This window comes from Achroia grisella, unplaced genomic scaffold (assembly GCF_030625045.1).
Source record: "Achroia grisella isolate CSIRO2021 unplaced genomic scaffold, CSIRO_AGI_Agris_v1 utg1062, whole genome shotgun sequence".
NCBI classification, from domain to species: domain Eukaryota; kingdom Metazoa; phylum Arthropoda; class Insecta; order Lepidoptera; family Pyralidae; genus Achroia; species Achroia grisella.
Window position 1 is genome coordinate 2,783,005 of NW_026712566.1, and position 144,179 is coordinate 2,927,183.

Below are 144,179 nucleotides of genomic sequence, written 5' to 3' on the forward strand. Positions count from 1 at the left end.
GACGATTGTAGAAACATTTCGTTTCGCCCGCTGAAATGTTTACGAGGCACACCTCCCATTTTAAAGTCTTGCAAGTAAACAGTTTTTTTTACTGTGAATATTGTAAAAAAAATATACAATTCAGTACTTTGATAGTATTATTGCTATCTGTCTTAAATGTTTTGTTGATCTTGCATTCGATACCTACATAGATTTCTTATACCACGACTGTGGTAAACAAGCATACGGCTCATCCGATGGTAAACGGCGCCGTAGCCTTTCGATGCCTGAAACACACAGGGGTGTCACATGCGCATTGACGACACTTAAGAAACCTTAATATACCCTTCTTGAAAACCCCATATTGTCTCTAGAGAAAATCTCGTCAGACAGTTTATTCCACAATCTAAATGTACGCGGGATGAAGCTCCTCTGAAACTGTACTGTCCGAGGCCGCTTAGGTTCTAGCGTGTGGGAATGAATTCCCTGTCGATAGCGAGCGGTGCGATGATAATAATAGTCGTAGGTATCATGTCGAATAACTCTTTAGAACACAGTCTGTTGTATATTCGGTCGAATACATGAGTGATGCATAGTCCTCCTCAAACTAAGTGGTTCGATACCGCCTGAGATGCTCCTCAAAGATGAGAGCAGTACTCCATATGCGGCCGAACCTGTGACTTATATAAAATATTATATTTTTAAATTTATCATCATCATCATCATCTGCTTTTCCTTATCCCATTTCTTTGTGGTCGGCGTAATATGTTTTTCTCTTCCATTCATCCCCGTTCGCAGTCATCTCATTATTTACTCCCTTTTTTAACATATCATCTTTCACACAATCCATCCATCTCCTAAGGTATATATAATATGGGTCAATATTATTATATAAATAATATTAAGTTGCTTAAAGCAAATAAATAAATATAAAGATACAAATAAAAACAACAAAATATTTTTTTTTACATACAGTAAAGAAAAGACATAAGCAATAAATTAAATCTTTACATAGTATAAAATAATGTAACTTCCACTGTCTGTCTGTCGCTTAGATCTTTTAAACTACACAAGGGATTTTAGTGCAGATTTTTATTTGTTTATAATTGCACATGCATATATAATAAATTTACATGTAATGCTACACTTTTTAAACATTAAAGAGTGTGTTTATTTATTTATTTATATTTGCACATGCATATATAATAAATTTACATGTAATGCTACACTTTTTAAACATTAAAGAGTGTGTTTTTTTATTTATTTATATTTGCACATGCATATATAATAAATTTACATGTAATGCTACACTTTTTAAACATTAAAGAGTGTGTTTTTTTATTTATTTATATTTGCACATGCATATATAATAAATTTACATGTAATGCTACACTTTTTAAACATTAAAGAGTGTGTTTATTTATTTATTTATATTTGCACATGCATATATAATAAATTTACATGTAATGCTACACTTTTTAAACATTAAAGAGTGTGTTTTTTTATTTATTTATATTTGCACATGCATATATAATAAATTTACATGTAATGCTACACTTTTTAAACATTAAAGAGTGTGTTTATTTATTTATTTATATTTGCACATGCATATATAATATATTTACAAATAATGTCACTCTTTAAATAGCAAAGGATGTAGTAATTTCGTAGATGACTCATTCCATATTTATAATTGCCAAAAGCGTCGAAATCTCTGTCACTTTGTTATGGCTAAATGAAATTTAAATTTCTGAAACCAAAAGTCTGCTTAGCTCCTACAGTATGTCTGCTAAAAATTATTTTGCAGTAATAAGCTTTTGCGGTCAGTAATTTTTTAAGACATAATTAACTCTATAAATTGCAAATATTTTTTAAATTAAAATTTAAAAAATATTTGCAATTTATAGAGTTTTCCAAGAGGAAGGTTTATATGTATAATACATGTACATCCGTGCAAAATCAGGGCGGGTAGGTAGTAAAATATAAAAGGAGTCTCTGGTGTATTGGTATCGGTTAATAGAACTCATTAACCCATTTCCTTTATCGTATATTGGCTGTATAGGGAAATTAATTGCATTTATGTTGCTTATAAGCCTTATAATACTAATATTTGCTAATATGCTATCGGTGAAGCAGCCCTAATATCATTATTAAGTCTGATAAGTGATAAGCTGTAGGATATTAACTGTTTGTTATACTGACTCCCATTGTTGGAAAGATAATTTATTAAAACTTTAGACAATAATAACATATCCTGACTATCATTGTTAGAAAGTATATTTATTACGACTTTAGACATAGGATCTTATTTAGTAAGTATATGTCATCATCATCGCAGCCCGGAAGACGTCCACTGCTAGACATAGGCCTCCCCCAAAGATCTCCACGACGATCGGTCCTGCGCTGCTCGCATCCAATGCCTTCCAGCGATCTTGACCAGATCGTCGGTCCACCTTGCTGGAGGCCTTCCCACGATATATAAGTATATAGTATAAGTATATAGTATAAGTATATGTATAGTATGTTATTTATTAGTATGTATAGTTTGTATGGATAGATAGATGGATGGATGGATGTTACTCTTTCATACAAAAACTGCCGAACGGAATTTTTATTAAACTTTACAGTAATAGTATAGCTAATACACCAGAATAACATATAGGCGATATATTTTACGCGGGTAAAACCGCGGGTACAGGTATAGGGAAGAATGATGGCTTTGAGTGCATTGCCCTGATATTATATTATCAGGGCAATTCACACAGCGCCATCTAGCCCCAATCTAAGTAGAACTTGTGTTAGAGGAACTAGACAACTGATATAAATACATAAGGCCGTCTGCTTTTTCCCCTTACAATTACATATAAAAAAAATCGCGACCGTATAAAAAACTGGCGATATAAACATAACATATTGATTTTCGAACCATCATTACCTCAGGGGAATTTTAGTTTGTTATCGGTGTTTCCATCACCGGAGTTTTAATCGGAATTATAAATTAACAGAAAATATTTATCCCGACCGATTCAAAAGCACGACCTCTAAATATAAGTCGAGATAGTTAACCACTTCGCCACCACGCTGTCAAATATTGTTATGGGTGTTTCCATCACCGGAGTGTCAATCGGAATTATTAATTGACAGATAATATTTTCACCAAGCAGATTCGAACTCACAACCTCTCAATCTAAGTCATGGTAGTTAAGCACTACGCCACCACGCCGTGATATATTGATATTTTGTAGAATTATTTAAATTGGCGTCAAGATGGCGCTGATAACGTTATCAGATATGGCATTGTAAATAAATATTTCGGTTATCATCCGTCCATTACACCGGCCACAAGGCCAGATTATGACGATATAAGTACCCTAATCCACGCAAAACCCTAATGGTACCTATTGTTTAACTACAAGGTAAATAAAAAAACTCTATTTGATTAGGGTTTCTACCCTGGTCAGTACATCGCCATCTGGGTGACAGGGGATTGTTATTAATGTTGACCCTTTGGTCAGCAACGTTCCATGTTAGGAAGACCTCCACGATGCTCCTGGAAACCATCGTGATAAATTTCTAGTGAATTTGCCATGATGGTGTTATTAACCTAACTCAGTGATCTCATCCTCCATTGGTGCCCCGCCAGCGTAAACTATTAGTAAAACACCATTGTATTATCCTCTATTAAAAAAAATACATCGCGATGAGAGGGGACAGGGGATTGTCAGTAATGTGGACCCCATTACCTCATGTTCCATGTCAGGTTGACCTTCACGATCCCCCTGGAAATCTTCGTGATAAATTCCTGGTGAATTTGTCAAGATGAGCTATAACATGACCTCATGTTCATCTTATCATCTTCCACTTGTGCCCAGCCAGCGCAAACCTATATACCAAAATATATACATCGACCTCCACGCGGTTCCCTCTGGAAACTTAGATAGATATTAATAATAATCTCAGGACAATTCACACGTCATCTAGACCCAAATTAAGCTAGCTAAAGCTTGTGTTATGGGTACTAGATAACTGATACAAATACATAGATAATTTTTTTTCGTAAATACATACATATTATACATAGAAAATACCCAGAACGATACAAACAATCATACTCATAAATGCAAATGTTTGTGCCGTACGAGGAATCGAACCCGCGACCCTCGGACGTAAAGCGGTGTGCTAGACCGCTAGACTACCGAGGTCGTCAAATATATATGTACTAATTAAAAAAGGAATGTGACACGTATTTTGTTGTTGTTTTTGAGTAATAAATAATCAAGAGTTGTAGGTTATTATGCTACATTTATGTCAGATTATAATTTTAAGCTAGAAATAAGTACCTACATAATAAGCTACAAGAAAATGTTGTTTTTAAAGATAAGAATTAAGTAATAACAACAGTAAATAATTGTATAATCGCCCGCTTAACAATACAATGCCGTAATTTAAACAATAAATTTGGATAATGGACTTTCAGGTAATTAAAACAGTTTTTTTTAATTTAAGTATTTCTATCGATTGTTTAGTGTACATAGCACAAGTTGTGCTTAGTTTGGGATTAAATGGTGGTATATCTATTGTATCAACTTATATATTTACTTAATTATAATTATATTGATACACGAAGCAAACATTTGCAACCCTTTTACGAAAATTTCGCGGACTGAGGATTATGAAATATCGCACACTTAAGTTACTAGCTTTTGCCCGCGGCTTCGCTCGTGTTTTATACAAACTTTCATCCCCTATTGTATCCCCTTAGGGGTGGAATTAATTAAAATCCTTTCTTAGCGGATGCCTACGTCATAACATCTACCTGCATGCCAAATTACAGCCCGATCCGTCTAGTGGTTTGGGCTGTGCGTTGATAGATCACTATGTCAGTCACTTTTGAGTTATATATATTTAGATATAGAGAAGGAATGATAATTTTGTAAGTGTATGCATAAAAATACAAAATTAATAAAAAAAAATTATATAAATTGCCATGTATTGATTGACAGACACACGCATGCTCTTTTTTTTAGTGTTAAAGCCTGTGATCAAATTGAGAGAATTGTTTGTCTTTAATACTATTTGTATATATTCTTACTGAATATCAAACATAACTATAATACAACAAATTTTGCAATTCCAATCACATAAAAAGAACTCTCAATTCGTTCCCCACCTTTTTTTAAAGATGGTTATAAAGGAATGTGTTTATGGATAGCTGTTATCACGCACATGCTGCGAAGGTCACACCAGTATTGTAATGTATCAGGTATTTGATATAACCGATTTGGCACATGCTGTACTAGAAGTTGCCAAATTACCATGCTGACAACCCCTACATATAATATGTATATGATATCACAAAAAATAGAACTCAAAAATATGCAAATATATTTTTTTATAAATTACGATGGTGGCAAATAGGCAGATGGTAAACGGTTACTGTAGTCTATGGACGCCTGAAACATAAGACCTGTATCATGCACGACGCCCTTTCTCGAAAAACCCCATGCTGTCTCTAGAGAAAACCTCGGCAGGTAGTTCATACCACAGTCTAAGTGTACGCGAGAGGAAGCTCTTCTGAAACTACACTGTCCGTAACCACTTATGTGCTTGCGTGTGGGGATGAATTCCCTGTTGATGGCGAGCGATGCGATGGTAAAAGGTAGCCGTTGACTATAACCTAAAGACAACCTCGACGAGTATTTATACCATAGTGTACGCGGGAAGAAGATTTTCTGAAATCGCACTGTCCGTAACCACTTATGTGCTTGCGTGTGGGGATGAATTCCCTGTTGATGGCGAGCGATGCGATGGTAAAAGGTAGCCGTTGACTATAACCTAAAGACAACCTCGACGAGTATTTATACCACAGTGTACGCGGGAAGAAGATTTTCTGAAACCGCACTGTCCGTAACCACTTAGATTCCAGCGCGTGAGGATGAATTCCCTGTTGATGGCGAGCGGTGTGATGGTAAAAGGTAGCCGTTGGCCGTTATAACAATTGTAACCTAAGACAATTGACAGCACCAATTAGTCTAGTCTAAGCACAGCTTGTGTTATGGATACTAGACAACTGATACAAATACTTAAATACATTTTTTGTAAATACAAAAAAATCTTAAATTAATAAACTCGAAACTTTGTGAACATGAATGGATGTTTGTTACTCTTTCTCGCAAAAACTACTGAACGGACTTTGATGAAATTTTACAGTATTATACCTTATACATCAGAATAACATATATACATAAAAATACCCAGACCAATATAAATAATCGTATTCATTAATACAAATATTTATATCAAGCAAGGAATCAAACCCACAACCAACAGAATTAAAGCGGTGTGCTAAACCGCTAGACCACCGAGGCCGTCAAATAATATTGAATGAAAGCGGAGCCTCATTGTGGCGCCAGCGACCGCAATCACCGTTGAAGGACGCATCATCAGATTACAGGCTATTCTTAGCATATAAGATATGATACCTCACGGTGGGTGGTAGGTGGTAGCGGTCAGGTGGGCATCGTCACACGTCGGGATCTTTACTTTTTTCACAAAATTCAAAATATCTTTATTCATGTGGGTCTATTACATACTTATGATAGGTCAAAACTACCGTCAGTTCGGAATTTCGAGACGGGAAGAACTGACAAGAAACTCAGTTTGTATCGTTTTCAAATAAATGTTATACATGTTTACAATAATACAGATTCATTTTTAAATTCAAATTTGGGAGAATGGATTGACACAGTTTTGTTGTTGTTACCAACAACAACAAAAAACACTATCATCATCTGCTTCTTCCTTATCCCATTCATTTGAGGTCAGCGTAATATGTTTTCCTCTTCCATTCATCCCTGTTCACAGTCACTCAACAGCTCGTGTTGTTTTTAAATAAGGTTGTATATGTTTACAATAATACAGATTCATTTTTAAATTCAAATTTGGGAGAATAGAATGGTATATACTATTGCAATTCTGTCGAAAGCAAATAGTGTAATCTGTGTTCGTAATCCTAACAGACCAGTCCCCACAAGCAGCACCCGTTCACTAGTATGACGGATGAGCCAGCCATTATTGCAATCAACTAACTATACTACAGGCAGCACAGTGACCCGGCCCACTACGCCGCAACAAGTTTGAACTTTATAGCGAGCATGACTGTTTCAAGCTACTCCACTACATCATTTAAAGTATTACAGCACATATACAGCATAGGCTGTACATATATACTACTAGCTTTCCGCCCGCGGCTTCGCCCGCGTGGACTATAGGTTATAGCGCGATTAAAAATACGTGCTCAGTAGCGGAATGAAACTTTGAATGCAATATATATTTATATGTCACTCCTATAAATATAAGGTATCACATCCTATAAATATAGGGATTAAGCTTCTAGCTTAAAAAATGACGATACTTCCATAAAACCTTGCATCTCCCCTTTCATCCCCTTACAACCCTTTTTTCACATAAAAAGGTAGCCTATGTTCTTCCTGAGGGTATAGACTGTCTGTATACCAAATCGGTTGACAGAGTTACTTTCGCATTTATAATATTAGTAAGATAACTTACATGTATTATACACATAAACCTTTCCCTAGAATCACTCTATCTATTGCTGTAAACTACATTAAATTCCGTTGTGTAATTAAAAAAATATAAGCGAACTCCGGCGAGCGTCGGCAACTTTGTTTTATACTATCCAAGGTAATATGAATAATTTTATAATTGGCTGCAATAAAAGGAAATCTATATATATATGTATATATAAATGAATTGCTGTTAATTAGTTCGCCAAAAATCGAGAACGGCTGAACCCATTTGGCAAATTTTTGTCTTGAATTCATGGCAGTCCAGGGAAGGTTTAAACGGTGATAGAATATGAAGAAATTACATGTAAAATGGTAAAAACAACATTTTTATTTTTCCATACAAACTGCTGATACCTGTCAAACAGGGTGAGTTCAGAAATTTATTGCCTAACTACACTTTAAAAATCCTTTGACATATTTAATTTTGAAGCGGAACGGTGTTGGCGGGGTAAGCTAGTTATATCTTATCTATATATATATAAAAATGAATTGCTGTTCGTTAGTCTCGCTAAAACACGAGAACGGCTGATCCGATTTAGCTAATTTTAGTCTTGAAATATTCGTCCAGGGAAGATTTAAACGATGTGATAATGAGATGATAGTGAGAAATATAAAATAAATTGTATGGAGAATAGCAAAATTGATTTCTATTTTCCCATACAAATTATCAAACGCACCCTGCGTTCAGAAATTTATTGCCTAACTAAATTTCAAAACTCCTTTAATTTGACGACCTCGGTGGTCTAGCGGTCAAGCACACCGTTTTACGACCGATGGTCGCGGGTTCGATTCCTCACACGGCACAAACATTTATATCCATGAGTATGATTGTTTGTATCGGTCTGGGTGTTTTCTATGTATAATATGTATGTATTTACAAAAAAAAAGAAATATCTATGTATATGTATCAGTTATCTACAATAGTGCCCAAAATACAAGCTTTAGCTAGCTTAACTTGGGTCTAGATGGCGCTGTGTGAATTGTCCTGAGGTTATTATTATTATTATTTAATTCTGAGGCGCAACGGAGTTCGCGGGGTCAGTTAGTTATATATAAAAGTGATCAATAAAGTCTAAATATTTAAATAAATACCCTTAATAATAATATAACATGTTCTATAACGTGTTTTATAGTCTTTTCTCGAAATACCACTTAACCTAATTTTCACCAACCTTGATATACGCAAGTAGAATGATAACATTGACGCACGCTATGATGGATCGATGCGGAAATAAAAAAATATACAACATTACAATGAATCGCAAAATATCGAGATATATCAGGTCTGAAGGACGATTCTAATGATTAAGTAAGTAACGCGCCGTAGGTAGATAACGAAAACTACGCTATACACAACGTGGACTTATTTTCTACGCAATTGTCAGAGAAAATGCAGGAACACTTACAGTGTATCATCATTTAAAAAAAAAACATCATTCAATACATTTCTTTCTTTTTCACCTTTCACACACACACACAGTTCACTCATATGTACAAACATACTTAACTTCTACATATTATATTAATTAGTATACTTTACCTATACTACCCTATTATGTGGGTTTTGGACTACAGTCAGGTGCTTAGACCTGTAGCACTGCGACTTACATCTATTTTTTTTATGAACGATAATGGAATGGTGCACCCGACTGCGCTAACGGTTTACGCTGGCGGGGCACCAGTGGTGGATGATAAGATGAGCATGAGGTCAGGTCAGTTAGCCCATAGTTACAAATTCAGCAGCAATACATCAAGATGGTTTCCAGAGAGGACCACGTGTAGGTCAACCTGATATGGAACATTGCTAGTAATAATCATCTATTTCTACCGCATATATCACGGGGAGTGTTCTGAGGAATTGTTCGGATTAATACCAGCTGCTGAGTTTCACCACTGTACCACCCACCGCCAGAAACTGAAATACCATCCTGATCATCTGGATGAATGGCGGTCTTCCTCAGTGCGGTTTTCTAGAAACTTTTTGCCGCACAACCGCATTGTGGAATCACCTTCCAGCAATGGTATTTCCGAACCGATACGATATTGAAACCTTCAAGAAAAGAGCTTATTCCTTTTTAAAAGGCCGACAACGTACTTGCAATTCCCCTGGTGTTGCGGGTGCTCAAGGATGGCGATAATCACTTACCATCAGGTGATCTGCATGCTCGTTTATCCCCTGTGTTATAAAAAAAAAACAGTCCACATTACTAACAATCTCCTTTCCCCCTACATATATCTATAGTGCTCGCCCTGGTAATTATATAGCGCTATACTACGTGTATCTTAAGCTGCACTAGCAGGCTCCTACCAGATTTGGCTGGGCAAGGACAGAACACCAGCAGTGAAGGTAAGTATTGACAAAGGCCCAGCAAGAATGTTGACAAAACTTGGTGTCGGCAAAGGGCCCTTAAATCTACATCCGGTTCACAAGTTCCGGGAACTACTCGGAGTTTCCCTCTGCCACACGATTGAACCAGCACCCGCACGTTGATTCTATGGAATGCTATGAAGTTCATGTCATGCTTAGTTTCAACTGCAATTCTAGTTTAACTACTTATGTAATACAAGATACTTTATAAATATATATCGCATAACCTGTGCTGTGTAATCTGCTGTATAATCTATATTACTGTAAAGTTTCATCAAAATCCTTTCAGTAGTTTTTGCGTGAAAGAGTAACAAACAATAAGCCATCCATACTCACAAACTTTAGCGTTTTTAATATTAGTAAGATATGCTCTAATGTTGCTCCGAACTCAAAAAATATCACCTTGTTATATATATTTTGATTGTTGGACCAAATAACAATCAAAATATACAATACATGTTGATATTGAATATTTAAGTAAATTATTAAATAAATAATCCTGGACAATTGCCACAGCGCCATCAAGACCCACGGTAAGCAGAGCTTGTATTATGGGTACACTGTCTAGTGACACTAATATAAATACATAGATATTTTTTTTAAATACATACATAATATAGGGAACACCCAGACCGATACATACAATCATACTTATGCCTACAAATATTGGTACCGTGAGAGGAATCAAAGCCGCGACCGTCGGAAGTAAAGCGGTGTGCTAAACCACTAGACCACCGTGGCCGTCAAGTGATTCCAATATGTTTTCCACAGATGTGTACATATTGGTTATTTCAGACAATAGCTTGTTTATGGTATATTATATAGTCCACAATTATCATCTGCTTCTTCCTTATCCCATTTATTTGTGGTCGGCGTAATATGGTTTTCTCTTCCATTCATCTCTGTTCGCAGTCATCCCGTTATTTACTCCCTATCTTACCATATCATCTTTCACACAGTCCATCTATCTCTTTTTCGGTCATCCTCTACTCTTATAACCATCCACATTCATATGTACACCTTACTTAGGATATGATCTTCATTCTTACGCATTACATGCCCATACCACGATAGACGATTACTCTTTAACATCTCCGACATCTAGTCCACAATTTCATTCATTCATAATTTAAGAGCTACGCTCTTGTCGGTGGAGCTCTTGCCACTTTCCGCGATTTTCCATCATGCTCTTTAATTCTTGATGTTCTTCTAGTTCACAATATATTACCGTAAATCAGTAAGTCTATACATAATCTATTTTTAGAAAGACAAAGAGAATCTGACGCTAAGCACACAATGCAATGCACAATAACGATGGGACTAGTGTTACCATAGTTTTAAATTTTTATAATATCTACATCTATACATATAAATAAAATTTAGGTGTCTGTTTATATTATTGAAATAACCGATTTTTACTACATGCATGTGAATATAAATACGGCACATACACCAAAAAAACATTTTTTACCATTTTTGTCTGCTTTTCTGTTTGTTCCGGCTAAACTCTGAAATGGCTGGACCGATATTGACGGGACTTTTTTTGGCAGGTAGGTAGCTGATGTAATAAGGAGTAACTTAGGCTACTTTTATTTTAGAAAAACATTTTTATTTTACTACCGTCATGACTACAGCTAGTTAGTAATATAAGAAACCTAAAAGTAATATAAGCTTACCACGTAGACTAATTTTGAAATTATTTTTTCGGATCCTTTTTCATAACACCTGTTTAGATTTTAAAATAACAGAAAAACCCACAGATTACTTGCAACTTTCGATTCTTTGTTTATCATGATGATGTCATTATTTTTAAATGGTACCTACGACTTGATTAATTGCTTTCTGATACACGCACTGATTAATTTACAGGAAAAAGTCGATGTATCTGAAATTCAATTGAGATACCGATAATATCATTATAGTTTGTTCATTTTCTTGAATAGTGTTTATATATATATTTATTTACTAGCTGTGTGTAAATTTAATTTCAAATTCTAGCTTTAAAAATAACGATACATACGATAAGCCATTCATGAATTATCTTTTTAAATAAATTACAGTATATATATTACAAATTCATTTAGAATTTTCTTATATATTCTTATATACCTATATATTTTCTTATATATTCTTATATAAACAGCCTTTGTGTTAGAAAGATGGAAAGCAAAGAAGTAAGTAAAATTTTAAATCAATGTCAAAATATAAAATAAAATGTCTATAACGTTTCCAGCCAATATTATCAACATACCCCCCTTAATCTACAATGTATGTAACAGCAATATAAACAATAAACATGACATTGGAGATTAACAATAATAAAAGTTATACAATGCCTACATTAGTTATACAATTTTTAAATTTAACATTGCATAAAGGTTTGGTAAGCATGTCTGCCCACATTTTTTTCTGTTGGAACAAACTGTACATCAATTATCTCTTCCACTATCTTTTCTCGGATAAAATGAAATCGCGTATCAATATGCTTGGTTCGATTATGATGGACTGGATTTTGCGCTAATTTTATAGCCGACTGACTGTCACAAAATATCGTAACGCGCTGTAACTTACCGGTCACTTCTGATATGAAGCTGCGAAGATAACAAGCTTCTTTAGCGGCTGCTGTTAAAGCCATATATTCTGCTTCAGCCGAGGACAAAGCCACTGTAGGTTGCTTTTTACTTTCCCATGCAACTGGTCCATCTGCCAGCTTCATATAAAAACCTGTATATGAACGGCGCGTTTCAACGCAATTCGCCCAATCAGCATCTGTGAACCCGTACAATGTTTTCTTTGTACATCGATATGTCAGTGAATAATCAATGGTACCTTTTAAATATTGTAGTACATGCTTTGCGGCTAACCAATGGGTTTTATTAAAATTAGAATTAAATTGACCCAAATAACTGGTTGCAAAAGCGATGTCCGGGCGTGTATGAGTGGCCAAAAAAATTAGGGATCCAATCAGTTCCTGATAAGGATAAGAACAACATTCGTTCTGATCATTAGGCTCTAGTTTCTTATTTATTGGTGTGCGTACCGTTTTACAATCTTGCATACCAAATTTCGCTAAGAGCTTTTCCACAAAAGTCCTTTGATTCATTTTCAATATCCCTTCTTCATTTGATATATTAATACTTAAATAATACTTTAAATCGCCTAACTCCTTTAAACTGAAATACTTTTCCAAATCATTTTTCACATTGTCATATGTCATGTCATTTTTATAGAAAAGAATTATGTCATCAACGTAAATAGCTAATATTACTAATTCGTCACCAAAAAGTTTCGTATATACACATGGTTCCGAAGGAGTTTTTGTAAAATTCATTTTTGATAAAGTATTATCTAATTTTATATTCCATGCACGTGGGGCTTGTTTAAGTCCATATAGCGACTTATGTAATCTACATACCTTTTTCTCACTGTTTTCTGAAAAACCTTGGGGTTGTTCCATATATACCTCCTCCACAAGGTCTCCATTTAGAAATGCGGTATCTACGTCGATATGGCGCATCTTTAGGCCAAATTCAACAGATAATGCAAACAAAGTTCGCAAAGATGACATTCTAACTACAGGAGAAAAAGTTTCATAGTAGTCTAGTCCAGCTATTTGACTGTAGCCTTTCGCAACTAATCGTGCTTTGTATTTAACAATGTTCCCGTGCGCATCTCGTTTTTGTTTGAATACCCATTTACAAGGTATGACTTTCTTTCCTGATCTATCTACTAAACTCCACGTATTTAGTTTTTGGAGAGATCTGTACTCATCTGCCATAGCTTGTTTCCACTTATCAGCATCTACAGCATTTATTGCCTCCGTATAAGTAGAAGGTTCATCTGGTTCCATTATAGAATTACATACCTGATAAGTTAAGAACTCAGGTGATTTTCTCGTTCTCAAAGGATATCGACGCTCTGTTTCTACGTTTTCTGGTGTTTCTCCATGCTGATTTGGATCTATAGGTGAGGGTATCACGGTCTCTTCGTGAGTTTGGGCATCCTCAAATATATCCTCTTCAACTGCCTGTTCTACTTCTGTATTAGTAGAAAATATAATAGGCATGTGTAAATTATTAGAAAAATCAGCATTGGTATTACAGTTCTTAATACTATGAAAAACATTCTCAAAAAATGAAACATCTCGAGATTTTACTAACTTTCTCGGACATTGAGCGTTACGAAAAAGATAAGTATTATGTTCAGTAGTATACCCAATAAAAATATGTTCTTCAGCTTTATTATCTAATTTCCTCCTATTACATGAAGGAATATGTACAAATGCCCTACAGCCAAACACACGAAGATGGTTTAAGTTCGGTTTATGATCATACCATTTTTCATAAGGCGTCATGCAACTTAAGGCACGATGAGGACATCTATTCTTTAAGTATACAGCTGTCTCAAAAGCATCTTGCCAATATGCCTTTGATAAATAACTGTCAGCTAATAAAGAATGAGCCTTTTCTGCAATCGACCTATTTGTACGTTCAGCCACACCATTTGACTGTGGGCTATAAGGCGCTGTGGTTTGGTGAGTAATGCCCTGAGAGTTAAGGTACTGAATGAAGTCACTATTAACATATTCAGTGCCATTATCCGTCCTTAACTGTTTTATATGACCGTTTAATTGTTTTTCCACTAGAGCTTGAAAAACAATAAATTTATTTTTCACTTCTGTTTTATTTGAAATAAAATATACAAAAGTCATTCGTGTAAAGTCGTCAATGAAAAATAAAGCATATTTGTTACCTTGAAAAGAGACTTCAGGTAATGGGCCACATAAATCAGAATGAATAAGTTGTAGTGGCTCAGTCGCTCTTTTACATAGAATGCTTTTAAATGGTTTTCTGACCTGCTTGGCTTCAATACATGCTACACAAGGCTCCTTATCTGCTATACCAAAATGTATTATAGCTTGACCTTTTAATGATTGTAACCCAAAACGACAAAGATGACCTAACCTCCTATGCCATAAACGATATTGTGACAAGTCAGTTACTATATCGGCATGTGAAACATTGTAGCTCAACTTTGTAGTATTATTAATAGTACAGTCCAACGTATACAGTCCACCAGAATTCGTACCATGCAATATTGATTTACCTGCAATACAAACATCATTAGAATTATAAAAATTACAACCATTTTTATCAAAAATTACAGTATAACCTTTATCAACTATAGTTTGGACAGAAATTAAATTCGCCTTTAGTTCGGGAACATAAGCAACATCACTAATCCTATCAAAAAATTTACTTTTAGTATTAATGGGAACAGTACCTACGCCAGAGCAGTTAATATCTGTACCGTTTACTATTGTAACTTTACCAGAACAAGGTTTAAGAGACGTCATCCAATCTAGTCTCGAAGACATATGTTTCGTTGCTCCTGAGTCAATTACCCACCTGTTCATTTGTAAACCATCATTTGCTCCAAGAGCGTGAGCGCTCAATACGGAAGATTCTTGTGATGTCTTGCTTTTAAAGATTTTCTTATTTGGACAATCTGGGCGTTTATGTCCTGGCTCCTTGCAATCGTAACATATAATTTGCTTCTTCTGCTTCTTATATTTATCTGGACGGGTCCTTGTCTTTAATGCTGATACAGGCTCCATATCGCGAGATAACTCATTTAAAAGTTTAGTTTTGACCAAATCAGAGGTAATTTCAATGTTGCTATTCTCTAGTCCCATGATAAGGGGTTCATATTTTAATGTAAGACCGCCTAACAGAATCGCCGCAACGGAAGCATCTTCTATGACTTTCCCTATATCTGCGAGATCTTGGACGGTGCTCATTATTGCATTTATGTACTCTTCCATGCCAGAAAATTGTTCGAGATTGAATTTGTATAGTTTTCTCTCTAAAGTTATTCTACGACCCATGCTGCGGTTTTCATATGCCTTTTTCAACTCATTCCAAGCATCTTTGGCGGTTTTACAGTTCCGTACATGAGTTATGGCTGGGCCGTCTAACGTCAAATTAATTTTTGACAAGGCTTTCCGATCTTGACGGATTCTTGTCGCTTCTGGTACAACCACACCTTCGGGATACCCTACTATTGTCTCCCAAAGATCTTCATGCAGTAAGTAATTACTCATCTTAAGTTTCCAATTATCCTTCTTTATTACAAAGATATATGGTATTACTTACGCAGGAACTTGAACTCGAAATTCCTCGAGTTGTATTATCACCAGCGTGCATTTTTACTATTATTTTTGTAAAAATATGTAACAAAAATCCTTATAATTTTAAATTATTTGTTAGAGCATTCGTGCTGATAACGTGTTAGAAAGATGGAAAGCAAAGAAGTAAGTAAAATTTTAAATCAATGTCAAAATATAAAATAAAATGTCTATAACGTTTCCAGCCAATATTATCAACACTTTGTCGTATTTATCTGAGTTTGGAATGCCAAGTGTATTTTTTTGTATCTGCTCTTTAGGGCACTAGACCAAAAAATGTGGTGGAGAAGGATGGAAAGAATTAGCTGGAAACATAAAATAAGAAATGAAGAAGTACCGCAAAGGGTTAAAGAAAAAAGACAGATCATAAATAATATTGAAAATAGACGAGGAAAAATGTTAAGGCACTTGTACGGCACGATGTACTTATGATATTATTATAGAAGGAATAATAGAAGGAAAAACCAAGACTAATATCAAACAGATCAAGGAAAAGGTAGGAGTGATATCATATCAACAATTAAAGAGATTGATGGAAGATCGTAGAAAATGGAATAAGAGCACCTCAAATAAAAAAAAAATTAATTATTTCGCCTTTAAAAAATACATTCACTCCTAAATATTAGTCCTTCTACTGTAGTATCAACTCCTAATTTTTTATAGCAATATTGCAATACGATTTCCGAGACAGTTAGTTATATAATATAGTAAAATATCGTATCAGTATTTTAAAATCAGTATTATGAAATGTCCATACTAGATCAATGAAGTGTAGACATCACACAAATAGGTGGCTAATCAGTGTAACGTATTGGTTTACTAGTACAAACCGGATCGATGTACAGACACATGATATCGACTTGGTATCGATGACTTCTTGTTTGTATATCCGTATGTATCCCATCACAGGAAGCTGGATACAGATATTTATTTAATTCGACTATAAAAACTAACGAAGAAAATAACATATTATTCCCATACTATGAATTAATATCAAACTCAACCTCAAGATAATTTATTCACAGAGCACCTTTGGGCCTATTATACAAATAATTTTTTGTATCACTCATCGTGAATACAAATGTTTGTGCCGTGCGAGGAATCGAACCCGCGACCATCAGGCGGTGTGCTAAACCGCTAGACCACCGTGGCTGTCAACTTTTATAATATCATAACTACTGTTATATATTTATATGTTTATATATATATATATATATCTATAACTGACGCCTTATATACAGCTCACGGTAGTTTGGCAGTCAGGACTGCATCAAACTACACTGATGGAGGTTTAAATAAATAAATATATATTTATGTTAAAATTTATTGGAGAAATAAAGAAATGTTCATAAGTATCTAAGAATTCAAGCTGCTTCGCGGCTGAATTAGTTTAGACTGAGTTACACATGATGATGACTCTAAAAGTTTATAAATAGACTAGCTACCCACCCCGGCTTCGCACGACTATGTATTATGTATATAAACCTTCCTCTTGAATCACTCTATCTATTAAAAAAAACCGCTTCAAAATCCGTTGCGTACTTTTAAAGATTTAAGCATACATAGGGACGGACAGACAGCGACAGCGACTTTGTTTTATACTATGTAATGATGTATATAGTAATAACCCCATAGTAAGCATGTCGTAATTGATCATACCTCATGTTGATAGTGTTGACACCGTGTCATGTGTGAACAAAATATAACACCATGACATGACGCACTGCGGTTCAAAAATAGATCTGTTTGACCGAAACAAATACGGGCTAGTCGCAACTCTGTACGTAGATTTTAGATCCGTGAATAGCTTTCGTGTTACGTAACTATTATTTATTTATTTCAGGCAACTAGGCCCACATTATAACGAACAGATGACTTTTATGCCGTGATTAGAAAAAAAACTGCATCTCTATTCATCAGAATGTGTTGTAGCTATATATATATACTAGCTGTCCCGGCAAACGTTGTTTTGCCTTAAAATAAAAAAAAAATTAGGATTGGATTACCCCTAATTATTAGGGGGATGACAAATAGATGTTGGCCGATTCTCAGACCTACTCAATACGCTCACAAAATTTCATGAGAATCGGTCAAGCCGTTTCAGAGGAGTATGGGAACGAAAACTGTGACACGAGAACTTTATATACAAGATGTATATTCTATAACATTCTGAACATATTGATGAAAAAAAATGATTTGCCTATAATAAAACTTGTGTGAGTGTACTTGTTAGGCACAGGTCTCACAATTTCTAATGACTGTAACTGTAATACTAGAGTTAAGAACTTTACTAACAATAGATTATAAAAAAAAAACTAAGAAATGGGCCATTGATGCCAAAATAAACATCTTATTATTATTATTATTATAAATACCTTATAGACTAACATACTTGACGACCTCGGTAGTCTAGAGGTCTAGCACACCGCTTTACGACCGATGGTCGCGGGTTGGATTCCTCGCACGGCACAAACATTTGTATTCATGAGTATGATTGTTTGTATCGGTCTGGGTGTTTTCTATACATCTGGGTGTTATGTATATATTATAATATATATGTATTTACAAAAAAAAATCGTTATTACGACGGACCGAGCCGAGGTCCGAAACCCTAGCGCTGCCCTCAGACTAAAGTCGTATCCGTCAGTCGGGAGTTGCCCTTCAGCCGCTCCATAAGTCCTTCCACGGGTTTGGAGTACCATCTGCACTCGCCCCCTATCGTCCGGTGAAGCTGTAAAGACCACCTGCGGCCAACAGCATTAGAGTAGTCCGAAAAAAAAGATCAAATCTAAGGCTTCCACAAAACTACCGCACGTCAGATGTCATAATTGATATTTCGATATCTAAATCCTAGATTACATTATACACGTAAGTTGTGCATAGAATACAGCCCAATCTAGATTACAACAAATTCTGACGCATTTAGTATGACGCGTATACACGGTTCGAATTGATTATATTTATATATATATCAGGCTACTACGCCCATGAGAAGAATGGAAAGAATTAGCTAGAAGAATAAAGGAAGAAATGAAGAAGAATTGCATAGGGTGAAAGAAAACAGGCAGATATTCAATGATATAGAAAGTAGACGAGGAAAAATGTTAGGACACTTGATACGGCATGATGAATTTATATAATTTCATAAATTCATCGTGCCGGATCGTCGAATTATTGGGGGAAAGATAGAAGGAAGGAGGGAGAGAGGAAGACCAAGGCAAAGCTACATCAAGCAAATGAAGGACAGAATTGGAGTCGTGTCGTATCAATGTCTAAAGAGTATGATGGAATATTGTAGAATGTGGCAAGAACTCCACCGACAGGAGCGTTACTCTTAAATTTATGAATGAATGAATGAATGAACTAGGCCTAGTGTACTAACATCATCATCATCATCACTTCCGTCTACTGCTGAACAAAGGCCTCCCACAAAGATCTCCACGACGATCAGGCCTGCGCTGCTCTCATCCAACGCCTTCCATCTTGATCCGATCGTCGGTGCACCTTGCTGGAGGCCTTCCCACGCTGCGTCATCCTGTCCGCGATCACCACCTTAGGAATCTGTCGTGCGATATATGGACTAACATACATATGAATTAATATTATAATAATTGAATCTGTGGTCACGGCATGCGGCACTGACGACGGCAAATTGCTTGATAAGAATTCTTTGATTCATATGAAGACAATATTATATTTGAAAATTATACGTTCCTTGTCATCTTTAAACATCTTAATCATTATCATTACATAGTGTAAAACAAAGTCGCTGTCGCTGTCTGTCCGTCCCTATGTATGCTTAAATCTTTAAAACTATGCAACGGATTTTGAAACGGTTTTTTCAATAGAATACAGGGATACAAGAAAAAGTTTGGGACTTGATGGCACTGTGTGAATTGCCCAGGAAAAAAATGTTCGCAAAATACTATTAAATATAGCAATCCACAATCTTGCTTCTTACTATTATAAACAATAGAAAATTATACTATTTCTTTTATGTCATTAGTTCTTTAATGTCATGCCACAGATAAGTCAACATTACATTCTCTTACAAAGATTTTTTGCAAGTAAATTAAATAACAATAAATGGAAATAATAGAGATGCATGTATAGACGTTTATTATAGCAAAGCGCAGTGAGAGAAGTGATATAAAAACAATTGTATAAAAAGAACTCTCATATTTTAAATACGGATAAACGAATATAAAAATGCCAGTGACTCTCATTGTAGGTCTGATAAATTAAATAAAGTAGTATATCTGAATCAGCTACTAAATCGATATCTGTGTATGTACCTACGTAAACCTTAGTTTTTTTCCTATAATTATGACATTATTTACTCGGGTGACATAATTGTTGAAAAGCAAGACTTACACAACGCTATGCATGCGCTAGCGCACATTTTATATGTACTAGCTAGCCACGCATTCGTACGAGTGTTTTTTTAAATAAAATGTCTAAAATAAAAGCCTAAGTTATCCCTAATAACTTTGGTTATTTGCGAGTGAAGGTCTGGTCAAAATAGGTCCAGCCGTTTCAGAGATTGACAATGTAAAAATTTAGGGTAACAATAAAATTATTTAAAAGAGCCACACGCAAGTTTCTTGCTCGTTCTTCTTGTGATGAGACAGCTACCCAAATGAGCGGTAGATAAAAATTGTGATGACAATTCAAAAGTGCTTCGATGTAAATTTATTTGAATGAATGATTTTCTATTCTATCAGAGAGAAATAACAGATAGACGGACAGACTAACACATATTTTTGATAATATTTACATTATCAAAATATTTTTTTCTTCCATATTTGTAAGCAAAATTATGACAAATATTGCTTTAAAAATACAGTTATATTTTTTTTAATATGACATTATTAGGAAGCAAAGTTATATTCTCTATTATAAAGATATATTTAAAAAATGTTGTTATACCGTATTTTTGTATATAATAGGATCCCGTAATGGGATGTATATAACTGGATTATTCCCACAGAAGCCTAATTGAAGCCTTATACATACAGATGTATACCTACATCTACCTACTGTCAAGTCAACTTATTTCCCCCTCGAAGTTAAGGTTTGTGAACTGCAATCAAGGGCGGATCCACCTTCGGCGCCAAGAGAGGGTCACATAGTCGTGGTAAATTCAAGAACTTATAATTTAATTTTGATAACAATAGGTACAAGTAAAAAGTAGGCATATTATTAATGTATTTAAGAACTGTAGGTATTCCGGTACCATTAGCATGTGTGAGACCACAAATATTTAGTGCGGAAACCTGACCACCGCTGCACCGCTACTGGAAGCATGGCCTTCTTTATCAAATTACGACTACTGTATGCAACTGCATTTACGAAAATATATGCTTTAATATAAATAATAAATAAATAACCCTGGACAATTAACACAGCGCCATCTAGTCTCGTAGTAAGCAGAGCTTGTGTTATGGGTACTAAACAACTGAAATAAATACTTAATTATTTTTTTTGTAAATAGATACATAATATACATAGAAAAAGCCCAGACCGATACAAACAATCATATTCATGAATTAAAATGTTTGCACTGTGCGAGAAATCGAACCCGCGTCCATCGGAAGTAAACTGTTGCGCTAAACTGCTAGATCGACGAGGCCGTCAAAGTTTTATGCTTTTACTATTTATATTAACACCTTAAGTAAGTAATTGAGGCTAAAGTATTAAAAAATAGTTATGTACCTCATATATATATATTTATGTACTAGGGTCCTTAGAGGATGTACAACTTTTTTTTTACTGTTTTAAATTTGATGCGGTCATTATTTATACGTATAATTAGTCAAAATCACGAGATCTTTTTTAGTTTAATTAAACCAATCAGTAATTAACAAAAACTGCGATCAGTGTATTAAATGTGTTTGAAGATACTGTGAGTATAGTTTGCCGAGATGAATATCAAGCGAGTTCCAATAGTAGCAACAAACGAAGACATATGAAGGTAGATGCATATGTTTGCCCATAAAAAATATTTTATGTACCATCTACCCGCTGCTCTTCAGTTTACCCGTGATCATGGCGGCAGCACTGCCGAAATATCGGGAACTCAATAAAAATAAAACGCGGTAAGATCCTGTGATTTTTACTATATTTTTTTAAGTACATTCTTATCTTCTTTTTGTATGGCATTATTTATAATGCCATACAAACAGTTACTGCCATACATTCAGTATACTGATGTACTGAATGAATTCGTTACGATGGTCTAACTTACCTTTTTTCATTGTTGTTGTTATTTTAAAATTCGTCCAATTTGGACAGGCGAAGAGAATTGGTCATACAGCCTACCTAGTCAGTAGTTAAATAACCTCTTTTTATGGTCATCCTATCATCCTGCACTGGCCAGTCTAAACTAACAGTACAGACTGGTGCATACTAGTAGTAACTTTAGTTATTTTTACGGAAATTTCCTAAATTATTTTTATCAATGCATTTAGATTGCGTGGATACACTCATGCTCAGTGCGGTCGCCGCTTGCGATACGTTATCACATGTTATCAGTATATCACCGATTTATCAATGATGAGTAACAAAACAATACAAAATTTACGATATACTTAATAATGCGCTGTAAATTTTATCGTGTCATATCAAATCATTCAGCTAAGTTTTTATTTTCAAGTCCGAACCGGATTCTTAAGATAAATGCGAGAAATGTTATCACGTTTAGTTTATCAACCGATTTTATAAACGGTTATTTTTTACTCGACTTCTTCGACGTATCTTCGTACACAAATATGTACAAATATTCCAGTTTTGAACAATTAATTCTACAAGCAAGTTCGTTATATTTTTTGTGAATATATTTGATTGTTATTTTCTTGTAAAAAAATAATTTTTGCTAAACCTAATCGTATAATAGAGATAATGGTTGTTATCTAATATGAACTAATATAAAAACGAAGGTACATATATTTTTTGTTTGTTTAATAATAACAAATATACTTACTTTTAAAAACCCTTACACGCAGAGCTTCGTCTGCCTCATATATCTGCTATATTTTTCATTGCAACTCCGCTCCTATTGGTCGTAGCGTGATGTTATAAATAATACTAATAAAATATAATATTAAAGTACTACATGATACTGATAATAGTGCCTTCCTTGATAAATGAGCTATCCAACATATAAAGGATTTTTAAAATCCGTTTAGTAGATCCAGAGAATATGCCTAACAAACTCACAAACTTTACCCCTTTATAATATTAGTCTAAATAGATAAGGAAGTACCTAATATACTAGATACCTACTTAACACACCAGGTCAGGAATGCTAACAGTAGAAAAATGCCTCTATTTTTTTAAACTTAGGCTTCGGTACGAGATCATTCTTATTCCCGAACAAGTTTGTACGAGATTATTTTGCGAAAGAACATTTCATTACTCAATGGTATACCCATTATTTTGTTTAATTCCGCTAATACTAATTGTAGCGGAATTGAACAAAATAATGGAAATCGAGATTTTACATATTAAAAATTATATAGACTGACGACCACGGTCTAGCGGTCTAACCCACTGCTTTACGACCGATGGTCGTGGGTTCGATTCACCTTCACCTCGCACGGCACCAACATTTGTATTCATGAGTATGATTGTTTGTATCGGTCTGGGTATTTTCTATGTATAATATGTATGTATTTAGGAAAAAAAATCAATGTACATATTTGTATCAGTTATCTAGTACCCATAACAAGTTTTAGCTGGCTTAACTTAGGTCTAGATGGCGCTGTGTGAATGTCCTGAGATTATTATTTTTTTTTTCTCTCGACTTTCGCCGGTAATCTTGGTATGTACGGACCTGAGTCAAGTACATAACAATGTTCTATTTTAGGTGAATATACTATTATTATTATTATTATTATTATATAGTATATTTTGTCAAATTATGTTCCATTTTACAGAAGTCCATTTTACTACTTAATGGATATATATTATTTTGTTTAATTCCGCTAATTGTAGCCGAATTAAACATAATAATATACCTACATCCATTAAATAATATATATAGGGAAATAGAAAATAGATCAAAATGATCATGATTTAAGATGTCAGAAACCCAAATTGTGTGTCTTTTTATATTTTGTACGAGAGTTGTTACTCTGCTCCTCTCTCTGACTGAAAATCAAAGGAGAGAGAGATATTTTTTTTATTATTATAAAATAAGAATACCGCTTATAAACTTGTTTAGATATATACATATATATATATTGTATATACTTTGTATGTATATATGTTTATTTTTAATATTTACTTGTAATATTAATTTCATAAATTTGAAAATGTATTATCTACTATTCAATCATATATAACTAATATCTAGGTGACCGGGTTTCATTCAGCTGAATTTCTAGAAATCAGGGCATAATAATGTTATTGTATTTAATTTCCCCGCGATGACTAATTACAGATAAAATATTCATCATCAAAAATTTGTGTGATTTGGTTTATGCGTAATTTTATCGTATTTTATCATCATCAATCATCAGAATCAGTTGTCATAGTTTGCTATGAAAAACACATGTTAGTGGCGTGATAATCAAGACTTCGTGTAGTATAAATTACTCTGTACACTATTACAGAGTAAGACTTTTTAAATCTCTACATAGTATAAAATGAAATCGCTTCCACTGTCTGTTCGTTTAGATCTTTTAAATTGAATTTTAATTGACACATATTTCATGGAATTAGGTCTTATTTAACGGAAGTACATTTTATTACTTTATTGATTTATATTGTTTAATTCCGTTATTATTAGCATGTGTGAGAACACACTATCAGTGCGGAAACCCGACCATTTGCAACCATTATTAATCTACACTCATATTGCGACAAGTGTTTCGCCTCTGAATGTGCCATCATCAGGCATTGAATAGATCTCGAATATGAAAAGCCTATTCTCGACTATTCGGCGGCAGTGGCAGTTTGGTCGATGAACTTTGGACTCACACAATGGTAGTGGAATTAAACAAAATAATATAAATTCATTAAGTAACGACAGTTCCCACTCTATCATCATATTCATCATCAACAGATACATCATCAACAGATACATCATCAGGTCGACCTTCATCATTCTAATTAAATAAAAAACATTTTACTGAAAGTAATAATAATAATAATGTAATAAAAATGTTTTATTTTTCTCAACTTTTGGACATTTCAACATAATAGGGTTAATTGCACAGGTGTTACCTACTCACTACTAGCTATGCCACATTGTTGGGTTGACTGGTAGAGATCTCTCTTAGAGATAAGTCCACCTTTGCTCACTCTGTATATGTTTAAGTTTACAACTGTATTTAAAAGTGCAGTAAAGAATATATAATAATAATATACTTTTTGCGTCAAGCGAGTACATTACATGTCTTTTAAACAAAATATATGTAGATCTAAAAATCACAATGTAGAATCATATATTTCGCCTATACAACAGGCACTTTCACTAACTATTCACATAAAAAAAATGAGTAATAATAAAAAAAATATTAAAAAAAAAAAATTTAGCTGTACGCATCATGCGGCCGGCGAATGGACCAATGATAAGAAACTTGGCGCCAAAATACAAGATAAAACTAACGTATCACTACTGAAAATTTGATAAATGTGGATTACTTCATTGAATATTTTTTTCTATGTTTGTTCGAGGCAAAGGTCACAGATCATGCTGCCTAATGTTCGATACTTTTATATTCGTAAATTAAAGTGTATGCTTGCTTTGAAACCACGTGTTGTATTCAACAATATGTAACATGTTCAATACTTTACTGTATAAGTAATTACATTTGTTTTTTTAAATGTAGTGTTTGTCTCCAAGTTATTTTTCGACAAGAAAATAGACAAAGGAACATTTTAAAGGCCATGTGAATTATTGATTACTGAATTAATATTAATAATAATTCCTGAAAATATGAAAATTTATTTAATGCACCACGTTATGTATGATATACATGCAAAATCTTAATACGTTTTTGTATCATGACGAAGACCTTCGCTAGACACTGCAAATTGAACAAACATATGGTAAACCTTTTAAGAAGAAAATTAAGAATAGAATCCTAAGCCTGTGCACAACAAAAATCTGTAGATTTTGCACAACTGAAGAGGAAACGCCACTACACATCCTATGTGGTTGTAGCCCACTCATGCATAAACGAAATATCTCCTTTGGAAAGTTGGAGTGTAACTTTTCCATCCTATTAATTTTCGGAAGTTCATTATCTCAGATGAATTTTAGTTTGTTAACGGTGTATCCATCACTAGAGTCTGCCACTACAATTACATAAAAAAAAGATTTATAGTATTTCACTTAACAAGTTTGTTTACTTTTTATCTTTGGACAAATTGACTAAACTGCGTACGTGATCATACTCACGAAATAATTTGTTATTACCGGGTGACAAATCGAAAATACCTAAAGTTTTCCAATGTATCCACTGAGCGGGTGATGACAAGTTTCTAGTGATGAACTGTTGACAGTTCCATAAAATTTATAATCAACAAATATTAACGTGAAATATAAACACACAGTTACAAGTCAGTGATCTGGGCCAACATAAACATAATTGTGGATTCTATTCCATGTTTACACCTATCTAGTTTATCGTTGTCTATGTTTCAATCATTTTTTTAAAAAACACGTGCGTTCAAAAATTCCTTTGGAAAACAACTAAAAATTATAAGTTAACTTAGGTTTCATGCAACACGTATTATTTATTCTTTTTTATTGGGGAGTCAGGTGCTTGGACTTGTAGCACTGCGACTGACTCAGATCTATTCTGCTGGCTATTCTTTAAAATTCGCTACCTAGACCTGTCAGGGACAAGAACTGAAGGATATTCTTAGGAGCAATGGTTTTTATCTCCTCATGATAGACTGTGAACTTTCCAAAGTGGATTTTTTTTAAGGAATGATGATGGAATGGTGCAATTGCCTGCGCTAACGATGTACGCTGGCGAGGCACCTTTGGAGCACACCACCACCCATCGTGGCAAATTCACCAGAAATTTGACATGATGGTTTCCAGGGGGAAGGTCAACCTGACTGATTCACATTACTAAAAATGCCTTAAACGTAATATCTCGTTTGGGGCCCCCCAAAAGAAAAATGCGATATGGACTTAAATTAGAAAATTTCCCAATATTTATGATAGACAAATTTAAAATATGTAACAAGAGTTCTGAAAACAATAAGTAATAAAAATAAGTAGTGTAAATATTGAAGTATATAGGGTATTACAGGTAGCATACATTAAATAGCTAGTATTATAAGAAAAAGAAGCCTTATTGTACACACAGGATGACAATAATAAGAAAGGCCTAAAGGATCTCCTCTGAACCACACGATACAGACTTGCATGTCTAGTGTGTGGTTCGCCATATTGTGTAATAAGTGTAAAAGTGTTTTATTGGCCAATAAAGTTCATTATTATTTTTTTTTTTTCCCAAAAATTCTCATCTCCCCTCTTAAGGAGAGGAGATGGCAACATAACCCCGGCAGAAGTACAGTCGGCCGGGGTTCTTATTATTATTATTATTATGTCGCCACAACGGAAGCGACAGATATTACTTTAAACATAATAATAAAAAAAAAGTAGTGGGCTACAAGCACACCAACTACCATAATAGAAGCTCTGCCTAGCTTGGATAGATGTGCCACTATCCCCTTTACTAACAATTCCCTCCCCCCATTCGCAGTCTAATATTGTAACCACACAAATCTAGTAGCGATTGCCGCGTCGAGTAACGCACAAACAAATTCATTGGGGACAATCATGTGCCAACGTTTATTACGATTTAAAACACTATTTATAATCAAACAATTGTTGTGCATATTACGTAATAATAACATTGTCATTGTTTTGCGAGATACTATTTTAATAATAATAATGTCCCTGGACAATTCACACAGCGCCATCTAAAGCTTAGCTAAGCAGAGCCTATATTGTGTACTAGACAACTCTCCTCCTATGACCTCCACGCGGTTCCCCCTGGAAACCATCGTGATAAATTCTTGGTGAATTTGTCACGATGAGCTAACTTACCTGACCTCATGCTCATCTTATCATCTTCCACTGGTGCCCCGCTAGCGTAACCCGTTAGCGCAGGCGGGTGCACCATTCCATTATCATCAATAAAAAAAAAATTAAAGTGGTGGTGTATCAGCGCTACTGTGGCAGTTTGCCGTCGTCAGTGCCGATAGAGATTCATAAATAGAAACATACATCTTTTTAATCAGTAAAAATTCACCAGAAATTTATCACAATGGTTTCTAGAGGTTGTCAAACTGACATGGTACATTAGTATACTATATACTATAAACTAGTACCTACAACTATATATATTAGTACTAGTACACTATGGGGTTGTTAAGCCACATTACTAACAATCCCACTTTCTGAGATACGACTTTAGTTGAGGCCACTTTAGGGGTTCCAAACTAGGCTAAGACTGTCCTTTTTTATATCGCCATTGGAATGGTTCATATGAGGGTTAAACATACATACGTCCACCAAAAACTTCCATAAAAAATATATGAACTGAGAGAATATCTATATATGTTATAATTTACTAACATAATATGGATGTAATTCAAGATAAATAAATATATAAAGTAAATAAAAAAGACATTTGTAAGTGAAATAGCCGAAAGGTCTTGATAAAATGTTAATCTCTATGATAAAATAATTTTGTCTTAAGATTTTCACTTTATGCATTAAGCATATTACTAGACTCGGTTGTTCGCCTATATTAGCAGAATAGTTACGGGAAGAAAGGTCACTTGGCTTGGCTCCAGTAGGTACCGACGACATCTCGTGGCAAGACGTTACTATAATAAAAAGTGTTTTACACATAATTTGTAACTATTTATAATACTAATGTATATTATTCTCGTATCACAATATTTGTAACAAAACTCCTCTGAAACGGCTCGTACGATTCTTGTGATGTTTTGAATATTCAGTGGATCTGAGTGAGATCTTTGTGGAAGCGACGACGAGAAGACTTGACGAAGTTTTCCAAAAGCTACAACTAAGCATACATAAATACGTTCGTTCAAAACCGAGAACCAACAACTAGGTAAAAATGTTCATAAAGTTAGAAATATTTATTTTACGCAAGCCTGTTATTTATAGAGACTTGTTGAATGTAAATAGACAATTTTTTATGTACCGAAACAAAGCCGGCGGCTGCTCTCTGTGTCATGGACGGCAGTAATACGTACACAATTTCCTATTTAATTGTTTGACCTTGTAATACGGACTAATGAATACTTAAAAATATAGAAATTCGCGTCATATTATCATAAAAAATGGGGTAGAATGGGATTGTCCGCTGTGATCTGGAACAATCCGGGAGCTTCAGTCTCGAATCCGGAGAATATGTCTCAAAATAATCGGAAAAATTTGGGACAATTCGAGAGTCTCAGTCTTTGACCCGGAGAATATAAATCTTATAATAATTGGAAAATATTGGGACAATTCGGGAGTTTCAGTATCGAAACTGGACAATATAAATTTCACAATAACCGGAAAAATTTCAACAATTCGGGAGTTCAGTTTCGGACCCGGAGAATATAAGTCTCAAAAAAATGGGACAATACGGTAGTCTCAGTCTCTGACTTAGAGAATATAAATCTCATAATAATCGGAAAAAATTGGGACAATTCGGGAGTTTCAGTCTCGGACCCGGAGAATATAAGTCTCAAAAAAATGGGACAATACGGTAGTCTCAGTCTCTGACTTAGAGAATATAAATCTCATAATAATCGGAAAAAATTGGGACAATTCGGGAGTTTCAGTCTCGGACCCGGAGAATATAAGTCTCAAAAAAATGGGACAATACGGTAGTCTCCTCTGACTTAGAGAATATAAATCTCACAATAATCGGAAAAAATTGGGACAATTCGTGAGTTTCAGTCTCGAACCTGGACAATAAATTCACAATAATCGGAAAATATTGGGACAATTGGAGAGTTTCAATCTTGTACCTGGACAATGTAATATCACAAAGAAACACTGATATTTCTAAGGTTTGGGCCATGTTATATACTAGTAAATTCTTTTTTTAACAGTGGACATACAACTTTAGAAATAATTTCTTTTGTTTTAAGCGTGTTTCTTTACCCCAGTTTCAAAGTGGTAACCCCCAATAGTTAATAATTGCACTTACTTAGTCAACATTTGCACGGTGCAGTATAAATGCATTAATTAATTAATTTAAATTAGGCACCTACATAGATATTTGACGACCCCGATGGTCTAACGGTTTAGCTCACCGCTTTACTACCAATGGTCGCGGGTTCAAATTCCTCGTAGGGTGCAAACATTTGTATTCATGCCTTGATAAAAAAAATATTTTTATCAGTCCTTTACTAATAACACTTAACAAGCTCTGCTTAGCTTGGGACTAGATGGCGCTGTTGTTGTCCTGAGATATTATTGTTATTCTCATAATTATTTACTAATTATTATGAAACTGTTAAATTTATTACGTAATAGTTAAATATGAAGATATAAGTGAAGAGAAGAAATGGTATATTAAATAAAAGATGGAATACTTTCAAAAAGCAATATATTTATCCATTAGGTACATAATAAAAAACTTTCAGATCAAACGCTGCATCTAACATGCAATATGCTATGTTGCGGGCCAACTATAAATTACGTCACAGCGTATGACACAGTGTGACAAGAAGTAGGAAGGGTTCTGAATTTCGTGACATGACATTTTCAAACCTAATTTAGTACGTATAAAGTCGAAATTTGAACTATTAACAAAAACTTAGATATTCATCTATACATTTAAATAAAATTGGAGTATTTGTTTGTAATATTGAAATACTTCTTTTTACTATATGCATATGAATATAAACTGTCTGACTGTCTGTCTGTTTGTTCCAGCTAATCTCTGAAATGGTTGGTAGTATTTCATAAAGGTGTGTAATATTTGATGTTAGACAAGTGAGGGAAGGTTTAGTAAGAACGGGGGGGGGGAGGTAAAAAAATCATGAAATTAATGCAATGTAATTTATGGTTGGCCCATTATGACATGTTTACGAAATTTTATAAACAATACGAATTGTAATGAAACAGTTCGATTGTATTGTAATCAATACCAATATCAATAACATTAAAATATCTGATATGGCAGTTCGGTTATAAATTATTTAAGGAACTTTCAAAATATAACTTATATTTTACAAGTACTGCGCGTATCCAAATCTCATAATAATATAAGCTCTACACAGTATTCTTTCATTCCTCGACCACAAGACTTAGACAAATTTGGTTCAGTTTTACTGACACTATTTATATATATATATATATATATATATATAATAAGTATATCGAGTATAATACATACTACTGATAAAGCTGGTCCTTTAGTCAAAAGACAATTTTGATAATATAACATGATAGTCAAATTATATTGTTTAACTACATTTATGTCTTAATATCGACAGTTATCATAAAATAAAATTATAAATAGCAATTTCTAATATTCCAATAATTATACAATTTCACGTGGTTATTATCGATCGTTATCAAAAGTTGTTCACAAGTTCAAATTAATGTATGACCACATTCTAAAATAAATAACATCACTTACAAATAACAAATCACAGATACGATTCATAAACTGCCGCAGATTACACTAACGGCGACCGTCGGGGCGCTATAATTTATAACGGTCAGAATTTTGAGTGTCAACACTCTTAGCGACTCATTCCAGCCCCGAGGTCCATCTTAAACTAAACGCAGTCTCGAAACCATACGACAACCTAATACTGACAACCTGATGAATTGCATGCAACATTAATATGAGCATAGAATGGATACACTCGTTAGGTCCCGCCGGTCGGTCAGCACTCAGCACTCACTGTACTCAGCACTCAGCACTCAGCTCCGGTCCGAGGGGCTCATATCACAGAGGGTGTGGCGGCGCGCTCGGCCCGCGTCACAGGTACGGCATGCAGGCGGCGCAGCGCGAGCGCTCGGGGGACTCCGCGGTCCTGCACACAAGCACCCGTCAGCGGACGCTCACGAGCTGCGCTCCTCGCGCCGCGACTCCGAACGCCCCAGCGCTCGCTTCAACTTCTCCACCAACCTGGTGTGGAACTTGTCCGCGTCCCGGGAGTCCCGCGGGCGGCTAGCCGGGCCCCGGGGACTGTGGGGCCCGTCGGCGCGCAGCGAGCCCCGCGACGGCGGCGCGCGGCAGTACGACAGCGAGCGCATGGCGGGCGCGCTGCGGTGCGGGCTCAGCGCCGCGCGGGGCCCCACGCCGCCCGCGGGGCCCTCCGACCGCGACTCGGACACCTTCCGCACGCGCCCGCCGGGGCCCGCCTTCTCCCCGGACTCGGTGCTCCGCCGCGAGTTGTATATGTCCCAGTCGTTCTTCACTACCGGCATCATGAACGCCATCTCGATGACGGCGACGGTGACTCTTGAGTTTTAACGTGTTTGGTGAAGTACGGGCCGCACCGAAACGAATACGAAGCTCAGTTCGCGGAAAATAGTTTCGCCGATCGATATTTGTAAATCGCGATCTTTCAATATTAGCTTTCACAATTTTTCAGTATTATTATTTTTGAATAATTCTCTTATTTATTATTATTTAAATGTTGACTTTTGTATACGAATTTAGGCACAGACGAGGAAATGTTCGGCTTTCACCTCAATGTCACTGGCACTGAACCGATTAGGATAGGATGTTCACCCTAGGATGAATTGCGGTAGAATGAAGTATTCGTGAAAACACACCCTGAATATATGGAAAATAATGGCGCCACTATCGCAGTGGCCACTATCGAAAACTATGTTTATCTACAATTGTTTTATAGGAATTACCCAATTATATTGTTTTCACAAATTCACACTGCTAAATTATATGTTAATGGACTTCAATTAGAAACGTGGTTGTAAACGTAAAATAGTGGAAATCTTTTATATTTTTAATATGAAAATTGAATAGTAGCTATTTGTTAATAGGTGGCGATATAATACTGCTAGTGACCAATAGATGGCACTAAGTTTAAGCACTACCTGAAATATGTAAAACTGATGTAATACAATATTGATCCGATAGATGGCAATAAAATTAATATTAAAATTAAAATTGTTTATTGAAACATTTTAAGTATAGATGTATAGACGAATGGACGGTTGTTTGTTACTCTTTCACGCAATAACTACTGAACATGTTTTTTTTATTATTAAATTAATTTAGATAGTTTTATTTCCTTAGTATTTTATAGTTTGTTATTCATAATTCTCACTTAAATATTAATTCTTCCTTTTTTCTGTTATTGATAACTTTCCACGGTATAAACATATGTGTTTTAATACTGTTTTTAACCTACTTGTACCTAAATGACTGTATCTTGTAAAATAAAACTACAAAATGAATTAGTAAATTATTTTATTATTATTAATAATATAAATTTTAATTAACAATAAATTATATACATAACGTGCATTTTAAAATTAGCTACAGTACATATTATAATGCAACAAATTCACAGCAAAGAATACCTTAATACCGTGTATTACAGTGCAAACGATTATATAATTAACAATAAACAAACACACTTGGTGGGAAAAGTAATATCACATTTGTTAACTCAATAAAAGGCATATTTCCTACACGCTAAAGCTCATGTTTATTAATCAGACATATTATTCTAATGAGTATTTTGTTATAAAATTTACAAATATTATAGTATTAGCTACATTATTTATATCAAAATTGTTGTTATAACTTGATTTAATATGAATATTTAATATGTTTAACCATATTAAATTACCCGAGATGAATAAAGTTTCACAACGTGCGGTCCTCTCACCATAATAACAAACCAGGGCAATTTACTTCTATTATAGGTATTATCAAAACAGCCAGACCACAAACAATCATACTTATAAATACAAATCTTAGGATTGTGCGAGGAATCGAACCCGCGACCGTGGGAAGTAAAGCGGTCTCCCAAACCTAATAATTTTATGGTAAACAAAGGTTATCTCTCTCGACGTTACGACTATATTGCACTAGTCGTAGTCATGAGCTGACACAAACGTCGAGAGATAAATGTCTTTATTTACCATAAAATTATTCATGTTAAAACCCGGTTAACAATATATAATAGACCGCATGCTTGTTTATCACCATCGTAGTATAAAAAAAATGTAGTATGTATGTATGATGACTGCTAGAGTCTAAAGAGGTAGTCAGTTATATTCCTATCACACTGGAATTCAAGATTCAAGATTTGATGGGGGTACTATGTTCATCCTTGCTTCTGTCAGGTTCGTAATAGCCGTTCAGGTTGACCATAGTCAGGAGCTCCACCAGGTGTCTCTGGTACCCGCACTCCATAAGCTTGGTCACCACTTTGTGCAAATATTTCGCCAACTTCTCGAATAGATGGAACAACTCTTGTAGTTGCGGGTAGCTGGTGTGCACGAAGTGGCCATTCGCCTCTTTCTGGTGCCATTCACTGGATAAAAAAATACAGATTATAATAGAAACACCCAATATATATCTGTGTCTGACCACAGAGCTATCAAAAAGTACTGAGTATATAAGTATAGTACTCTGTGCGCGATCCATCATTTTGTTTTTTTTTTTAATAATGCTTTATTCTTGACCATCTGCTATTATCCTTGCAATTACTAATATTATAAATGCGTAAATAACTCTGCTTGCCTGTCACACCTTCGCGTCAAAACTACTAAGCTGACTTAAAAGAAATTTGGTACACACATAGTCTACACCCTTAGAAAGAACATAGGCATTTATTAAAATGAAAATAGGGTTGAAAGGTGAGGTGAATTTGTATGGAAGTATTTTCATTTTTAGAGCTAAAAACTTGAAACTTATTATTTAGGCTGTTGATTAAATATAAAAAAAGATCCACGCAGACCAAGTCGTGGGCACAGCTTAATTAGTTTAGTTAGTTTAACTTAGTTAATAATAAAATATATTTTACATGGCAAATAACTAAATCTGAAATTTAATAATAATAACCAAGGACAATTCAGACAGTTATTAAAAAAAAAAAGTTTGTTTTTACATACAATTTTTAGTCGTACCTATTCATACTGAAATAGAAAAACCTCAATAATATAGGGTGTCCGGCCTTTTCACCCAAATGTCCGGCCAAACTGGCTGGTATGTCCGGCGATATGGCAACCCCATTATATATTATCATAATACATATATTATTTGCCACTATAATTACTATAACAAACCACTCACCCACTCTTCAGAACGCGGCTAAACTTCAAGATAACCGTGAAGATATCGTTCAGCAACTTCATAACCGGCGTCGACCTATTATTCAACAAGCATCTGAACAGCACTTTCTTTATATACACCACGTGACATTCGTACAGGTCGTCTAGTGTCCTCGCCTTCTTCAGATCGTTCTCGAACTCCGTCCACGAGCTCAGTATACATGTGGTTACTATGTAGTTATCTAACGCTCGGATCATAGCGGCCATGTTGTGACGGTAGATCTGTATTGAAATGTATTGCGGAGAGCGTAGCAGTTTGCGGGAGTGTTGTCTTGAGAACTTGACTGATAATTTTAATGCCTGTTATAAAACAAATGATTTACTACTCTAGGCCAAGAATACAAATAACAATTGGATAGCATACAAACGATTCACTGGACGATAGAGGGCGAGTGCAGATGGCACTGCAAACCAAAAAAAGGACTTATGGAGCGGCTGAAGGCCAAATCCCGCCTGACGGATACGACTTTAGTTTAGCACCGCTAAGGGTTCGAACCTCGGCTCAGGCCGTCGTAATGTCGATCCCCATTTGAATTAGCAGGGTGATCGATAGGAGGGGATAATTAAATAAATGTACTTTTTTAAATTATGAGTAAATCATAAGGTTATGAAATAGCTAGAAGTACATATATAATAATAATATCTCACGACAATTCACACAGCGCCATCTAGTCACAACGTAAATAGAGTACAAGCTCTACTATGGGTACTAGACAACTGATATAAATACATAGATTTTTTTTTTATATACACATTAATATATATAGAAAACACCCAGACAGATATAAACAATATTTCTCATGAATACAAATATTGGTACCGTGCGAGGAATCGAAACATCGGTTAAAGGCAATCTGTTAAACCACTATACCACTGAGGTTACGTCATCTTACCTCGAAATCTTCACCGAGCACCCAGAAGATCCTCCTCATCTTGACGAGGAATTGAAACACCTTGGCGTACCGAAGTAAAGCTTCTTGCGATAGGATGATATTCAAAGGCCATTCTACCGCATATGTGAGAGAGAGGCATTGGAGCACGTCTGGGGAGCTGTGTTGGAAGCTGAGTGGTGACTCCGTGATGGTGAATGATAAATTCTCAGAGAATTTGTGTACATCTGTAACATATATCTTCTTATACATAAAATTCTTGTGTAACAATGTTAGTTACCATACTCCTCCGAAACGATTTGACCGATTTTGATGAAATTTTATATGTTTATTTATTTTTACACCCCTAAATGTTAAGGGTGGCTCACCTCGAACATTTTTTTTTTATTTTTTCGACAGTTTTTAAAATTTATTTCTTTATTATGTGGCATTAAAAATACAATCCTAAATTTTCACCCTTCTATAACCAACCCCTATTTTTTAATAGCGATTTTAATTTATATGTCAAAAAAACGTTCGCAGGGACAGGTAGTATTAGTAAAATGTTAACAACTTACGTGAAATTGATGAGCCCAGTGCTTTATCCAAAATATTATGCAACGTGCCGAAGTTGAGCAATTCCTGTGGGTTGAGCGTCTTGGTCAACTTCGTGAACAAATTGTGACAGATGCTTCTAGAAAATTCGCCGTCCATCAAAAAGAAGTAGTCCTTCAAACTCCTCAAATGTTCGTACATGTCCAGATTCACCAGAAAGTATGTTAATATTGAATTATTAACTACCTCCAACTGATATGTTAGTGGTAACATAACCGATCTTTGTAGACACGCTGTCAGTGTTGCTATATTATCACAATTAATTTTCTCCTCTTTCTTCTCTTCGTGAGACCCGAATATATTTGCATACGGCCTCTTTTTCACTTCCTCCATTATGACACCTGGATGTGTATAGCACGATGTTGCCATTTCAGCATCCAATTTATTGCTAAAATACTCTTTTGAGTAGTTCTTCAAATGTTTTACACCAAACGGATCAAAATTGTCTATCTCGTATTCTCCATCTAGCATATTGAAGAAAGAATACTTTTTGGTCAATTGTCTCTCGTTTGGGTCTAGACTCTTCATTGGGGATATATCCGGACTCTCCTCAGTATGTACATTGCTAATTATTTCTATATCATCTATCATAGAGAAATTGAAGCCGTTGGATGAAATGAAATTATTGTCGGGTATAGTTTTGGCTGTATCTAAATCTTTGAATTCACAGCGAGGCGTGAAAGCGTCGCTCGATTGACCGCCGACCGGAATTTCAGCTGTAGTAGGCGTTTCTAAATCGAGCTGAAAGTTTACACATTGCATTAATAATCAGGTACTGTAACTATATGACGACTACAGCAGTTTATTGGTTTAGCAATTTTTTTAATTAAGGCGGTAGTCTTAGTTTAAAAGATTGCAGGTTCGATTCTACGCTATGTGAATTGTCTTGAGATCGCACCGCTTTAGTTCCAAAGGTCACAGGTTTGACTCTACGTTGTGTGAATTATCCTGAGATATTATTATTACATAATACGTTAAAGTCAATGTCGTTAGCATAAATGTGATACAGTTTTTTCTACACACTTCCATTCCAAATCTAAGATACTTGCTTTATAATATTATACATGTACAATACTTAATAAATACCCAAATAATATATTTTTCCATAAAGAACCTACATGTACAACAAGTACAATTTCTAAACTTAACAATGTTAAAAGGTACCCGAAATAAAATCCCCAATAAAAAGAGACTGAATTATAAATAATTTTTATAACGAACTACTGTTCTATTTAAACTTTACTTACTGTTGGAAAGAAGTCATCTGGCGTCACGCTTCCTGTATTTGCAACTACGCTTTGGCTAGTTTCACCATACGGCTTTAAATTCAGAGTTAATCCAGCCCTTTTAATACTTTGTTTGGCATTCGTTTCCATGGGCTTCAAATCATACTCGGAACCTAATATCTTCTTTTTATTACGAAGTGCTTCTTCTTGGGCTATATTTGCAGGTTCTCTCTTGGCTATTTCTTCAGCTGGAAGATTATACTCCACGCGTAATACTTTATTCTTATTCAGTAACGCTTCTTTTTGAGCTTCTGTTGCTGGTTCCGCTTGTTTAGACTCAGGTTTCGCTAAATTGAATTCTGTACCAAGCACTTTAATTCTATTCCGTTTAGCTTCAGAGAATGGTGTCCACTCTTGTAAATTATTCTCTTCATCGACTGGCATGGTTATAAGTGGAGGATCCTTCATTACATTATTCTCTTTATCTGTACCGTATTCATGTGACATCACCTTTTGTTTATTCAACAGCGCTTCTTGTCTTGTTTTCATAAATTGCACATTGTCGCATGCTTCATCTATCATACTACCTATAACCTCACTCGATGTGCCTTTTATATTAGAATTAACTTCAGTGCCAACGATATTTCCTTGAGCATCTAATTTGTTATTGTTATCACATTTTTCTTCTGTATGCTTCGAAACACCGAATATACTTTTAGCAGCGTTGCAAATGACACTAAACATGTCACTAGTTGTTTGTTTAGCAGTTTGTGTTACTTGAGATGTTTCTCCCGTTTCTGTGATGATCGACGATGATGATTCTATCACGTTTTTGTCTATTTTATCACCATAACCATCTTGTTCATCATCAGATTTGTAATCAATGCTTTGTATGGACATAGCCATGACTTCTTCGTTCTTTTGATGCTCTAGCTCCAACTTCTCTCTTTTTAGATTCCTCTCTTCCGTCGATAGCAACTGTATTCTACTCTGATCTAATTGAAGACGTCGTATTTTCCATTCTGTATGTATTTTACTTTTTTCCACTTCCATGTTTAATTTTGAATAGTACTCCATAATTTTGTTCCTAAAACCATTAAAATTGTATTGAAATATTGTAGGGTGCTAGATTTATCACGTAATACATTTCAGCTCAAATAGCATCATAAGTAAAAAAATATTAAAACTATTTTAATATACCATTGTTTTTTTTCTATAATCCTTAAAAACCTTTTATTGTAATATCATTATCGGTCTCGAGCTGGTCCGAAATTGACAAATGAAAGTAAAATTATTTTGTTCGCATTGTATTACTAAAATTATTTTTTTCTAATTATAACACTAATAATGTCTTTTTAAATCTAGCTTTTTTAGTACACTATTTGAGAGAAGCGAGTCTAATCGAATCACTAGTTTATTTTTTGTCCCAAAGCCCGTCTTTCTATAACCGGTCCTCTTTAAACCGGAATTAATGTCACCTCAACAGATACTCACCTTTCATCGTCCCGGATCCTGGAGTCCACATCATCAGCCAGAGTGTCTGCAGCAACCATCAGCCGAGCCGCGTGGGAGCTGCGGCGACGTGAGGCAGCCGCTTCCGCCATGGCTGCCTCCAGCACTCGCAGGGAGTGCTGCTTCTCAGCTATTATAAGTTGCCCCAGTCTTTTCCTTTCAGCTAAAATAATAACTTTATTATGCCTACTATATATATATTTTGATGGCCTGTGGTTTAACCTACCTCTTAATTTCCATGGTCGCAGGTTCGATTCCTCGCACGATAAAAACATTTGCATTTGTGCCTATGAGTGTTTGTATCAGTCTGTGTGTTTTCTATGTATATTGTGTGTGCATTTACAATTTATTTATATCCTCCGCCTATATAATATTTGTATATTAATTATTATTATTATTATTTTTATATTTTGACTAATTGACTATTCAAAAGTGCTTAAATTAAGTTTATTTGAATAAATGATTTTCTATTCTATTCTATTTCTTACTTGTTAATTGTTTTTAATCATTTATGAAAAAGGATTTATGTTAATTTAGATTTATAATATCTTAAGGCATGTCATTGTACTGTTCATACATACCGATAATCTTCTCCAAAGTTTCAGCTTGCTTCACCGACGCCATTTCCGTGAAGGCCTTCTTCTCCGCCTCCCTCTTGAGTAATATCTGGTCGAAGGTAACTGGCTCCCCGCTGACGAACAGACACCGTGTGCGATACACATCCAAGATTTGCTGTTGCTCTTGAAGATCATCGAAACTGGCGCAGCATTTGACGGACGGGTGGTCTGACGATATTAGGAGGACTAGGGGATCCTAAAATAAAAGTTTCGATATCGACGTATTTTAGAATTTTAATAGATTCAAATCAGCGATTTAAAAACATATTGAGAAACAAAAGTCAAACTAGTCCATTTACAATATAATACAATAATTTTATAATTAAAAAAATATTAATAGTTGCATCATTTCTTTCAGCTTTCACACTGGAGCACAGCTCTTACCATTTCTTTATATAGAGTGGAAATTTTCATTTCTTTTCATAACCATAGACTATACAATAAAAATAATGTTACCACAGACTAAAATATTTCTTGCTATTATTTATATATTATTTTTATATCTACGACGGTTGGGTAACCGTCCTTTGCCTAATTTTTCGTGCCAGTCATGAACAAGCGAATAAGATTAAGCTTAATAAGAAAAGCCAGTAATAAACCAGTAATAAAAAATACTCACGCTGGGGTTACAAAGCTTCAATAATCTCAGTGACTTCCCACACAGCAGTATGAACCTGGCGAGAGATCTGAGGAAGTCAGGTATGGCAACACTCTGACTGATATGGTACCCTTTGTCCCAGTAGCGTTTGGAGCGGCAATTCACGTATTGGGAGTCTTTACGTATGAAGAACTCGTGGTATCTATCATTGAGTTCCCCTTCAAAGATGAACCGTTCGATGAACCTGCCATGAATAAATAATAATAATAGAATATACATTGACTTTATATGTACGGCCTGCAGGAAATCGAACCCACTAAAGCACGTGTACGTAGCGGCTAGAGAACGGAAATCGTTAAGTTTTATGTAACAACCATACTCATGAATACAAACATTTGTATTCATGAGTATGATTGGTTCTGTCTAGGTGTTTTTTATGTATATTATGTATGTATTTACAAAAATGAAATGAATACAAACATTTGTATACATGAGTATGATTGGTTCTGTCTAGGTGTTTTTTATGTATATTATGTATGTATTTACAAAAATGAAATGAATACAAACATTTGTATACATGAGTATGAATGTTACATCGTGCGTAGTATGATTTGCGTGACATAAAAAAGAACAAACAAACCAAGAAAATACTCACTTGAAATACACCTTGCAAATAGAGAACAACATATTGAACATTGTGAATGCAGTTCTCTTTTCAGTCACCAGAGATATTTCGTTGAACAGGTACGACATTAGCTCGGCGCCGTGCGGTATCGTTGTTGACTCTACAACATTAAATACACACTAATTTTATAATATAAATAACTAGCTGTGCCCGTGACTTCTTCCGCGTATTATAGTGACTTTGATCAAATAAAGTAACCCAAAGAAAGTCAAAAAGTTTCAATATTCTAGCTTAAAAAAAACGAATTTATTAAGAAAATAGATATGACATTCAAAGTTTGTAAAACTTTGAATGTCATATCTATTTTCTTTTTAATCAACAGGCAAAAAATAAGTTTCAAGTTCTAGCTTTAAAAATGACAATTTTCAATACTTCCATATCAACTTTCATCTCCCCTATAATCTCTCCTTACAACCCTTTTTTCGCATTAGAAAGTAGCCTTTATCCTTTCTAAGGGTCTAGACTATCTGTGTACCAAATTTCATTTATAGCGAGACTGACAGACATACTTTTACATTTATATTGGTATGGATAAATAACCCTGGACAATTAAGACAGCGCCATCTAGTCCTACGGTAAGCAGAGCTTGTGTAATCAATACTAGACAACTGGTATATGAAATAATAATAACTATAAATTAAGATACTGAATAATTTCGGGAATTAAAATAGAATAAGGGTAATTAACACAGCGCCATCTATAGATATAATATAAACAAAAACTTTGTACCCCTTATTATGAGAATTGTGCGGACAGAAGAGTATGAAATTTCGCACACTTATAGTTTATACAAAGAAGGAGTGCACCATGCTAAATATTTTTTTTAATTATACACAAAATACATTAATTCAATAAAATAATATTACATTCAGTACCAAATATTTGACATATATAATTATATATATAGTGAGTATATAAAAGACATACCGGAATCTATCATTTTGTACACAGACACAACAGTTTCAATTTCCAGCTGCAGCGGTTCCATGTGGTACAATATCTGCAGCAGTGTGGGCATGCAGTTCAAATCCTCGGATTTGTTTTTGGTACATTCCTCGTATATCTCGGTTGCGAACAAACGGAACTCCAGTAGGTAACGCCTTATGACTTCCCTGGCCGCCTGAAACGCAAATACAAATTAATTATCATTTTTTTAATTAAAAAAAATATTCTTTTACAAATAATAATTTCTTACTTTATTGATTGCTATGTTATGGGTACTAGGCAAGTGATAAAAAGACTGGAATAAATATTTTTGTATGTATGTATTTATACATAATATGCATAGGAAATATCCAGACAAATACAAACAACACTCATGTATACAAATGTTTACATCATGTGAGGAATCGAATCTGCGACCATCGAAAATAAGACCGTGTACTAAACCACTCGACCATAGAGAGATTCAATAGAGATTAATACCTCTTTAATATGTACTGACAATCACACTCAGAGTACAAATGTTTGCATCGTGCGAGGAATCGAACCCGCGACCGTGGAAAATATGAAAGTGTACTAAACCACTAGACCATAGAAGCCTTCAATAGAGATTAATATATCTTTACTGACCTCATAAACCAATCCGTGGCTATGGAAATGGTCCTCTAATTTGTGGTTGAAGGCGAATTTATAAAGTCTCCGGTAATATGTGCCAATATTCAACAGTTCTGATACGTAGCCGTTCAACCTTTCCTTTGATATACCCTCTAAAACCAGATTCCTCTTCATGTAGAAACTGTTCAGCTCATGGTTGAATGGAAACGAGTTTGTTTCTACGCCAACTGAAATCATTTTAATATGAATGTGGTGCCAAAACAAACACTAAGTATCAATAAGTACTATTTAGTAACTAGCTGTACCCACTGCTTCACCCGCGAGGAATAAATAGCCTATATGTTATTCTGATGTGTAAGTTATATTACTGTAAAGTTTCATCAAAATCCGTTACGTTAAAAGAGAGATACAAATCTCTATCCATACTCACAAACTTTGGCATTTATAATATTAACTAGCTACTTGCCTCGGCTTCACACCGGTGTACATGTATTATATATAAAACTTCCTCATGAATCGCTCTATCTATTAAAAAAACCGCTTCAAAATCCGTTGCGTAGTTTTAAAGATTTAAGCATACATAGGGACGGACAAACAGCGACAGCACACATATTATTTTATACTATGTAAATGATAAGCTTTACTAATCTTAACTTCTCAATACATTCGAACGAAAATTTCATGTGTACCAGGAAAAATACTAACAGTTTAAAAACAGATAGCAATTACTCTATTAAAAGAATACGTAAAAATAACAAACTGGTTTCACCGGCAGTTTAACTAAAGTTAGTAATTCATTTTATGGTAACTGCATAAGGTTTTACTACTTAAAGTCTACCCTTTGCGGGATACACACACGACACCGTCCTCGCCGGCGAAGACGACGACCTCAAACACACATTATCGCGCATTCAACCGGGCGCCTGCGCGCGCCCGGGCGCCCCTCCGATCGATCCACCGTCCAATTCAAACGGGGATCGAAATTACGACAGCCTGAGCTGAGGTTCGAACCCCTAGTGGTGCCCTCAGACTAAAGTCGTATCCGTCGGGCAGGAGTTGGCCTTCAGTCGCTCCATAAGTCCTTCCGCGGGTTTGGAGTGCCATCTGCACTCGCCCCATAACGTCCGGTGAAGCTGTAAAGGCCAGCTACGGCCAACAGCATTAGAGTAGTCCGAAAAAAAAACCCTTGGGGGAAGGGATTGTTGAACTGATCTGACTTCATGCTCATCTAATCATCCTCCCCTAGTGGCCGGCCAGGGTAAACCATTTGCTCGGATGGGAGCACAATTCCATTATCATCAATTAGAAAATCTGTTCATTTCTATCTTGTGGTCTTCAGTTACCTATACACTCTTTTTTTTTATATACTACTATGGTGGCAAACAAGCATACGGCCCATCTGATGGTAAATGATTACCGTAGCCTATGGATATACGCGATCGATAAGAAACCTTAATAATTTCCTTCAACCACCTTCTTAAAAATTGTTGAATAATTGAAAACAAACAACAAATACATTAAAGCTGAGTGGAGCCATTTCAGTGTATTTTTGGATGTAAAAAATGAGTATTTTATGTTTATTTTTAACTATGGTAAATTAAGTTTAATTATATGTACATTTTATTTGCTCTTTTTTTTTCGTTTGTTGTTTATATTGTATTTTTTACATTGCTCTGAATAAAATATTTTTCTTTCTTTCTTTCTTTCTTTAAAATATATAACTACTTACTAATTAAATACATGATATGCCTTATAAATTGCTTCTCAGCGACTACACTGAGGTCGGACAGTACATCTTCGTGTACACGACGCCACAACAGAAGCTCCCGTGGTGAGCTCGCTATGAGCTGGCGCTCATTCACTAGTGGTAGTTTTGCTGTAAATAAAGTGTTACATATGTTAACTCATAATTTCAAATTCAAATTCAAATTCAAAATATCTTTATTCATGGTCTATTACAGACTCTTATGATATGTCAAATCTACCGTCAGTTCGGAATGATATCGAGATGAGAAGAACTGACAAGAAACTCAGCTCGTATTTTTTTCAAATAATAGTGGAACATGTTTATGATAAATACAGTTATTATAATTCAAATTTGGGAGAATAGAGTGACCACCAGCATATGCTATCGCAAAGAACAAAAAATTTAATCAGTGTTCACAACCTGAACAGACCAGTCCCCACAAACAGCACCCGTTCACGAGTATGACGGATGAGCCAGCCATCATTGTACTCAACCATATCTGAGGGAGCACATCGACCCGGCCCACCACGCCGCCACAAGTTTGAACTTTATAGCGAGCATGACTGTTTCAGGTTACTCCACTACGTCAATTATATTATTTACAGCATAGGCTGTACCGATCACAGTTTTCACCCATTACAATATTAAATTTACATTATTTAATTTACAATATGTCATTACAAAATTTAAGAGCTGAGCTCTTGTCTGTGAAGCTCTCGCTACCTTTGACGATCTTCTATCAGTCTTTTTAATTGTTGATACGACGCGACTCCAAATTTTTCCTTAACTTGCTTGATATAGCTGTCTTGCTCTTCCCCTTACTGGGAAGTTTTAAGTTAAATAACAATTTGACTACTTACCAACAGTATCCCAAATGTCATCAGGTATATCTTTATCAACCTGAGTTGCCAACTCCCAAATATCCAGTGACGCTTCATCAATATCAGCTCTGAATACTTCCTTTACATCAGATTTCAAGTTTGTGTTCTCCAATGAAAACTGTAATTATTTTTTGTAAAGATTATCAGTACATCTTAATTAATGTGTGAATATTATAGAGAGAACAGATTTGGTTTTTTGTTATATCAGTGGCACTCAATGAGGAAATAGCCATTATTATTGCTAAAAGTTGCATATAGATGGCGTGATTGGTATCGATGGAATTCTTCATAGTTTTGCAAACGTTTTAAAAAACAAAACTGTGTTTTCAAAATAGTTTAATCCATTTTTAAAAAAATATATATACATGTTAAAATGAAATAATGCGTTTAGAAAAGTAATTTTCATATATTTACTCATTTTGTTATTTTCCAGTACTTAATTACACTTTAATCAGTGCTAATACGGGGCTCAATGTTTTCAAAATGCTTTCATAGATGGCATTGTCGTCATTTGTATCGGCCTAATTAAATGTCTTTTTTATATTTTCCAATAATAAGCACTTAATATATTATTATTGTAAATTAAACATATAAAAAAAGTTTAAGTAAATTAAAAATAGCCGAACAAACAAATAATACTATTTCCAATAATACTTATGTATGAAGTGTTGTCATATTAAAAATAAATACATGTATTATCGATTTTTTTTAATAATCGATAACAGGATTTTATTACAGCGCATTATTCGATGATGCTTTTAATGAGTCGTTGTGAACAGTAAATTTTCATTATTTTGTATTAAGTATAGCAGTATTCCGTTTCAAAGAACGGAATATAGTAGTACATTATTAGTGTCGTTGGTTATTTACATTTGTACTGAAAAATCGATTACATAATAATTTAAAATATCGAGTACGAATCGTAGCTGTCTTCGAATACTGGCAACTGGTAAGATTAAAATAGTTTTAAAAAAAAGAGAGAAATCGACCCTAACTCGAATACCATAAAGTTTATTTTCCTTTCTCATTAATATCATAGCAGTTTGTTTTTAACTTGCGTATGACTCTGTGGTATGATGTTTAACGTGTATTGTTATTGTACGGTGCATACATTTCAAAAATTATATTTTAATGTAGGTACAAACATTTCTTTCATACATTTCATACATGTCAAAAATTATCTTTTAATGTAGGTACATACATTTCTTTCATACATTTCATACATGTCAAAAATATCTTTTAATGTAGGTACATACATTTATTTCATACATTTCATACATTTCAAAAATGAACTTTTTATGTAGGTACATACATTGTTTTCATACATCTCATACATTTCAAAAATTATATTTTAATGTACATACATTTCTTTCATACATTTCATACATTTCAAAAATGAACTTTTTATGTAGGTACATACATTACTTTCATACATTTCAAAAATTATATTTTAATGTAGGTACATACATTTCTTTCATACATTTCATACATGTCAAAATTATCTTTTAATGTAGGTACATACATTTCTTTCATACATTTCATACATGTCAAAAATTATCTTTTAATGTAGGTACATACATTTCTTTCATACATTTCATACATTTCAAAAATGAACTTTTTATGTAGGTACATACATTGTTTTCATACATCTCATACATTTCAAAAATTATATTTTAATGTAGGTACATACATTTCTTTCATACATTTCATACATTTTAAAAATGAACTTTTTATGTAGGTACATACATTTCATACATGTCAAAAATTATCTTTTAATGTAGGTCCTTACATTTCATACATTTCAAAAATTTCATACAATACATTTCTTTCATACATTTCAAAAATTATCTTTTAATGTAGGTGCATACATTTCACACATTTCAAAAATTTCATACAATACGTTTCTTTCATACATTTCAAAAAGTATTTTTTAATGTAGGTACATAACACCCCATGTCAGACCCCTTATATTTGGAAGAAACTTAAAAATAATGCCAAAAATATTAGATGAATATATTTTTAATACGAATATTGTTTTATTTTTGTTCATCAACTTTATCCCTCACTAACAATACTAGTAGTAGTACATAACCTGGTTTATACCGCTAAAGATATTGAAAGATATACGAGTAATTCAGAATGTTATCAAGTTCAAAATAAGCACACATTACTTGCTTAGATAACAGAGTAATATTACTAGTAATAAAAACATTTGTAATACCCATCTGTATACTACGTATGTATAGTAATACGCTGCGGCGCCGTGAGACTCGTCTAAGTACTTCATCTACTCATCTACGCGCGGTAACCGCGCCGACCGACCAATAGGATAGAATTCCAGAAAGTTCGCGACTAACGGACGATATAGTAGTAAGGCAATGAGTGTCCCAGTGATATCATTATAATATTTTCTCGTTAAATTTTATTGTAATATACACAATTTCGCACTAAATAACGTGTTACCCCGTTACACATTTCTAATAATGAAAAACCTAGACCGACCCTGTTCACTTAATCTTACAAGATCTGACTTTAAAAATTACGATATCCTCATATAGCCTTTCATTTCCCCTTTCAATACTTTTTCGCATTAAAAAGTAGCCTTTCTCAGGGTCTACATTATCTGTCTACCAAATTTCAATTAAATCAGTTCAGTAGTTTTGGCGTGAAAGCGAGACAAACAGACAGACTGAGTTACTTTAGCATTTATAATATTTGTAAGAATATCGCTATTAAAAATAGGGGTTGGTGAAAGACGGGTGAAAATTTAGGCGTGTATGTATTTTCAATGTAACATTATAAATAAATAAAAAATTGTCCATAATACAAAAAAATATTTTTTCGGGGTAGGCCACCCCTATGACTTAGGGGTATAAAAAATAGATAACAACCCTACCTCAGACCTGGGAAGTATACATATCAAATTTCATCAAAATGTGGGAGAAATATGGCAACTAACACTGTGATACAAAATTTATATATAAGATATAGCGGAATTCTCATTAGGTAAAAGAGGGGTACATCGTAGAATACATGAGGTATATACCAGTAAATTAATTGTAGCTAAAATCAGTCTCATACATATAACGATTGAAATAAAAAATCGTATAGCCCGATTTTGATACGTACGAGTATAAACGTATCAAAATCAGGCTATACGTATAGCGCAGACGCGTTACAACATATCAAAAAAAATAGGCATGGAATGTAAAATAAACCATAACACAATAGGTATATACATTGGCACATAAGCCATATCTGCAGAGTGTCGGCTAACGATATTATACCTACACATTTACATTGAATCTTGAATCGTCCCTAATGAGGTACACGATACAGTTACCTACATATCTATTATATACATATCTTTGCAAAACAGATGTCATGTAGACTGAATTCACTGCCATCTATTTTCATGCTTTGTTACTAAGCACCCACTAGTAATCCGAACTGCTTCAGATCTAGCGACATCTAGCGGCTACGGTGGCGAAATAAAATAGCCCGAAGAATAGCCCGAGTTAGGAAGGAACCATTTTCTTGTATGGGATGGGGTATCTGTATGTAATATTATGTTATCTGTGGTTATATATAGGATTAAAAATATTAATAACCATGTACCATGGGAAACAAATATACCTAAAGAGCATGCTATAATAACAAATAATTATTAGGAAATAATAAACAAATTCATGAAAAATGACTATGTGGTTAATTTATATGTGGTAGAAGGAGGAACGAAAGGTATACCAGCAAATCTCTACAATGTTCTAAAAGATCTTGCCTTGTCTAGAACTGCAGTAAGTTCTATACTAGAAAGTGTATCTAAAGCTGCACTAGCAGGGTCCTACCAGATTTGGCTGGGCAGAGACGCACGAGCGGTGAAGGTGAGTGTTGATATACGTCGGCAAAGAGGCCCCTTAAACCTACATCTGGGTCACAAGTCCGGCGAACTGCTCAGAGTTTCCCTCTCTCACACATGATGGACCTGGCATCCGTATGGTGAATCCATGGCATGCTAAGAAGTTTGTCTCTATATTATATTGCTTACCTTTATGTTAACATCATTGGAGTCAAAACCAGGTATCTTAAGGTCCCTGGGTGCAGTCAATTGTGGGTAATTGAACATAGTTTCTGAATATGGTGACAGATGGGTAGATGTCATAGATGCAAGTGACATCGGACTCAGGAAAGTTTTCACTTCTGCAGAATCACGTACTTGAGAGTTGGTGTCAACTAGAACTGAACAATGTGAATAAATTAATTTTATTTGAATTCTTCAATAACTTGATATAGATAATAGTGTTTATAAACTATAAAATCAGATTTGTTTTTTACGTACTGACTTTTGTCAATGTTGTAAATAAATTAACAAATAATGTAGTTAGGATGAGTATACACACAGTCACTCAGCTCTGCTATGTGATTATGACCCCCATTACTTGTTTTGTGACTTTGAACCATATCAGCAAACTTAACAAGCTTCAACTATTAAGTAATAAGGACACACTCTTATGCTACGACAGGTTTGATTATTTGAGAAATACAAATATTTGTATTCATGAGTATGAATGTTTATATGTATATCATGAATGTAATTACAAAAACAAATTATTTAAGAATATATCCAATGCCCATAACATAAACTCTGCTAGTCCCAAAACTAATGTTTTTTTCCACCTGGTGTTAATGTTTGTTTCCAAGCAGAAGCTACAGAATACAATTTATGGCACAATACATACATGATTTTGAATCAAAACTCTCCACAGTATATTCTGTGTAAGTTTGCGACCTTTGGTTGTCCAGGAATGATGCTTGTTTTCTCAAAGAGTATGGCAATTCAAATACATGTGGTGGGTAATATGAGTATGGCTGTGGTGAGCCATAGCTTTCTATTGGAGGCTTTGGTAGCATTTTATCTAGGGCACCAAAGGAGAATGGATTCTGAAAAAGTGAGTAATTTTTAAAATAAATTTATGGTAACATGCAATTAGCATATAGTATGGAGTTTCCTATGGAGACTTCATAAATTATATTACACATTAAGAAGAGAGTTCCGCCCTCGTCAAATGTGATATTGTATAACAATCACTAGAGGAGTCACAAAGTTTAAAAATATCATGAAAGTATCCTGAAATATCCAAGGCCACTAATTTTTAATACAATTTTATTAAAATAGGTTTGAGTTAAGTAATGAATAAAGAATATTATTTTGTATAAATGACTTCAAAATCAACTCTCTAAGTCTGTACAAAAATATAACCAATGTTATTTATATATTGCATATGTATGACTATATATATTTATATACCTACTACTAGATTTGTACCTATGTCAAGAACATATAGTAAACATAATTTAACATTATACTTTTATAATTATTATCATTAAAATATTAAATGCCTTAAATAAATAAAAATAAAATAATCCAAGTTATTTGTAATTTTACCTTATACATTTCCACAGAAAAATCATCTTTGACAGTGTTACTTAATGCAATTAGAAATCTCAAAATATTATCAACACAATTTCTGTATTCTCCAAAATCCTTATTACGAATATCGCCAATTATCTTCTTTAGTTCAACATATCTATTATATTCTATTACATTTCTTATATTTTGTTGGGAGATATAATTATAGCATAATAAATGATTGATTGGGTCTTTAGCAAGACTTTGAACACATGGCACTGCTTTGGGTGTCTTCCTTAGCAATATCTCATAAGATTGAGTCCTCATCTTACTAACAAACCTGTGCTGAGGTATTCTATTTTGCCCACAATACTTAGAAGCAGTTTTTTGACACAGTGCAGTGACAAGATCAAAAACTCCATCATTCTCTGCCATATCTTTCTCAAACGAACCCATATTTATATGTAGTAGAGGGAAATCCAGTAGTGCATGCAAAGCAATATCATTTATTTATTATATTCAGTATCGTTAAAGTACATTTTCAATATCAAAGGTACAATCAAACAATATAACATTTGAAACCGCATTTGAATTTATATGTATGTTTTCTACAATGCTAAAAACAAACAAATATTTCCTAATTTTAATCAATTACTCAGGAGTTTGTTGCTCATTTACAGGTTAAATATTTATTTGCATATGTTTTGTTTAGTGTAACAAAATAAAACAATAAATGAATCTCCTTGCCGAATAACAGTGCGATGACAGTATTGACAGCAATCAACTGACATCGATATTGTATAAAACTGACGACAAGGATAGAATTCTTTAACATGTCGTCTCCTATGGGAATAATATTAGTAATAGCTAAGCAGCAGCCCACAAGGCTAAATAAAAAACCTTACTTCTTAAGACAATAGGAAAATGAGTTTAAATTAACTTTACACTGTATAAAGTACACCTTCCAGTTACGCAATAAAATCGTTGGGTGATTTTTGACAGTGTCCTATCGCAATACAAATCTTTTTGTTTTTTTTCTTTCAGGTATTTTTGATCTGTGGTACAAATAAGAAAATAAATTTAAAAAAAAATATAACCTAAAATAAAAACATTTCTTAATTTATTTCTGTCTTGTCTTTTAAATTTCTATGAATGAAATTAGCAAATTAAATATAATTTATAACTAAGACTCAATTGATATTTTAAACATGAATCAAGCTGATGTTACAAAATTAGTTTCCAAACTTCGATTTCCTGTACATCCAGAACGTCGCAGGCTCAGGAATCCAAAAGGTCCAGAAGGAAGAATAGATAAATTGCGTAAAACCGTAACCGGTTTAATCAAATACGAGAGAATCGAACTAAATCATAACAGAGCCGATGAGGCCCGGCAGTATGCAGAACGGGTAATGACAATAATTATATTTATTACAAGGCAAATCATTCTTATATTATTTATTGCTAATTACCACAAAAGCTCTACATCCTTACTGACTCCGCCAATGCCAAGTTTGACCAGTATGGTAAACAAAAATAGCAACAACATTTACTTTAACAACTTAATTTGTTAAGGATATTTACCCTACTATGATATGTACTCCACTATATTTTGTCTAGAAAAAACATGGAATATCTTGTCCCTGATAGAATAGTCAAAGACATTATCAATTATAAACAAATTTTGTGTTAGTCAAATATTCTGTTCACTATGATGAACACAATATTTGACTAACATTTTGCTAAGTATATTTGAATCTAAGATGACTGGGGTTGAACTTATCAATGTTTTTTTGATTAAATTTTAGTTTAGTTCTCATGTTGCCTTCACCAGGTAGTCACAATTATTAACAGTTTTATTTTTTATCTGCTAGATTTGTACTCGCATCCAATGTAAGTCAGGGTAGTGAACCACTGAACCATGACACTTACAGACTTTCATTCATGCCAATTGTTTTTATGCCTTTGATATCAAAGGATATTAGACCAGCAAAACCATATGGTTTGCTGGTCTAATACCAAAATAAAGAATATTAATATTCATTTAGGTCTTACAGATATTTAAGATAAGTCAAATCTACTCTCAGTTCTAAAAAAAGTTTGAGCTCAAACTTTTTTTACTCTACCTTCTTGTGTTCTCATTCAGACACATAGCATTGCACCCCATAAAACACTTTTTCAGCCCAGGAATGTATTTTCTCTACCAGTTATTTATACTATCCTTCACAGATGATGTTTTTAGCAAATAGCCAAAGGCCAGTAAATTAAAAATGTTATCTCTAGTCTATCTAATGTGATTCTAAATTTAAAATGTGCTCATGTTTAAATGTTTGTGTCTAGTCTATCCAATTATAGTTCTAAATTTAAAATATAATGTACTTCTGTATTTTTCAGCTTATATCAGAAGCAATTCGACATGGAGACTGTCATAAACCAACAATGGATATTGCAGATTACTGGCTGCTAGAAAAGGAACTTGTGCACAAACTTTTTAAAGTTCTCGTACCTAGATATGAGGAATTCGGCACTTGCTATACAAACTTGTTGAAGGCACCCCGACCTGAGTACACTCGTAATATTGAAAAAGTTGTTCTGGAATTAAAAGGGAACCCATATCCAGCACTTCGTAATAAACAGTCTAACAATAAGCTTTTGATCCAGAATGTACTGCTCGATGCAGCCAAATATGACTATAGACAATCCAAATATGCGGAGATGGCTGATAAAATTGGCAAAGGAGAAGCAACTATTGATAAAGAAAAAGAGAATGCTGCAGAAAGCCCTGCCCAAAGTTAATTTTTTAATAATATTTTAGTATTGAAGTAGATGTAAGAAATAAATTAATTTAGATGTTCAAATTTGTTTTTTATTAGATAAATACTGAGTACTGAGGTACATTTAGTGGTCTTCTTCATAGGAACCTTTATCTCACCTATTTCTGTTGCTAAATAGCCTTCCACTTCGAAGGTTGAACATCAATGGCAAATTTAGATGCCCTTCTTCTATCTCTAGCCTCATACATACCCCAACCCACTCCCCCTAAACTAAACCAATATATGCTTAGTTTTTTGGGAATTTCATAGGATAGGCTATCAGACTAAACCTAATCCGGTGCTGTAGATACGCACGGTGCATTAATGGTCATATATTAAAGGTAGTATTATCATTTTTAAAATAAGAAAATATTTTATATAATCCTGGCCGCACATTTCCAATAAGAATCTGTTCGTGTTTATTTCTAAGGCCCGTAGCACCGGATGTTGTACCTAATTCACCAATTGAACGGCGTCGTGCTGTTCAATTCTTATCCGAAATATAAGGCAAGTGTAACAAGCACCTTACACACAGACGCATTGTTTTGACTCTTAACTATTGATTAAAGTGCGTGTAATACGTATATTCTCAGATATTGTTTTTATTAAAACTCAATAAATATTGTTTCAAATTCTGTCAATACATCTGACTAAATGAGATACAGCATTAGTCGATTACTACTGAGCGAGTCTGAGGGTGCTAATATACAGTCGGGTTAGGTTGGCCGATTACACAAAGTTCCGCCCTCTTTGAAGATGAGCAAATCGGATTCCATCTGAATATTACTCTTACTCAGGCAACCTAATGACTAACCGACTGTATACTAACGGCCTAATATCTACTTCTGTTTATTTTCTAGTAACAAAATGTTCTCTATGATTTACTGACGTAAGTATAAATAAAAAAATACAATGTTGTTTTTTTATAAATATGGAAATGAAACGTAAAGGTTATCTTATCTGAAATGAAATGTCATCACAAAAAGTAAAACAACCATCGATCAAAACAAATACAATTAAAAAATTATTTAAGTCAAACGCGTTAAATGTGCTTTATTAATTTTGACCAAATAAATACGTTCAGTGAGTTTTAATACTATAAAAGCGTAGACAGGTTATATTTATCAAATTCGCAGTCACGTCATTAATAAAAAGTAACTAACATGAACCGTGAAAGCGAGTTACTACCCAAAATAGTGGTATTAGGATCATGCAGTGTAGACTTTACAACGTATGTATATTTCTTGGTAACTTTATCACAATGAATAACTAGGACGTAGGTATACGTATGATTACATAATTGACATTTTTATTTTTCAGTTATGCTCCCAGGCTCCCGAAACCTGGTGAAACCCTTATTGGCACTAAATTTATAACGAGCTATGGTGGTAAAGGTGCAAATCAGTGCGTAGCGGCCGCAAAATTGGGTGGAAATACATTCATGATATGCAGGCTAGGTTAAAATCACTTTCTTAATCATTATCTCTACTGATTAATTTTTGGCTAATTGCTTTTAAATAAATAACAAAATAGATTTAGTCGCAGAAAATATACCGTAACGAGTATTTTATATTTGTATCAAATGTAAAGGTTATTTCACACAGTAGTGTTGTAAAAAAGTAATAGTTTACTACCCTGTCGGTAAGCAAATACGCGTAGAACTTTCTTTAGTAGTACAGATATTATACTACTACAATTTTACATAGCTATCACAGATATTACAAAATAATTTTATAAAAATATCTTATATGTTCTAAATTACTACTTTAATATTTAATATGTATATTTCATGAAATATGACTAACTTTCCCCCCAAATATCTTATTATTCTTCGTTGTATTATGAACGAGATTGTACCGCATTTGTCACCGCACTATTGTTAACCTTCGTTCATACTAGTGTTATTTTAACGTGCATGTTGGTGAGAGTGAGACGGATAGATTAGGGACTGGCAAATCTTCACATAATTTATAACAACGACGCCGCCGCGCCGCCGCCGTTGTCTGTTCATTTATATCTTTTTAATTACGCAACGAATTTTACTGCAGTTTTCAGCAATATCTATTGCTAGAATGATTCAAGAGAAAGCTCCATATGTATACTATATATATATATAATACATTCATTATACAGTATGAAACAAAACGAGAAATTTAAATATTTGTAATGCACCCGTGCGAAGCAGGCGCGAGTCGTTAATTATGTCTTAAATTTATATAAAATAATGTATAATTATAATTTAACTAGAAAGTGTGATTTTGTTCGTATCTTCTATTTTCTAAATAATTATTTATATTTTTTTTATTGTCAACAGCTAATTTACTTCCCCAAAAATCTAATTACTTGTAGGTACTACAGCCTAAAATGTTCTTTTTCCTGTTCGTTTAATATTAGTATGGTGGCTTGGCTTTATAGCTAGGTGTTTTATATGTTGTAATACTGCGAACACTCGTTTATTCATACATCTTATGTGTACCTTTTATTTTGCTTGACAGGAGATGATCCATGGGGTGATCAATATAAACAACACCTTAAGGATCTTGGAGTTGATGTGACTAATGCTCATATAACTCCTAATATAACTACAGGCATAGCTCAAATATCAGTGGCAGAAAGTGGGGAAAATCAAATAGTCATTGTACCCGGTTCCAATGGTCATTTAAGTAAATTGGACGTAGAAAAGTCCGCTGATCTTATAACGAACGCAGATGTCCTCATTGGCCAATTAGAGACGCCGTTTGAAACTACATTAGAAGCATTTAAATTGAACAAAGGAGTAAGTCTCTGTTGTGTAGATAATAGTAATGAATTCAGAAGTAATACATTTTGTTATATTGTTATTACCTATTTTTAGATAAAAATATTAAATGCAGCACCAGCTCGAAAAGATATTGAAGAAATACTACCTTACTGTTCAATATTATGTGTAAATGAATCTGAGGCGTCCATTCTTACAAATCTTGATGTTGATATTTCGTAAGTGTGATTTTATTCCACTATAGTTTCATTGTCGACTATTCGTCATAATTGCAGTGGTATTTTTAATGGGGCATATGTTACAGAAATGCTACTATTGCTTTGATGAAACTGTTAGAAACCGGCTGTGAAATTGTTATTATTACATTAGGTGAAAAGGGAGCTGTATATTCATCAAAACATGAACCAACACCAATACACGTATTATGCAACCCTGTGACTCCTATTGACACCACGGTACGTAAAATTTGATTCCTCCCTAATATTGTGTAATAAAAATCATAAATAATTGAAACAAATATTTCTAGGGGGCTGGGGATGCATTCGTAGGAGCTCTGGCAACGTTTTTAATGACACAGAAGAACTACCCAATGCATCAAATTATTGGAGCTGCATGTGATGTTGCCACTATATCAGTTACAAAGGAGGGCACACAAACCAGTTACCCTACAAAATTCAATGCTTCTGATAAAGAATATAAATATTTGTATCTGTAAATAAAAAATTATTAAATAAAACAACTGGTATACAAACCATCAAGGTTTTACATTTAATTAAATAATGTATTCTTAGCAAGAAACAAATTATAGAAGGTATCGCTTATTCATTATCTAAAGCCCAAAATAAACATTTTGATATCTTAAACAAACCAATTTTGAATAAATTATTGGTAATCGTTATATTATTATATACTCTTAGACTTAAATAACTAAGTGCCTAATAATTAATTAAACAGTGAAGTTTCTGTAAGTAGGTACCTATAACTATTCTAAGACTAAAAAATTAAGTTATGCAAGTTTTATATAATAGTAAGAAAATTAAAGATACAATATTCATTCACACTACAATCTAAAATATTTTTTACTTCCACAATAACATAACCTTCGTAAGTAAAATGGATTTCGCCGTATGTTATTTTCTTTTGTTTCATCTACTTTACTACCGGCGCAACATTATTATATTAGACATCAAACAAGAAAGGCATCAATCCTAATAATAGTAATATATTAATTGCTCATATCGTATAATCGGTTATCGCGCATGTGTACACGAGTATTGATATTGTATAACTGTCAGTATTACGCAAGTTTTATTTACGCAAATTTGCCGAATACGGATGTCTTAAAATACTCTGGTTGAGAAGTGGCGTATTCTAAGTAGTCGATTTAGATTAAATTTTTAAAATTAAAATTGGAATAGCATAATTTTAAAAACTGGCAATACTTGCCAGACTCGGTTTATGTTGGGTCAGTTTCAGTTATACTTCTTGTAATTTGTTTTATCAAACTTTCTAATATAGATTCAAATTTTAATTAGTAAATCTAATTAAAATGAGATACAACTGATAATGATTCTAAAATTTATTCCGACTGCTATTATTTAAATGAAAAAATTTCGGTCGTGTGTAACAGCCTTTAAATTACATTTTAGCCGAATTAAAATAATCCAAGTTACATAATAATGCTACTCTCAGCGGCCGTTATAAATTTTGGTTTGGTATCACGAGGCGCGTGGGGTATGGTGTTACACCAACAATAGTAGTCACGTTTAGGAGACTGAGATCTGTAACACTTGCCAATTTAATGATAACGAATGAAAGCCTTTACAATGACATTTAGTGTCGAGCAGATGATTATAAGCACTTTTCGAATTTGAAAGAATCTTAGTACATTACACGCAAGAATACGCGTATTCATCGCTGCGTGAAAACGAGACGTGAAACTGCGCCAAGATGTCGCATCGTAAACAGGTATAATAAAAAGTTAAAATAGGAGTGTGGTATCCCTGCATGATTGGACGTCTGTACTACATCATTATGCTGTCTGGTGCAACGATAAGCAGTAATTGGGACTATACCTGTACGTCGGTTGCGATTAGTATTATTCCCCTTGAAAGTATTTCCCGTCGAATTGCAAGAAATATTAATATTTATATGTGTAGGATGATAGTGGCCATTTTTCTTGAAGTTCTACTGAAATTCATGTTACTGTAAAAAATAATTAGTAAAATTTTTTTAATTTAAAATATATTCATCGCGCTTTTTCAACGCATAATACGGTATGATAAAAATTACACATAAATGATAAAATTAATTTACAGTATAAAACGCACGCAGAAACTTCGCAGTGTGAATATAGCCTTACATTTCAATTAGGTAATCGAAATGTTGCCATTATAACTAAAATTAAATTTTAGACGTCAAATTTATTATGTAAATAGAATGGAAACACCAACTATACCATGTATGTTATGCAATTAAAAATATGAAATAGATAAATATACATATACCCTACAAGTTTTGAAGTATACAATTAAAACTAAAACTTTGCCAATAGACAAGAAAGCGGTAAATTACCATGCAGAATACAAAAAAAATATAATACAGCATAATTTTTATTTCTGTATTTATAAATATTGGAAAAAAAATCCATTTGAAGAAAAAAACAATGAAAATATAACTGTAGGTGTAGTACCTGTGACACTACTTTTTTTCTGATGTTTTGGTCAGTCTATACAAAATAGTCAATTTTAGAATTGTTTCAGAAAATAAAAACTAGATTTATCCGCTAGTTTCCTCTGCATCTAATCCACATACATAGAGTAAAAAAATATGGCATCAATTAGAGTATAACCATTGTTTGAAAGTGCTGTTTTTCACAATGTAGCAATAATAAATGTTATTTAATGCATTTACAGTCATTTGAATTGAAATATGATGTTATAAATGTAGAAAATTGGTAGGTCTACCACAATTTTGAATTTTCAGCCTATTTTACATATATTTTAGATTTAGAGACTACAAATTTACATAAATAACAATATTTCCATATAGCATTTTCAATCATTTATAACTATTAGTTGGAATGACACAGCTAGGCATTTTCTGGTAATAAGAGGAGGTAAATAAGCAGATTATCTAGTGTTTAAATATATTGCAGTATAAAATAAAATGCCTATAAGCATTACATTTATTCCATCATGAAGTAGAATGTTTTGGCTGTACTAATGATTTTAACGAGTAATACAGAAAAAATCTGCCTATACTACTATTACCATGAGGTAATATAATCTGAATTTCTGTTGAAAATATGCTTACTGTATGTGATAAATTATACCTTAACTATAATAACAGATTTAGTCTTTAATACTAGATTTTTCATGATGGTTAAACAAATTAATATTTTAATTATCTTTGTGATATAAATAATAAGTATACAGGAATTTTGATATTATGCAAGAAGTATACAAAGTATGTATAAACACAAATATATCAATTATTTACAAAATTCATAATAATGTAAATTATTGTTATAACCAAATTCTCAATAGATTATTCTGCTAATATAAAACATATGGACTGTTTAGTTCAGTGTCATTAACAATTTGCAGCAACACTTGGAGATCCTCTAAACTTGATATAAATTTTGGTGCACCTAAAAATTCAACAGCTTTGCCATCTAATTCAATAACATACTTTAGGTTTTTAGGACAAGTAACTGATTTGGAACATGTTCCATTTATACTCTTTTTAAATATAGCATGAGTAACATCAACTTTAGGCAATAAACCATTTTCTGGTTTATTTTTCTTATCACTCACATTTTCTACTTTAATTTGCTTTTCCTGTACACCATCTAGTTCTTTATTTGTTTTTGATGTCTGTGGAACATCATCTGAGTTCACTGTAGTTTTATTATCGGAATTGTCAGTGTCTGTTTTACTTGTATTTAGTGGTTCTGGCTCCTCACAAACCACTGGTAAATGCTCTTCAATTCCCTTTTGCAAAGCTTCATCCAGTATTGAAGGACTATGTGGATTTTCAATCTCATCTATAACCGGAGCTTGTGGCGCTATAGCTGGCTCCAGGTTATCTTTTGTATTATTTTCAGAGTTATCTGTATCATGAATAGCATTTAACTGGGCTACATCTTCAATTAAATTACTCATATCTGCTGTATCTACCTCCATAGGTGTAGATTTCTGCAATTTAGGATCCGTTTTGCCTAAAAGCATAGCTTCCACATCACTAGACTCTAAGCTTGACTTAAATTCTACAGAACTGCTTTGGTCACTCTGTTTATCATTGTCACTTGAATTGTCATTAAGAATGTCCATTATAGAAGGAAAGTCATCAACTTTATTATTATTAAGACCTGACTTTTTATCCTGTTTAACTTCGGGTGTCTCATTGTACATGAGATCCTCAAGCTCAGCGGCTATTCTATCATACACTTTGTCATCTGTTGGTTCCTCAGGCTTTGGTAAATATTCTATGCACCATTCCTCTGATGGAAGAATGTTCTTGTTGATGGTTGGCAGCAGTGCTGACAATGTTACATGATTCTTCTCTTTTTTACTATTATTATTTGAAGGGTCTACAAATATTATACCATATTGTTTAAATTGTGATGTATTTTTTCTTTTTTGGCCATTATATGGATATATATTTAGGTTGGAATTTCTGTCCTTAACTACTGGTGTTTTCTTTAGTCTATTATTCTCCTTTAATACGTTACTTGATTGTTTCGAAACGGGCGTTTCATTAATTCTAACCTTTTTAGGGCTTAAAAGTTCTTTAACAGGATGCTGATTGTATGCAGTCCTATGAATTAGCACCATACCATTCTCATTGCTTTTCAATCTTTTATTAGAGTTTGGAGATGTTACCTCGAGCTTTTTCGTTTTGGGAGTAGAGTTGCTTTCATACTGAATTTTTACTTTGGTAAATTTTCCTAGTATCCTGGCAAAGTCCATGCGAGTCACAACAACTGCACATTCACGACATTTTCCTTCTCTATACAATCTTTCGATATTTTTAGACATTTTTGGTAGCCTAGATCTTCTAGACTCACGAACTCTTTGAGATATCATCATGACGCCTAAATATTTTGCTGTTAATCACTATATAACTGTTCAATAGAAGGGGGGAACATTAGATATGGTTACATTTCCCGCGCACACTAGTATTTCACTATTTCACAACTTATGGCGTCACCAATAGATATTATGGAATGTCTCATTTACATGCATTCAAAATATTCCTTACTTATTTTGAAAAATAAATATGTTTACAATAAAATAAAATGATTATTTAAAAATGACAGAGTGCAATATTCAATTCTACGCAAAAATGGCGTCAGTTTAGTGATGTTCATGAGGTGTCAATTTAATATCGTACATCGATATCGATATCGATATTTGTTTCCTGTTACAAATTTACAACAAACATATATATAAAAGAAATTAATTCTATAAACAAAGATAAGACAAGTAAAATAAAAATTCTTAGTTTATAAAGAATACTTTAATCAATATTAAAGAATATTTTCTGTACTGCTCTATAAGGGATAAAGACACTTATTAAAATGCATACTGAGTGATAAATCATGCTCTTATTGTTCTTTTAATATGGTCGATCAAATAAATAACGAGTATAATATTTTTTTATATTGGTAAAAGATAACACGGCACTTGACAGACACAAGTCTTCCGTACCTCCAGGCAGGTGAAGGTTGGGGTTTCGGAGCGAATTCCTTTGACCCGATGTCACTCCGGGGGTAACTACCCTCGGGAACTGTGTCTGAGCCCTCATAGGTGGGTATTATATAATTTAAATAACTTACCACAAAAGCTAGAATATACTAACTACAATAAACCACTTCATGTAACTTAAGAATTTGTGAAACATTTGAAATTTTTTATATAGGTACATTTTGCATTATAGATTCTTTTTTTTTAAGTTTATGTATCTGATCATAAGTGGTAATCGTCGCATGTGTACATTAGATTATGTAGCTCGTGCGTATTGACTAGAGTATTGAATATATAGAGTTGCCATTCCGATAATAATTTACTATAATTTTGCAAGAAGCATCATAGGCATGCATACAATAGCATAATAATACCAGTGAATCAAAAAACACAAAAGAGGGCGCTCGAAGCACACCGAGTAAATTAACATGTGGATATAAAAAATTACGTTGTTTTATTACTTATTTATCTGCCATGTTATGGCTTTGTAAATTATAATAGTAAGAATAATGTAACGAGAGTATTGCCATAACCCATCTTCGGTATTTATACCTTAGCTTACAACGTAGCTTGACGCTGATACAAGAATTAAGTACATAATATGAATAATAAGAAAAAATACAAAATAAATATAAATAACTAACAAAAGGCAATACAGAATCTTTATATACTTTGTTGGCAGTGTAATCGCTATAAACAATTTCTTACGGTCAATCCGTTATTTTTCAGATTTCCGTAATGTCATCATATTTTTTTGAATGAATAAATTCTGTAGTATATAATTGTGATGTATATGGGTAGCTTTAAATGATTATAGGTGGCTGCGCTAAGTCTCGTTTGAAGAATATACCAGTGTGCAACTAAACTCAGTGTTTGCTTGTCGCCTGCCTATATCCCTAGATACACAAGAATTATACATACAGATAGATGAAAATAACATTTTAGTTCAAAAGATTAATATTTTTGCACGGAGAAAAACAATAATGTTATAATTACATTAAAATGTTGTAATTTTAAAACCCGACTTGTATCGATATTAGCCCGGCACTAATATACATATTCTCCAATAGCGATAACGCATTTGCTTTGGCTTTGCACGCTGTTTTTGGTCCGCCATAACAAAATGGCCGACAATCTAATATGTCAATAATTGTATGACATGTCATGTTCAAATTTATGACGATACATATGTACTTATAAATTGATTTCCAAGTGTTTTTAACAGTAATTCAACATGTCATGGCAAATGCCACCAGCTGGACCATGGAATCCAGGTATTCCTGTCCAGGGCAATATGCCCAATATGAACATGGGATCCTATACCCCTGATCAATGGTCAGCAATGCAACAACAGAATTGGCAGCAATGGGCCCAGTGGCAGCAGCAATATGCACAATGGCAAAGTCAATACGGAGAGAAGGTCAGTCCTGTTCAAAACAACATTAAACCGGCATCACATAAACAAATTTGTACTACAATAAAACTTCATTGTAGCACAAATTTTGTCGTGGTAGGTTTATTATTAGGATACAAGCTATCTTTTTGCCAATTTTTATCCAAGTCGTAGCAATAGTGTTAAAGTAAACTGAGGAGAATGGTCTGTAATTGTAACATTGGATATCAGTGCTTTTATCACTCTGGGAGTGCCCACCCTATAAATTATTTGCTATGAATATGGTCTCTTGACATTAGTGACTTGATTCTAGCCATAAATTAAGCCTTGAAATTATTAGTTTTGTACACACTGAATGTGTTATGATCGTTATTATGTGATTAATATGTCTCACTTATTCATTAAATGGTCTCCGACAACCTACACCTTAAAAGGCTTAGGTTACTGGAACCCAATGACTAATCAAGACTGTCTGAGAATACAATGATTCTATTGGACATCTATTTATAGTCTTTGACTGATTGTTGCAGATGGACACAGAAAAAAATATGTTTTAATAAGATAACTTATAAATTAAACCTAATGAATTGATTGTCCAATTAAGATTGTAACTACCGAGCTATGTCTTCCTAGTTATTTCTACCTTGTGCCATATTTTTTTTATTGGGCATTTGGGCTACTGTCAGGTACTCAGACCTGAAACACTGTGATCAACATAGACCTATTGCATTCACCCTTTTTCAAAATTTGCTAAAATAAAAAATGTAGATTAAAGTGTTAAAGACAGATACATTCATTGATTCATATTATTTTATATATTACAGTATGAACAGCAAATGCAAGCCATGCAGTCTATGGGTGCATTCATGCCCCCATTGCCACCTGCTGCTGCTCCACCGCCTGCACCACCACCACCAGAAAAACCACCACCGCCTCCACCTCATGAGAACAACCAACCACTCTATGCACAGAAAACCCAACCAAGTCCAGTACCTGCACCAAATAACAACAATGCAGGGCCCACCAGCAATAATAGCGCCAATTCAGGAACAGGTAATAATAAACAATGGTATGGTACAGAAAAGACTGAGCAGCAGACTGCAGTTGACACTGAAGCTTTAAAAAAGCTTGCAGAGGAGCAGAGGCTTTTTGACATTCAATTTCAGAAATGGGAAGAACAGATTGAGAAATGGAAGCAAGAGAATTTGAACCATCCAGACAAGGATGCATACAAAGAGTATCAGCAGAAGTTTGAAGCATGCCGGGCACAACTTATGGAGCGTCGGCAACAGATGATTCAAAAGAAAGCTAAACTGCTTGGCCAGGATCCAACTGCAGCCAATACTGCTGCTACAGTTAATACATCTACTGTAGTACCACCTCCATTGCAGAACACTGGCAAAAATAACTTTAATCAAAGCAATGCACCTAAACAAGATTATAATAATAGGTTAGTTCAAAATTACTCTGATCAAGGAAATGCAAATAATACTTATAATGCATACAACAAACCTCCTCCATCTGGATATAATAGAAATGCGAACAGAAATATAAATTTACAAGACAGATACCAGTATGAGGCAGATAATTATTCTGGCAATGATAACTACCCTGGTGATGACTATTCTGGTAATAACTACTCGGGTAATGATAATTATTCTGCTAATGATGATTATTCTGGCAATGATGATTATTCTCGCAATAATGCTGAGTTTAGAAATAATATTGATGATTATCCTGAAAATAATGATAATTATCGTAATGAAGTAGATAATTCTGCATTCTTGCCTTCAAGTAGTTCCAATGCTGGTATACCAGGGTTAGATTTGGTACCTGAAAAAGAAAAAGTACAACCACAATCACATGAAGTGATCGATATCACTGATGAACCAGTACAAAGACAGCAAATAAAGGCACCTGATTACTCCACTATATCAAAAGGAATAAATAATATACTTGGAGATGAAAAAATTATGAATATACTATCATTAGTTAGAGATCAAAGTATAGTTGGTAATCAAAATACAAATTCTCATAATGTAAATAGTCAAAATATAATTTCTAATAATCAGTGGAACAGGAACACTGGTAATTTTAACCAACAGGTCAATGAGAGACAGATGCCATATAATAGACCAGATTCCAATTACCCAATTCAACATAACCAAGACACAAATTACGCAGATCAAAGAACAGATATTTCTTCACATCAAAATAGGTCATTTGATGATAGAAATGAACGACCCTTTCAAGATCAGTATTATGACAGACATAATCAATATGGTCCTCCTGGGATAGGTCAAAAAAGTGATATTCCACTACAAGACAATGTAACTCAACCAAGACCACTGATGGATCTCCAACCAATGATTGATAATAGGAACATGCAGGATATTAGAAATGTACCAGACAATAGAGGTACATATGGTAATAGAGGCATCCAGGATCATGACATGGTTATGCAAAATAGCAGACACATACAAGATAGAGTTCTGCATGATAACACTAATATTATAAATGAACCTCCTAGACCTAAGTGGGTTGAAGAGCCGTTGTTCCATCCATCCATTATTGTTGAATATGAACACAAACCTTTAAGACTTAAAGGTCAGTTTATTAGTTTTTATAAGAGTAAAATCTATAAACCTCTTTTAATTACTAAATGTTTGTTCACATTTTAAATGTAGAAAAAGTTTGAAAAGTTCATATCGACAGAACAGTTCTATATACGAGAGTAGGTTTGTTAGATGTTATAGGTTTTTTGACGCCATTAAACGTCTAATATCAGAAAAGACTTTTACAATTCGTGTAGGTATTTTTGGGTATCCAAATACGGATATAGATTCGTATATACTTGCATAGGCAAGTAATTTTCTTTACATAATGCTTCAAAAATTACCTTGAATAAAATTAAATAAAATTAAGAAATAATCAGGCAACGGTTTGCTATTAAGTGACTTCATGCGACGCGTATTACTAATTTCATTTATAGTCGCATAATCGTTAGAAACAATGATTTTTATGCAAATCTCTCTTTTTTCTATCCATATATTATTCTAATCAGCGGCGTCTAGTACTAGCTCCACTAGTAATACGTCGATGCTAGTAACAGAAGGCCATCTTCTTTTAACAATTTACACTACACTGTGTCTTAAAAGTAAGACCTGATATTTATATAATTACATTTCATGAAAGACAAATATTAGACCGATCAGAAGCGATGAATACCATCGCTTCGCATCGCCAAATAGATTTTTATTACCTCCTTTGATATAAGAAGTTACCTATAACGGTACAAGTTTTGGTTCTTTCTAGTTTCGCCACCTCGCCGCGTGGCAATATTATAAGCAGAGTTTTTACCCTGATAATAGTGTCGCGAGTTTAGTTGTTAATTATAACGAATGCTTTTTTTAACCTTTCAGCTCGTGATTTCATTGATCCTGTGCATGTGTTTGATTACAATCACAAATCAAAAGATGGTGAGGGTAGAGATGATTTTGATAAGGAACATGAGGATATGTTTACAAGGAAAGCTAGGAGACCCGGTATAGATGATGATTATATGAACTCGGACAGATACGCTAGAGATCAATATTCTAGGGACTATGAGCGGCGGGTGCCAAGGGATTATAGGGATGAATATCGTCCAAGAATACCTCCAAGGAATGAGTTTGATGATAGACGAAAATTCGACGATAGACATGATGACAGGAGGCGCGACGACCGCGACAGAAATAATAGACGAGAGGATATGTATAGAGATAGGGAGAGAGAAAGGGATAGGGAAAGAGATCGGGAGCGGGAGAGAGATCGGGACAGGGAAAGAGATCGCGACAGAGACAGAGATCGGGATAGGGACAGAGATCGCGACAGAGACAGAGAACGAGATAGGGAAAGGGATAAAGATAGAGGACGAGATAGAGACACATTTAGAGATAGAACCAGGGAACTTAGAAGAGAGGATGATAGAAATAGTAGTGATAAAGATCGGAAGAGAGCTCTCAGTAGGGAGAGTGAAGTTAGTGTAAGTTCAGATTCAAAGAAGTTTAAAAATACAGTTAGTAATTCAACCACCCCTGTTGTGATGATTGATGATATACTAGAGATGCCTGGGCGCGCCATGCGGCCCGAGAAAATAGTCATCATACTTAGAGGTAATTACTCATGTTATAAGCGTTGACTAATCTTATTAATATTATAAATGTTTGTTACTCTTTCGTTACGCAAAAACAACTTAACGGATTTTGATGAAACTTTACAGTAATACAGCTTTTACATCAGAATAACACAGGCTATTAATTTCTCGCGGGTGAAATCGCGAGCTCAGCTAGTTATTCATATTATATTACATTTTACTAGCTAACCTGCGCAACGTCGCTTGCCTCACACTTACATTTTATTCATATTTCGCCCAATTTATATATCTTTTTAAATTATGTGTTATTCTGATGTATAAGCTATATTATTGTAAAGTTTCATCAAAATTTGTTAGTAGTTTTTGCATGAAACAGTAACAAATTATCTATCTATCCATTCATATTAACTTTCGCGTTTATAATATTAATTAGAGTCCATTCCACTTCAAAAAATTGTTTGCGATAAACATAAGTTCTAGTACATTCCGTTCTATTTTATTCAAGGTTATTTATTTTATTTACTTATGAGTTGTACGTTTCAGGTCCGCCTGGCAGTGGTAAATCATATTTAGCTAAATTAATTAGAGATAGAGAAGCGGAGCAGGGAGGCACGGCTAGGATTATGTCGATAGACGACTACTTTATGCAGGAAGGAGAGATCGAAGAGAAGGATCCCGCAACAGGCAAAACAGTATGTAACATTTTTTAACGTTACTACGTTTTTTAAGATTTTTTTGTACTTTTTATTATGGTATATAAAAAGTACAAAAAAATCTTTGAACCTCCAATAATAAATATATATGTATATTATTTTAGTATATATGCAATTACTAATTCAAATTCAAAATATCTTTATTCATGTAGGTCTATCAAATTATTAATGTAGGTCTATTACAAATTCTTATGATATGTCAAGTCTACCGTCTGTTCAGAATGATTTCGAGATGAGAAAAACTGACAAGAAACTCAGCTCGTATTCTTTTTGAATAAATGTTGTATATGTTTACAATAATACAGATTCATTTTTGAATTCAAATTTGGGGAAATTGACTAAATAATTATTTGATTTTGAAATAGCATATGCACACCAGCATATGCTATTGCATAAGCAAATAGTTTAATCAGTGTTCGTAACCCGAACTGACCAGTCCCCACAAGCAGCACCCGTTCACGAGTATGACGGATGAGCCAGCCATCATTGCACTCAACCATATTAGAGGGAGCACATTGACCCGACCCACCACGCTGCCACAAGTTTGAACTTATAGCGAGCACTGACAAGTTACTCCACTGCCTCATATATATTATTTACAGCATAGGCTGTACTTATCACAGTTTTCACCTATTACAATATTTAATTTACATTATTTACATGTCATTACTACATATTTAACTGTACTGCTTTACAAAGGGGTATCAACATTTCTGGAGTCACAGTTTTATTCGTATCTAAATTATTATTATTAATGTATGTATTGCGTAATCATCTATATATATATATATATAACTCAAAAGTGACTGACATAGTGATCTATCAACGCACAGCCCAAACCAGTGGGCTGATCGGGCTGAAATTTGGCATGCAGGTAGATGTTATGACGTAAGCATCCGCTAAGAAAGGATTTTGATTAATTCTACCCCCAAGGGGATAAAATAGGGGATGAAAATTTGTATGAAACTTTGTCAATTTTAAACCGATCGGGCTGAGCCTTTGCATGCATTAATCTTCTATGACGTAGGCATCCCCTAAGAAAGGATTTTGATAAATTCCACCCCAAAGGGGATAAATTAACGCGAGCGAAGCCGCGGGCAAATGCTAGTCAAGGAATAAACTTACGCAATACATACATTAATACTATTACTATTAAGTGAGTAAGTTAAGTTTATTACTATAAGGTTAAGTTTATTCCTTGATGGGTACATTGGTATTATACTGTAATACTCACCGAGAGCATTTAATTTTATAAATAAACTAGCTGTTCCCGCGACTTCGTCCGCGTGCAATTTAACAAAATGTTAATTAATCTATTAATTACGTTAGAGAATATTTCTAAAATAAAAGTGGCCTAAGTTACTCCTTATTACATCAGCTATCTGCCAATGAAAATCCCGTCACAATCGGTCCAGCCATTTCAGAGATTAGCTGGAATAAACAGACAGACAAACGAATATTGTAAAAAATATAATTTTTGTGTTTGTACTGTATATATTTATTAAAAAATGGTTATTTCAATATTACAAACAGACACTGCAATTTTATTTATATGTATAGAAAAATAAATTTATAATAACTAAAGCTGTATAAGTAACAAACGATTATAAAAAAAATACGAATATTAATACGTGGACGTTAATTTCAGATAAAGAAACCCTCACTGAAATACGAATATGATAAGGGCAGTGAACAGACATACCTTAATTCATTGAAGAGAGCGTTCAAGAGGACCATCACAGATGGATACTTCACGTTTCTAATATACGACGCTATGAATGAACATTTACGGTGTTACGCGGATGTATGGAATTTCGCGCGACAGAATGGATTCCAGGTACGTACCATATTTACGTATAATAAATCTCATTTCAAAGCTAAATTACGGGTTCATTTTCTACGCAATGTGCAATCATAATTAAATTTCTGATTCTCCTTATTTATCTCTTTCTTTTCCGCTCTATTGAACTTATTTTCTGCCTCATACATGGGTAATTTTCCTGTATCTAAATAATTAATCCAAGTATGTATATGTGTATATATTTATTTATGTGTCGAATGTAAATATGTATGTCTAATAATATGTATTATTTTAAAGTTACTACGTAAATGTTTATAAACTATAATGCGCCGCTTACTAACTTCTCTGTTTGCCTTATGGTTGACTGGTAGAGAACGCCCTTAGGTGTTAAGTTCGCCATATGTACATTTATATATTGTATTTGTGCATTAAAGTTTAAATAAATTATTAAATATTTTGACGGCTTGAGAAGTAAAGTGTCTAGCAGGTAGCACACTTTACTTCCGATGGTCGCTGGTTCCTTGCACGATTCAAACATTTGTATTCATGAGTATGGAATTACAGAAAAAATGTAGTAATTTATATCAATTGTACCCACTACACAAGCTTTGCTTACCGCGTGACACACACGCACATCAGAATAACATATACATCTATGTAAATACACATAAATGGCAAAAGGATTTTTTTTAATTGTTGCAATGTTTAAGTAATTTTTTTTTATTATTTCTGTGTGTTTTATTGTATACTAGGTTTTGCCCGAGTGTACATGTATCATACATATAAACCATCTCTTTGAATCACTCTATCTATTAAAAAACACCGTTTCAAAATCCGTTGCGTAGTTAAAGATTTCAGCATACATAGGGAAGGACAGACAGCGACAGCGACTTTGTTTTGTACTATGTAATGATGATGATGAAGTTCTGTCGTAAGAATTTAAGTTTATTGTAATTGTGAGTGTCGTAGGTTTAAACATCTACCAAATAAATACCATTTCATTTAATTTCAAATAGTCCGGTAGTCGATTGCGATAGAAACAACATGTAATTTCAGGTCTATGTGTGTACATTGGAGTTGGACTCACAAACGTGTCATAAAAGGAACATTCACAATCGTTCACTGGAAGACATACAAGTTATAGCGACACGATTCTTCCCAACACCCGACCATCATATACAACTGGACCCCACGACGTTACTCCAGAGTGCTGCAATCACGGAGGTCCAGATGGAAGATGCTGTTGATGATGTAATCATGGAGGATGTTGATGAAACCGAGGTGAGGGGATGACAATGGATTATAGGCAACATATTGTCTTATAAAGTGTTCTAATTAGGTATCACAAAGATAAATTTATAATATATGTTTTTCAAGAAGGCTATATTAAGGTTTATTAAGGGTTGGCAATGCGCACGTAACACCCCTGGTGTTTCAGGCGTCTATAGGCTACGGTAACCATTTACCATCAGATGGGCCGTATGCTTGTGTGCCACCATAGTAGTATACAAAAAAATATAATATACAGTAAGTAATATTATTCCTATTGATTTAGACAGGTGATTTAGTCGAAATTTTTCCACATGTTCAGATATAACTATAAAAATAATACTTATAGTCCAGATATAACTATTTGCTTAATACTGACAGGGTACAGCTTTATAGAGAAAAAGGTACAAACTAAATACATAATGAAACAATCTATAATATATAAAGCATTTTAATATAAAAGTAAAAACTTCAAATATAATACAAATATGTAAATGCTGGTGAAAATGTTACTTATCTATTTGTAATATTTCTGAGAAAACATTTTAATGTATAACATGTATGTTGGGTTAGAAGTTATTTTATAAATGTATGTAGCTTGTAGCAAATTAATTTTTTATTATGGATTTTTTATTCATACTAAAAAAGAAAGGAAAATATTAACTCATTAACGACCAATCTAAACCATTACGTGAATTCCTGATGAATTTGAAATATTGCATTTACTTCATAGAATTGTTTTGTCTTAAGGCAACGAGCACGTGATCCTGGTGTTTCAGGGGTCTATAGGCTACGGTAACCATTTACCATCAGACCGACCGTATGCTTGATTACTTTTATATAAAAATGCAAGATAACATAGTCACGCGGGTAAAGCCGCGGCAAACTGCTAGATATTTTATATAATGTTTAAATTTGTATTCTTATATTTCCCCCGGATTGTCCCCACATATGTTGTATGTAGTTAGGGTAGGGCTAATAAATTTTATTGCAGCTTCGTTACTAAACTTGTAAGATGGTCGTCGATCGCAGGTGGAAAGCGTTTTTACTTCGAAGTGGGAGCGAATGGACGACGTCGCCCAACTAGGTAGGTTATCGATGGGATTGTAATCGCATTATTTATTGTCATATTATTACAATACATCATCTATACGTGTTTATATTAAGTGGGTATTAGTCGGACAAATCAAGATGGCGCACATGAAGAACATAAAAAAAACAAAAATTCAAAAAATCTATAATCATGAAGGTCTATTACTGACTCTATTACTTACAGTTGTAATTTTATATTTATATAGATAAATAACAATATAATGAAAATACTTGGAAAAGGAGATTTATTTGAAGAATTATTAGAAAGTAAAGAAAACAAAATTGTACCAGAACAGAACTATAAGTTTAAATACAAATTTAGTATGCAAATATTTTTATAAAATTATTTATTAGTGTTTTAACTATGGTCTATGTCTGCCTATTCAAATTCAAAATATCTTTATTAATGTAGCTCTATTACAGACTCTTATGATATGTCAAATCTATCGTCAGTTCGGAATGATTTCGAGATGAGAAGATCTGACAAGAAACTCAGCTCGTATTCTTTTCCAATAGTTTCAAATAATCGTTATCATTAGCCACCTTTACACGTACGCTTTTTAAAATTGCGTGTAGACAAAGAGAACGATACTGAACGTGCGCGCCGTCAGTGAGCGCAGTCCCACTTTCTTCAATTGTGCGTGCTTTAGCGTCTCTTTGTAATAATTAATTGTTATTGCTAAAAACACACAGTCTGAGAATATTACGTAAACTATTTGTTATATCCCTAAGTTATAAGGGTAGTATAAAAAAAAATGTGTTTTGAATAATTTGTTTATAATTTTTTTTTGTATGATTCAGCATTAAAAAATATACATATAAAATACATATATATATATATATATACAACCCCAAATTTTTAACTTTCCACCATCAACATCTATTTTTTAATAGTGATATCAATTTGTATGGCAAAACAACATTTGCCGGGACTTAGTATTTTTCTATTATGGTAATAAGAGGTGCAGAATATTAAAACTAATACATCCACCACCTTTTGTCTTTTCTTCTCTACCTAAAGATTGTCTGGATCGTTGTCGAGATCGTTTAAGCGATAAAACCGCCATTTTTACCGCCTATATATTTTAAATATTCTGTTTTATTTTGTATTTTTTTTATTAATGATTTTTTTGGCCAACATAACTCATTAATACGTAATAACCACCAAAACCCATATAAACAATTTATCTGAATGTATTGGTGCATTGTTCCAGCCCGGCTCGACGGGACCAACAAACCGCTTCGCTCATCGCATCTCTCAATGGAAGACTACCTACAATTAGACGACTGGAAACCCAATGTTGCTAAACCTGGGAAAAAAACTGTAAGTATATATCTAATTTTTAGACTATTTTTTCCACTATTGCATATAAATCGAGTGATATTAAAGATTCTACATTCCGATATGGTTGTGGAAATGTACTAATTAATTTATTGTGAGCCAAAACTTCTATTTGGAAGTTTTTAGTGCGTTGGCATATAAATTTACATTTAATAAAGGTGGGTAATACCTTTTATATTATATTTAATATATTATTACGGCGATGTGTACACAACAATCGTTATACCATTCGACTACGATGCGTTTGACTAAAAAAACTAAGGTCACTTATCTCGTCGATTTACCGTTTTTATTTACATCAAAATAACCACATTGTGACAACAATTTCATACAATTTTACAACCATATTCAGTATTTTTTATTGAACGTTTTTCCGTTTTAAAATTTACAAGAATTTCGTTTCAATCTACCGAAACGATTCGGTAACCTATTCGGTTTTTTATTTCAATAAAGGTGAGTTAACATTGTTTGAAGTGCCGAGTTGGCAGTGGGTTTCATCATATTGTAATTGAAACAGGTACGCTGGGCCGACATTGAAGAAGGAAGACAGCAGGAGAAGATGCGTGCCATCGGTTTTGTAGTTGGCCAAACGGATTGGAACCGTATGACGGACCCCACTATGGGGTCTAGCGCTCTCACTCAGACAAAATACATAGAAAGAGTGAGGCGCACTTAGACAGTATTCTATTAGCTGCCTTTACACGTGCGTATAGACTTTCACGCAGGAAAGAATGTACATGTAAATAAAGAGAACGAGAAAGAGCACGCGTCATTAGTGAGCACATTCCCGCGCCCTTTAATCGTGCGTGCTTTAGAGCGTTTTTTTTAATAATTAATTATCATTCCAAAATTTGACTATGGATCAAAGACATAATTATAGAGTTATTGATGATTCATAAACGGGTCTTGGGAAATGAAATTATAGTATAAAAAAAATTAAAAGAAAGTGAGATGATATGATACAAACGCACAGTCAGGCGCGAAAGAGTGGACACAAAAAATAGTATAATGCAATCATTTTCTACACAGTAAGCCCATGTCTCGGGGAGCTGGTCCTATACCAAACGCCTTATATTTCTCCAAACACACGCATAGCTCTGTAGGTGTTCGTATATTGTACTAAATTTACTAAGAATCTTAAAAAAAAATATACTCACGATTACAGGCGCTCTTTCCCGCGCTGAATCGCGCGCGATAGATCGTGTCGTGTAAAGGCTGCATATTCAATTGTCTTCACTGAGCGGCGTAATATTAATATTAATACGTAGGATTGCCACTATATTATGAATGGGAATAATAAGTGTTTAGAAAAATAAATAACCCTGGACAATTAACACAGTGCCATCTAGTCCTACGATAAGCAGAGCTAGATATTTTTTTTTGTAAATACATTCGAAACATACATAGAAAACACCCAGACCGATACAAACAATCATACTCATGAATACAAATCTTTGCACCATTCAAGAAATCGAACCCGCGACGATCGGAATTAAAGTGGTATGCTAAACCTCTAGATTACCCAGGCCGTCAATGTATAACAATGATTATAGGTAAAGAAATAGAAGTACAATTAATTATAAATTTTTAAAATAATTACAAAATTTGTATCTATGCACAGAAGTGGTAATCTTATTAGAGACAATTTTAATAAATATGTAATGAATATTTATTTATTTATTAAAACTAATGCATATATGCACGAATAAAGGTGCACGTGGCTGACTTAACACCTAGAGGCATTTTCTCCCAGTATATCACAAACAAATGAATACACTCATTGTGAAACATATGTTATTACTATATAACTATATTTTGAAGAGTACACATACATTATTTATATATATACATATATACACATTTACAAATTAAAATATTTCTTTAGTGAATTAAATTGATTTACTGAAATAAAATTTAACGCGTAAATGAACATTTCCTAAGAGTAATCTTATTCAGTAACTTTAAATGGCATGAGTGAAATGTTGTAAATAGTGGCAACCCTAATATTTTGTTTATTGTTTCACAAGTGAATAGTAGTACAAGGTAAAATGGAATCTAAAAAGCTTTTACATTGGAATATTGTATAGACATACTGATTTAGTTCTCGTGGACCTACACTCTTGTATTTAAAAAAAATAAAGACTTGAATTTATTATTTGATATAAAATTTTTATATCTTTTTTTTTATTGTTAACTCTAAAATTTGTGATAAAAATATCCCATGATCATATTCTTTCCTCATCCTGACAAAAAACAATCCTTGAATTAATAAAAAAAAAACAGTAAGATTTTGTAGATTATTTAAAAACGAAATATCATATTAAGAGTGTTTAAAATGGATCACTGGATGGATCGATGCGTATTGCATTGCTTATTAAACGAAAAATAATATCGATTAAAAAAAATATATATTTACTTGCTAAAATATAAACATAATTAAAATCGTTGGAAAAAATATCCCGAAACTTGAAAACAAAATGTGATGCTATAAATGCTTGTCAGTGGTAGATTGTGATAGGTGGTGATTATTATAAGTTATGTATAACTTGTACTATGATTAATATTTTATACCTATAAGTTGAAAAAATCAATGAACATTCGTATAGATTTTGTATAAACATATGCTTTATTTTCATATAAAACTGAGCGTATTCGTTGTTTAAAATAGCTTTTATAATAAACAAAAAAAAATCAAATATCAATAAGATCAAAATTTTGTTCATCACAATATTTTTTTCAATCATTAAAAAGTACCTAGATATACAAAATGGCGTCGATCATTGTTTATTCGAATTTTTCGTTATCTTATAATGTTAATTACTTTATTAATCAGTTCCACGTTTCTATTCAGACAAGGGGTAAATAATAGGTATATATAGTAGTCATAAATAATTTAGTTTGGTTTTAGATCTGTTATTAATTCCATAAATATTATTTCAATTACAAATAATTAAAACTATTTCAGAATTGCACAGTATTGTGAAAGTGTCAGATTAGAGAAAATGAATATATTAAATCGTTAAGAGTAGTTAGGTACCTATTTCGTCATTTATTATAAAGGCAAAGGAATAAAACAGTTGAATACCTAAAATTGGTTTATTACATGTTAACTGTTTGAGGAAGAAGGGGCATAGATTTTATGTACATTAATATCTATTAGTCTTAAATGTTTAATATACGTTCGTTACTAGATACATTTGTATTTTTTTATCAATAAATCATTTTATTTTGTGATTGTAGGTACACAAAATATGATGATTAATTACAATTTCATTTTGTAAATCTTTTACAGTACCGACACAGATTACATTTTCACGGCAGTGAAATTGTATATAAATAGGCATACGTAATAAATAAACTTTTAAATTTATATTCGTTGTTTTATTTAATCCTCTTAGGTCTTAATGTTCGTCCATAGCGCTTGTATCGAAAACCGTTAAATTTGAATTGCCGTGTTTTTTAAAAGCGCCCGTGTATGTACCCCATGATTTCGGTGGGTCGGCGGTATGTACCTTCATTAAATTATTTTCATTGTCATCAATCATGTTTGCATTATTAGTTCTATTTTCCGTGTTTACATGTTCGCGAGTTTCTTTACTTGACGTGATACCGGACTTATCGAGTTTCTGGATATCGTTTTTCTTCAAAATGGTTTCGCCCTCCCTTCCCGCAGTCATGATCATGATTTGTGGGGTGCTCATGTCTGTCATATGGTCTTTTATGCACTGTTGGAGAATGTGCAGGAAAAACAGAAACGCCAACAAAGTTAGTGCAGACATGGCAGCGTTGCTCTTTTGTCCGCCACCGCCGCTGCCGTAGTTGCTGTAATGATAAAAAACCGTTTCTTACATTTTTTTTTAAATTTACATATGCCGGTTTGTAATTTTTTTAACGAAAATATTTTACACTTTTTATCCATTCACAATTTTTGGGTGGAAGGTCCATTTTTTTTAACACGGTAATTTATTTTAAATTATATTAGTCCCATTTGGGGCGAATTTAAATCTTGGAGGAGTATTTAAAAAAAAAATAGTACAACAAGCAAATTGTACAAACTCCTGGTTTGTACGAATCCTTGTTCGAAATTGAGTTGTACGAATCCGAAATCCTGGTTTGGACGAATTTGAATGCTGGATGATTATTTTAAAAATATGCACAAACTACTGTAGTCCCAATTGGGACGACTTTTAATGCTGGAGGATTATCTTAAAAATATGCACAAACTACTGTAGTCCCAGTTGGGACGACTTTTAATGCTGGAGGATTATCTTAAAAATATGCACAAACTACTGTAGTCCCAATTGGGACGACTTTTAATGCTGGAGGATTATCTTAAAAATATGCACAACTTTATCGTAGTCTCTGTTGGGACCAATATTAATACTGGAGCATTATTTTAAATATCATTACAAACTCGTATCTACTGTGGTCCTTTTTGGACTAATTTTAATGTTGGAGTATTATATAAAAATAAGTACAAATTCTACTGTAGGTACTTTTACTTTCCTTCTTGTTTATACTTTTTCTACATTCTTTATCCTGTACTAGACCTGTCCCGGCTTTGGATACATTACAAATCTTTAAATTTCTCGGCTTGTTCACTACTATTATATATAAGCATGTATTATTATACTTATAAACCTTCCTCTAGAATCACTATATCTAACCACATTACAATCCTTTGCATAATTTTAAAGATGCAAGCGAACAGAAGAAGAACAGTATATAATGAATTCTGTGAAAAATTTATCCTCATATTCCTCCAGCCATTTTATGTGATACGTTAACATACGAACGAATAAATTTGCGTTTGCGAATAAATCGTGTAAAGATAAAAAAGATAAAGATGAAAGTTTATTTGGTGAAATTGAATTGGATCTACCACTTATATTTTTTACTCATACAATTCAAAGAATTTTTGCTGTATTTGGATATCTTAGCTCTATACTTTGTATAATTATAGAACTGATTACATATTTCCAATTTACATAACTTACTGCTTGGACGCGGCTTCATGTCCCTGATGAGAGCCAGGAGGCTCGTACGCGTAGTATACCTCTTGATCATGCACTGGGCCGTACTCCGTGAACCTGTGAACATCATATCATCACACTTTAAAAGGTCCAGTTAAGGAGTGACTAATTGTTATCTATTGATTTGTTATCTATATTTCCATCCCCAAAGAGTCAGTCAGTTTATAAATTGCCACACAAAGGTTTTTGGTGTTGATCATATTCAAATTCATGACAATTTTTATGATAATGATCGAACACATCGTTACAGTGAAGCTGTAAAGGTCAACTGGGGCCAACGACATTATAGTAATCGAAATAAATAAATAAAAAATCTTATTAATATTAAAGTTTGTGACTATGGATGGATGGATGTTTATTCCTCTTTCACACAAAAACTATTGAACGGATTTTAATGCAACTTTACAGTAATATATCGTATACATCAGAATAAACATTAATATATGGTTAAAATTTAAAAAGATATGTAAATTGGGCGAAATATAATAATAAATGTCAAGTGTGAATCAGACGAAGTAGCGCGGGTCAGCTAGTAAATAATAACTATTTTTTATAAAATTATTCATATATACCAACCAAATATATTGCTATATTTCTCGGCCGTGTGTGTGTGTAAAAACTCGAAAATTACAAAAGAAACCATATTTCGTACTTCTATGTCAATTAGAGGGTAGAGTTTAACCTTTTTCAAACAGGAACGCTTAGGAAATTACAGGATTCTCAAGATCCCCTTGAATTAAAAAAAAGTTAAATCGCTGTACAAGGGGTTTGCGGGCCATAGGTTAAGAACACTGGTATAGGGGTAGCGACCCCATATTGAGGAGCTATGCACTAACCTGTCGGTGATGAGTTTCGTCCCTGTTCCCATATGTGACAGTAACTTTTCCAAAGTCATTGTGTACGTACTCTCAAGCACGAATGTCAAGGTTTGAATGACGGGTGCGCGAGAGCATAAGTGCGCTATTACCACGCTCTACTTGTTCTTACACGGGATCTGGCGTAGCGGTTTTCACCATAAATGTATTTTTAACCGACATCCAAAAAGATCCACATATTTATAAATATATTTGAAGAAAAAAATCGACGTAAAATGGTCAGTCTGTGAGTGTTTTATGGGATACACTTTGGCGAGTTTGCACAGGACCAGCAATATTGGATCTTACGTTCCCCTTTTTATCGCCGAACTACACAACGAACACTAGGACTTCATCCGTACGTCGTGGAAATTCCACACATTCGCACTGAGCGGTTCGCGTCGTCTTTTCTAACACGCACTGCCAAAGAGTGGAGCACACTTCCAGCTTTCGTGTTCCTGGAGAAAAACAACCCCGGAATCTTTAAGTCTATGGTAAATAGATTTATTCTGGGTAAGCTAATCGCTTACGCTTACTGGGTACGCTTAATCCTAGGTATTGCTATCATTTACCATCAGATGACGTAAGACCAAGAGCCACGCGTGCGCATTGGTGTTCCGTCTTTGTACCACATTTTACGCAAATTGAACTTTATCATAAAAAGGGGTATAAAGATTTTGCTTAACGTAATAATATCATGATAGTATAAACTTAGGCGTCAACTGCGACCAGTTGCATTTTTTATTTTACCTTGATTATTAAAAATTTCAAATTATAGACAAACCTTGATAGATCAAGTAAGTTAAGACAAACCTCTTTATAGATTAAACTTACGGACTATTATTATTCTGTTTGACAGTTTATTAGATAAAAAACTTTATCATCTGTGTTGATCAATGTATCTCTGAGATGCGTAACCGCTATACGTCACGCCTTATGCGTTATCAGTCTTGACGTCAGTGACAACGGATAAGTTACTGTTTTATATTCTTTACTAGTTGTAGCTTAGTGCATCGTATCGCGTTATATATGATTGTTTTTTCATTTAAGCTATTCACTACATGTATATCAGATGAAATCAAGATACGTTTAGTCTATTTGTTTTCATCGTCATAATCGTCTGGAAAAATCTTCTAGAGCGTCCCCTCGTCAGAGGGTTGAGTGGATGCGATGTGTGGGGTTCTTACCCATTAAAAAACCACACGGTCTACCTACGAGCGCCATTACCGGAGCCGCGAGGTCGCGTTAATTTCTACCACGACTTCGACAGCGTTGTAGATGGTGACCACCCTGTAGAAGGTGTGAGATTCGTTTAGTCTAGTTTAAACGTATACCAGATAGTATGCAGTTTTCACTAAAAATATAATTTTCATTTAATTATATTTGTTTCTCTTCTTTTGAATACATTAGAGGAAGTATGAAAATGGCGCCGGTGTCGGAGAGGTAATCGTTTGTCGGGGTATGGACATGTAATGCGTAGGAATGAAGATAATATTTTAAGGAAGGTGTTACATATGAATGTGGATGAATGTGTGTGGTTATAAGGGCAGAGGAAGGCCGAAAAAGAGATGGATGGACTGAAATGAAATGAAATAATTTATTTACGACATATTGGTACAGTATTATAATTAATATGATGTTACATGTAATTGATTGATCAGCAATATTTACCATACAGGCATGCAAATTACGTGAAGGTGTTTGTGTTACTTAAACATTCTTGGACACTGTAAAAATTACCAAGTAACAGCCAATTCTTTAGCTTGCGTTTGAATAACGTATAATATCTCAGTTCTTTAATCTCTCTTGGAAGATTGTTGTACACTTTGATTGCCATACAGTATACATTTCACTTATATAAGTCTAATGTGTCTACTGTTGATATGGTAAGAAAAGGATTAAATAACGAGATGAATTTGAACAGGGATGAATGGAAGAGAAATCATTACGCCGACCACAAATACATGGGATAAGGAAGAAGCAGATGATAGAGTGTTGTTTTCGATGATGATTTGTTTCTCTTCTGTTATGTTTAATTTCTCATTCGATGATGTTTATTAATTCAGCCGCGATTTGATACGGCAAAAGTTTTAATTGTTTAATGTGTTTCTCTCTAGAGAATGCTAAGGTAAATGTACTATAGTAACCTCCTCTTAAAATGTGTAAGATAAAAAAATATATAGAATTAGTATTTATGTGTTTAGATTTAAAGGAATATAGGTAGTAACATAAAAGGGTTTAGAAGCATGAGGTATTAGTTCTCAGGAATGGTAAAGCATGAATGGTACTCGGTCACGTGACGATATGTGTGTTTATGTATATATACAACGGTTACTGCCGGCTGTCAGATAGTTTGCCATTAATTAATGAAAATATATACTGTTCATACTGTTCATATATATGCTGTTTATACTGTTCATATATATACTGTTTATACTGTTCATATATTATATAAGGGTTTGTTACACCAGGAGTAACACCAGTTGCTGATGAACTTTCCTGCGCTAACGGTTTACGCTCTCCTGGCACCAGTAGAGGATTACAAGTTGATGAGGTCAGGTCAGTTAACCCATCGTGGCAAATGCACCAGGAATTTATCATGATAGTTTCCAGGAGAACCGGGTGGAGGTTAACCTGACATGTTATATTGCTAGTAATGTGTTTATTAGTCCACATTACAAACAATTTCCTTTCTCTCTATTTATAGGCGTTGTCATCCCATAAGATAGAACAGTTTATGCAATGTTCTATCAATCATCATTAATCAGAAATAAAAAATATAAGTAAATAACTCTGGTCAATTAACACAGCGCCATCTAGTCCTACGATAAGCAGAGCTTGTTTTATGGCTACTATATAACTGATAAAGATACATAGATATTTTTTTTGTAAATACATACATAATATACATAGATAACAACCAGACCGATACAAACAATCATACTCATGAAAACAGATCCACCGTGCGAGGAATCGAAACCTCGATCCTCGAAAGTAAAGCGGTGTGCTCAACCGCCAGACCACCAAGGCCGTAATATAAAATAAATGCAGGAAATAAAAACATAACAAATATTAAAAAATATTTCTATTTATTTTACAACAATCACAATCACACAGGACGTCCTCAGACACACACACACATAAAATATACAATACTAACTATTATGTGATACAAACAGTTAGTTATATCACACACAATTATTTTTACATCAGTCGTTAATTTTACATTGAAATTGGCGGAATGTTAACTCTTATTCGTAAAAACCATTAAACATCTATTAAACCTATTTTAGCTTTCATATATTTTGTCCTTTTTTTTCCAGCCATTTTCTTCATTTGAAAGAAAGGGGCAAAATTTTATAATAGTTAAAATGGGTTTGTAGGTTTCAGTATTTAGAAATAAGGAGTAATTGTTTATATCTACAATACAAACATACCAATTATTTTATAATAATGGATTTGGAAGCATTCACTGGACGGGAGCGTTTGGATTGGGTATGTCTTTGTTTTCCTACTTATTAACTTCTAGAATAAGTTAAATAAATAAATAATTTAAATAAATTAATAGAACACTATTTTCGACGTGCTTTCGACCGATGGGATATGTTTTGAGCACAATACACCCCGATAAGGCACCATACAGAATTTTACAATTGTGTACCTAATTACATTGTTTTTAAATGAAATTTAAAATGTACGCCAAAATGTTGACTAATGTAGTTCACGCAATGTTCATACTATCAAACCACTTGAAAGATGTACATATTTTGGATCGAATTTTAATAATTTCGTAGCAGACGCAGTGTCTCCGATAATTCTTCACTGTATGCTATTCGTACTGGATACGAGTTTTGTAAGTTGTTTGCGCCCTTAGACTTCGTTGCACTGGAGGTACATTTGACGGCAGTCCACACCGGAGCGGCCACGGCGACCCGCCTCGGTGAACTCCTCGAAAGCACCACCAGATTGCCTTTCCATCACGAAGCTTGCTGCATAACTGTAAAATATATTTTGTTGAGATTCCATGATTTCTATGAGCTCTTTTTTAGTAAACCGCCTAACTAACAAAAGGGTAATAAAGAACAAAAAAAGCAATGGAGATACTTACGTTCCAAGTTGGCAGAAGACGCTTTTAGGGCCAATATCAGAAGAACATTCAATGTTTGCGTCGCAAATATATTTCTGCAGACATCTGTCATCGTTCGTTCCAAAGGATTTCACGTAGGTCTTCAGCATGGCGATACCGGCCAGAGCAGCATCGCTGACTGAGTCCTTGCGTCCCATAGATCGAGCGGTCAGCGATCGATGAGAGAATGAGGTCTTCAAAGCGTCCAGGAGGTTCACAACGATGTTGATGAACTGTAGAAGGAAATGATATTGAAATAGAATAATCATAACTGGAAATTGTATGAAATCTTCGAAAAATAAGAAAACAAAGCAATTTGGAAATTTTAAGAGTTACCTGACGGAATTATTTATTACATCATTATATTAAAAAGGAGGGGATATGGGTCGCGTACCTCTCCAGCCTGCTTTGCCATGGAGGCGACTTGGTCGGGATCTTTTGCACCGAGCACCGTCGACAGTACCGCAGCCAATATACCCTGAAGCAAGCGAGAAGCGACACCGTATCCGTAACCATACTTTACTATTTACACTCCAAACAATGGGAATACCTCAACGACCATGCGTTCCTGATATATTATAAATTCATTGAGATGATTCTATGAGGTGATCCCAGGATGTGAAGCAATTATTATTTGATGTGAATTAAGGTTTCTATCAACTACTACATGGATTTAAAAATATTTGTTACTGTGAGGGTAATCCGCGAGGTGCTTTACACTATCGGAGTGACAATTTATTCTAACTATGTATATTGCTACAGAAATGATTGTTAGTAGATCAGTATGGATAAATAAGATGCCATTTTAATTCTCCAGTTTGTACATAGTATTGTGAAAATGTTTTTATTAGATATAAGTAGGAAGTGTTTATGATGAAGATTCTAGATGGCATGTATCGATACATGCAATATGTGGTTTAGAGGTATGAGGTCAGTACCTGCATGGGCGAGGATCCATTGTCGACCTTGTCGATACCGTCACTGGATGCGCCTCCTCCAAGGATTGCCGTCAGGATCTTGAGGCCCATAGAGAGGAGATTTGCCCAGGGGGAGGAGGATGCGACGTCGGTGTCCAAGTTGTCGCTCTTGTTGGGTCCAGTGTTTCCGGGGTTGAAAAGCATTTGCATTATCATTCCTGGAATTTAGATATATAAGTAATTAATGTACATTTGATTCACATTGCGTATTTACCATATTACATATATTAGTGTGATTATTACTAAAAAAAAATATTTTATAAATTAAAGAACGTCGTCCAGCATGGAATTTTAACAGTATATTTTACTTTTTGACATGAAGGTGACAATTTTTACTTTTCTGCGACTCCCCTATATGAAAACTAATGTACGAGTTACCCTTTCTAACCCCAAAGCTAAAAAGAGCCTAACGGTTGTATTGAGGAGTCCGTCAGGTCTTATCACATAACAAAATTTACACTTTATTACCATAGTTGTGCACGACGCACCTTTTTATATATTATTTGTTTATTTTCTATGATTTTATATATAGTAGATAAATATTATACAGTAGTCTGTATAATACTTTTTTATCTGCTATTCTTCATGTACGTAATAAAATACTATTTTCACCAAAAATCCATCGTTTCTCCATAATAATATTTAACAGCATAACAATACATCATGTACAGTCCCTTCGATTACAATAGTCGAAATTATAATTTGGTAAACTCACCAAGCATGTTAGACCATGAGAATCCACCGTCAGATATAGAGTTGGTTTGTATGTCGTCGATATCATCCAATGCGACTTTCTTCAAGGCATTTGGCTTCTCAGCGAACTTGCGCTCCTGAGCGACTTCCTGTGGCAACGAATTACTGTAGTACTGTGGTTGATTTTGTTGCCTAACGTTGCTTGTTGCCTGAAATCAACATATCAATATTAACTTTAAAATAATTTTTAAAGTTCATTGGAAATAATACTTTATTAACATTACTCAAGGTAAGTATTATTTTAAATTATTTAGCACCTGTGAGATAAGCGGGAGATGCTGTTGTGGATATGCTATCGTGTGGAGAACCATCGACGAACTGATCAGCGCTACAAGCGCCCAGCCTCCGACCTTTGGATGCATCCTGTTCAAAAAGAAAATCTTCGTAAGTAACTTGATTGGTTAAAATTTGAGGGGTAAGAAAGTTTTATTATAAGAACCAATTTGGCAATTTAATATTAATATTCTTAAAGGGATGCTTAGACTAATAGCCGAAAATTATCGACTAGATTTTCCACGGACTCAATTCCATTAATGGTCGTCGATGTTAGGGAATCTTTACCACCTCATAACTTTTAGTTGCGTAAATGAGTTATGCGATGCAATTGCTTTTTGATTTATAGTGAACTTTTTGATTTAAAATATCTATTACGACATAAAACATTTACATATTTATTATACAATGATCCGAGTGCATCCATCGTGAAGCTTTATTTACTTAAAATAAACACACTTTCTTTTAATTTAATTGTGCTCTCGCGCACTGGACGTCGATTAGAAAGTGTTCTGATGAGTGATTCTCGCAAATTGATCGCCTAGCTTCGGAGTTGTTGAGAAAGTGGCTCGCGCGTTGCCCACGATGCATTTTTAGAGGATGTCAAGTCTAATTAGAGGAGTCTGTTAGAGTAATAGCTCGAGTGGTTATTACAGCTCGAATGGTAAACCAATTATGTGTGGCCATTATGTTGTAATTTTGTTGTTTCGTGAGAGATTTTTATAACTGCGTTATTTTTAAATGACATACTTAATGTAGAGATATGTGGATTGATATTTGCATAGTCCCGTTTATATCGATGTCATGAGGCAGGTCCATCGATCCGGTATAGAAGTATGCGAGCCGTGAGTTCGTCCGGCCTACTTGCAGTAGGTGACCCGGTCTTTACTAACTGTAGTTCGGATGTCACCTCTCGCACCTGTCTTAATAAGGCGCTAGTTATATAAATTGACGTAAATTTTATTCCACCGTTAGTCACAAATGTTTATGGGCGGTACACTTTCTACGACCAATATAAACGAACGATTAACACCTGCTGCTTCGTCTTCTGCGTAACAATTGTTGCGTCACGACTTTGGTTCCTTGAATGCGTGAATGGAAAGAGCTTTACGAAAACATATCTTTCTTTATTGTTAGTACTAACAAATCATTTCGATAAGTGAATGTTTTCTTTTTGAAAATGTATCGTATTTATTTTTTCCTATCTACATAAATAACACAAGAACTTACATTGATAGCAAACCGCCTTCGGTGCCGCACTACATTTTGTTCATTCGAGTCTAACGTCTCGTTTTTTTGACAACCATTTCATGTAGAAAGTTTGACTCGAAATTAACGAATTGTTAGTAGCAAGTAAGTGCTTTTCCCTTTAGGGCAAAAAATGAGGGCGCAAAGTGCGGTCGGTATCTTTTTAAACGTATGTTTCTAATTTGTACAGTTTACTTGTAATTCAGAAGAAAATTACATGTTATGAGCGCGTGGGCACGGCGACTCTGTGGTACTACTAGTCACAGTGACAGCACGACCGTCGAGATTCTTTCCGGTGAAATTTGTCGCTGTCGAGACCAGAGAGCTGCTATTGCTTATGTTTTATGTATGCTTTGTTGCTCGGTAAAACGATGTCTACACTGCCATTTTACATAAAGGCGTTCCACAAAGCACTTCCGAATGTCATGCATTGCGACAATTGTCTAACAATTACATGATATATAAAGACGCTCATTTTGTAGAGAAAGCAGGAAGTAGTTTGGAGAGGTGATTGGAAAACAATACCGTTTATTTTGTCTCGTTCTTAATAGTGTTGTGTTTCACTATTTACTTTCTATGTTCTGTTGGTTATCACGCGATGAACGTTAATGCGATGCGGTTTCATTAAATGAAGGGCAAATTATTGACGTCTATTCGCGGGGTGAAGTGGCATCGACCGGTTGACCCAGTGACCCTGCGCCGGCGCAGCGGCTTGCTGCATCGCGGGAAACCTCACTTTCGATGAACGCGGATCTTGATGTCCCAGTCTCATATCACGTTAAATATATCTACATACGGTTTTGTGTACAACAAGTTTTGTGTTCCATCCATCCATTTTTATAAGAACTTTTCAGTTTCCTTTGACTATTTAAACTTTTACGTAAAAATTCGTAAATATACTTTGCACGTCGGCTTTTAATTTGCGTTAAATATGCCATCTGAACGTAAAGAACTCTTTTGGTTCCTTGGACTATGTAAACTTCTATGAAAGTTTTAATAAAGATGCTTGGCAAGTCGGCAAGAAGAACATTATTTGATTAATGGATGTTTCATTTAATGGAATTCATTTCATTTTATAAGAACTTTTTTGGTTCCTTGGACTATGTATAGTTCTACGTTAGTTTTAATAACCATACTTGGCATGTCAGTATGTAATTTATTTATACATAATTTATACGGTACTTATTATACGTTGTCTTTTATATTATGCACATTAGACAGTGCTTGCTATCATGTATTATGAACGTGAAAGTGGATTTCTTTGTTACCTTTTAACAAAGTAGTTCAATTGATCAACATTTGACTAATATCGTTAAATCTTTCGAGTTGAAGCTTGAATTTAAGCACACTGATAATATTAATCAGTTAAGTTATTTCTAAAAAGTAACCAAAAAAAAGTTTAATAATAAACAGCAAAATTTTGTTTACACAATATACCTATTGATAAATAAATACACAAACTATGTTAGTTACTAGTACCAGTAGTTTATTTTTCACTATTCAGTAAGCACTAGCTATTATAATATAACAATATATTGGTATATATCACTAAAGTTTGGTAGTTTACGTTTTGACCTGTTTTTAGAGTAAATGTTAACTTAATGTTTATACCAATTTAGATTCTATTTTTGTTGTTTTCGGTCAATTAGAAATTTCTAATAATTGTAAATTGTAAGAGGAATAAACTAGTATCTAAAGTACAGGTTTATACTTAATTTGGGTTCCTGGAAACAATGTATAATGTGAAAACTGGATTTCACATTGGATGAAATTGTATTTTACAAATTTATTTTAGGTAATCAACAGCTTATAAAATTTATACACTATATATATATAGTATTACATAATTAGTAAAGCCAATAATAGATACCTCATGAATTAAAAAAAAACTAAAAAAAAAAACAATACAGTTAAACAGGTCAGAGTCAAAGTTGAAGAACTGGATAGGGTGAATATAATTAGTAAATTATAATAAGTAATTGGTATTAAAAAAACTTTAAATTTAAAGAAATAAGGCTTAAAATTGCAAATGTAATAAACATGTCAGAATAATCCCATAAAACATGTTATGACGAAGGTGATATTTGTCTCAGGCCTGTAGGGACTCAAGTGGCTACTTTCTGTTTAGTTTCCATCGGAAATTGCCGGTGGAAAAATGTGAATAGCGAATTTCTCCAACAATTTTCTTACACGCCGGCGTTTCTCTGTTACCTACATTACCGAGATCGTACGTTGAGACGAGTGTCTTGAAAATGAAAGATAATGTTGCGTATAAGTGGTTATTTGCGACCATTGAAATAAACAGTTAACTAGCGATATCAAAAAATATTCTATTTGATTCGCGGTCTCAGTGGTCTAGTAGTGAAGCACAGCGATTTTCTTCCGATGGACGCTCTTTCGATTCGCGTTGCACAAGTTTTGAATTTAATTAAAGATTGTCAAACTTAGGTTCTTTCCTCTAAAAATATAATAATATTATTTAAATAACAGTAAGCTTATATTAGTTTATTTCGGTTATTAACGACACTATTTTTAAGAAATAAATACTTACGTCTGGACTATTCTAGACTGATGTTATAAGGAGGTAAAGTTATTTTTAGTTAATAATGAATAAACACAATAAATACAAGTGATTTTAAAAATTCCTTTCCCTATACTAAGCTATATTACAATAATGTTAAATGCCAAAATATCTGTCCATCTATTTGTTACTTTTTTACGACTAAATTGACTTGAAAATCATTTTGTTGCAGGCTACTTTTTATTAAAAAAAACTGTATAAAGTCGCAAACAATAGCTAGTGGCGTGTGTTACTGGAGCGGGAACACAACTACTATTTTAATAAAAACCAAATACTAGTAAAAATGTGTATTCTTCCCAAAAGGGCTCACAGCAAAGGATAGTAACAAAAACAATATTAGTCAAAAGTGACATATAAACAATAGATATAAAAAATATAACGTTTATAAAAAGAATGGTAGACAGGCTGCCAGTAACAGCCTGTATAAAAATATATATCCCTGCAACAATTGCATTGCTACTACATAATATAGTTTTTATTATCAAAAACGTGGTTTACGGTTAGTTTTTATCCGTTGACTGATTGTTTTGAGACTGGACGTATCGCTAAAGGCTCGGTCTTTCTCTTCGCCGGTGTTCCGTGTGTTTTGGTTGTTTTTTTCGTAGCCGGCGACCGGTCTAGCATGCGAGCCGCTTTCTAACCATCCACTATAGATAGTGTCTTGCGTGTTTCCTTAGCGGATATGTACACTTCGATACCTATTTATATATGTACGTGTTCAAATACTGCAACGTTTAATTCATACAGAGCTACCGTTAGTATTATCTGACTGTTGGATATATTTTGTAATTAGAACGGCCTACCTGATTACCATCAGTGGTAACCATCGCAACATGAACATCATAATGGGTGTCACTTGACGCCCGTCACACCACTCATGCGTTGCCATTCCAAAGGTCTAAGATGTAATGCCTTATCCTGTAATTATACTGCCTTATCCCACTTCAATCGTAACACAACTTATATAGCAACTAGCAAAGTGACTGAAATTGATGAGACAGTATTAAAACTTAATACAATTTTTTCTATAGATAGAGCAGTACGGTTAGCAATGTAAACCAAACCATTTAGGGAAAAGATTAATTCCAATAACTTGATGTTCATAAGAGCCTTAAATGTCCTACATGAATAAATTATTTTTATTTCATTTGATTAACAGTCATGGTTATGCAGCGGTTTAACGCTTTACGTTTTTTAAAATTTTATTCTTAAGAGGACTATTACAAAATGATGCCGCTCAACTTTAGGTTTAATCGCATGGATTTACGCACACATACAGTAATACACGCACACAGACGCAAATAACCGTGTAGCTCAATCGGTGTGGATTTAGTATGAACCATTTTGATCCTTGTAATATTTTAATTAATAATGTGATATGTTTCTACTTAACTGAGACTACTTATTGGATTTTTTTAAATAACGTGATTTATCTTAATTATCAAAGTGCTAATAATGACCATATTTTTTTATTATATTATTCCTAGAGGGTTGATGTCAGGATGCTGGCCGATTGTACAACTAAAAGCCAAAACCTTAAGTAATATGAGTAACAAATAATTGGGATAAGGACAGGAAGATGAAATTACTATAACATAAATTTACTAATTAATTCTTCTTACATATTAATTCAGTTTATTTATTAATAGATACAATATAATTTATTATAAGAGTCGGATACATTATTGCCATATTCACTTGTTCTAAATATTATACTTAGCAAATAATTATTTTATTTATATATAATAGTTCTGTTTTCAAGGCTTTGTTTTGATTTAAAGGTCCCATCTTTATATGTATATTAGGTGTGTCCGCGACTTCGTCAGCGTGGTATAATGAAATTGACCAAATAAAGGAAATATATTTAGATTATAACCTAAAAAAGTTTCTTTGTTTCAATTAAACAATGACGATACTTTTATACAACCTTTCATCTCCGCTTTTAATCCCTTACAATACTTTTTTCGCACTATAAAGTAGTCTATGACCTTTCTCAGGGTATACTATCTGTGTATATGTATATCTATCTATATAGACTACCTGTGTATATATATGGTAGTGAATTTACAAGGTACAGGGGAATAACACCCGAGTTTTCAGGAATGGTAACGCATGAGGGAAACAATGTGCTGATATGAACATGGCAGGTACTGCTCATGTATATAGGCGACGGTTACCCCTTTCCATCAGGAGAGCCATCAGCTTGTTTGCCATTCTAAGTTGTAAAAAAAAAGCTTCAACTGCTATCATTGCTGTTCCTGCATCATTGACGTCGCCGCATGATATTGGCTGATATTGCAGCTTCTCGTTCTTGGTTGGCCGATTCTTGATTCTTGATAAATAATTAATTGTTAATGTCAAACCTTTTTATAAATTATTATAAGACGCCTCATTGATTATATGTAATGAAATCACCATGAGCTATAGAGATTTTGGACAGAACCTTAAAAGACCTTAGAAACACCTCTGCTCTCATTGGCGGGATTACTTTTATACTTTTGCTGGAGATTTCTGAAAGACTCTCTGTGTCATTAACATCGTCTCCCTTATGGACTTTAATTGAAAGTTTAAAACTACTGACAAATTTGAGAGCTCATTTTTATGGAAGCACAGATAATGATTTCCCACACTAAATGCTCAAACTTGAGGAAGGAATTTCTCAAAAGCATGATCCAGTCATGAAATTTAAGCCCGCCGAACATGTGCAATGGCGTCCCATTGGATATATTGCTTACTAAAGAATTGAAGCTTATATACCAAGAATACCGATGATTCCAACTGATCTGCCAATACCATTTTAACGGCTTCAATTTCCGGTTAAAATATCATCTACACATGTAATAGATCTATGTATGTTTTGATCTTAAAAAACTACGCAGATTTTGATTCGTTGTTATTTAATAGACAGAATAGATAGACTCAAGAGGAAGGTTTATATATAACGTCCCAATACTGTACACGGATCTTTAAACGCGCGATAACCTATATATCCCATATTCACGCGGGCGAAGCCGCGAGCTAAAAGCTAGTCTCTAAATAAAAACATTTATAATGTTGTTGACTTTTCACCCAAACACGCATAATTATTTGACATAACTGTACAGTAATGAAAGTCCAACGAGTATAATAACAGAATAGCTGCAATTTAGAAATATCTGTATTGTGTAAAATAAAATAAAATTGGATAAAATATCTCTAAACATTAAGGAATATAATTTATATATAATTTGGTAATTTATTTACAATCCACATTGCATACTAGATGATATACACTATATAACACAAGACAAATGTACGTAAAAATAATAATGGTATTTTTATAAACAATAACCCTATTTTAATTTAGAAAAAAAACTACAAAATAAAAATAGAGTAAAATTGGTTTACATTTTCTTACATTTTTCTCTCAGATAAGCGTTATTTTTAAAATACTAAAATGTTCTCTTTTTTAATTTTAACAATTAATTGCCATTAGTGTGACGAAATACCATGCTCTTGTGCTTTTCATAGTCCAGCAGGGTAGGTAGGTTTTATTTGTAGCATAACTGTACTTTTGTCTTGGCATGCTAAAATAAATATTAATATTATATATATATATATGTATATATATATTTAACAACAACTTTAAATTAATATTCGTAGAAATAAGTATATATTAGCAAAATTAATTAAATATTACTTAAATTATCAAAATTGTTTAGTCGCTCTATACTAATGTTCACTGACGAATGTCTTATCTTAGCGGTGTTGTAAAAAATGGCATAGGTCCTACCTCGACGAGCGCTAGCGCAGCACTGAGAATTTACTTTTGGCGCAACGGAATTTATACAACTTTAAATTATTATTATTGTTTATTTTTTTCTTAGAAACTTATATATTTTTTTTATATTTCTAATTTACAAGTATATTAACTTTATTATTATGTTTTTTTATCCAAAAATTTCGTTGTATTTATGAGAAAATTAGAAATGATTATGGCAAAGTTTTGTTGAAATTTCGGGTTTCATTATGATCAATTTTTTAGATATTTAAGTTGAAAATGAAAAAAAGGACGATGCTGTCTCAATTTATAAAGTAATTATCAAGTTTTAGTACAAATATCATATCAATTTATGTTTGTTTATTAATGAACGACGACCCCAAACTTCTGTCTCTTAGCGTTTTTGAATAAACTATTTTTAGAAATTAGGAAGACTAACAAAGAGAAAATTAACATTTCAAAGATGTTGTTTTTAAGATTAGATATCTATCTATATAATTCAGGAATCAAAATGTATATCCGACTCTTAATTTCTTAGAACCAGAACCCCAAAGACACTGCTTTTAGGCCAAAAAATGTGAAAGGCCTCTTAACGCTGTCGTTTAGCGATTCTTTATTTCATCCCGGGGGATTCGGAACAAAGAAAGTCGTCAAAGAAATAGTTCTAGAAACAGCAGCTAATCTTTCTAATAATGGTCTCAAGGAATTAGCTGAGCAAGAAAAAAACAAAAATATTGATAGTAGTGATTCAGAGGAAAAGAAAGAAAGATAGATTCGTTTATCGTTGTTTCGTTTAGCGTTGGAACTTATTGGCACATATCCCCTGCTTTATGCGGGGTCTTACTGTATATTTATGGATTACGTTTTATTTAAATCTTAATTAAATCAACCCATTTAGTCTAGGTTTAACCGCGCTTAATACAACAATCGTTCTGTCCACATTCAGATACACAGAGCATATATGTTAGATGTCTGTCTGTATTTGGACCTCAAAAAAATATTCATTGTTATATCATTCACGACAATGAATAATTACACCATAAACTACTTCAATGTTTCGTACTGGATGTATATACTTATTTTATCAATTGTATATGCTGTATATTCATAATGATGTACATATATTCAAAAATATCAAAAAAGATATTTTTGGTTAAAAGCGATTATTTGTCTGTCTACAAAATATTACATTTCATACATATTTAAATTGTTTAAGGAAATTCGTGCATTTACCTCAAGGTTTATATACATCGACGATAATAATGATGAATGAGTCATTGCGACGTTGGTGGCAGTACGATACTGTCACAAAGTTGTTGAGTATGCTAATTATTATATTAGTCTTTAAACGGTAGTAATTGTACGACCGTCCGTCATTCCTGTTAAAAATTGTTCAAGCATTTGCTGGTATCTGGTTAACTCTGGAAATAGGATTACCAGATCCTACAGAGAAAAGATCAGATAAAGAGCTATTGTTAACTCGTGAACGGATGCTGCCTGTACGTACTGGTTATTTTGTTACTCAAGTAGCTATTTATTAACTTATGTAAATTTTACTATTGGCAGTTTATAATCACACGAAATTTTAAAAATGTAGTATGTAAAAAGTAACTTCTATATATATGTTTCTATTTGATTACTGAAATACTACAATTACAAGAATATAAGCGTTTTTTTCATTACAATATTGTAATTAATTATGATTCTAAAAAGGAGTAAACCTTTGAGAATTTTAGTGGACTAAAAAGATCGATCTGTGGGATAAGTCCGCGTACATGAAAGATATGTGTGAAAAGTTATAATTAGCCTATGTTATCATTGTAATACTAATCCAAAGGAGGTTTAGTATTATTGAACACAGTCGTATACACTGAGCTTCCAAATAAATGTGAGGTAAATCTGAAAATCCGTTAGAATTTTGCATTGGAGTCAAGTGGAGGCAAATAAATGTTGACTTATATACTCGTACACGTGCATGGTCGTATGTTAGCATTGTCCATTATTGACTAAGCCTGCACATTGACATTTCGTAATGGTATCAGACTTCCTGGGACAAATGTTCAAATATCTGTAGATGTAACAGAATCGGTAAAAATAATATTGTTTATACATACTGACTATAAATGCATAAGCAAAACTACTATGTCTAGAAATCTGAAATTTGGAAATATAGATTTACTTTATAATGTTAATGTCAATTATATTAAATTATATTTTATAAAATAGATGATAAAATAATGAATTTTGAAAATTTAATAGATTTTGCACTGCAGAACAACCAATGAAGAATTTTGCAATGAAGAACCAAAGTTCAGTTAGAAATCAGAAAATCGTCTACATGAAGCATCAGGTATAATGTCTTATATCTTTGTGTATAAGGGGTTGTAAACCTTCGCGATGATACAACAAGGCGTAAGGCTAACGTAGTCAGTTGGAATAGTGGACTAATGTTTGCCCACAATATTAAGAGGTACCCGTATTCAGTAGTGGGATATATGTACATTGTATTGTATTTGATACAAAATGACATTTGTGTTAAATGAGATAACCCAGATAAATAAAGTAGTTGACCAATATACTTTGCTTGCTGTCACTTTCTATCAATTGTACCATTCCCTTCTTTGCCACTTGTAACAAAATAATACTGTGCAAACCAAAACAATTGCTTGATATAGGCAAACCTCTTTTTTATATGCGTCCATTATGACGAAACTAATGATTACTGAAATGTTATAAATGATAGTATAAAGTCATGGTGTATAAGATTAAGTGCAAATGAACTATTGGCATATTTAGCTATGTAACAGTTATTAAAGCCAACATTCATGTTAAGACACGATGGTCTGCAAGCTGTGGATGCGTGTCCGCAGAACCGTTAACCCGCTCTCGATGTGGATCGATCATATGCCGTACGGTACATTTGATTCAAGATGCACATGTTCAATTTGTGCCGGCACCTTCACCCACTTGTTAATACACCATTGTTGCATTGTAAAGTGCGTCGATTACAAGTTTACACGTGAATAACTAAAGGCATCTGGCAATTTTTTCGATTAATTGATCAATCGTCGTATTTATTTCTGTAAATTTTTATGATCTTATTGCATAACTTTATGTAAAGAATGTTGTTGCTTCTCGATTGGTTTACGGTAATATTCGATATAGAGGTCCTCTAAAATTTTAGTTTAATTTGGCCGTTCTGAATTTATCTTAACTATTTCATTATAGCGGTTTTCGGTGTATTCAAGGTTCAGGTTGTTTCATATTTCCGAGAAATTGGGACAATGGCAATAGATGTAATAAAGTTGGTCCAACATTGGGTAGCTGTGGATTGATTACATACAAGAAGTACAAACCAAAGCCTACTTGTGCTCCCGCAAATTTTGATTTGAAGTTCATACTTTGATGTAGAAGATTTTAACGATATAACTTGTATGTTTACATCGTATAGGCCTTTAAAGATTTACTAAACGATTTTTTTTAACATAATATCCAGAATTTTTTTTAGTTATTTCTTCGTATATTCACAGATATACATAATATACATATATAGTTTCTTCTATTTAAACATAAACAGATTAACGAACATACTTCTATTATACCTCATCTCTTTAGGATTTTTGCCAATTAATCATTTAACCGTTAACGTAATGGATAAGTCATGTCTATAGTTTAAATACATAGCATTCTTACATCCAGTAGATAGTTGAGGAGGTTATTATTCTTAATTTACATTCAACCAAAAGTTTGACTGCCGGCTATAGCGGGTCGAGCGTGGCGATGTATAATTTTCTTTTTAAAACGGCCTCGGTTACCCAACGCGGTGAATGACGAGATTCCTCTCGCCGTACAACTTTCACTATAAAGTTTTTTGGATACGAAATGTGAGTGAAATGATTCGATGACGGAACATTCGTGGCGATAACGTTAGTCGCAGTCTTTTTGTAGTTACTTCTTTTTTTCATTGATTTTGAAAAATGTTGCTATTATTTAGGATCTATGTATTTTATTATAGGCCTATGTCCAGCAGTGGACATCTTCCGGGCTGCGATGTATTTTTTTTTATGGTTTGAATTTCGTTTGTTTTTCGAATGTGTATGTCTGCAAACCTATTGCAGTGATCAAATTTAAAACTTCTAACTGGCTTATCAGAAATGTGTTTTTATTCTAAATCTATGGTTATGTTATTGTACATTTTTGTTTATATTCTTGACAATTGTTCATACAATTCTCCGTATTCCTAATATTTATCTATTTATTTATATGAAAACAATAAAGAATTAAGCTCAAAGTAACTCAATAGATACATAACAGTACTTCTACTACAGGTTCATCCTGTTTATGCGCTAATGGAGATATATTATTATATATAAATAATAGTAAAAATCAAGATAATCACATATTTATCTATAAACAAAAATAATTTCTAGTAGACGCGTCGGTGTTAGCGAGAAACTACGAAGCAGTTGGCACGCAAGCGGACTATTGACCATTCCGATCGAGGCAGCTTTCCACGCTACTTTCGACAGTGCGCCGGCGCACGTTTCAAGACTTTTAATTACTGAACCTGTCACAAGTACATATCATACGAGGCACTTTGTTTACTATATATATACAGACAGACATGTTATTGCAGCTTAATGTGCTACTTAATGTAACGAGCGAAGATAGTACTAGATTTCTTATTTGTAATTTTATCTGAAGTACTAACGACCATACTACCATATTAAAGCATTTATATTCTTTTTTATTTAATTTATACTCTTTATTGCACCAAATACAGACAATAATTAAAATAGTAAATATACCTTAACTGATAAGAAAGGTGGTTTATGGCTAAGCAATTTCTTCCGAACTACCTTTGGGTAGATAGAGAAAGATAAAATGATATGCATATCAATAAGAGGCTTGTACTGGATTATAAGTCAAAATATAGGAAGGTAATTGTTAGTGATGACTCTATTGCTATCAATGTACTAGTGAGGTTGACCTCCACGTGGTAAATTCACCAGGAACTTATCACGATGGGCTAACTGACTTGACATCATGCTTATCTTATCCTCCTCTACTGGTGCTTCGCTAGCGTAAACCGTTAGCGCAGGCGGGAGCACCGTACCATTATCATCCATTAAAAAAAACCCAAACTCAAAAATTCTATCAGAAAGTCATTTATTCAACTAGGCCTCTTGTGCACATAACATTTTTTCGTACAATGTCGTCTTTGAAATAATTCTTTACAGTCTTTACTATTTCTTTTTTTTAGTTTTATAATTTCTTAAAAGGTAGACCCAAAATGACTTTTGGTATCAATATACCGATATCATCCTAATATATCACACACCGAATATCATCATATACCGAAGACTTATTAACTTCGTCTCAGCGAAAAATAAATGTGAAGTAAAGATACATAAGTAATCTATGTATTGTTGTCAATTATGTACGAATACATGATGTGTCTAAATATATTAGTAACTCTTCCATAATAATAGGTATTACGCTAACATACTAGAACAAAACAATGTTTTTCAATTGTCCCCGACCGCTGCAAATTCAGGGTTGGCATAACATTTTCACATTTTAGAAAGTGAAGGTCCATATCTACATATGTATAGACTAACGATTGTTTGTTGACAAGTTCGTAAACAGTGTGAAATTCGTGACCGATTGTAGCTCTTGTTCCGGCACGTGGCCGCTAATTAGTCGTTACTTACAGTGTTGCCAGCAAAGAGAGAGACTATCAAACTTTTGAACCTTTTAATGTAATGGAAATGACAAACAAGCTTGGTATCTGATGGAAATATGGTAACCGTCGCTTATACGCATAGTTCGACGGACATCACAAATTGAATATATAACACTTGTGGTATTTCTCATGTGTTGCCAGTGTATATTATTTTTTCATTAATGTATTCATTAAATGTATACATTCATGAAAAAATATTCTATTAATATTATATTTAGTCATCTTTTTAGTTTATTGTATCGGCATGGATAGTTCCAACATCTGATATTTAAACTTATTCAATGAGTACCTACATTATCGAGTGAAATATTTGAATTCATTTCTTTGATTTTAGACTCCATAAATTCACTACCCATAAAAAGTGGTAAAATAGCTTAGGTGGCAACACAGGTACTTTTCAAATATACTGTCACTCATTACGTACTATTAGCCAAATTTTGACTGTAGAAAGTGATTCTTTCGTTATTACAGCGATTACCGTATTACCGTTGTCGGTCGTTAAGGTACCGTTTTTTTACACTTGTTCCATTCATAATGCTATCACATGTTATATTCTGTTCCACAAAAATTAAATTTGAGCTCTACAAAGAAGTAAATAAATTAGACTCGACTCTTTCTTTATACAACTGTATAAAGAAAGATCTGAAGCAGTTGTCTAAAATGTAACGTGACAAACATATAAAAATATAGTTAACAGTAGAATGAAAATAGAAAATATAAAAGTAATTTACTTGGTTTAGGTATCAAGGAACGATACATCGTTCACTGATACCTATTGTGAAAATTGTAAGAAATTAAAATATTTTTAATAGTACATACTGCCGGTATACCTAAAGTTTGGATATTTATTTGTTACTCAATAAGTTTAAACATATTTACATATTTGAATAAATTTGTAAATAAATTATAGTTATATAAATAAATAAATTTTTGGACACAGATTATGTCTTATTAGATACTATTATACTAATTTACGCTTAAAAATAGATGGATGCAGTCAGTTTATTGTAGTTTATTGTTTTATATCGATTTAATCATTGTTGAATATATAACTTCGTGTTTACCTTATAGATTAATATAACAGAACAGTTATAGCATTAAGAACTGATTTCACAGTTATAATAAAAAAGGGACTAAAATAGAAATAAATTGAAAATATAAATATTTCGCGCGCTTAATTTCCACTGTTACAATTTCCGTCTTAACGTATAAAACAAAAAGGTGATTTCACAATAATTTTGAATAAAAAATTTGAATATCGAATATCACTATTTTGGAATAAAAAAATAAATCACTAAAGAGGCACAATAACTTTTTCACCAAAATCACTTGTGAAACACCTTTCCCGGTCACGTGGGCACAACCGTATCGATACGTCACTGCACTGACTTACCTTAATTCTGGAATAGTTACTAGCACAAACACTGTCTTCTAGTTGCTCGGTTGCGGTGAAAGCGCGTGCAGCTCGCCGGAGACCGTCACTCGGTGTGAGGGTTGCGCCTTGAACTTCAGTATATATATATGATGACCTAGTTCCGTAGCTAACTGTGCTAGTACGTCTGTCCGTTTGTACGACCTGTCCATCTCGTTGCGTCCTGGGCCTTGTCAAGGACATTGACAACTTAACCCATGGGTTATGTTTGAGATTATCGTTATAGATATCGTTGCGACTAAGTGATAGAATTACCTACTTACGGTAACTACATTTACAGTCGGATTTATTAATATACTAGTGGTAACTGCGACTTCGTCTGCATTTAATATTGATATACGTTGTATATGGACGATAATGAAATGACAGTAACAATTAATTTATTTATATAAAATAATAAATTTTTTTCATTACTAAATTCATTAACAATTTGATTTGTAAAATAATATGGAAAGTATTGTTATTACCCTTAAATTTGGGTAGTATTTTTGGATATTGATCTAGCCTATATTTTGATACACATTCGAAAATATTTTCTGTGTAATTTTTTTATTATTAGACCAGCCATTTTTTATACGAAACCTTAACACACCAATGGGCAGTTCTGCCTATAATTTAGGACTTTATTACATGCAAAGAAAAGATAATAAAGATAAAGATTTCTGAATGTAACCACCTGTAACTTACATTCCTTCACATTTTTAAAATTGATGATAATGGAACGGTGCTACCACCGGCGCTAACGGTTGACGCTGGCGGGGCACCAGTTGAGGATGATAAGATGAGCGTCAGGAGGAATTTTTCGCGATGGTTTCCAGTTCCAGTTCCAGGGGGACCGCGTGGACCTAACATGGTACAATGCTAGCAATCGATTACACGTTGCTAAAAATCGCCTGTTTGCTGTAGGAATATAGCAATGTTTAATTTCTTTTAATTGAAATAAAAAAATATTTAGAATATATTGTACATTGATTTTAATAATGACGCCACGGGATGTTCTAGATGAAATGCAAAAGTTAAACAAAAGAACATCGATGTTCCATGCATGACGTTCCAAATTTGAATTTTATAATTTTATTTTTAAATATATTAAATGGCTATTTTCGATCGCAAACATCGCCTTCCCCCAATTTCACGACATTTAAACGCTATAATATACGGAACGTTATTACAATTGTAATTTTTAGTAATCAATAATAATATTTATTTCTTTTTTTACAGGTACATTGTTCTTCCAGACATAAAGGGTAAGGTGTAGGAGAGGTAAGTTTGAGAAGAAAAAGTAAGACCTTCCGGTCGATTCCTTGTCCCTTCCCAAGGGTCATCAAGTTTTAAAAGTACATTATTCAATCATTTTCTCTCAAGATTAAATTAATAGTGTATAAGTACAAGAGTACAAGAGTACATGTAATCTGAGTCTCAACCTTTACAATAAATATCATGATTGTAACCACAACATTTTACATAGTATAAAATGAAGTCGTCGAAGAATCTTATAAACTAGGCAACGGATTTTAATGCAGTTTTTAGCAGTAGATAGAGTGATTCAAGAGAAAGATTTATATGTATAATATATGTACATCCATGTGAATCCGAGGCAGGTAGCTAGTAATATTATAATAAATAAGAAATAAGTAAATAGCTCTGGACAATTAACACAGCGCCATCTAGTCCCACGGTAAGCAGAGCTTGTGTTATGGGTACTAGACAACTGATAATAATTACTTGCATACTTTTTGTTTGTAAATACATACATAATATGCATAGAAAGCATCCTGACCGATACAAATAATCATACTCATGAATACAAATGTTTGTGTTGTGCGAAGAATCGAACCCGCGACCATCGGATGTAAAGCGGTGTGCTAGACCGCTAGACCACCGAGGCCGTGATCAGTAATTAATCTTCCTAAAATAAAGTCGTATATTTAAAATTATTAACCGGGTCTTAACACGAATAATTTTATGGCAAATAAAGGTATTTACCTCTCTCGACTTTTAAGACTCGGTTAATAATTTAAATAATGTATATTAAACACGAATGTTTAAAATTAACTAAAGTCGTCTATCGTCGACTCGTCAAAGGGATTGTATTTAAATTTGCTATGAAGATATATATTATTATGAGGACAGTCATAGGCTATCTTATATCTCAAACTATTCCGGAATAGGGTGAGAGTTTGTGCAGAAGAAATCGCGGGTAGCGACTTGTTTAAAATGTCAGTAGGAATTAATGTACTTTTCATTCACAGGTATTGTTGGTGAAATGGGTTATGATTAAAAATTGTTAAAACACAACTGGAAAGAGGAAGTGAAGGAACAGTTAAAAACTGGTGGTGTTTCAGGCGTTTATAGGCTATGGGAACCATTTACCATCAGATGGGCCGTATGCTTGATTTCCACCGTCGTGGTATATATAAAAGTGATATATCTATTTCATATTAACAAAATTATAACACTCCTTCTTTTTTGCAGTCGGATACAAACAAACTATGAGTATATCAGTACGTACGTAATTTCTACAGGTAAGTCATTATTTTATTTTATGCCTTTTTTTATTTATTTGTGACTTTTATTAAAATAAAATTTAATATTGACATTTTGTTTTATTTTTGTAAAGATCAATTAATTCTTACCATAATTAACATATTATAAATATGTAAGTATGTTTGTTACCATTTTACAAATAAACGGTTAAACAAGTTATAATTAAAAATGTGAATACATTATCTTTTAAAATAAAAAAACACTTGAAGTCGTTGGTATCAATACAATTTAAAAGTATAAAATTAAAAACATTTATATCGAGTAGTACCACTCTGATTTATAGACCCCAAAGTTGTTCGATGACATCATAAAAGAACTTTCAATTTGTATTGTTTGATTCAATCTATACTTAACGTTAATATGGAACGTGAATTAACAATGGTCTATCTACCCTATCTCGATTTATGGTCATGAAGATATGTATGTATGTAAGGATTAATGTCAATAATACCGCTAAAATTTAAAATCTCTTTAAGGAAAATTATATTAGATAGACAGAGACAGCCCTTGGATAGCGGCGACAAATCTCGACATAAAATGTGATTTTTTTTTGTGTAGATACACATGCATTGCATGCATGTCACGTGTGAATCCGTATGGATATTATTATTATTTATGTATTAATTTGTTAAATTTTTATTTTATTATGTTGTGGTATTGTTATCTAGCACGTGTGATTAGGTACGCCTGCGTAGGTACAAACTGAAAACCAGCGCTGGACGCCCATCAGTCCAGCAATAGCTGAGTTTGTACCTATTGCCAATCATGTTAAATATGTATAAATGTGTAACTGTGTAACTGGCAACTGTGCTGATGTTGGCAATAAATGGATTTATTATTATTATTTTTTTTTTTGTTTTTTACTCAGCTTTTGCTGGTTTTCTCCACACTTACGGGCCGAAACCAAGTAAGTGCAGTGTGTGTATGTGTGTGCGCGTGTATGTATGCGTGAGTGTGTATGTATTTATTGTGTGCCTGGTGTGACTGTGTTATATCATTTTCATCGATTTCGAGAAATTTTCGGACTGTACGACAGTCCGAAAATTATTATTATTATTTATTTATTTTTTCTCAGCTTTAGCTGGTTTTCTCCACACTATTATTATTATTATTATTAATCCGTCATACTCGAGACCGGGTGCTGCTTGTGGGGATTGGTCTATTTGGGTTACGAACACTGATTAGACTATTTGCTTTTGCAATAACATATGCTGGTGGTCACTCTATTGTCCCAAATTTGAATTTAAAAATGAATCTTAATACAGATTAAAACATGTACAACATTTATTAGAAAAGAATACGAGCTGAGTTTCTTGTCAGTTGACATCTCGAAATCATTCCGAACTGACGGTAGATTTGTCATATCATAAGAGTCTGTTATAGACCTACATGAATAAAGATATATTTGAACCAACTTGATGGTGAAAGAACGAGACAGAACATGAGAAAACCTAATGGAATATCATTTACTGAACTAGAAAGTTGTCAATCAGTTTTGTGTGAATACAAAAACAAAATTGTGTGGGAACTGGGGACTAGAGTTATCAAAGGCCTATAGCGATTATCGCACACACAACACCGAGATACTTCAGGTGCTAGGGTTGGCATTACGTGTTTTTTTATAGTGGATGTTAATGGAATGGTGCACCCGCCTGCGCCACGGTTTACGCTGGCGGGGCACCAGTGGAGGATGATAATATGAACATGAAGTCAGGTTAGTTAGACCATTGTTACAAATTCACAGGGAATTTATCACGATGGTTTCCAGGGAGAAATGCTTGAAGCTCAACCTGACATTGTACACTGCTAGCAATGTGATCATTAGCATCATTAACAATCCCCTTCCTCCTGGTACTACGGGTTGTGGAAGACTGCTCGCGCATTCCTGTAACCCTGGTCATCAACTGCTTCTTCCTTATCCCATTTATTTGTGGTCGGCGTAATGTTTTCCTCTTCCATTCGTCGCTGTTCGCAGTCATCTCGTTATTTACTCCCTTTCTTGCTATATGATCTTTCTCACAATCCATCCATCGCTTTTTCGGCCTTCCTCTGCCCTTATAACCATCCACATTTATAAGTAAATCTCGTAAAAGCTGAAGAGAAGAAATACATTGGCGTTTTTAGTCGGTAAGAGTTTGGCAGTACCCGTTACCTCCTTGGGGCCGGAGAGTCTCCAAGAGTTTTCCCATGTTAAAAAACGTATTTTTTATGGATGACAATGGAATAGTGCACCAGCCAGCGCTAACGGTTTTCGCTCGTGGGGCACCAGTGGAGGATGATAATGAGCATGAGGTCAGGTCAGTTAGCCCATCGTGACAAATTCACCAAGAATTTAACATGATGGTTTCCAGGGGGAACCGCGTGGAGGTTATCCTGACATAGTACATAGCAATAAGATCATCAGTCCACATTACTATTAATCTAATACGATAGCTTTCCCCCCACGAATAAACTGAATATGATGAGGTTTTTTGTATGAAAACTGACGTGATCAAGATGGCTCTTAGCTGTCACATTAATTGATTCAGGGTTAACTATTTAGAATCTTTAATTTTATTGTCATACTTAAATCATATAAATGGAACAATAAAAATATTTCCACTATTACGGGAAGACTATTTTCTTTATATTATAGTATAGGAGACAAACAAACTTGTAGTTCACCCGATGGTAAGTGCAACCTGCAACACCCATCTGGTGCACCCGTTATTGCAGCTACGAAATTCAAAATTATATTTACCTAATACTAATAATGCTATAAATATATTCAAATCTATTCACAGTGTAAATATTGTTACGACTGATTGAGTAATATACCTAAACATTGCGTAGGTACTTTCACATTTGTAATTACTATAGACGTAGCACGCAATTTTATTTAGTGTTATAGTAGGTATTATCTATAAATAGTATAAATTATAGCTGGTTCTTCTTCAAACCACGCAATGGAATTTTAACACGGTATTTATATATTAATACCTACATGAAGTAAAAACTTTGTGGGGTACAAAGAAATTAGAAATTTGCGCAGACTGAGGCGTATGAAATGAGTTTATAAAAAGAAGGAGTGAAGCATGTATAATATATGTATAATATATTTTCTTTAAGTATAATGCATATAAAACACATTAAATGAATATAAAAAAACATTGCACATACTTCCATGTATTTGACACACACACGAATTTACACTCACGCACTTTTGTTTATTTTTACAAGTCTGTGGTCATATTGTGAATAGATTAATATTGTTTCTCTTTAATATTATTTATCTATAGTCCTTGACAATAGAACGTTAATAATGTTCAAACTTATAATGAAAATTAATTATGGTTTAATTTCGACTAGTGGTCGACCACTAGTAGGTACATTTATTTCGAGAATTTGTTAAAGAAGGTCTACATGTATATAATACTACTACTACTACTACTAGCTTTTGCCCGAAGCTTCGCTCGCGTTAATTTATCTCCTTAGGGGTGGAATTTATCAAAATCCTTTCTTAGAGGATGCCTACGTCATAATAGCTTTATGCATGCATGATGATGCAAAGTCTCAGCCCGATCGGTTTAAAATTGACAAAGTTTCATAAAAACTTTCAACCCCTATTTTATCCCCTTGGACCCCCAAGGGAGAGTTAATAAAAATCCTTTCTTAGCGGATGCCAAATTTCAGCCCGATCCGTCCAGTGGTTTGCGGCTGTGCGTTGATAGATCACTATGTCAGTCAGTTACCTTTGAGTTATATATTAGATATGCATATAGTTAGAGGAACTCGGACTTATCAAGTTATTCGGCGAAGTTAAGGCTCGATGCTAGTGAGAACTGAGAAGGTATAATCGATAAATATCGATGTTTAGGCCAAAAATGTCTTAAACATCGACAATAAAAAACATAATATCAGATAGGATACGACAGTCAAAAAAGTGTTGTTATTGTGTCGATGTTTATGCTATTTCAATACTTATAGATCGAAGTTTTTATAATATCGATCATCCCTACTAGTGAGTTATAAATAATTATTGTAATATTATGTTATCTGTGATAACAATAATATCTCAGGACAGCTCACACAGCGCCAACTAGTCTCAAACTAAGTAGAGCTTGTGTTACAGATACTAAACTACTGGTTTAAATACATTTTTTATGCAAACATACATATATAATTTACATACAAAACACCTAAACCGATATAAACAATCATATTCATAAATGCAAGCGTTTGTACCGTGCAAAGAATGGAACCCGCGAATATTTGAAGTAAGGCGGTGCTAAACCGCTAGACCACAGAGTCCGTCACATTTTAGCGCTGTGACAACCCTGTGAACAGTGGAATAACCCAAATAAGAAAGTGGTGTGGTGTATGAATCACGCGGGTCACTGATCTGCCACATTGTACCACGACTCATAATCTGCAAGGAGTCAAGCGAAAGTGTTCGGTTTCCTTGTTACTTTCATTCCGCGGGGTGTCTTACAAGTTTTTGTCCTGTGCATTATGTAATTTAAAAAACAAAATTTAAAATAGTTCTTATTTCAAACTTTGATTTTTAAAGCAGCACAATAAAGTAAATTTCATGTTATGTATACAGCGTTTTTCACAGGTATAGCAACACGTGGGGTATACAAATTAGCTTCCAGGGCCGTAAAAGTACTAAATAATAAAAATAAAGAATAATACACAAATTATCTTGTTGTATTGTCTGCGGTGCTTGTTTCGTTCTTCAAGGCGGCAGTTGTCATTTTTCCATACGCCAGTTAAATAAGAAATACAATTATATCAGTACGAGTGTCTGTTTGTCTGTTTGTAATATTGAAATAACCGTTTTTTACTACATGCATATGAATATAAATACGGTACATACACCAAAATAACATTTTTAACAATTTTTGTCTGTCTGTCTGTTTGTTTGTTCCGGCTAATCTCTGAAATGGCTGGACCGATTGTGACGGAACTTTTTTTGGCAGGTGGCTGATGTAACTTAGGCTATTATTATTTTAGAAAAATAATGTTATATTCTACGCGGACGAAGTCGCGCTAGTATATCATAAAACATATAAAGTAAAATCTAAATACTCGTAGCACAGATAACATAATATTACATACAGATACCCCATCCCATACAAGAAAATGGTTCCTTCCTAACTCGGGCTATTCTTCGGGCTATTTTATTTCGCCACCGTAGCCGCTAGATGTCGCTAGATCTGAAGCAGTTCGGATTACTAGTGGGTGCTTAGTAACAAAGCATGAAAATAGATGGCAGTGAATTCAGTCTACATGACATCTGTTTTGGAAAGATATGTATATAATAGATATGTAGGTAACTGTATCGTGTACCTCATTAGGGACGATTCAAGATTCAATGTAAATGTGTAGGTATAATATCGTTAGCCGACACTCTGCAGATATGGCTTATGTGCCAATGTATATACCTATTGTGTTATGGTTTATTTTACATTCCATGCCTATTTTTTTTGATATGTTGTAACGCGTCTGCGCTATACGTATAGCCAGATTTTGATACGTTTATACTCGTACGTATCAAAATCGGGCTATACGATTTTTTATTTCAATCGTTATATGTATGAGACTGATTTTAGCTACAATTAATTTACTGGTATATACCTCATGTATTCTACGATGTACCCCTCTTTTACCTAATGAGAATTCCGCTATATCTTATATATAAATTTTGTATCACAGTGTTAGTTGCCATATTTCTCCCACATTTTGATGAAATTTGATATGTATACTTCCCAGGTCTGAGGTAGGGTTGTTATCTATTTTTTATACCCCTAAGTCATAGGGGTGGCCTACCCCGAAAAAATATTTTTTTGTATTATGGACAATTTTTTACTTATTTATAATGTTACATTGAAAATACATACACGCCTAAATTTTCACCCGTCTTTCACCAACCCCTATTTTTAATAGCGATATTCTTACAAATATTATAAATGCTAAAGTAACTCAGTCTGTCTGTTTGTCTCGCTTTCACGCCAAAACTACTGAACTGATTTAATTGAAATTTGGTAGACAGATAATGTAGACCCTGAGAAAGGCTACTTTTTAATGCGAAAAAGTATTGAAAGGGGAAATGAAAGGCTATATGAGGATATCGTAATTTTTAAAGTCAGATCTTGTAAGATTAAGTGAACAGGGTCGGTCTAGGTTTTTCATTATTAGAAATGTGTAACGGGGTAACACGTTATTTAGTGCGAAATTGTGTATATTACAATAAAATTTAACGAGAAAATATTATAATGATATCACTGGGACACTCATTGCCTTACTACTATATCGTCCGTTAGTCGCAAACTTTCTGGAAACACGAGAGGCGCTATCCTATTGGTCGGTCGGCGCGGTTACCGCGCGTAGATGAGTAGATGAAGTACTTAGACGAGTCTCACGGCGCCGCAGCGTAAGTACTTACTATACATACGTAGTATACATATGGGTATTACAAATGTTTTTATTACTAGTAATATTACTCTGTTATCTAAGCAAGTAATGTGTGCTTATTTTGAACTTGATAACATTCTGAATTACTCGTATATCTTTCAATATCTTTAGCGGTATAAACCAGGTTATGTACTACTACTAGTATTGTTAGTGAGGGATAAAGTTGATGAACAAAAATAAAACAGTATTCGTATTAAAAATATATTCATCTAATATTTTTGGCATTATTTTTAAGTTTCTTCCAAATATAAGGGGTCTGACATGGGGTGTTATGTACCTACATTAAAAAATACTTTTTGAAATGTATGAAAGAAACGTATTGTATGAAATTTTTGAAATGTGTGAAATGTATGCACCTACATTAAAAGATAATTTTTGAAATGTATGAAAGAAATGTATTGTATGAAATTTTTGAAATGTATGAAATGTAAGGACCTACATTAAAAGATAATTTTTGACATGTATGAAAGAAATGTATGTACCTACATAAAAAGTTCATTTTTGAAATGTATGAAATGTATGAAAGAAATGTATGTACCTACATTAAAATATAATTTTTGAAATGTATGAGATGTATGAAAACAATGTATGTACCTACATAAAAAGTTCATTTTTGAAATGTATGAAATGTATGAAAGAAATGTATGTACCTACATTAAAAGATAATTTTTGACATGTATGAAATGTATGAAAGAAATGTATGTACCTACATTAAAAGATAATTTTTGACATGTATGAAATGTATGAAAGAAATGTATGTACCTACATTAAAATATAATTTTTGAAATGTATGAAAGTAATGTATGTACCTACATTAAAATATAATTTTTGAAATGTATGAGATGTATGAAAGAAATGTATGTACCTACATAAAAAGTTCATTTTTGAAATGTATGAAATGTATGAAAGAATTGTATGTACATTAAAATATAATTTTTGAAATGTATGAGATGTATGAAAACAATGTATGTACCTACATAAAAAGTTCATTTTTGAAATGTATGAAATGTATGAAATAAATGTATGTACCTACATTAAAAGATATTTTTGACATGTATGAAATGTATGAAAGAAATGTATGTACCTACATTAAAAGATAATTTTTGACATGTATGAAATGTATGAAAGAAATGTTTGTACCTACATTAAAAGATAATTTTTGACATGTATGAAATGTATGAAAGAAATGTTTGTACCTACATTAAAATATAATTTTTGAAATGTATGCACCGTACAATAACAATACACGTTAAACATCATACCACAGAGTCATACGCAAGTTAAAAACAAACTGCTATGATATTAATGAGAAAGGAAAATAAACTTTATGGTATTCGAGTTAGGGTCGATTTCTCTCTTTTTTTAAAACTATTTTAATCTTACCAGTTGCCAGTATTCGAAGACAGCTACGATTCGTACTCGATATTTTAAATTATTATGTAATCGATTTTTCAGTACAAATGTAAATAACCAACGACACTAATAATGTACTACTATATTCCGTTCTTTGAAACGGAATACTGCTATACTTAATACAAAATAATGAAAATTTACTGTTCACAACGACTCATTAAAAGCATCATCGAATAATGCGCTGTAATAAAATCCTGTTATCGATTATTAAAAAAAATCGATAATACATGTATTTATTTTTAATATGACAACACTTCATACATAAGTATTATTGGAAATAGTATTATTTGCTTGTTCGGCTATTTTTAATTTACTTAAACTTTTTTTATATGTTTAATTTACAATAATAATATATTAAGTGCTTATTATTGGAAAATATAAAAAAGACATTTAATTAGGCCGATACAAATGACAACAATGCCATCTATGAAAGCATTTTGAAAACATTGAGCCCCGTATTAGCACTGATTAAAGTGTAATTAAGTACTGGAAAATAACAAAATGAGTAAATATATGAAAATTACTTTTCTAAACGCATTATTTCATTTTAACATGTATATATATTTTTTTAAAAATGGATTAAACTATTTTGAAAACACAGTTTTGTTTTTTAAAACGTTTGCAAAACTATGAAGAATTCCATCGATACACTTAACACGCCATCTATATGCAACTTTTAGCAATAATAATGGCTACTTTCTCATTGAGTGCCACTGCTCGTAGTATATTCCGTAGTCATACAAAATAAAGTACTTTATTTTTTTTTGGTTCGGCTTTTCCATTTTATGGAAATGCAAAAGGACTCAGCCCGCACAGCCATTGTCTTCAATAGTATTCTCATATTATTGTCTTCGCAATTCATAACTCTTCGAAAGTTCATGTTACATACTTAGGTTTCTATGTATATGTGTATATGACGTACTCCATCCAGAATTTATTATATATGGATCTCTATGATCTACTTCATTCTCCTTGCCGACTCTTATGTCATCCTGATGATGAAAAGTATTGGTGACATTATGAATTGGTGAAATCATCCTACTGCGTCACCACAAGAATTAGTTACACGTGTTTGCATCTTAACAATTTCGCGGAAAAGATTTCTAGAAAGTTGCAATGAAGTTTATTTCTGTCATTATCCTTATAGTTATTTTAAGAATTGCCGACTGCCATCATGCAAACATTATCCGGATATAAAGTATTGATTCTTACATAAATATGAATAAATTGATGACTATGCCGGAACAACTTATTGGAGCGTAAAACTCTTGAGGTAGATTTAGACTCGATGAATAGAGAATGTTATTCTGATCTGATCTATTCTGTTCGAATACTTTAATGATATCACTATGGGTAGGTAAGCGCCTGATCCTTGCTAATATAATAAATACAAAAGTAACTCTGTCTGTCTGTCGCGTTTTCACGCCAAAACTACTGAACCGATATAAATGAAATTTAGTACGCAGATAGTCTAGACTTTTAGAAAGGATATAAGCTTCTTTTTAATGCGAAAGCAGGGTTATAAAGGATTAAAAGGGAAGATGAAAGATTGTATGGAAGTGTCGTAATTTTTAAAGCTAGTTATTTGAAATTTATATTTAGGCTATTAATTAATTAATAATAAATGATATAGAATAAATGATATGACTTTCATCATATTTTATCTTACCCCCTTAAAGGTATTTTTTTACAAACTGAATAAGTTTTTTTTTCTTTTTCTCCTTTTATTTGTTTCACCGTTTTGTTTTTAAAGTATATATTTTGATTTATTTTAAATATTAGGCTTCCGCTGCGATTTGATACAGGGGAAGTTTTTAGCAGAAGTTTTCACTGTAGGGATATATATTATACTATATATATTTTCATAATTACACATAGATATGTTATACATAAAATATTATATTAAAGTATATAATAGATTTGATATTTAAATATAAAATTTAATCATAAAAAGTTTTCGCTTGTATGTAGTGTTACACTTATGTATTGTTAATCTGTTTTAACTTGTAAACAATACTTTTAGCCAGGGCATCATAAGAAGCAAGAGTTTCCGGCTTCTTAATAGGGCTCGTCAAATGATAAGGGGAGTCAATCTCATACAGGCGACACATTCCGCTGACCGACGCGCTAGCGAACGCACGTATGTGCTCGCTAGTCCCGCCGCCGTCTCGCTGTTCTCTGCTCCCTCGAGCAAACCACCGCGCGCGCGCACGTAGCGCAGTTACGTTCGCGCGTTCTTATTCTTATACTTCGCCGCGTGTTAGGTGCACTCGGTGCACCTAGCGTGGCCCGGGGCCTCCGTGTCCCGCGCCGACCGCGGCCGACCGCGCTCTCGGCATCCGTTCCGACACAGTGCTACCGGACTTTCCGCGGGTGTAGTGTTGTGTTGTGAGGACTGAAGGAGGAACTCTCTTCGTTCAAGTGAAGTGAAGTGTTGTGTGTGGACGTTCAGTGGCACGGACTGTCGTGAGTTAGGGAGGTGCGTCACGCCTATTGCGCGACGCGCCGATCCGAGCCGCCGCCGCTGCCACCAACACCCGCCGACGCCTGCTGCCTGCCGCCCGCCACCGACGCCACCAAGTAGGTTCGCTTAGGTACACATTTTTCACTCAATAAGATTAGTGATCTTACATATTAGAGTCACATATCAATAGGCACTCACCCCCCTGCCTCACCCGGCAGGGAGGCCCCCGCTGACACCGTCGGCTGCACCCGCCGACGACCGTCCTTATCTTAAGTACTCTTATCTCATTTTTATATTGTTATTTCTACTCTTTGTGTAATATTTTTATATTGTTATTCTATTTCTTTGTGTACCGTTCTATGAAAAATGTCCTTATCAGAGGCCGATATGCCTCTGTTCTTCCAGTTCCTGGAAAAAAAGTGTCCCGGCATTTTAAATGCTTTTATAGCATTCAAAGCCGCCAAGCCTGTGCACTTAGTGTACAGCTCGCCCCCCGCGTCCCCAATGATGACTCAGACTGACACTGACGAATTCGAGGACGATTCCCAACGGCTCCCGCCGCTTCCCCCGACCCAAGCCGACCAGGCCGATCCCGCCTCTCCGTCCATGGAGCAGGACGACTCCGTCGCGGAGCTTGACGCTCCTAGTATGGAGCTCGACGCCATCCGCGACGGCGACGTCCCCTCTCCCATCCCCCCCGGTCTCCTCAGACGAGGACGATTTTATTCTTGTTGGCAACAAGCGTGCCAAGAAGGCCCAGGGCTCCCAGCCAGCCAAAACAAAGCGTGCCCATGACGGCACCGCTAAAACCGCCCCCGGTCCGAGTGCACGCAAGTCGCACCCCGAGACCAAAGCCCCGCCCCCCGTCATCATCCAGGACAAAAGTGCCTGGAACACCGTATCCAATATGCTTAAAAACAAGCATATCAATTTCAGCCATGCTAAGGCTACCTCTCTAGGGATCAAAGTATCAGTCCCATCATCTGACGACCATCGTCGTCTCACCACCTTCCTGCGGGAGAAAAACATAGGTTATCACACCTATGCTCTCGAGGAAGAGAAAAAGCTCCGCGTTGTAATACGCGGTTTACCCAAGGAGCTCTCAACAGACTCCATCCTTGAGGACCTTCAGTCCCAGAATTACCCAGCGCACGAGGTACATCGTATGTACCAGTCGCGCTCACGCAACAAGGCCGCTATCGACCTTGTTCTAGTTGTATTAGAACTATCCCCAGAAGGCAAATCGATCTTTGATATAAAGAGCGTTTGCCAACTATCCTCACTCTCCGTAGAGGCGCCTCGCAAGCGTACCTACCCCGGACAATGCCACCGTTGTCAGAACTACGGGCACTCTGCCCGTAATTGTTTCGCTCGCCCACGGTGCGTCAAGTGCCTAGGCGATCACGCCACCGCAGATTGCAGCCGTAGGCCCAACACCCCCACGCCCCCCAGTTGCACCCTCTGCCTCACAGAGGGTCACACCGCGAATTACCGCGGTTGTTCACGCGCCCCACGTCCCGCCAAAAAGAAGGCCACCCACACCCAGGGCAACCGTGCTCCGGCACGTGCCCCCGCCAAGGCTCAAACACAACCCGAGCCACTCGTACCCGCCCCTCTGCCTGCTAACAATGCCTGGATTAAACCCCCGGCAATTGTAAGCAAGGTAGCACCCAACCCGCCCGCCCAGAAAGTCCCGCCCGCCCAGTCGGCCCCGCCCGCCCAATCGGCCCCGCCCATGCCCATACACAAACCCGTCCCCAAAACACTGCCCGCGGCCCCCAAGGCCAACGGCAGCTCCCTCGCGCAGGACTTCGCATTGGTCGCTCGCTTAGCCAGCACCATCGACCCTAACGAGATTGCCCTTCTGGCCTCCAAGCTCCGCCTGTATAAGGAGTCGCCCCAAAATAGGCTCGCAGCCGTCTGCGAGCACATCGGCGTACTTACCGCCATCCTCAATTTTAACCTGTAATTATGGGTACTCGAGCTCAGAGAGAAAAGCCTCGGTCCGTTCGAATAGCGTTTTTCAACGCGTTCGGATTAAAAAATCAAAAGGAGGAAATAGCCTCCTTTCTCACTGACCACCAAGTCGATATTCTCCTCGTGCAGGAGACCCTACTGAAACGTTCAGTCCGCGATCCTAGAATCGCCAATTACAACATAGTTAGGAACGACCGCACCGCCTGTAGAGGCGGCGGTACGCTCATATACTATAAACGGTCCCTACATTGTATACCGCTACAAACACCGCCTCTCACTCATATGGAGGCCTCCGTTTGTCTTCTCGGCATGACCGGCCACCGACCGCTCGCCGTGGCATCCGTATATCAGCCTCCCGGCAAACTACTGCTGGAAAGCGACCTACGCGCCCTCCTAGATATCAACAGCGCCACCATTCTGGCTGGCGATTTGAATTGTAAACACACCCGCTGGAACTGCCACGTGTCCACGACAAACGGCCACAAACTAGACAGACTAGCCGACTCGCTCGAATTCGAGATAATTGCCCCGCTCCGCCCTACTCATTATCCCCATAACGTCAACCACCGACCCGACATACTGGACATGGCACTGCTGAGGAACGTAACCCTACGGGTGAGCTCCCCAGAAGTCCATGCCGAGCTTAACTCGGACCATCGACCGGTAACCCTCCTTCTGGGCCCTCCGCCCGACACGCCACTACCAACCAAAACAATAACAGACTGGCAACGACTCGAGAAATCTCTCGAATCGACCGACACACCGATACTCAACCGTATTCCCGACGTCATAGAGTCCACCGAGGACACTCTCATTGCGATCGACTCGCTTACTAATCACCTACAGTCGGCAGTCAAGGACTGCTCCAGGGAGGACGCCAGCGACGGACGACCGTCGCTGGCAGGTCCCTGATGACGTAAGGAGGTTAATAAGCGATAAGAACGCAGCCACTAGAGCGTACGATCGCTACCCCTCCGAACCGAACCGGGTGCGCCTGCGAGCCTTACAGCGTAGCGTTAAGGAGCGCATCGCGCAGATCCGGGACGGCCGGTGGGGCAAGCTCCTAGAAGAGATAACGCCATGCCACACCGCGTACTGGCGCATAGCTAAATCTCTCAAAACCGACCAACAGACAAACGACATGCCCCCGCTAGTCCGACCCGACAACACTATAGCCAGTGGGGATCAATGGCATAGTAGCCATTTTTAGTTCGAAAAACGGATTTAGATGGCGTCATTGGTATCGAATGGAATTCAACATTGTTTTGTAATCGTTTAAAACCCAAAACTATGTTTTTAAAAAGGTTTAATCTATTTTTAAAAAGTCATATATAGATGTTAAAATGAAATAATGCGTTTTGAAAAGTAATTTTCATATATTTACTCATTTTGTTGTTGCCCTGTATTTGTTTACAATTTAATCATTGCTAATTGGGGCTTATTGTTTCCAAAATACTTTCATAGATGGCGCTGTTTTCATTTGTATCGCCGTATTTTAAATGTTTATTTTATATTTTCAAATAATAAGTACTTACTATATTATTATGATAAATTAAACATAAAAAAAGTTTAAGTAAATATAAATCAGCTAAACAAGAAAACCATATTATTCCAGTAATACTTATTTAGAAAGTGTTGCCATATTAAAAATAAATGCATAGATTTATCGATTTTTTCGAATAATCGATAACAGGATATTACAACGCATTATTCGATGGTGCTTTTAATTAGTCTTTGCAAACAGTAAAATTTCATCATTTTGTATTATACTCTTATTTGGAACGAATTGCAATGCATAATTTTTACTCGACGACGGCAAAATAGAGAGATTTTGACAGGTATGCAAGTACTATATATTTATCTGTTCGCTCATAACTTCGAAACTTGAAGAGGGAAATATTAATTAGATTGATCTGATACAAGTGTACTCTATTTTATCAACCTCCACGCGGTCACCCTGGTAATTATAGCAATTAATGACATTAGTGACATAGTTCTTCTATTAAAAAAAATAAATACCTACTTATTGTAATTTAATGAATGAGAATTGAATGTGGTATAGAGTATATAAGGTCAGCTATACCTTTATGAAACCTCTATAAACAAGTGTTATATGGTATCTACATAAATTACTGACATTGATAGCTAAATATGAGGATCCTCGAATTTTTAAAAATACTCATAAGAAACTTTACAAATACTCGAATTTTGCTTTTGTAGAAGGATATTTTCAACTTTACTAAATTGTACAAGGTTTTGAAACGATAATCATTCATAATACTATGATATATTAGTGATCCTAGTACCTACTATTCATGATAATTAGTTTTTTAATATCTCCATTCGAGGGTAGGTTATTCATAATTTATATTATTAGATTTCATCACAAATAAAAATATCGATTTAAAATCGTAGGTTGGTCCATATTTTTTTATTATATCGAAATGACAACGAGTACTGGCAACATAAATGAAATGTTAAAAATATAAAATATAGGAATAAAAGAATAGGATAAACGACTTTAAGTCAAATGCTTAAAACATATTTTCACTAGCATTGGATTTTTTCTCTTTTTTCATCATTTAAGTTAAGTAGGTACTTCAACTTTTGAATTGTTCCTGTTCAGAGTTCATTGAACTTCTTATTTTTTTGTCAAACTCAATAATTTAAATGTGTCTAAGGACTACTACAAATATTTAGTAAACTATCGTGTCTTTGAGGATTATCTCATACCAGGTATAACTATAAGTTGTTAAAAACTTGCATATGTATGCGTGTGTATCTTTCATATTAAAATATACTAAACATAGATACTTGGTGACCGCTTTAATGTGGTATTATTATGTTTTTATTATTGTTATGAATGTAACTTCAAAAAACTAACACTGATTTTATAATTTTTGATTGATTGATTGAGAAAATACTGAAAATTATTAATCAAAATAAAGTACTACTGTTTGTAGTATTATTTTTATATTTTATTAGAACTGAATGAATATGATGTATGAATAATATGTTTATTGTGCTAATAAGGTTACAGTTTAGTTACTTTCATTTAAATTCATTCATGTAAGTTCATGAAAATGTAACATGGTATATGATATTGTTTTCAGATTTTCCTGACATCAACAACTTAATACTGAACAAAGTTTAAACAAATAAGAGATGATATTCTAAATCTCCTAGTCATTCAGATGAAGATAAATAACATTTTTACTGTATAAAATAATAATGCAAGTAAAAATAAGAGAAAAAAGCAGAAGAAAAATCTGTAAATTATTAATCACAATGCAATTAATAATATAATTAAATAAGTAAGAAAGCAATGGACTAGTGATGAGAAGAAATTCCAAGTAATTATATTATGTTTGTGTAACCGACTGCAAATAAGTTTATGATTTAACCTCATGATTATTATTATATTGCTTCATCAACAAATCCAGGAATATTTTGTGTACCAGGAATGAATTATGAAATGATTTTGATGAAATATTATGTCTTGATATTGATTTATTTGTAATATAATATAAAAATAACAGAAGTGTTTGAAGTTTTAGTGGTATAACAGACAAGCAGTGAAAGAAATATTATTGTAAATTATTAACAATTGTTTATTCTGTGATTAATAAATTATTTAAAAGTGTTTTATTACCTGAAATGAAAATGTTATGATCTTCAAGTGTTGTGTTCATGCAATGTTAGTTTCACCTCATTCGATTTAAAATGTCAGGAATTATTTACTACATAATGATTTTGTATTAGATGGTAATCATATATATTTTTTAATGCAATGTGTATAATAATTCCCATTTACATCAAAAAACTTTGTGTAAATCTATATTTCCCTGTCTATAGACTTTGGTCGTGGAATACTAATAAGAAACAAAATCTAGAGACTGTAGTATATCACAGCATCCCAGAACCTTGTATTTAAGTCATATAAGGACTTAGTACCTACCTAATACTTGCTACTTTTTTAATCAAAAATTTGATCTCAATCATCATGATGAACAATGATGATAATGTTAAGAATACTGCCAATGATGAATTTTATGGTGGTCATAAATAAATACCACCGTCACTATCGTCAACAGTCATTATTGATCTCATCATCATCACCGTTACCCTCCTTCATCCATATTGTCAAAAGTTACTACCTACTATTATTAACTGAAATGGTAAATAAGCTGACGATCCATCCAACCACGACGCTATCCGACGTAAATACATACACATATATTATTAAACAGCATTACATCATCATGTCGTGCCCGCTATATCCCGCATACATTATCATGCCGGAGAACATAGATGTTATGTCCAAATATCCTGTAATTTCGCAGCTTAATTTCAACTGAATAACAACTTACATAAATACCAAAAAACTAGCAGTAAAGGCGTAGTTTGTAGATATCAAAATAAGTACCTACATGTCATTAGCACCGATGTAGTATCCCTGAAAGAACCTACATATAACAGATTGATGGTTTTCAGTTTTACAAATTGCCAGTTTACCATAATTAACTACATATTGAAAAATAATTATACACTGAAAATTATATGAGGTACCCATATGCACATCAATTGATTATAGCTAAAATCTATCACTATCACATAACAATTTAAATAAAAAAAACCGTATTAAAATCTAGAAGATTAAAAAGATTTTAGTGCAGACGCGTTACGACATATCTTCGTCGGGAGAAAAAAAGTAGGCATGTAAAAAAGTAACTGTAACATAGTACATACATAGATACATATGTAGGTACATTAGCCGTGTCTGTAGACTGTCAGCGAACAATATTATACATACATTGAATTTTCGATTGTACCCAATCAGGAGTTCGATACAGTTAAAACAGATGTCAAAACAGATGTCATGTAGACCGAATTCTCTGCCATCTATTTTCATGCTTTATTACTAATCACCCACTAGTAATCCGAACTGCTTCAGATATAGCGACATCTAGCGCCTACGGCGGCGAAATAAAATAGCCCGAAGAATAGCCCGAGTTAGGAAGGAACCATTTTCTTGTATGGGATGGGGTATCTGTATGTAATATTATATTATCTGTGCTATAGCCTTCTTCGACGAAGACAAGGCTGAGTGTCTAGCGTCCAACTTAGAAGCCCAATGCTCCCCCAGCACGCTCCCAGTCGAGGCAGGTCATCTCGAGAAGATAGACACCGAAGTCGAACGCATCGCGTCCACCCCGCCCACCGAATCCCTCTCACCAGTCACGCTTGATGAGGTCAAAACGCTAGTTAAACAACTACCTATCAAAAAATCACCCGGCTCAGACGGCATATCGAATAGATTAGTCAAAAGTCTGCCATCCCAACTTTTGTTATTACTCGTCGCTATTTTTAACGCGGCGCTGTCCAACGCTATATTTCCAGACAGCTGGAAAGAAGCCGTGGTCATTGGCATCCCCAAGCCCGGTAAAAATAAATCCGACCCGTCCAGTTATCGTCCTATCAGCCTCCTCAAGGCTATAGGCAAGCTGTACGAGCGAATCCTCCTCGCTCGCCTAAAGGAGTTTATATACTCCAAAGGCCTGCTCATCAATGAGCAGTTTGGTTTCCGAGCCAAACACTCATGCGTCCATCAAGTGCACCGCATCACGGAGCACATTCACAAAAACACTCTGTACTTCGCCACCAAGTCCCCCAAAGGCGGTACAGGCGTCCTATTTTTCGATGTGGCTAAGGCTTTCGATAAAGTCTGGCACAACGGCTTGATTTACAAGCTTCATCAGTTAGGTGTCCCCGACAGGCTAGTACTCATTGTACGAGACTTCCTGTCGAATCGCTCTTATCGCTACCGTATAAACGGAGCGTTATCCGACCCGCACCCCATACGAGCCGGCGTCCCTCAGGGCGCCGTCCTCTCTCCGATGCTCTACTCGTTGTACACCAACGACATCCCTAAATTCTCCGACTTAAAAGTCGAAATATCGCTGTTTGCCGATGACACGGCTCTCTTTACATCCGCCAAGTCCCGTGCGACAATAGCCAGACGGCTTCAGAAAGCCGTAACGATACTGGGCGAATGGTTCCGTCGGTGGCGCATAGAAGTCAATCCCGAAAAAGTGCAGCAGTGTACTTTAGCAGGGAATTCGACTCTATGAATCACCCGATCGAACTATTCGGCCAAAACATCCCGTGGGTTTCGAAAACGAAATATCTCGGCGTCACCCTAGATAGGAAACTAACGTTTCGTCCTCACATCAAGCGTGTCCGCGACCGAGCCGCCTTTATACTAGGGCGACTCTATCCTTTTATTAACAAGCACAGTAAAATGTCGCTTCGCAACAAGCTGACATTATACAAGGCTTGCATCCGTCCCATCATGACCTACGCTAGTCCCGTATTCGCCCACATACCCTACTGCTTAATCAACAGACTACAGGTCATTCAGAATAGGTTTCTGCGTCGAGCCACCGGTGCGCCGTGGTTCGTTCGCAGCGTAGATCTCCACCGCGATCTTAATCTGCCCTCCATCAAGCAGTTTATGAAGGAAGCGTCTCGACGCTACTTCGACTCTGCCCAATCCCACCCTAATCCGCTTATAGTCAGTGCGGTCGACTACGCACCGAGGAGTAATATCCGACATACGCGACAACGTCGCCCGAGGCACGTTCTCATTGACCCCGACGACCCCATAACGGCAGGTAACCTCCCCACGGGCCCACCCGTTCCACCCCGACCACACTTTTACACACACACACGACACCGTCCTCGCCGGCGAAGACGACGACCTCAAACACACAATATCGCGCATTCAACCGGGCGCCTGCGCGCGCCCGGGCGCTCCACACCGGCGCCCCCGGGCGCCCATCAGATCGATCCCCCGTCCAATTCAAACGGGGATCGAAATTACGACGGCCTGAGCCGAGGTTCGAACCCCTAGTGGTGCCCTCAGACTAAAGTCGTATCCGTCGGGCAGGAGTTGGCCTTCAGCCGCTCCATAAGTCCTTCCGCGGGTTTGGAGTGCCATCTGCACTCGCCCCATAACGTCCGGTGAAGCTGTAAAGGCCAGCTACGGCCAACAGCATTAGAGTAGTCCGAAAAAAAAAAAATACAGGCGACACGTTTGCTCGTGTTCATGCCGGGCTCTTCCAAATATGGCGCAGCTACTGAGCAAATGTTCTACTGTTTGCTCGCTATCTCCATCACACGGACAACTTGCGTTGTCAATAATACCAAATCGCTTGAGATAGCTTTTATTATATCCATGCCCTGTGAGATGAAAGGAACGTTCAATACCAGAAAACAGATCACGTATTACATCTAGATGCGGCAGAAGGTTTCTGGTAAATGCTCCTTGTTCCGCTGAGGTATATCTCCTTTCCCATGCCATGCGAATTTCCTTTTTATATAGAGTTTTGTCATACGCCATGGGGAATTTTGCATAATCCGGAGCTTTATGGAAACGACTGGCTTCTCCAGCCGCAACATCAGCCGCCTCATTACCAGCAATAAACCAACATGGCTCTTTATTAATTATTTATTGAAAGTTTGTATGGAAATTCGTAATTTTTAAGGCAGACGAAGTTGCGAGGGTCTGCTAGTATAAAAATAAAAATATAAAAGGTATTCAGGGCGATATGAATATATACAGTAAATAATATGAATTATATACAGTCATTGATATATTAGCTAACTGTATTGATATGTTCCGTACTACACACCAAGTGTAATAATGAATTAACTCAATAATTTCAATATTCTGAAATTAGACTTTAAGTGCTAAAATTTAGAGTGGATTTTCTAAAGATTGTAAATTCTTAATCCAGCACATATACAAACACGTGTATGATATGTCTTGATATGTTCCGTACTACAAACTACTTGTATATATCACAGACCAAGTGTAATAATGAATTAACTCAATAATTTAAATATTTGAAATTAGACTTTATGTGTTAAAATTAGAGTGTATTTTCTAAAGATTGTAATTTTTTAATCCAGTCATACACGCGTACGATACAAATTCTATCACAGATCGCGTGAGCTGCGTCATTCCGTTTACTGGATTGCGAACGGTTCACAAAGTGGATGACTGCTCTCTATACGAGTCACAACATAGTCTATCCATACCAAATTTATGTATATAAATAAAATTGGAGTGCCTGTTTGTAATATTGAAATAACCGTTTTTACTACATGCATATGAATATAAATACGGTATATACACCAAAATAACATTTTTGCAATTTTTGTCTGCCTGTCTGTCTGTTTGTTCCGACTAATCTCTGAAATGGCTACACCGATTTTGACGTGACTTTTTTGGCAGGTAGCTGATGTAATAAGGAGTAACTCAGGCTACTTTTATTTTAGAAAAATAAAGTTAATTTCCACGCGGACGAAGTCGCGGGAATAGCTAGTGTTATAAATGCGAATGAACGAAATTTCATCTTTATGTATAAAAATTACGTGTCACGTTGTTTGTCCGCGATGGACTCCTAAACTACTGAACCGATTGCAAATTTGATTTGCACATTGTGTGCAATTCGATCCAACTTGAAAGATAGCTTACATCTCAATTTATAGTCGTAATACTATTTTATTTAAGAACCTTAGCCACAGCAACGCGTGGCCGGGTCTGCTAGTACTAATATATATGACACTATGAGGAAATAGAAATAGAAATAATATTTGCTCAAATTTTGTACTTTTTCTCATTTTTTGTACTTCATTCTCCAACTATTACTTTATTTTCTGCGTTCCGTTTTAGCTTTTACATTAATAATAATAATAATAATCTCAGGACAATTCACACAGCGCCATCTAGACCCAAGTTAAGCTAGCTAAAGCTTGTGTTATGGGTACTGGATAATACTAGACATCTGATACAAATACATAGGTTTTTTTTCCGTAAATACATATTAAACATAGATAACACCCAGACCGATACAAACAACCATACTCATGAATATAAATGTTTGTGCCGTGCGAGGAATCGAACCCGTGACCATCGGACGTAAAGCGGTGTGCTAGACCGCTAGACCACCGATGTCGTCAAAGTTATATAGTAAACATTATTGTAAATACGAATACTAATGTATTTATTATAAAGCTATCTCAATGAACTTAGAAATAAGCCCTCAATTCCGGTACGATAGATTTATAGGTAAGTATGCTAATATTAAATCGATTTTGATGATTATTTTTGTAATCTGTAGACAATTATATAATTATATATTGATGTCAGCTATTTTTGTATGATTTTTATTTTAGTTACCCTTTATTTTTAATGTGTTTAAGAAATTAAAAATTGCATTGTATGCGTTATTTAAATGGAGTAAGTAAGTAATTGATATATAAGTAATTGATTGTAGTGTAAAGTATACTTTATGATTTCTACTATATTTCTACAATAAGAAATATAAATCATACTAATATTATAATTGCGAAAGTTTGTGAGTATGGATAGATGGATGGATGGTTGTATATTACTATTAAACGCAAAAACTACTAAGCCAAAACTAACTACTATATAGCAATACATCAGAATAACAAAATATAGAGAGTACGACTTATTGTTTTTTTTAAAGTGACGATATTTAACTTTTTTTGTATAAGGTTACATTTAGTAAGTGAGTATATTAGGGCTACGGGCTAGTTTGTTAATGTCGGTAGTCAATATTTGTCAATTTACATGAGCCAGCCTAACTGTACCGCCCGCGCCGCTCTGGGTCAAATTCTTGTCACACCAACTGATCCAGATATGATACCGAATGAGGTTTCTTACGACTGGTTATATGAGGTTAATATACATTCATATACATAGGTTGATAATACAACAATTTAAAAAATATAGGATATATAATATATCGTTGATTAAATAGAAAAATTACAATTTTCAAAATTGGATGCTAGAATTGCCTACGTTTATATAAGTCAATTAAATTAACCACGCCGTCTTAATCATTATCTAAATACTTTTAGAATGATATATAATAACTTCTGTGTAAATTTAAAACTTTCAAGGGAAAAATAATTTAAATAAATAAAAAAAACTTTAAATCCTTGTCTTGTAAAAAATGTACATTTTGAATACTGACATTTTTCTATTTAACCGACGATATATATACATATATATATTGCTGGATATATTCGAATTCAACTAGATGATAGTAGGATCGCTATCGGCATCTCTCAGGTAAATTTGATTTCATTAATTACATCTAGTACATAGAATAGAAATAGAAATAATCTTTATTCAAATAAATCTAATATAAACACTTTTCAATAGTCAAATTTTTTATTCTACCGCTCATTCGAAATACAGACTGAGATAGCAAAAACTTGTGTGTTGCTCGTTTAAATAAATATTGTTTTAATTATATTTACATTAACAAGGGTTAGGCATGCGATAATCAACATAGAAGCCGCTGCGCACTTAATCTCTGTTCAATCAGATGAAATATTAACTTTTTTGGCGTAATTTAAATTTCGAACTCGCATTCTTTCAAATTTAAATAGGCCGTCAATAAGTAATCAAGTAACCGAGCTGGCCTGAACTCTCTAGACTCTAGAGTCTAGAGGAACATATATTAATTCGGAATAACAATAATTTCTGAGTGTAAACATGTAAAATATGCGCCGTAGCGCTTTCTTTTGTTTTTCTCAGAAATGTCAAGACTAGCTTTATTGACATAAACATTATTGTATGTGGTTATAACCGGAACATGAAATACAAACGGAACTTACAATTGGGACGTGCATACTAGAGCTCGGCGTCGCTGTGGTTTGAATGGACCGCAAGGGGCGGTTACGGCGGCACGCTTCACACGTTCGTTGGTAAGAGTTTAAACAGGATTATAGAAGTATCTACAATAATCTACATCAAATAGAGATGTGCTAACTCGTAATAAACGTGACTCGAGTTAATTCGAGTTGAAATTCGGGTAACTCAAGTTGACTCGAGCTACCTGGAAGAAACAATTTTTTTAAATTTTCGAACTATTCTAATGTTGTTTGAGTGCAATTGGTCTAGACAGTTAACTCGAGATGACACATCTCTAACATCAACAGCATTCTTCACGACTGTAAACTACAATTGGGTAGACAGAGGCATTGAAAATTCCATGTCATAGTGAACAGAATACTTGATAACTTCAAATGTGGGTATGATAATGGAATCATTCCACCCGCCTGTGCTAACGGTTTACGCTCGCGGCGCACCAGTGGATGATACAATCTGAATGAGTATAGAACACTCAGCCCATTGTAATGTGACAAATTGACCAAGAATTTCTCAAGATGCTTTCCAGTGGAATCGATATTTCTAAAAATCCTCTTTCCGCCCACTTCATATTACTAAATAGCCCAGATTTCGCTGTATTTTGAAGCAACGTAGCATAAAAGGTACTAAGGGCAATATGTACATTCTTACAGATTAATGTAGTTAGATATGTTATCAAAAATACTGTCACTGTTCACAGAGATCTATAAGATCTAGGTAGATCTAGAAGTTTTGACAAAATTGCAATAGCATATGCTGGTCAATCTATTCTCCCAAATTGGAAGTTAACAACATAAGCTCATTTGTACAGAACAAGTGCTGAGTTTCTTGTCAGTTCTTCTCATCTGGAAATCATTCCGCACTGACGATAGATTTGACATATCATAAGAATCTATAATAGACCTACATGAATAAAGATGTAGATTTACATTTTTCTATAAAATAAGAATTTAAATACTATATATAATACTACATAACTATAGATACTGAAGCGGAGGTATCTGATGTACCTGATGACTGAGAAGTATTGAGGGTTTTATGAGGATTATACGGAGATAAAAGAAAATGTGACTAATAAGACAGCGATATACTCGTATAATAGAATTAGCAGACTCGGCCACGTGTTCCTGTGGCTAAGGTTTTTAAATAAAATAGTATTGCGACTATAAATTGACATGTAAGCTACCCTATCTTTCAAGTTGGATTAAATTGCACACAATGTGCAAATCAAATTCGCAATCGGTTCAGTAATTTAGGAATCCATCGCAGAAAAACAACGTGACACGTAATTTTTATATATAAAGGTGTTACAAAGATAAGATGTCAAAAGAAGATGAATAGAAAATTAAAAAATAATATAAATACCTATCAAGGAGTTCAGTACAGATACGTATTTCTAATTGATCAAAGTCACGTTTAAAAATAGTTCTAAATAAATGGGTATAAGGTTGTACACGCACTTATCGGCTGGCAGATTGTTTACGGTATTTACGTCTATAGACGGTTATACTAAACGCATGTTTTGCGTCAAATCAATTTATTAGTATTCAGCCCGCGCATGCGAATAACGGCAGTTAGAAAATAAATTAATAGTGCCTATTGACTTCTAATTTGCACATGGAGGCCAAGACAAGCTAGATTTTTTTTATTGATATTGACCAGTCTTTCTATTAATAACGATCAGTTGAAATAGATCAATTTGTTTAATTTTCAAATTATTTTTAACGGCCTCGGTGGTCTAGTGAATTAGACGATTTACTTCCAGTCGCGGGTTCGATACCTAACCAAACATTTGTATAATTGTTTGTATCAATCTGGGTGTTTTCTTTGTATGTTATGTACAAAAAACGTGTCTCAATGTAAATACATACCTCAGATATAAATATATCAGTTGTCTATATAGTACACATAACACAAGTTCAGCTAAGTTTGAGACTAGTTGGAGCTGTTTGCGTCCAGAGATATTATTATTATTTTACAATTATTTACTACACACTAGTCGGGCTGATAAATATTAGAAAAATATCGATGTAACATCCATATATAAGTATAAAAACAGCATAAACATCGATACAACAATACCTTTTTTGGTGATATTACATCTGTGTTGTCTTTGGAATTTGTGTTGTCGTCTTTGGAACTTTTAATTTGTTTTATTAATTGCTGAAGACGGTACAGCAAAGCAGATGGTTTTAATAAAATTACTCGATATAATAATCTACCATATTAAGTACATTACAATACATTTCAGAGGAGCTTCCTCTCTTCCACTCTACAATCTAAGTCTTAAGCAGTCAGGTTGTGGAGTGAACTACATACCGAGGTTTTCTAGAGAGAATACAGAAAGAGGTTTTTCAAGATGAGTATATTAAGGTTTCTTAAGGGTCGGCAACGAGCACGGGACACCCGTGGTGTTTAGTGTCCATAGGCGATGGAGACCGTTTACTATCAGATAGGCTATATACCACCACCATTGTAATATAAAAAAAAAATCCAACTTCTAAAAGAAGTTGGAATTTTTTTTATATTACATATAGGCAAATCTGCATATCAGATAGGCATCTGATAGTAAACGGTCACCATCGCCCATATTGGAGGGTCGGGTCGATGTGCTCCCTCTAATATGATTGAGTGCAATGATGGCTGGCTCATCCATCATACTCGTGCTGCGGGTGCTGCTTGTGGGGACTGGTCTGTTCAGGTTGCGATTTTTTGTTTTTTTTTTAAATAGCATATGCTGGTGGTCTCTCTATTCTCCCAAATTTGAGTTTAAATGAAATTGTATAATTGTAAATATGTACAACACTTAAAAAAAAATACGAGCTGAGTTTCTTGTCAGTTCTTCTCATCTCGAAATCATTCCGAACTGACGGTAGATTTGACATATCATAAGAGTCTGTAATAGACCTACATGAATAAAGATATTTTGAATTTTTTGAAAGTAGTCCCCAATTCGACTATTTATTTTTGTTCCTCAAAGCTAGACAGAAAAGTTCAACAGTTTTATATATTGAATAGAGATTAATAACTCCCATTTCAAATTGGGAGTAATTAAACTCTCTCGACGTTTTTTTTTTGTTTATCAAAGCTGACAATTTCAACACTTTTAAATATTGACAGAGTTTGCTTGCTCCCATTTCGAAGTACACAATTTTGTTTTCTAACTGTGAAACAAAACGTTACATTTCGAGTGTTTGTTACACGTGCATGTAAATAGATTCCACCAACAGAAAGTGTAAAAACATAAGCGTACCGATATGTGTATGACTAGTTGACCCGCGCAACTTCGTCTGCGTTTCATTCCCCATCTTTTGCAATACTCATTGCAGCTCCGCTCCTATTGGTCGTAGCGTAATGTTATATAGCTTAAAGCCTTCCTCGACAAATGGACTATCCAAAAAAAATATTTTTTCAATTCGAACCTGTAGTTTCTGAGATTAGCGCGTTCAAACAAGCGAACAAACAAATCCTTCCGCTTTATAATATTAGTATAGATAAGTATGAATGTCAACAAAACAACTTGACCATAAACAGTGCCAGTGGGGCAGGCTAAATGGCTGGCTTTCGTCCGATAGCGGCGTAATGCAGGCGCTTCGCGGCCTAGAAGGACACATTCCAACGCCATAACAGTGCGGCTTTCGATAATCAGATACCGCGTTTTGGTTATCATGTATGCAGGTGTTGTTTGGTTTATAGAATATAAAGATAGGGTGCTTCATTATATATTATTTTTATATGTTTCGTAGTATTATTTATTATGTTTTTATGACAACTTTTCAGCCCAATTTATATTAAGTAAGGGAACCATCGCATATAAACACATATAAATAAAAATATAATGTTTTTGAGGAGTAATATATAAATAATTTTAAGATTGTTAGATCTTATTTGTGGTAATATGGACCAATAACCCCATTGCTAGCAATGTAATGTAATGTAACATGGTTCCCCCTGGAAACCATCGTGATAAATTCAAAGTGAATTTAACACAGTGGGTTAACTGACCTGACATACTCATCCTATCATCCTCCACTGGTACCCGCCAGAGTAAGCAGTTAGCGCAGGCGGGTCTACCATTCCATTATCATCCATAAATAAAAAAACACAAGCTCTACTTTGCTTGCCACTAGATAGAATAGATGCACTGTGTAAATTGTCCAGGAATATTATTATTATACTTAATACATGAAAGTGTTTGGAGTGTGAATTAAAAACTCTTTGTTTCTCTCCATTGTAATTATTGTAGTAGTTGTTATTAGGTCATTATGTCGCCATGGAGAGCGATACGCTTTTTCTCATGCTAAACTTTATAGCGAATAAATTTGTCTCAATGAGCGAGCATTTTCATTTTACTTTGTTAATTTACAATTAGACATATGAAAGTACCTTTTTATGATTATTATAATAGCTTCCGAGTGAATAAAAAATGTTTGAAGTAATAAGTAGGTACTAATTAAATAAATAATCTTGGATAATTCACACAAGTCAGTTTGGTTATATACTAAGAAGCTTATGTAACGGAAAATAGACCTCCTAGATCAATACAGAAAATATACTCTTAAAAACATACACATTATATACGTATACAACTAAGAATCGAACCTCTGACCATTGCATCGGAAAATATAACAGTGTACTAAATTAGATAAAAGATTTTTTAAATTGAATGTGTATTATTATAATAAGCTAACAGTACGTAAACTAAATTGTAAAATAGTTGTGTATAAATATATAAAAAAAATTAGTTGAACCGACAAAAGTTGTATTGCCATAATTAATAATTAATTTGGGGTAGACTCACTTAGGGGTATTAAAAATACGTAACGCCTATTCTCAGACCTACCGAGTGTACATTTAAATTTCATCAAAATCAGTTAAACCGTTTCGGAATGTTGGTATGGCAAGTGAGACTATATAATATATATGTAGGTATATACAAGACATAGCCAAGTTTATATCATCTATGTTTAAAATTTAGTGAATCAACATCCAGTAAGGTGTAATTTGGTATATATGTATCTATATAGCTACCAGCATACCTTGTAGCTATATATATACCTCCTATTGTCACAAAGGGCGTAATCGTAACCCATTGTTATGATTACTTATTCGTCGTGCTACACAAGTGGACCGGCACGGAGTTCACTTTCTTTGACATTGGCAGTGGGCCAACCTTGTAACTTGACGATTGGCAGTGAAACTATAACTGTTATTTCTTTGTCGTTTAATACTCGCAACAATACCACAATATGATAACGTGGTACTTTTTGTAAACAATTTCGTACAGGAAGTGGTAATTGGTAAAAGAAAACGATACAAATTGATGGTTGGACACGTGACAAATATGGTTTTATTGAAACGATAATGTGTTGAATGTAAAATAGTATGTCAGGGATCGTCTGTACATATGCATACTTGTCAGGCAAATTAATAATGTAATAATAATATCTCTAGACAATTCACATCAAAGTCATCTAGTTCCAAGCTAAGCAGAGCTTGTGCTATGGGTATCAGACAACAGATAGATATAGGTACTTAATACATACTCAATGTACATAGAAAACAACCATATCGATACAAATAATTATACTCATGAATAAAAATGTTTGTACTGTGCGAGGAATCGTACCCGCGACCAATGGACGTAAAGCGCTGTGCTACTGCAGTAAGATAGATAATCTATAATAGATGCATAAGCAACTTAGTTACTTGTTCTAATACTATTGTTTTTGTATTTTAAAGGTTTAATATATTTTTTTATGAGGGTTTTGTGATATTGTCAGTTGCTAAGACCTGTAACACAGCGTCATCTAATCCCACGGTAAGCAGATCTTGTTTACTAGACAACTGATATAAATACTTAGATTTTATACATAGAAAACACCCAGACCGATACAAACAATCATACTCATAAATACAAATGTTTGCACCGTGCGAGGAATCGAAGCCGGGACTGTCGGAAATAAAGCTGCGTGTTAGACCGCTAGACCACCGAGACCATAACCAATAATTAATCTTCCTAAAATAAAATAAATATTAAACATTCAGAACGCAGATTCTGTCAAAAGGAATGTGCAAGAAACAGGTTTGCGGGTGCGATATTCTATCAATTTATAACAGTTATAAAACTTCATTGAGTCAAACAATATTTATATTCACTTGATCATCGTCACAACATAAACACCTTGCTATTGGCCTCATTCAAGTCATTTTTGTTGTAAATACCATTATGACAGTTTTTCTGCCCCCCCCCCCCCCCCCCCCCCCCCCTTCACCTGTCTCCCCTCCATTGTTCACTTTCTCCAGCCGAGGGCGAGAGCGCACTGACAAACGATACAACTCGCCTTCTCAAGTTTTTCTATATTTATAGTAGCTATAATAGCTCATATACGCGACTTCGTCCACGTGGATTGTTTCCAGGGAGAAATGCTTGGAGGTCAACCTGACATGGTACATTGTTAGAAATGGGGTAGCTGTACCTTGGCTCATATTCCGTAATAAAATTAGGAATATCTATTTTTTTTTATGGATGATAATGGAATGGTGCACCTGCCTGTGCTAACGGTACACCAGTGGAAGATGATAGGATGAGCATGACGTCAGTTAGCCCAAAATCATGACAAATTCCTGGTGAATTTTTCATGATGGTTTTCAGGGGGAACCGCGTGGAGGTCAATCTGATAAGGTTCATTGCTAGCAATGGGGTCAGCAGTCTATATTACTAACAATCCTCTTCATCTTACTCTCGGCGGTTTAGTATCTCACATATTATCATTCATTCAGTCATAATTTAAGAGCTACGCTCTCGTCGGTAGAGCTCTTACCACATTCCACGATCTTCCATCATGCTCTTTATATGTTGATACGATACGACTCCAATTTTGTCTTTAATTTGCGCTTGATGTACCTGTGCTTGGTCTTCCCCTTCCCCTCTTTCATATCCGTTCACTTTTCGTAATAAAATTAGGAACACATATTGTCAGCGAATCCTAATATTATGACTCTTTAATTTATTATATATTTTTTATTTTTTTTATTTGATTTACTATTATTATCACTTGCAAAAAGTTCAGGTATAGTGTTGACTTAATTACTGGTTGCCACGGCATGCGTAAATCTTTACAGAACTTTATATATGTATACATTTATCTTTTTTTCATCCTTATTTTATCTTTTCATTGATGACCTTACTACATACTGAATGTTTAGGATTTAGGGTTAGTATAAATTGATATTGTTTATTGAATTGTATTGCTTGTATTGTTGTATCTGTAATTAATTTATTATTCTATAGAGTATCGTCATATGAAACTTTCACTAACCCCGCCGAGTTTATAATTATAATCATTAATTGAACTTCGATTGAGTTCAAATTAGCGTACATTGCAATGAAGTGAATGTGTGAAATTTTTCTCCAATCGTTTTCTCAGCAAACAGTGGAACAAAAACCATATATTTATTTACTCATATGCACATAATAACTAGTTACCTATGCTCTTATGTATTACCTACATTGTTATGGGAGTTTTTATTTTTAACAATAAGAAATACGTGGAGGTAGCTGGTAGGTACCTACCATTTTTTAATTTGAGGAGAAGGACATAATTAGAAATTAATACTGATGACCAACCACATTGCTAGAATGTTAGGTTGTTCTACGCTGTTTCCCCCCGGAAACCATCACTGTAAAGATCTGGTGAACTTGTCAGTCTATCTGTCTTGTCATCCTCCACTAGTGCCCCAGCAGCGAAAACCGTTAGTGCAGACGCACCTTACCATTACCACAGATAACATAATATTACATACCATTACCATCCATTAAAAAAGTACTCCTAATGGATAGGACGAAAATCTGCGGAAATCGCCTTTTCTGCCTACAAAAAGCTGAGGGTTCCACATGACAAATAGTCGTGAATAATCACCGGCTAAAGTACTTCATCATCATCATCGTCATTTCAGCCCGGAAGACGTCTACTGCTAAACAAAAGCCTTCCTTAAAGATCTCCACGACGATCGGTCCTGCGCTGTTTGCATCCAACGCCTTCCAGCGATCTTGTCCAGATAGTCGGTCCACCTTGCTGGAGGCCTTCCCACGCTGCGCTAAAGCACTTACATTTAAAAATGCTAAAAGAATATATACGAGAAAATAGTCAACAAGTCGTTGAAATGTCTAAACGTGCGTCTGTAGACTTAGATGAAACTTAGACAAAGACTCAACTTTCATACATTACGTAAGGCCACTCTCCAGCGTCTCATACATAATATGTAATTATTGCATCACTATTATGAAATGAATTTGATTTGGTTATTGACATTAGGCATGTACCCAATGTGTAAATTATGAGTAACTAGCGATCCGGCTTCGCATTACAAATCTCTGAATTTCTCGGCTTATTATACGCATGTATTATACACATAAAACTTCGTCTTGAATCACTCTATCTATTGCTGAAAACTGCATTAGATTTGGTTGCGTAGTTTAAAAAATAAGCGAACAGACAACGGCCTCAACTTTGATTTATACCATGTAAAGATACAGTATAACGGCTAATGTAATAATGTTTTGTGAAAGAATATAATTTATGACATAACATGAATTTATCAAATAGCTGTTAATTTGAAATTACAAACGGATGTTTCAATTTTATTTATTTGTATAGATGGAGTAGTGATGTGACGATGTTGTCTATGTATATATATGTATACCTTTGCTAGGGCGATACTAATAATCCATTTCTGCTAATTCACGAGTGTATAGGAAAAGGGGGATATTATAGGATAGTAGTGTCAAATAAGCTGATTGTTGCACTGTACTAACGTAACTTGTAGTTGAATTTTCACGTTTCCTAGAATCCATCGAGATAAATCTAGCGTGTTTATCAGAACAGACTAACTGACCTAACTTCATCGTCATCCTATCATACGTCCCTAGTAATCCACGGATGTATACTATTAATGCAGGCAGACGCATGACACCCTTTAAAAAACTGACAGCACAGACAAAATAAGAGAATAAATCAAACATTCAAAATTATGCTATTTACACATTGTCTGCGTGAGACCGGAATTGGGCTGGGGGTCAGTGACCGATCATAGATGCTGGACAGCGGCTACGTTCACTTTCTCCAGTTGATTACAGTCCACTGCGCTCAGAGCTGAGGTGGCAGCCAAATGTGCTATCTATTTACTCATAGTTGTCGCCCTGCGGTCGAGATACGAATATTGTTAGGTTATGTGGAAGTGTGAATATCAGTTTTTTACCTTTTGATGCTCAGAGGGTTTCTTAATGTTCTTCAACACGTATCAGGGTCTATCGGATATGTTACCACATATTCAACGATTTACCACTCCGTTTAATTATATTTTTGAAAAGTCGGGCCGTAAGGTGAGGTGTTTTTTCACTGTCACAATAGGGCACAAAAAAATGCCTATCCACATTTTAAATGTTATATATTTAACTAGCTTATCGCCGCGACTTCGTCCGCGTAGAATTACTTTATTTTTCTAAAATAAAAGTAGCCTAAGTTACTCCTTATACATCAGCTACCTGCCAAAAAGTCCCGTCAACATAGGTCCAGCCATTTCATAGATTAGCAAACAGACAGAAAGAAATTGTAAAAAATGTTATTTTAGTGTATGTACCGTATTTATATTCATATGCATTTAGTAAAAAACGGTTATTTCAATATTACAAACAGACACTCCAATTTTATTTATATGTATAGATTAAGTAGTAGATGTAGTATATGTTTATATATAATATGTATTAGTGGGGGGAAGGGGATTCTTATTAATGTGGACTAATAATCCTATTGCAAAAAATGTACCATATCAGCTTAAACTTCATGTGGTTCCCCCTGATAAACGTCGTGATAAATTCATGGTGAATTTATCCAGGTGGGCTAACTGACCTGACCTCGTGCTCATCTCATCATTCTCCACTGGTGCCCTGCCAGCGTATACCGTTAGCACAGGCGGGTGCACCATACCATTATCACCCTATAAAAAAATACCAGGTTGTCTATAAGAGATTACTAATAGAGATAAGACCGCCTTTTGTCAAGTACTTTTAATATATTTTTATTTAATTACATTTGGGTCGCTTTGAATCCGGTACCATCGTGTAGATTAGCGTTATGTCTTACATATTTATTCATCATTGACCAACAGCTAATATTGTTAATTATCTTATATATATAAAATTCTCGTGTCATAATGTTAGTTACCATACTTCTCCGAAACGGATTGACCAATTTTTATGAAATTATATATATATATATTCAGTAGGTCTGAAAATCGGCTAAGTGGTAAGACTAATATTTCTTTTTGTTTTTTTTTATAATGTGGTATTAAAAAATACGTATAACCCAAAATTTTCACGCCTATTTTTTTAATAGCGAAAATGGTACTGAAATTTATATGTTAAAACAACATTTTTGGCTAATGGCAACACAAACCGCCGGGGGGAAAGGGATTGTTAGTAATTGGACTCTCGACCCCATTGCTTGCAATGTTTTTGACCTCCACGCGGCGAAACCCTCGTGATAAATTGCAGGTGAAATTATCACGATGTCAAAACTGACCTCATTCTCATCATCATCTTTGCCCCGCCAGCGTAAATCGTTAGCGCAGGCGGTTGCGCCATTCCATTATCATATACAAAAAAAACACAAACCGCCGGAGCCCAAAGGAGGAAAAAAACAACAACATTTGCCGGGTCAGCTAGTAACAGTCTAAATATCTATTATTTAGTATATATATATATATATATATATATATATGCATTTATAAACTAAATTTATTATAATACACCACACAAACAATTGGATTACAATAGTAAGATTTAACATTGTCAAAGCTTTATTGTTCTTTGTTTATATATATATGTGCAATAACGAGTAATTATTAATTTTAACGTATAATTAGTAAAAATCACGGGCCATGCAGTTGAAACACTGCCGAAATATCGACAACAAAATAAAAATAAAAAGTGGTAAGATCCCGTGATTTTTACTAATTGGCTATTTTCTGAAATATCTTTTATAATTTTTGTAGACTTGTTTTAAACCCCCTACAATTTTTTTTTTCAGAAAAGCTTATTTTGATATAGAAAACATGATTTTTTTATCTTCTGATTCTTTATATCATAAGCAATAAAATATATTTAATATTTTATTAAGTACGGACCGCGTTTAATTTAAAACGGTAAGTTAATTTTAAGTTTGAATGTTATTGAGATTCAGCTCTATTGCCAAAGGCCAATACATATGTGTTTATGTGTGTGTCATACATTTGTAATATCCTTCTCTAAGTAACATTGACGGCCGCGGTGGTTCAACTCTTTAGCACAGCGTCTTATTTGCGGTGGTCGTAATTTCGATGCCTCGCACAATGCAATTATAAATATTTGTATTAATGAGTGTGATTGCTTTTTTTTATTTTTTATTATTATTAACCACAGACACAAAGTCCGTGCTCTTGTTATGTTAATTTTTACATTTTTGTTTGACTTAAATTGATTTATTTAAGTAAATCTATTTTGGTCAATATAAGTAAAATCTAATATATAAAAATAAAATAATAATACAAATACAATTGTATGATTGCTTATATCGGTCTGGGTGTTTCCATGTATGAGATATTTTATATTTACTAGATAAATGTGTTTCCATCAATTATTTAGTATCCCCAGCTTTATAACACCAGCCACCCCATAACACCAGCTTTGCTTAACTTGGTGCTAGATGGCGCTATGTTAATGTGATCTTAAATTCCCCTATATATATATATATACAGGAGGAGATATATTTGTTACCACAATTAATGATCCAAATTGTATTAAATATAATTGTTTTATTTCTTTTTCTTTTAATTATTATGATAAGTTGTATAAGTCTTAAATCATATCTTATTCCAACCATACCTTGACTTTGCTACTAATCTTACGTAATATCCGGAGATAAATTGATCAGCTTTTCAAAAGCTGACCTCTCTACACATAGCTCTACCTTCGCCACGCAGTCTCTTCGTGTTTATTTCACTCAATACATTTTAAATTATGCACACTTCCTCACAGACAATACATCGATTTCATAACTTATATGTCACTTAACTTTTCTATTACTTACCTGTGACATTGATGGACAAAAATATTCATCCCCATATTATTAAATAATATAAATATCATCTCATATTTAACCCCTTTCAGGAATTTTTTTGGGATAAAAAATTTTTATACATTACACCCTGTTATACTTTATCTAAATATCAAATTTCTTTAAGATGAGTTGAGCCGTTTAGACGTGAAAAGACAACAAACAAAAGAGGCAAAAATTTAATTTTTATTCCTCAGTTATTATTTTCCAAAGACAAATTTATGATTTATAAATTATCAGTAACTCTACAATTATGTTTTTGCTCTATAGTGTAATGTCCGCCATTTTGTAATGATAATTAATTATTACAAAAAGGGCTAAAAAACGCACGATTGAAGGACTCAGGAATGACGGCGCGCGCCATCTTTCTCGTTCTTATTGTCTACATTTGCATGTACATTCTTTTCAGCGTGAAGCCTATTCGTGAAACAACGTACGTGTAAAGGCATACTATATAAAATATCTTTTTAATTAAAACAATTTGTATTTTATATTTCCTTTTTTTTCGGACTACTCTAATGCTGTTGGCCGTAGCTGGCCTTTACAGCTTCACCGGACGTATCAATTTGTATATGATGTACCTTCTTATATTACCGAGGGTGAAATCCTTTGCCACGGTTTCTTCACTGGAGGGAGGGGCTCGCTTCTATCAAAATTAGGGGGTATATTTTAATGTTTTTTGTTTGTTTCATTCGTATAGATCACAATCTTTATGTCTCCGTTCACAGATGTCGCTGTGCGCTTTAATTTCATCAGCAGTCGGCAGATGGCGATACATCACTGCAGAACCACGAAGATCTTTCGGCTTCCCACTATCAGTGCTGCCACCATTTTTACCGAATACTGCATCTTGCATCCTATGCACGTAAGGTGTAATTTTGCAAACCAATAATCTTATGCAACTGGTCTCTTCATCAGAACCTTGTCGTTTAATAATGTCGTCTATGTCGTACAGAATAGAGTCGTTTTTCGCAGCGGCGATCAACTCTTGCAGTCGTAAGGAGTTCTTGTTGAGTATCCAACTGGTGTCGTCAGATCGGAATGTTCCATGAGATCGTTGAGGTCCTGCGAAGAATGTTGAGATCTAGAAGCAGAAGAAAAAAAGAAATTAAATGTCAAGTATTTTCTAAGGTTCTCGGGGAAAGACAAGCAATCATTTCACAATTAGGTGGTCAGTTAAAGGCACGCTATTTTTTAAATACATTAATTCTGATCAAACTTATTGTTAGATCATGTGGTCTCTTCTCAAAATAAATTAGGTATCATTTGCACCCACAAGTATTATCACAGTATTATCTAAACAAATGAACTTCGGCTTCGGTGATGTGGCGGTTTAGCACACTGCCTTACTTCCGATGGTCGCGGGTTCGATTCCTTGCACCGTACAAACATTTGAATTTATAAGTATCAGTCTGAGTGTTTTCTATGTATATTATCTATTTACGAAAACAAATGTATCTAAGTATTATATCAGTTATCCAGTATCAATGACACAAGCTCTGCTTAGCTTGGGACTAGATGGCGCTGTGTAAATAGTTCAGGGTTGTTATTATTTTATTTATTTCTTTCTTTCAGGCTACTAGGCCCTTATTATAAATACCTTATAGACTAACATACATATGAAATAATATAAAATTAAGATGTTGTGATTGTCTGTGTGATCACGGCACTGACAGCGGCAGTCTGGGTAGCGCCGGTACACCACACCCTTCGGCCAGTAGTCCTCCTTCATGAAGGTGGGCAGCATGAACCCAAACGCCTTGAAACTCGCGTTGTGGCTCGACTCCAGCTGCGTCACCCTCAGTGTCAGGATACTCTTGGTACGGATATAATCGACAATGTCCTGTTCCTTAGTGGCGTAGACGAGACAGGTACATTGCCGTGTCATTATTATTAAATAGCCCATACCATGACTAATCCGAGTAGTTTAGAGAGAGTAAATATATCATTTATGAATGACGTCTTTGAATTATAACCCATGTGACTTGTATACGTACGATATATCATACTTTATAGTAATTTACTTATAAGGTAGAGCTTAGTAAGACTGGTCCTACGCAATTGTCTCCACTTTCCATAAGGCGGTCAGCATACTTACCATATTTATTAAATAAGTATATGTACGTGCTTGGGCTTATATTAAAGTGAAATTTGTCAAACAAAGGTTTTTTTCTGATATAGCATGAAAACCCGTGTATCCTTACTAATATTAAAAAGTAACTCTATCTGTCTGTCTGTCTCGCTTTCACGCCAAAACTACTGAACCGATTCAAATAAAATTTAGTATACAGAGTCTAGACCCTGAGAAAGGATACAGGCTACTTTTTAAGACGAAAAAGGACTATGTCTAGACTTTTTAGTGAGCATAACTACTCAATCCACTCGACCACGTCATAGCTACTTAATCAACTTGTATGGTCTGGGTTAAAAGAGGATTGTTAGTAATGTAGACTGATAATGGCAGTGCTAGCAATGTACCATATCAGGTTGACCTCCACGCGGCTCCTCCTGGAAACCATCGTGATAAATTACTGGTGTATTTGTCACGATGTGCTAACTGACCTGACCTCTTGCTCATCTTATCATCTTCCACTGGTACTCCGCCAGCGTAAACCGTTAACGCAGACAGGTGCACCATTCCATTATCATCCATAAAAAAAACCTCGGTACATAATTTACGTATGGTCTTACACTTACCATTTGTGCAACAAATACGAGAGCATTCACAGCAACTGCACCGATTTGGTTCGACTGAAGTCCCATCAGCTTCACTAAATATCGCAGCGGATTCACAGGACTTGGAGCCTCATTGACATGGTAATAAGGTTTATTTTCTTGCACGTCCTCATCACTGTTTTCGTTTACATTTATATTGTCATGGGACGGTCTTCTGTATGCTGGAGGAGGAGCTGGTCGGTTTCCTGTTTGGAACGCTTTTACAATCAAATCAGCTACTTTCAAAGCCAGAGATTCAGGACCTGTAATAGTGTATAAGGAGCCATAATTAAGTTAACGTCAATTAATCAACGATTTTGTGTAATAATGGAGTGGAACATTTGATTTGACGGCCTCGGAGGCCTAGCGCTTTAACACACCGCTTTACGTCCGATGGTCGCGGGTTCGATTTTCGAACAAACATTTGTATTCATGAATATGATTGTTTATGTCGGTCTGGGTGCTTTCTATGTATAATATGTAAGTATTTACGAAAATAAAACATCTATAAATTTGTATCAGTTGTCTAGTACTCATAACACAAACTTTAGTTAGCTTAACTTGGGACTAGATGGCGCTGTGTGAATTGTCTTGAGATTATTATTATTATTATTTGTATTTCTATAGCCCCTCTAATCATTCTTAGGACATAATATCGTTCTCCAGCTAAGTCTTTCGATTGCTATATGTAAATCCAGTGATTGGATTCCAAGCCCAAGATATGTACTGCTGTAGCAAATTTACACGAATTGAAAAATTGGGAACTCATTATTAATAAATAAAATGTGGTGAGATTCCGTGTTCATTGAAATTTTACGTCTAAATAATCGCGTCAAATATAAAGAAGTATTTTACGATATAATTCAAATTTCTAAAAAATATAGCCTGTAGAAGAGAATGCAGGTAATTTGGTAACACCAACCAACATTCTTATTTCATATTAGTCGTATTGTGCAACTCTACACTCGCTCCAATTTATTAATTGGTAGGTAATCTACGGCCAAAAGAATTAGTACAGTATAAAAAACTTATATATCTTTATCCTAGTAAGAAACATTGAACCTATGACCCTCATCTTGAAAGCGCCTACTTACTTAACAACCGGGTGCTCGTACATATAAGTGCACATAATTATTCACATAGATATCTATGTACGGATAAATGTATCTTCGTTTTTATTATACTGACATCTCATTAATAAGGGTAATTTATATTAATATAAAATACTTATATTTCTACCATCGCATTCTTTTCCATCATCCTTACACTCTATGTGGTAAGCGATAATGTAGATTTGCTAGTTTTTGAAGTGTCCTATGAAGTCCTTAATAGTTATATGGCAGCGTCCTGAGTTTTTAAAATATGCACGCCTCTTAATTACTGATTTTCAACAGTATGATTTTATCAATTACTTTCTACCAATTTAATTTCTTTCTAAACCCGATTATATTAATTACTTGAGTTTTACTACATATTAATATAACTATTGCAACACTATTACTGCGTTCTGTATTTAAACTGGATAGTCCTAGTTTTTAGAACTTTTAATCCTGTTTTTTTTATTTGGCAACCCTAGGATAATGCGCTTTCAGATGAGTTTCCTATCACACACGATGTTAGAATGAATTACCTGCCGACGCGTGACGTATTACCTGGTGATTACCGTATGGGATTTTTGAATAATTATATATTAAGGTTTTTAAGGGTCACAAGGGTAACATTTGAGGTGTTTCAGGCGTCATAGGTCAGAATTCTCGTAATCTCGTCGTTGTCTATGCCATAATCTACAGACGCCTGAAAGATCATCTTTTTACCACATTTATAATATTAGTAAGATTCCTTATTTATATTACGGCCTTAGTAAGATGCATTATTTATATCAACTATTACGGCCAATGCTTATCACAAGTTTATACAATGGTTTAATCCAGATGGTTGTCTGTTACTATTTCTTGTCTTCGACATACGAAGTGTTGTTGTATCTGTTGATATACGTCTGCTGCCAAGGTTTTGAAGTGTCTGGAATATGTATGGAGTATGGAGCGACGCGAGATGGCTCCATACCCACTTTGTGCAAGGCGAGCACTGCAATCCTATTTTCTTTCCATATTGAATTCCATATTGATATATAATGAACACGATAAAATATATGAAATGGCGCAAAATCGAAAGAAGTTTTTAAAATAATATACGTGTTCCAAATTCAAATTGATTAAAAAGTTGAAAAACGGTAAGTTTTTATGTAATAGTATTTATGGCCAGACCTATATATACACAAACCTATAATACAATTTATAGATACATTTCCTAATTTAAAGACAAGACAATTTTTTATCAATTAAAATTGTCCTGTATCGTAAGATTGTAAAGAGATTTCTCTGGTATAACTCTGGCTCCCAGTTCGATCGCATTTAAATTAACAACATAGCCATTTTTCGTTATACAACTTATTGTAGTAATCTTTAAATTCCCGTCTAAAATCATAAAAATCTATATAATTACACAATACTGACCTAACAAATCATTTGCGAATTTCATCCCATTTGTCAGCCGGTCCAAAAACCCTTCACTTCTATAATTTTCACTTCCCGTTACCACTTGCACAGCGAGGAAAAGGAAAAACACTAGTGCTGCCATCTTGAGGGTAGGAGCGATACTACGACGAGATGCAGCCTAAGTTACGCTT

At 34.3% G+C, this 144,179-nt stretch overlaps 9 protein-coding genes across 14 annotated transcripts; 3 read left to right on the plus strand and 6 right to left on the minus strand.

Annotated features, from left to right (window-relative positions):
- Positions 1-32,054: 32,054 nt before the first annotated feature.
- LOC131855276 (uncharacterized) lies at positions 32,055-32,909 on the minus strand. The gene is made up of 2 exons (XM_059206527.1): positions 32,266-32,909; positions 32,055-32,170 (listed from the first exon to the last, which is right to left on the minus strand). The coding sequence occupies exons 1-2, from the start codon at positions 32,577-32,579 to the stop codon at positions 32,116-32,118; spliced, it is 369 nt and encodes a 122-aa protein (XP_059062510.1). The 5' UTR covers positions 32,580-32,909; the 3' UTR covers positions 32,055-32,115.
- A 724-nt stretch (positions 32,910-33,633) lies between these two features.
- Positions 33,634-51,623, minus strand: LOC131854651 (gamma-tubulin complex component 6). Its single transcript, XM_059205786.1, has 16 exons — positions 51,204-51,623; positions 50,497-50,698; positions 49,806-49,996; positions 45,737-45,875; positions 44,859-45,005; positions 43,145-43,356; positions 42,500-42,692; positions 41,543-41,672; positions 40,909-41,131; positions 40,254-40,485; positions 39,655-39,835; positions 38,182-39,247; positions 36,898-37,675; positions 36,344-36,567; positions 35,413-35,750; positions 33,634-34,651 (listed from the first exon to the last, which is right to left on the minus strand). The coding sequence occupies exons 1-16, from the start codon at positions 51,621-51,623 to the stop codon at positions 34,417-34,419; spliced, it is 4,911 nt and encodes a 1,636-aa protein (XP_059061769.1). The 3' UTR covers positions 33,634-34,416.
- Positions 51,624-52,236: 613 nt separating this feature from the next.
- On the plus strand, positions 52,237-54,019 carry LOC131855515 (large ribosomal subunit protein bL17m). Its single transcript, XM_059206792.1, has 2 exons — positions 52,237-52,573; positions 53,559-54,019. The coding sequence occupies exons 1-2, from the start codon at positions 52,376-52,378 to the stop codon at positions 53,958-53,960; spliced, it is 600 nt and encodes a 199-aa protein (XP_059062775.1). The 5' UTR covers positions 52,237-52,375; the 3' UTR covers positions 53,961-54,019.
- A 901-nt stretch (positions 54,020-54,920) lies between these two features.
- On the plus strand, positions 54,921-57,604 carry LOC131855451 (ribokinase-like). Its single transcript, XM_059206729.1, has 6 exons — positions 54,921-55,208; positions 55,298-55,434; positions 56,473-56,753; positions 56,832-56,953; positions 57,040-57,190; positions 57,262-57,604. Exons 1-6 carry the CDS (start codon positions 55,141-55,143, stop codon positions 57,448-57,450), a joined length of 948 nt encoding a protein of 315 aa, XP_059062712.1. The 5' UTR covers positions 54,921-55,140; the 3' UTR covers positions 57,451-57,604.
- A 2,685-nt stretch (positions 57,605-60,289) lies between these two features.
- Positions 60,290-62,080, minus strand: LOC131855441 (uncharacterized). Its single transcript, XM_059206718.1, has one exon. The coding sequence runs from the start codon at positions 61,826-61,828 to the stop codon at positions 60,293-60,295; it is 1,536 nt and encodes a 511-aa protein (XP_059062701.1). The 5' UTR covers positions 61,829-62,080; the 3' UTR covers positions 60,290-60,292.
- Positions 62,081-63,583: 1,503 nt separating this feature from the next.
- LOC131853716 (putative uncharacterized protein DDB_G0282133) lies at positions 63,584-102,401 on the plus strand. Of its 3 annotated transcripts, XM_059204759.1 has the most exons (9): positions 63,584-63,905; positions 64,703-66,485; positions 67,301-68,032; positions 68,557-68,705; positions 70,375-70,563; positions 71,584-71,808; positions 72,829-72,883; positions 74,103-74,212; positions 74,748-74,932. In XM_059204759.1, the coding sequence occupies exons 1-9, from the start codon at positions 63,720-63,722 to the stop codon at positions 74,904-74,906; spliced, it is 3,588 nt and encodes a 1,195-aa protein (XP_059060742.1). In that variant the 5' UTR covers positions 63,584-63,719; the 3' UTR covers positions 74,907-74,932. The 3 variants fall into 3 exon arrangements, with proteins under 3 accessions (XP_059060742.1, XP_059060898.1, XP_059060821.1); XM_059204915.1 differs by lacking the exons at positions 72,829-72,883; positions 74,748-74,932 and adding an exon at positions 102,235-102,401; XM_059204838.1 differs by lacking the exon at positions 72,829-72,883 and having other exon boundaries at positions 74,748-74,838.
- LOC131854660 (uncharacterized) lies at positions 77,632-80,158 on the minus strand. Its single transcript, XM_059205796.1, has 3 exons — positions 80,100-80,158; positions 79,228-79,320; positions 77,632-78,052 (listed from the first exon to the last, which is right to left on the minus strand). Exons 1-3 carry the CDS (start codon positions 80,156-80,158, stop codon positions 77,632-77,634), a joined length of 573 nt encoding a protein of 190 aa, XP_059061779.1.
- Positions 83,227-101,059, minus strand: LOC131853906 (uncharacterized). Of its 4 annotated transcripts, none has more exons than XM_059205103.1 (7): positions 100,975-101,059; positions 86,231-86,336; positions 85,936-86,122; positions 85,182-85,378; positions 84,638-84,721; positions 84,226-84,476; positions 83,227-84,114 (listed from the first exon to the last, which is right to left on the minus strand). In XM_059205103.1, exons 2-7 carry the CDS (start codon positions 86,333-86,335, stop codon positions 83,988-83,990), a joined length of 951 nt encoding a protein of 316 aa, XP_059061086.1. In that variant the 5' UTR covers position 86,336; positions 100,975-101,059; the 3' UTR covers positions 83,227-83,987. The 4 variants fall into 4 exon arrangements, with proteins under 4 accessions (XP_059061086.1, XP_059061010.1, XP_059061150.1 ...); XM_059205027.1 differs by lacking the exon at positions 100,975-101,059 and adding an exon at positions 87,477-87,738; XM_059205167.1 differs by lacking the exon at positions 100,975-101,059 and adding an exon at positions 86,997-87,036.
- Positions 102,402-139,466: 37,065 nt separating the features above from the next.
- LOC131855722 (uncharacterized) lies at positions 139,467-144,130 on the minus strand. The gene is made up of 3 exons (XM_059207023.1): positions 144,007-144,130; positions 141,476-141,756; positions 139,467-139,862 (listed from the first exon to the last, which is right to left on the minus strand). Exons 1-3 carry the CDS (start codon positions 144,128-144,130, stop codon positions 139,467-139,469), a joined length of 801 nt encoding a protein of 266 aa, XP_059063006.1.
- Positions 144,131-144,179: the final 49 nt, after the last annotated feature.

Excerpts from the sequence above, each read along its gene's own strand:
- LOC131853716 (XM_059204759.1), top strand. The coding sequence starts at position 63,720 with ATGTCATGGCAAATGCCACCAGCTGGACCATGGAATCCAGGTATTCCT. Across the intron at positions 63,906-64,702 it reads AAAGTCAATACGGAGAGAAG|TATGAACAGCAAATGCAAGC; the intron begins GTCAGTCCTGTT and ends TATATATTACAG. Across the intron at positions 68,706-70,374 it reads ATCCCGCAACAGGCAAAACA|ATAAAGAAACCCTCACTGAA; the intron begins GTATGTAACATT and ends CGTTAATTTCAG.
- LOC131854660 (XM_059205796.1), bottom strand. The coding sequence starts at position 80,158 with ATGACTTTGGAAAAGTTACTGTCACATATGGGAACAGGGACGAAACTC. Across the intron at positions 79,321-80,099 it reads ACGAAACTCATCACCGACAG|GTTCACGGAGTACGGCCCAG; the intron begins GTTAGTGCATAG and ends TGATGTTCACAG. Across the intron at positions 78,053-79,227 it reads CATGAAGCCGCGTCCAAGCA|CAACTACGGCAGCGGCGGTG; the intron begins GTAAGTTATGTA and ends TTATCATTACAG.
- LOC131855515 (XM_059206792.1), top strand. The coding sequence starts at position 52,376 with ATGAATCAAGCTGATGTTACAAAATTAGTTTCCAAACTTCGATTTCCT. Across the intron at positions 52,574-53,558 it reads CCCGGCAGTATGCAGAACGG|CTTATATCAGAAGCAATTCG; the intron begins GTAATGACAATA and ends TGTATTTTTCAG.
- LOC131855722 (XM_059207023.1), bottom strand. The coding sequence starts at position 144,130 with ATGGCAGCACTAGTGTTTTTCCTTTTCCTCGCTGTGCAAGTGGTAACG. Across the intron at positions 141,757-144,006 it reads ATTCGCAAATGATTTGTTAG|GTCCTGAATCTCTGGCTTTG; the intron begins GTCAGTATTGTG and ends ACACTATTACAG. Across the intron at positions 139,863-141,475 it reads TCGTATTTGTTGCACAAATG|ATCTCAACATTCTTCGCAGG; the intron begins GTAAGTGTAAGA and ends TTCTGCTTCTAG.
- LOC131853906 (XM_059205027.1), bottom strand. Across the intron at positions 84,477-84,637 it reads TGGCAAAGCAGGCTGGAGAG|TTCATCAACATCGTTGTGAA; the intron begins GTACGCGACCCA and ends TTCCTTCTACAG. Across the intron at positions 84,115-84,225 it reads GTCTTCTGCCAACTTGGAAC|TTATGCAGCAAGCTTCGTGA; the intron begins GTAAGTATCTCC and ends TATATTTTACAG.
- LOC131855451 (XM_059206729.1), top strand. The coding sequence starts at position 55,141 with ATGAACCGTGAAAGCGAGTTACTACCCAAAATAGTGGTATTAGGATCA. Across the intron at positions 55,435-56,472 it reads ATTCATGATATGCAGGCTAG|GAGATGATCCATGGGGTGAT; the intron begins GTTAAAATCACT and ends TTTGCTTGACAG. Across the intron at positions 57,191-57,261 it reads TGACTCCTATTGACACCACG|GGGGCTGGGGATGCATTCGT; the intron begins GTACGTAAAATT and ends AAATATTTCTAG.
- LOC131855276 (XM_059206527.1), bottom strand. The coding sequence starts at position 32,579 with ATGGCGTTCATGATGCCGGTAGTGAAGAACGACTGGGACATATACAAC. Across the intron at positions 32,171-32,265 it reads GCGGACAAGTTCCACACCAG|GACCGCGGAGTCCCCCGAGC; the intron begins GTTGGTGGAGAA and ends GCTTGTGTGCAG.
- LOC131854651 (XM_059205786.1), bottom strand. The coding sequence starts at position 51,623 with ATGGGTTCGTTTGAGAAAGATATGGCAGAGAATGATGGAGTTTTTGAT. Across the intron at positions 41,673-42,499 it reads GTACAAAATGATAGATTCCG|AGTCAACAACGATACCGCAC; the intron begins GTATGTCTTTTA and ends TTAATGTTGTAG. Across the intron at positions 36,568-36,897 it reads ACTGGGCTCATCAATTTCAC|ATGTACACAAATTCTCTGAG; the intron begins GTAAGTTGTTAA and ends TATATGTTACAG.
- LOC131855441 (XM_059206718.1), bottom strand. The coding sequence starts at position 61,828 with ATGATGATATCTCAAAGAGTTCGTGAGTCTAGAAGATCTAGGCTACCA.